General features: G+C 34.7%; 14 protein-coding genes across 19 annotated transcripts; 3 read left to right on the top strand and 11 right to left on the bottom strand.

Moving 5' to 3' along the window:
- Positions 1–1,876: 1,876 nt before the first annotated feature.
- Positions 1,877–8,906, bottom strand: LOC104887841 (nitrate reductase [NADH]). The gene is made up of 4 exons (XM_010672627.4): positions 7,722–8,906; positions 7,389–7,529; positions 6,068–6,300; positions 1,877–3,725 (listed from the first exon to the last, which is right to left on the bottom strand). The coding sequence occupies exons 1-4, from the start codon at positions 8,743–8,745 to the stop codon at positions 2,406–2,408; spliced, it is 2,718 nt and encodes a 905-aa protein (XP_010670929.2). The 5' UTR covers positions 8,746–8,906; the 3' UTR covers positions 1,877–2,405.
- A 6,384-nt stretch (positions 8,907–15,290) lies between these two features.
- On the bottom strand, positions 15,291–15,890 carry LOC104889900 (uncharacterized). The gene has a single exon (XM_010675240.1). It carries the CDS (start codon positions 15,888–15,890, stop codon positions 15,291–15,293), a length of 600 nt encoding a protein of 199 aa, XP_010673542.1.
- A 20,080-nt stretch (positions 15,891–35,970) lies between these two features.
- On the top strand, positions 35,971–37,481 carry LOC104887921 (hypothetical protein). The gene is made up of 3 exons (XM_010672743.4): positions 35,971–36,600; positions 36,907–37,083; positions 37,225–37,481. Exons 1-3 carry the CDS (start codon positions 36,355–36,357, stop codon positions 37,324–37,326), a joined length of 525 nt encoding a protein of 174 aa, XP_010671045.1. The 5' UTR covers positions 35,971–36,354; the 3' UTR covers positions 37,327–37,481.
- Positions 37,482–38,010: 529 nt separating this feature from the next.
- LOC104888013 (hypothetical protein) lies at positions 38,011–43,801 on the bottom strand. The gene is made up of 2 exons (XM_010672860.3): positions 43,591–43,801; positions 38,011–39,544 (listed from the first exon to the last, which is right to left on the bottom strand). Exon 2 carries the CDS (start codon positions 39,534–39,536, stop codon positions 38,592–38,594), a length of 945 nt encoding a protein of 314 aa, XP_010671162.1. The 5' UTR covers positions 39,537–39,544; positions 43,591–43,801; the 3' UTR covers positions 38,011–38,591.
- Positions 43,802–48,382: 4,581 nt separating this feature from the next.
- Positions 48,383–60,997, bottom strand: LOC104888091 (mitogen-activated protein kinase kinase kinase 1). 2 transcript variants are annotated; one of them, XM_057396013.1, is made up of 9 exons: positions 59,313–60,997; positions 58,311–58,395; positions 58,102–58,164; positions 57,727–57,884; positions 56,312–56,384; positions 56,109–56,168; positions 53,449–53,559; positions 49,500–49,753; positions 48,383–48,908 (listed from the first exon to the last, which is right to left on the bottom strand). In XM_057396013.1, the coding sequence occupies exons 1-8, from the start codon at positions 60,314–60,316 to the stop codon at positions 49,541–49,543; spliced, it is 1,767 nt and encodes a 588-aa protein (XP_057251996.1). In that variant the 5' UTR covers positions 60,317–60,997; the 3' UTR covers positions 48,383–48,908; positions 49,500–49,540. The 2 variants fall into 2 exon arrangements, with proteins under 2 accessions (XP_057251996.1, XP_010671349.1); XM_010673047.4 differs by having other exon boundaries at positions 49,517–49,753.
- A 4,758-nt stretch (positions 60,998–65,755) lies between these two features.
- Positions 65,756–71,918, top strand: LOC104888222 (hypothetical protein). Of its 3 annotated transcripts, none has more exons than XM_010673237.4 (6): positions 65,756–66,955; positions 67,064–67,848; positions 67,943–68,032; positions 69,589–70,356; positions 70,694–70,871; positions 71,421–71,918. In XM_010673237.4, the coding sequence occupies exons 1-5, from the start codon at positions 66,865–66,867 to the stop codon at positions 70,823–70,825; spliced, it is 1,866 nt and encodes a 621-aa protein (XP_010671539.1). In that variant the 5' UTR covers positions 65,756–66,864; the 3' UTR covers positions 70,826–70,871; positions 71,421–71,918. The 3 variants fall into 3 exon arrangements, with proteins under 3 accessions (XP_010671539.1, XP_010671612.1, XP_010671459.1); XM_010673310.4 differs by having other exon boundaries at positions 71,390–71,918; XM_010673157.4 differs by lacking the exon at positions 71,421–71,918 and having other exon boundaries at positions 70,694–71,228.
- A 400-nt stretch (positions 71,919–72,318) lies between these two features.
- Positions 72,319–79,327, bottom strand: LOC104889909 (glucan endo-1,3-beta-glucosidase). The gene is made up of 4 exons (XM_048647858.1): positions 79,246–79,327; positions 78,612–78,679; positions 77,972–78,062; positions 72,319–73,259 (listed from the first exon to the last, which is right to left on the bottom strand). The coding sequence occupies exons 1-4, from the start codon at positions 79,325–79,327 to the stop codon at positions 72,319–72,321; spliced, it is 1,182 nt and encodes a 393-aa protein (XP_048503815.1).
- Positions 79,328–80,448: 1,121 nt separating this feature from the next.
- Positions 80,449–84,578, bottom strand: LOC104888422 (uncharacterized). Of its 2 annotated transcripts, XR_007271534.2 has the most exons (5): positions 84,371–84,578; positions 84,191–84,278; positions 83,162–83,314; positions 82,300–82,360; positions 80,449–80,791 (listed from the first exon to the last, which is right to left on the bottom strand). XR_007271534.2 is itself a non-coding variant. In XM_010673430.4 (4 exons), the coding sequence occupies exons 1-4, from the start codon at positions 84,501–84,503 to the stop codon at positions 80,758–80,760; spliced, it is 408 nt and encodes a 135-aa protein (XP_010671732.1). In that variant the 5' UTR covers positions 84,504–84,577; the 3' UTR covers positions 80,449–80,757. The 2 variants fall into 2 exon arrangements, 1 of the variants encoding a protein (XP_010671732.1); XM_010673430.4 differs by lacking the exon at positions 82,300–82,360 and having other exon boundaries at positions 84,371–84,577.
- Positions 84,579–87,828: 3,250 nt separating this feature from the next.
- On the bottom strand, positions 87,829–99,270 carry LOC104888566 (uncharacterized). The gene is made up of 19 exons (XM_010673613.4): positions 97,452–99,270; positions 95,528–95,613; positions 95,036–95,419; positions 94,856–94,939; positions 94,363–94,731; positions 93,410–93,470; positions 93,080–93,224; positions 92,849–92,943; positions 92,539–92,763; positions 92,140–92,387; positions 91,809–92,024; positions 91,504–91,722; positions 91,359–91,412; positions 91,160–91,225; positions 90,913–91,056; positions 90,771–90,824; positions 89,986–90,045; positions 89,198–89,596; positions 87,829–88,479 (listed from the first exon to the last, which is right to left on the bottom strand). The coding sequence occupies exons 1-19, from the start codon at positions 98,800–98,802 to the stop codon at positions 88,306–88,308; spliced, it is 4,434 nt and encodes a 1,477-aa protein (XP_010671915.2). The 5' UTR covers positions 98,803–99,270; the 3' UTR covers positions 87,829–88,305.
- A 6,986-nt stretch (positions 99,271–106,256) lies between these two features.
- LOC104888635 (histone acetyltransferase of the MYST family 1) lies at positions 106,257–114,236 on the top strand. The gene is made up of 9 exons (XM_010673681.4): positions 106,257–106,682; positions 108,376–108,464; positions 108,604–108,663; positions 109,898–110,107; positions 112,015–112,083; positions 112,292–112,453; positions 112,959–113,052; positions 113,230–113,372; positions 113,796–114,236. Exons 1-9 carry the CDS (start codon positions 106,370–106,372, stop codon positions 113,997–113,999), a joined length of 1,344 nt encoding a protein of 447 aa, XP_010671983.1. The 5' UTR covers positions 106,257–106,369; the 3' UTR covers positions 114,000–114,236.
- A 636-nt stretch (positions 114,237–114,872) lies between these two features.
- On the bottom strand, positions 114,873–116,031 carry LOC104888711 (uncharacterized). Its single transcript, XM_010673789.4, has one exon. The coding sequence runs from the start codon at positions 115,762–115,764 to the stop codon at positions 114,958–114,960; it is 807 nt and encodes a 268-aa protein (XP_010672091.2). The 5' UTR covers positions 115,765–116,031; the 3' UTR covers positions 114,873–114,957.
- Positions 116,032–126,177: 10,146 nt separating this feature from the next.
- Positions 126,178–131,249, bottom strand: LOC104888792 (vacuolar protein sorting-associated protein 9A). The gene is made up of 5 exons (XM_010673910.4): positions 130,934–131,249; positions 129,657–129,804; positions 129,386–129,556; positions 127,963–128,142; positions 126,178–127,198 (listed from the first exon to the last, which is right to left on the bottom strand). The coding sequence occupies exons 1-5, from the start codon at positions 131,041–131,043 to the stop codon at positions 126,278–126,280; spliced, it is 1,530 nt and encodes a 509-aa protein (XP_010672212.2). The 5' UTR covers positions 131,044–131,249; the 3' UTR covers positions 126,178–126,277.
- A 1,067-nt stretch (positions 131,250–132,316) lies between these two features.
- LOC104888871 (beta-1,3-galactosyltransferase 7) lies at positions 132,317–137,573 on the bottom strand. 2 transcript variants are annotated; one of them, XM_010674014.4, is made up of 11 exons: positions 137,146–137,573; positions 136,895–136,991; positions 136,679–136,737; positions 136,375–136,589; positions 136,233–136,296; positions 134,760–134,832; positions 134,551–134,671; positions 134,328–134,415; positions 134,089–134,214; positions 133,659–133,768; positions 132,317–132,919 (listed from the first exon to the last, which is right to left on the bottom strand). In XM_010674014.4, the coding sequence occupies exons 1-11, from the start codon at positions 137,238–137,240 to the stop codon at positions 132,768–132,770; spliced, it is 1,200 nt and encodes a 399-aa protein (XP_010672316.1). In that variant the 5' UTR covers positions 137,241–137,573; the 3' UTR covers positions 132,317–132,767. The 2 variants fall into 2 exon arrangements, with proteins under 2 accessions (XP_010672316.1, XP_010672363.1); XM_010674061.4 differs by having other exon boundaries at positions 136,375–136,580.
- Positions 137,574–138,786: 1,213 nt separating this feature from the next.
- Positions 138,787–140,265, bottom strand: LOC104888996 (UDP-glucose flavonoid 3-O-glucosyltransferase 7). Its single transcript, XM_010674156.3, has one exon. The coding sequence runs from the start codon at positions 140,263–140,265 to the stop codon at positions 138,787–138,789; it is 1,479 nt and encodes a 492-aa protein (XP_010672458.2).
- Between the last annotated feature and the right edge of the window lie 2,548 nt (positions 140,266–142,813).

Below are 142,813 nucleotides of genomic sequence, written 5' to 3'. Positions count from 1 at the left end.
TCAGATCAGAAAAAATAAGTTCAGATCAGATCAGATCAGATCAGATAAGTTCAGATCAGAAAATTTCAGGTGAACTGAACATAGCCTAAGAGCCTCAAGCCTGAAAATGAGTGATACACATGAGTGATTTCTACAGAATACAAGGTAAGTTACATAATTCGTCTCTCTTTCAGCTGTTTGTTACTTTGGTAGAAAGGCTTTGGAAAGAAAAGAAAAGAAGTGGAAGGAAATTTGTTACTTTCCAATGTTTGGTTCATTAAAAAAAAATTAAGTGAAATTAAATGGAAAGAATTAAAAAGAAGACTCTTTAATAAAATTTCACTTTCATTTCCTCCCAAAAGTGGGGATATTTGGAAGGAAAGAGAAAATTTATACCAAACATGGGAAGTTAAGGTTTTTTTCCTTTCACTTCCACTCTTTTCTTTCTCTTTCCTTGCTTTCTTTCTCTTCTCTTCCTTTCGTTTACTAAAAAAATGAACCAAACACACTGTTAATAAAGTCTTAAGCGTTGAAACATCTAAAACTCTTAAAATGGGGAAGTCCAACTTTGCATTACAGATATCATTAATAATTTCTCATGACATATGACCATATAGAGATTAATTAACTTGTTAATACAACCTAATTTTTTGCCCTAATGAAACGAGTTGTTTGACTCCTCCTTGTGGCACTAAAGCTTTTGTTATGAGAATGGAAGTATGAAATCATATACGGTCCAGAATAAGCTTTTTTTTCTTTTGGAAAATTTGTCAATTTTTTTTTTTAAAAGTTCAATTTTGCGTAGAAAACCTTATAATTAAAACATTTTTTGCGAAAACAAACCAAAAAGTAAATTATTTTTGCAAGATGAAACCTAATCTCGTTTTCCGATGTTGACTACTATTTCCCTTCTTCCTCCATAATCACCACCACTACCAACACCAACCACCAACCCCCACCCACCCATGCAACCCCCACTTCCCCCCACTCCCAGTCCCCACCAGCTGCATCCCACCACACCCCCAAGAGCAACCCTCAATCCCTTCCTCCACCCATTTAGGTGGCAGTCCCGCACCCTCGTACGTGACTGCCTCAGTCATTTTTTAACCTTGGCTGGGTGGGAGGAGGGAGCTACCTGGGGCGAGGGTTGCGAAGGGGGGTTCTGGGTGACGCAACTGTGGAGGGGGAATGGACGAAGGGATAGGAGAGTGGGGGAGGGGTGATGGAGGGAAGAAAGGAGAGGGGGAGGGGTGATGGCCGGAGGGAAGAAGGGAGAGGAGAGAAGGTAGGGGAGAAGGGGGGTGGAGGGTAAGGTGTGGGGTTGGCGCGTACGGGGGTGGGGGTTGTCGCCTGAGGGGTGAAAGGAGGGGTTGGGGGCTGCTGGCGTGGGGGCGGGGTGGGCTGCAGGTGGTGGGGGCTGGGGGTGAAGTGGGGGTTGCAGGGGTGGTTGGGGGGCTGGCGGCAAGTGTTGCTAGTGGTGGCTAGGTGGTGATTACGGAGGAAGAAGGGAAATAGAAGTGGTCAACACTAGAAAATCCATGGTCAACACTAGAAAATGAGATTAGGTTTCATCTTGGGAAAAAAAAAATACTTTTTGGTTTGTTTTCGCATTATAAGGTTTTTTTTTTTCACAAAACTGAAATTTTAAAAGGTTTTTTTTTCTTGATATAAATTTCCTTCCTTTTTTTTTTTAATTGTTTATCATAATCATGCTCTCAACTATCAAGAGCATCCTCCCATCAATCAATTTAAAGTATCAAAATTCATTTAAACCGTTATTTCAATAGATAAGTCATGTATTAAAATTAATATTGTTTGCTGACGGAGTTTTATAAAAGCAAAGATAGTAAGGATTTTTTTTCTTTTTAAAAAAGATGGAACAATTATCACGAAACACTTATACAAGAATGAAATGCCAATTTATTGAAGGCAAAGACAAAGAAAAATTTGGAGATTACAGATTAGTAATCTCCCACTTACACAAAGAAACCTAGCTAAAAAAGGACACAAAAGAACCTAGCTACTTGGAATATTGCCTTATCTTAGCTTCTACATCCTCCTCCACAAATTAAACCAATATTGAAAAGAAATAACTTATGAACAAGCAATTTAGTGGAGCACTTATATTTACAACATATTATCAAAACTAAAAGAAGAAAAACCTCCACTTAACTTTATATTACATAAATAGAATATAATGTTGATATACTCCATGTAATATATATAGGAAATTCTACTATACACTCGTTCGAAGGTAGACACAAGTGCATTTCACCTACTTGCTGAACGTACGCATGCCATATTGACTCCCAAGGCGATTACACAGAGTATCAGTACATGTAATTTATGCACTGCCTAGATCATGTATAGTATAGGCACTTGAATGTACTTGCATTGCAAACGCTATATATGTTGGTTTGATTAATCTAAAAAATCAACAATTGATCCTTGATATCATATCCCATCTTATCCAAATTAGGCTGCACTGCAAATTGAATCATAGGAGGAGGTCCACAGGTGAGTGCTAGCACATCATCCCCAACTTCTGGTATGTGCTCTCTTAGTATCTTCTCACTTATAAATCCGGTGTCGTATCGCCACCCTTCAGGCCCCTTCTCCACCACATACCACACCTTCACTCGTTCTCTGAACTCATCAGCCCAATTATCAAGCTCTTCTCTTAGCAATATATCGTCCTCCGTTCGATTAGCATACACCACATTCATTTCAGTCTCATCCTCTGGATCTTTTAGTATAGCCTGCATCACTTGATATATTGGTGTTATTCCTGTCCCTCCTGCTATCATTGCCAACTTCTTTGCATATTTTGCCTTTCCATGTACTGTGAAGTTCCCTTTTCCAAGGTACTCAATGTGTCCCAATGGTCCTTTCACTTCCACAATTGATCCCAATTCAAGTGAGTCTAAATGTTGTGACATTATCCCACCATTTGGGAACTTTGGATGTTGTCCCTTGAAGTAAATCTTCACCACAAGATCAAAGTATCCCACTTCATCAACTGTACTAGATGGTGTGTAAGCTCTCATACAAAGCTTATCATCAACATTTGCACACAAGAAGATGTGCTTACCTACAGGTAATCCCAACACATGATCTTTAGATGGTAAGCCAAATCTAAACCTTCTCACATCATGTGAAAGTGAAACTTTCTCAATAAGTTTGCATGAAATTCTTTCCCTTGGATTAAGTGCCACATTACGAAGTGGTGCTGCTTCTTTGATTGGTGCCAAGAATGAATAGTTGGAACCACCATGTACTGAGTTACCAGGTGAAGATGAGTCAGAGGTGTAACCTGTTGAGATTATTTCACCAACTCTAAAGTCCTCTAGTAGCCTCTTAGCTTTGTCTGAGTGTATGGCGTCGAACTCCTCCGTGCAATCGGTTCCGGCATTGATCAAGATACTGTCCGAACCACCCGGGTGATCCTTTAGGAACCTGGTGGCATCATACACATGTCCATGAACAACAATCCAGGCTGACTCTGCTGAGTTGTGTTTCTTCACCTCAGACATTGAGTACATTTTTGATGTTGTGTTCATGAATGGTGTGGATGCAGTCCTCTTCAAGGTGGGTGCATCGGAGATTTCGAGATGTCGTTCACGTGCCATCCACCCACCCGACTTGTTGCCGGGTTGAGTCGGGTGCTCGAATACAATACCAATCTCTCCTTTGTGGGGCTTGCACACATTGGTCTTAACTCGGAACCAGCAGTTGTTCATCATACCCTACATTTACATATCAAAAAATTACTTTGAGATAAAAACATCTAGGAACACTTATTAACACAGGGTATAGCACGAGACTAAAAACTAGTGACTAATTACAAGTTGATATACTTTACTAGTCTACTTCTTATGTTTTATTTAGGAAAGTAACTCATACATACATCTCTTTTTAACTACTACCATTAATTTATAAGATATACTACTTTTCATGTGTGTTAATAAATCCATGTGAATATTTTATTCCAAAAGTAGAGTAAAAAGGAAGGAAAAGGTCAAAGATGCATCATTTACAAATCAAGTTACATGTAAGCCATTCAAGATTCTACAGCTAGAAATTTAAAAATACTAGACAAAACGACGAATTTTCGCTAATTAATATTATTCAATTAGTGATTAAAACCACTTTCAAGTTAATAGAATCAAAATCACTCTTAGCTAATGAATCTCTGGCTAATTGAATTTTATATATTCATTAAGGCATAGAGTATTTAATAAAGAATATTTGACCTTGAGCCAACTTGCAGAGGAAAAGGATGGAGGAGAAAGCAACGATTAAAAAGAAGGGGAAAGATACATCTCCTTGAATTAATTAAAAGAATCAAAGGGTGGGTGGGGAACTCACTCCTTTCATTTTATAATTTAAAGCAGTATCAAATCATGTTAGGCGGCTAAAAGTCCCTATTTTCCACCAAATGTGCGCAGAGATTGGAATCCAGTGTGGGAAGCTTCACCGATTACTATACGAACTGTAGAAATTTTTTTTTTTATCCATATGAACAACTAAGGCAGGACCTATCGTTCACAGCATCTCAATTTTAACTAGACATGGGCATAGGCCGGGCCAGCACACGGGTCAACCCGGCCCAGCCAGTTGTCCGCTACGTGAGCCGCGAGCCTGTCACGGTCAAGAAATTTTATTTCAGGCTCGCACCGGCACAAGCCCGCGAGTCAAAAGCCCCTTTCCTTTGTTTTTTAGCCTAAAACTGTCAAACAACAACATAAAACATGGACCAGGCCACGGAAAAAATTTGGAATTTTCAAGCCCATCACAGTCCGCCACTACGGGCTCGGGCCCGACCAGGCCCGCCATTTTCCCAAGCCCGCGGACCGAGCTCGTGAACAGGTGCGGCCCATGCCCAGATCTAATTTTAAAATTAAGCTAAGACATAGGCAAACGTTAGAAATATGACTTCTTTAATTCTCATACTTTTACCAGCCGTGTTTGGTAGGTGGTAATGAAAACGTTACTAATAATGAAAATTCGTGTAATTTTATAAAGGAAGTTTCATGTTATTTTTCTACAATATATTAATACTTTAACATATTCTACTGAGTTGTAATTAAAAATCATAAATAAAATATAGATTTGAAGATAAAGTTTTATCATAAAGTATAAATTATTATCATTACTATCATTAATAACCAACTGCTCAAAGGATGAGCATTGTCATCCAAGGCAAATTTTGTGTGGAAAATTCAGTTGGCACTTGAAAATGTGTTATTACACATTGAAGGACTGCAAATAGCATCGTCCTTTAAAATTTTGTCACCTTCTCATGCACCTAGTGGAGCAGAAAGGTCAGAAATATAAGGCAAGGAATCAAAACACTGGTACTAATTATTTGCTAAACAACGGAAAGTGTAGGCCCCCAAATTATATAAAGAAACAACAAACTCTCTTCAACCACAGAAAGGGCAAAAAGGACCACTATTGACTTGACAAACACAAGAAAAGCTACTAAAGAGTAAAGACCCCTTCAATTCTTTAAGGACTTCCATACATAAACTAAGCCCATCTATTACAAACAATGTGTGGCATCCATGTGAAAATCTTTAGGACCACTCAGATGCGTAACATGATTTAACACATAAAAAGTTTTTGATTGTAAGAAACAGTTATAATTATTCCCTTTTTAACTGACTTTTCTCCCAAATTACCAGTATGATTAAATGGAAGCAGAATGGAAAGGATTTGGATAAGGAGAAATGAAAATAATTATTATTACCTTTACTAGTTGTTTGGTATCCTAGCAGTGAAATGGAAACAAATGAGAGGTTTATGATTGAGGAAGGAAACGTGATTTGTTTCCACCAATTTGATAAAGGTAACAAATGGGTGGATTGTGAATCCCTCCGAAAACAGTATTTGTTATTTAACACTCATACCAAATAATTAGAAATGAAAACGTTTATTTGAATCCGTTTCCTACATCAAATTTTTCTATACCAAACACCCTCTAATTCCGATTTGTTATCGAATGTCGATATTGCAATTAATATAAGATTTTTCAAATAAAAAAAACGTTGCAATTAAAAACGAACGCGGGAAAAAGAGTTTTTACCATGACATTCCAGATGAGCTTTTCAGGTTGGGTGTTGAGACCTTCATCCCAAGCACGAACAGCAATCTCTTTAGCTCCAAGTAAGTCAAGTACCTCCACCTCTAAAGACCAAAAACACCAACACCAGTATTTTCCATATTTACTAGGCTTTTCTTGGATGTCCAATTCACATACATGCCATGTTTCACCTCCATCCAGTGTTAACTCTACTCGTGTTACTTTTCTTCCTCCTCCTGTACAATTTTAACATCAACGGTAAATTTATTAAAACATCCAAACGTAAATACTACGTATTATAGACTATATCCAAGTATTTGACCCTTCACTAGGACGAAATTGCATTTCTAGGAGAAGTTGGAAGCTAGTGGAGTTTTCAAGGGTCAAACAGATCCAAAAAGCATGTGATGTTACCATTTTCATTATTACTATAGGAGTTTCTGGTAACCAAAATTCCCGAGGATGCATAAACATATTCCACTTTAACCATAGTCGATATGTTTTTAATTCGAACTCCGAGGACGCATAAATATTTTTCGATTTCCTTAAATCTATGTTGCTCAGACTTGGGTATCCATGTCCGACAACGATACGTGTCTAAGTGTCCGACTCGACTATTTTTTTTAAGCTCAAAACAAAGTGTCCCACCCATGTCCGAGTGTCGAGGATTCGACACAGGTACTTAAGGTGAAATGAAGAGTCTGAGCAACATAGCCTTAAGTTGAATTAGTCGAAGTCTAGTAAGTTCATGATTATCGGGTAATTAAATATATGTACCAATTATTATCATTATTCTATTAGAGTGTTATACTAGGTTATATAAGGGGGTGACGAAATTATTTTTCCTGTATTCAATTTTCCTCCAAAGTCGTGGCAATTGACTTTTTAGAAAGGCTTTAAAGATTCTCCTCCTGGTTCTTTTTCTGGGAACAAGTCCTTGATCCAATAACGTGTAAAATTAATCGATCTGTCCTCTATAACACAAAACTATTACATTTCCAATTTAACCTTTTGATTTAAGAGTAGACAAAGTTAGATTTACCATAAACTATAATTATTCAGGCTGCCGACATCCTGCTGAGATTCAACTTTATAGTACTAATTTGACTATTTAATTAAAATGTAACATGCCAACATTAGTAAATTGGTACAGAAATTCCATTTTCTATCTTTAGATTAACCATTTCTACTAAAAAGAAGGGAGTCTGCTTATTCCGATAATATGATGTTGCAGGCTTATAACATATCTATCAACATTTCTTCTAAAACATGAGAAAGATAGTTAATTAGCTGACTAATATGAGAAAGATGTAGTAAAACATACCAGAATAAGCATAACCCCTAATTGTGTAAGGGCGTTGAGTAGTCCACGCGTTGATAGGCAAAATCTCCTCGTGGCAAGGCGTTGTTATCACTGAATTTATGTTTAGCTCATTTATGATGAACTCCGGCTTGTACCACCAAGCTGCAAATTTAATAAATTGCATGCTCCAAAATTAGTATACAAACATACATATGTGTATTCAGATAAAATAACGTATGCACATGCGTAAAATTCGATACTACCTCCGTTCACATTTTCTACTCATACTTTATGTCAAATCGTTACAAATAATATGAAACAGAGGTAGTATTAGAGATATATAGATATATATACCTTCAGTATTTGCAAGTTCAGCATCAACATGAGAAGGAAGGACTCTATTATCCTTAAAATGGTAGTAATTATCTGATTCAGAAGTGGTAACAATAATTCGCTTCAACCACTTAACCATACGGCCACCAATAAATCCAGGAATAATCATCCGAACCGGAAACCCGTGATCAGGGCTAAGTTTTTCTCCATTTTGCATGTAGGCTAACATAATATCACGAGCCGGATCGAGAGCGAGCTCTCTTCTTACACTAGTACCATATTTCGACCCTCCGCCCCCAGGAAGGTCTTCGGCGCCCTCAAAACATACGTTGAGGGCGCCTTTCTTTGACGTGAGGATCCCACACCGCTTCAGTACGTCGCGGAGTGGGACCCCACGCCATACAGAAGTTGATACTGCTGCTGATCCCCAGTTAAACCCTATAGATTGTTTAACCATATTTTGTTCCTTCCTTCGGTTCCCTGCACACACAAGTGTGACAGGGAACTCCCGGCTTTGGAACTCATTGACCAATTGGTCAATGGTAAACCGGGCTGGTCTTTTGACCAGCCCGGTTACCTCAACGGTCCAGTCCTCCCACTTAGCGTTGGGGACTGGACCGTGGTTCCGCACATAATGTAGCGGAACCGGAGTAATAAACCCGTGATGCATTAAACGGGTTAATGGTGGCTCCGAATTAAAGGGATGTTTCCCTGTAAGACGGATCATTGATGAATTTCTTTCTATCCAATTATCAGCTGTTCCCTCATCACGAGCATCCACACTGGATGGCTCTAATTCACTGTTACCTTTCTTGATCAACTCATTCCATTCGTTGATCTCTTCTTCGTCTTCCTCATCATCACTATCGCTGTAATAAATATTGCTAGACACCTTCGTCTCAGGAGGTTTAATACGCTCATTCGAGGGCGAGTTAAAATTATACCCCCGAATCGGTGAGTCGGAACGGTGGTGAGTTGTGAATGGTGTACGAACGACGCCGTTTATGGTTGATGGGTTATACTGGCGATCGACAGATGCTGCCATCGCTCAAAAACAACAGAAAAAAATGTAGGAATTTTAAGAAGAACAAAGAAAAAGAAAAGGAAAAGAGAAAAGACTACGCTTCTTCCTCAATATTTCTTGACCTGGTTTTTTAGTATTCTCTAAGTTTGGTTTTGTGTTTCACTGGAAAAAAGTGGGCGGGGTAGACGATGTGTATATATAGGGGTAAAGGAAGGACATCTTCATGATATTTGATGATATTTAATAAGAGACACACACTTTTAATATTATAATGTGAAAGTGAATCCACTAGATTACAAACATATGAACCTATGGCCTTGGTTCAACTATACTATTTATATGGTTTCAAATCTTGTTAGAGAAGATATATCAATATATACTATAGACCGATAGACGACGTACGTATCCATTGGATTGGCTAGGGAGGGATTCAAGTTACGATTATGAAAAATATCGTCGCACTCTCTCTGTCTCATAATACGATATATTTATTACAAGGTAAATTCGATTGCGTATGCTATTCGATATCCTTATTTATGTTATTTGCAGGAATAGATCTAAATGATTTATATATCATATGAAATGTCGGGTGGTGCAAGCCTGACTTGTGCCCCTACGCACTTCACACTTAATGTGGTGCGTGCGTAATATGCTACATCGTTGAATCTAACATCTTATATTGTCATCCTCTAGTTAGTCAGGGTAGATTGTTGGGTGTAATGGAGAGAGGCAAATGACATAAAAGATCGAGTATCTGGACATAAAAAAAAGGTATATCTTAACTTGACAAATGGACTCACATAGGATTCATATGAAAATGAGTCAACTGACAGAAAAACTTGGAAATTAATAGGAAAAGCCGTCCAAATTTTTAGATTTACGATGTTAATTTCTATTTTCGTAAAGATAAATCTTTCCTTTAATTGAAGAGACACTTTTTTTCATTGTTTCCAACACACTACTTTAATCACTTATACAATAGTCATTATAAAAAAAATAAAGTTATTTAGGCTCTGTTTGACAACATATTTAAGTCACCTTAAATGAGTAGTGTTATAAGTTTAAGTCACCTAAATAATTGTATTTGGGTTAAGAGGTTAAATAAAATTTAAGCTCAAAATGTTTGAAATTGAGTTGCTATCAAATATAACATCTCAATTGAGTTGCTATCAAATATAACATCTCAAAACAAGAAATATAATATATTTTCTCTCTAAAGTCCTAGCCTCCTCTACCTTTTCTTCAACAATTTAGGGGCTGTCATGGATGATTTCATCCATGGTAAGCCTCTTTTTCCCTTTTATTTTCAGTTTTTATTTCTTGTTTTGTTGAATAAATTAGTACTCCCTCTGTATTTTTTTATCTTTCCTACTTTGACTTTGCACGTTTGCCAATGCACTTATTTTATGTTAATTATCTTCCATTACATATTAGTAAAAATTATAATAATTGAATATTAATAAAGTACTCATTGAGACGAATCAAACAAGACCCCACATGACTATATTTTTTTCTTATATATCGAGAAAAATCTAAAAGATTCTCTCCACTTGTGAATAGTGTCAAGATTCTAAGTGAGAAAGATAAAAAAATACAGAGGGAGTATCTCTTTAATTTATGAGGTTTTTTCAGATCCTATTATGAGGTTTTTAGTCTCTGTTGTGGAGATCTCATTCTCCCTTATGGAAATTGTGAGTAGGGTTATTTAATTTTAAAATATGAGAAATTGTTCTCATTGGTTGAAGTTCGAGATTCAACATGAAGGTATTGTAATCTCGAATGCGGTTAATATGGCTCGATCAAGAATGCTCTTCCAAAACTATGTCAGAATGATAGACTTCCTCATCAATAGTTGCTTAATTCAACAAATACAAGGGGATTGCGCTGTATTGCTCGATCTAGTTCATTGTAGTTTCTTCGAAGACGAATTTGATTTAACCTTGTTTAATTGTATCTTTTTTTTCTTTAATATCTATTGTAGATACCGTTTGGCTTTCAATTATTAATGAAATTTCTCTTTCAAAAAAATAAAATAATTGCAATCAGTTCAATTCAATTCAATTGCAATCAGTTTTATTCAATTCAATTGTTTCATGTCTAAAACAACAAACCCTTAATTATGTTCAGCCTTAATATCAAAAGAGGATGAGGAATTCACATCATGATACAAATGAAAGTGTAGTGTATTACTATTGGTTTTCAGATGACAAATGGCGTCGTTTAGTATCGGCACAAATATTACATGTGGCGCAGGGTTTTAACCAGAGAAAAGTCACTGACTCACTGACAAGAAAGAAAAGTTAATAGAAGCGATATGAGACAACGTTTATAGTCACACTGATACATTAGTAATAAATAGAGATCGAAGCCATTAACCTACGGCTTTACTCCGAGATTACACTGCATGTAGCATGCATATGCATGCATGTACAAGGTTAGTATCAACTAATTACTAGTTACTACGTCTGTCCGATATACTGCATGCAAGTTGCAACGGCACAAATGCTAAACCGTTGTGCAGAAATCACTTATTAGTTCATGATTGTTAATTTACATATCTCAACTTTTAACTAATATATAGACTCACTTCGTAAAGTCATGGGGTGTTATATTCATAACTCAGCATATATAAGATCATGTTAATTTATTATTTGTTTATATCGTTGTCTTTTATGGCTCTTTATACAAAACAAATTAGGTACATCCATGATTTATTATCATTTACATTATTTTAAGAAATGAAATACATCCTAGAAAATATAAGGATCTTATTTCGACTATTGCCGGCGTCAATTTCTTCCACAAAGTTCTCAAATTTTGGCTTAAATAAATTAGATTACAAAATTAAACTGTATTTTGTGAATTGACATAAAAGAGAATATCATTTACTCGCTATGTCTAGAAAAAATAGTTGTATACGTCATCTTGGGATGTTGGCATGGAGAAATTGTCACTTCCTCTAAAATCAAAGTATATATGATTCGATTTTCGAATATCTTGCTTAAATGTAAAGTAACAAAGAATAAAATAAATTACTCTAATAATCCTAAAAGAGTATTAGAGGGATGACGTTACAATCTAATCTCAATAGAGAAAATATATATTGATTAATAAAATTAAAGGGACGATTTCTTTGTGAAAACTCAAATAATTTGTGAAAAATCACAATGAATTAGAGGCGTCTCATCGCAGTGAATAAAAAGCAAAAAAAAAATCTCTTTCTAAAGCATTGGAAAGGAGAAAAACACAAAAAGTTATGTTTGCACTTATAACTAAAAAGTCTTCTCTTACTCCCTCTTACAATAAAATATTGAAGGCACTCGTTCAACAAAAAGGTCATTTGCATTGAAATAGTTGTTTGGTTAAGTATGAGAAGTAGAAATTTCTATGAAAAGCTAAAAACTTCCAAGGCTTAAGGAGATTGTATTGTCATGACATAAACCCTGTTCTTTTAGGAACAACTACTTTAAGTTCACTTCAGCTCAATTTAGTTTAGTTGGTTTCCTTTTAAAGACGATCTTATTCAGCTCGGTTCAAACCAAAAAATACATATTTTATTATAAAGACACCATAGAGAATGCCCCATAACTTCTCATCAATTGTGGTGGCAAATAAAGTTGGTAATTTCCTTGTCTACTCAAAGCAAGACACGATCCTTGAAGTAATTGAATTTAATTATTCAAGGCAAGTTGTGTGGCATAAGGTGTTGTAAGTCCACAATTAACTTAATGTAGAGTAAAACTTCCCTCCCATCTTAAAAGTAATGATACTTATACAAGTTTATTTTAGACTTTTAAAGAATTTAGAAAATATGATACTTATACCAAAATTACCAAGCACATTGATTTTAAAAGTTGACAGCAAAGAATATATAAATGCATTTCGCATGTCATATTTATATTTTTGATTTTAATTAATTTTATATAGAAATACTGAGTAAAAACAAAAAACCATAACAAACAACTCTTAACTTATTTATGTACGATACTTCGTATGTTTAATGTTTTTGACTTTGCATGGACTCCTTCTCTCGTCTTTCCATAATACGTAATTACGTACACCAGCTTTGGTATCAAGGTATGTCATGTCTTTTGAATTCATCAACGCAACGTCTCCAAAAAAAGTACTGCACATAGATGTCAGATGAGTAGGACATCACCCAAAGAAATATGAGAAAAATGTGGTTTTCAACGTAACATAAAGTGATTCATAAATTTGAAACCTTTACCAACCTGAAACAAGAGAAAAACTTCCCTCGTTATACCTTTCCCAGTTGTTATCTGCCTTAGATTTACGTAAACAGTGAACGCAAAAAGGTGAACGCACCTTCATAAACAACAGGAAATTAGGCATCACAAAAGAAAAGCAAATGTTTACTTCCTTCATTTGGTTTAAGCTTAATTACTTTGGGCGGCGCCTGTTGTATGTGTCTTCTCTATTAATCTAGTGTATGTCATTATAGTTATTGTGTATTCAATTATTCATATATGATAGTACCTACTCTCAAATTCATATATTCTATCACTGTATCACATAATCTATGAATGGTGCAAATTTCCCTATTATGATGCATGTATTAAATGAAAACACCGGTAGCGTCAATATAGGTTTTTAAGCATAATGTAAGCAAGCATTTTTATTTTTTTTGACAATGGCCGGGAACACTTGCATAAATTAAAATCGGAAGTAGTAAGCAAGTATTTTTGCATACGTTTTGTTTTGACGCAGTCGGAAAATTCAGAGAAAAGCAAGCGCTAATCTCGATCAAGAACAAACAAATTTACAAGCGCTAAATTTGCAAAAATCCGAAATCCACCAGAAAAGAGTAGAAACTCTGAGAATTGAGATATTATTAAAGATCAAAAACTGTCTCCCAATATATATAATGACCTAATAATGTTTAAATACTTAACACAAAACCCTAATACGAAATTAAGGAAATAATAAAATCCGGAAATAATTAAAATGATGTTTTTGTTGGCCCGTTCCGCTTCCAGAAATGTATCACAATAAGCAATCGGACTCCGTCTGCCCGATTAGTAGAAATCATTTCAGACTATTTTGACGAACTTCACCATCGAACTTATCCGCTAACCTTCCTACGTCATATTTATATCTTTCCAGTTGCTTTTTTACAATTTTCAATAAACATATTTAACTTTTCTAATTACATATAAGTAAAAACAATAATTAATCTGCATATACACATTACTGATCTAAGATTATTAATGATTTGTTTTCCTCAACTTAATCTATTTTCTTCTGAATGTAACTTATTTTAATTTAACTCAACTTTTTTTTCTTAACTTAACTTATCTAATTATTTCAGCTTTAAGTAGAATTTAACTTAAAAGTATACCACTACAATTTAAAGCAAGAGGCGTTTTCTCAAACTAAATTTTTTCTAATGTATCACAGCCTTGTGGTCAATAATTCCGGTTTTCGTGCCTCATGCTTTGGAGAACATATATGTACTAATTACTCTATAAGACTATAATATACTTCTCTATATGTATATAGTATATAATTTCTGTTAACACTAAGCACTAGTAGGAAAGGATAAAGGGAAAAGGAAAGTGGAGTTGATATGGTAAACAAAATGCAAGTGGGTTAATGGGCTGCCCACATCAATAAATATCAGAAAGGTAGTGAAGTGTTGATGAGATTCAGTAAACAAAAATTTGATAGCACGATGCACGTCCATCAAATTATATCCATGTCAAAGTTTTTAATACTGCCATGTCAACCAACTTGAGCTGATATGGAAATGTTATATGTTTATATAGGATATCAAGTGCAAATTTCAAAATATAACTTCAAAACTATGAGTATTCTCCAATATGGAATTGGACCTGATGAATACTTAAGTACATATATTATTTTGAAATTTATGTGTAAGGTATTTTTGGAAGGTTGGTATGTAAACATTTCAAAATAGTTAACTTTTCAATATAAGTACATATATTAAAATAAGACAAATAATAAATTTTTTACTTTTCTTAAATCCTATGAAAAAAGAGAATATATTATGGGACCAAGAGAACAGTAAGTTGATTATAAAGGTATTCGAGAGTTGAAACGTTGGTTAAAAGATAACTAGTATTGGTAAGCTATTTACGAGTTGATTTCTAATAAACTAGTTGGAAAAGGTAAAATGACCTGAACATTCAAAACACGCTTAAACATGCTTATGAAAACATGGTTGAAAAATAACCTAACTAAAACTGGTAAGTATGAGAAATACTCAGATGCCTGGTATGAGGATTGAGTATGCGCATAGGTCGATCTACTAACAAGATTGCGGATAGACTTGCAAAAGATTGTAGGATGATGTTGTGGAATTCAATAAATTATGCTTATCTGAACACCCCCTAATTGTATATTTTCACTCTATGATGAGGAAAAATTTGGTAGTTCTAGAGATATAACATAACTTTATGTTGTGTTTTTTTTTTTTGATAGTTTTATTGCTCAACTACCCAAGAGGGTAAGTAGTACAGCTCAAATTCCACAAAAGAGAACAGAGTTCCATCAAAATTCAAGTCTAAGCTACTGTAACTACATATTCAGTGATTCCATACAACAAATTCTGAGTTGCGAAAAAGCTTCTGCTTAGCTATAAGATCAGCTACTGAGAAAGAGTGTTGATGTTTTGCAGAAATTGTGAGCTTGAGACCTCTAGATGGGGTAGATCTGATAAAGTTCAGAATTAGATTAAGGTTCACCGGTCCCCCTGAAGCACTGGAACACCAATTGGCTGCCATTTGAGAGTCTGCCCAGATTTCAATTGAGAAGCTTCTAAACCGATCAGAGCTGAGGGAGATTTGTACTGCTCTATGAATTGCTAATACCATGGCAGAGCTATAATCCATAGCAGGGATAGGACCCGAAAAAAGGCACAGCAGTTCATTATTTTCATTGAGGAGAGCACCTCCTATAACTGAAATATTGGGAGGCGCGTTGAGGGAGACTTCAACTAACCATACTGACTTTCCTTTAGGAACCAAGTCTCTTGCAAGAGATCTTGAGAGAGATCTGGTGGGAGGAGAGCGTAGATTCAAATTCATCCAAAAGAGGCAGCTTGGGTTTCTCAGGACTTCGTCAGCGGAATATGGGAACCCTTCCTTCCACCCTTTGATCCACCAGCAAAGGCGGAGGAGGACCATATTCTGAACTTCTATAGATGAGCTTGGTGAGTTGGAAAAAACTCGTGCATTTCTCTCCTTCCAAAGTGACCATATAATCACTTGGAAAGATGCAACCCAAACTTTCCTAAAGAATTTATTTTTGGTTGGGAAAAACCATTGACCAAAAGCTTGCTCAATGTTTGAAGGCCAAACCCATGAAAAGTGCCAGAGATCACACCACCAATTCCATATGGATTGAGCAAATGAGCAGTGAAGAAATAAATGGGAGACGTCTTCTGTATCCAAGTCGCACAATGAGCAAGATATATCGGAGAGGGGCAAGATATTATGTGATACAAGTTTCTTTTTTGTGTTAATTTTTCCCAATAACACCAACCAAGAAAAGATCTCAATTCTAAAAGGAACTAATCCTTTCCATATCTTCAAAGAAACTCCCTGGAGGAAGGGTTCAGATTTTGAAGAAAGCACCATATAAAACGATTTTACCGAAAAAGAATCTGAGTTGTTTGGAGACCAACTTTATGTTGTGTTTATATCTTACTATTCCTCCTTTGCATAAAAAAGTAGAGAAATATAAGTTATTTGAAGTCATTGTAAAATGAATTGATTAAAATTTTACGAGGTGGTATCCAATATTTGAGATTAATTCTCGTTTATATCAATGTGCTTAGTTGTTCTATAATAACAAAAGTAATGTCAAACCGAGTCGAAATTGATAATGAAACTCAAAAGCGGGCAGTTGAGCTTAAATGACAAGTTAAGGTAATTGGAATACTAGCCAACAAACTTTAAATGTTTAGGAGTACCATTACATTCAGTACACTTATATTTTACAAGCTAAGTTAACTATATTCCTTGATGCTAAGTTAGAGATATAAATCATATACACTGCACTCAACCAGACAACCACGATGATTAGTTGTTTTCTTGCTTTAACACTGTATATTTTTTGTTTAATTACTAATTCCTCCAGGCACATGAGTCTTAATTTACTAGCGGACTGAACGATGAAGCTTCACCGTCCACTGGCAGGTCAAGTCCTCCAACAAGCCTGTGCTATAAAATTATATCAGAAATGACAAGGGACCAACTCAACTAAAAGCTTAAGCTGATGGTTGAGGCCCCAGGAATAGATTTATACTCTATCACGCCCCCTCACGCAAGAGCCCTTTGGGCTTGAAGTGTGGATGCAGCACAGGTCTCCCTCTTACCTGGCGCTAAATATTCCACTTAGCAATGAGGTGGTGATGAGATTCGAACTCGTGACCTTTATGTCACACTGGCTCTTAATACCATGTCAAGGGACCAACTCAACTAAAAGCTTAAGCTGATGGTTGAGGCCCCAGGAATAGATTTATACTCTATCAAGAAATTTAATTTATCTAACATTCTTATTACAATCAAATGAAACCTAATCATATCACACTAAATTAAAGTTTTAGACCAGACTAAACAATGTGTTTCTTAAATAACTTGCGACCTCCAAAAAGACCAAACTAGATTAGATCATGCAATAAAGATTCAGATTAGAAACACTAAATCACATAGTATTATTAATTAAGTAATTTACTCCAAAAATAACTTATTTCGGGTGAAGATAATATCTAAGCTAATCACATAGTTTTTTTGATTCATATGAGCCACGAAGGCGGTACAAAGTACAAAGAAGGGGAAGTGAAATTTGAACCTGTGACCTATCGTTCACAACATCTCAATCTTAACCACTGGGCCAAGACATCCTTGGTTATCACATAGTAGTATTATTGTTTGCAAACAAAAAAGTTTGTCATTGTGGTCTTTCTTCTCCTTAGCCAAAACAAAGACAATATTAAAATAGGATAAAGTGTTAATGGATCCTAAACAGATCTTCACAAATTATTTGTTAGTGCATAATAAATTATTGTGAGATGGGATAACTTTTAGAGCCAATTAACTATTTAAAATAACTTATTTCGGGTGAAAATAATATCTAATAAGGACTTAAAATTTGGTCTTTTCTATCATCCTGGATATAATGTTTAAAGCTTTATCGTGAAGGACCTATATATTAGATGAAAGTTATAACACCACTTAAAAAATGGAACAAAAGTCATTTTTTCCCCCAAGAAGCAAGGCTAAAAAATTCATCTAGTTAAAATATAACGGAGGGGAAGAATATAATGGAGGGAATGAACCTACAAAACTTCGCCTTACCCCATCAAAATTCCCATGAATCCAATCTCTTGGGTTCTAATAAAAAATTAATCTTTTTATAAGTTTTCATCTTTTTGTTACTCTTTATTATTGATAGGGTTTATAATTCTAATTTATATAATGATCCATTTTAGCTTAAGTGACTCATTTTAATTTATAAAGTAGCCTATTTTTGATTTTAAAAGTGAATCATTTTGACTAAAAGTGACCTATTTTGGTTAAAAGTGAAAGGATTTAGCAGAAAATTTATTGTGCATCCAGTGTACACAAGCTAATTGTAAAAAATTAATTCTACTATCTTTTCTTTTTTTTTGTTGCAAATTTGGTACATATTGAGCTAAATATATCACTTGATAATTAATATTGATTACATTTGAATATACATACCGTTAAAGTTTGTCAAATTTGACCAAATAAAAATATGTTGCAATTAAAAATAAACAGAGAAATTATAATATAATTTAATAGAACGAAGTTCACAATACATTTCAGGTGTGTAGAAGTCAAATGATTTTGATTTATGTACATTTTCACAATTTTTCTTAACTTATTACATTTCATTTGAACTTCTTTTTTTTTTTTTTCTAAAGTAAGTCAAATTAAATTGAACTACGCTACCTTTTTGTTTACGTAAAATACCTTGTACACTATTTGCAAGAAATCGTAGTCATGAGAGCAAATTTTCTTTGATAAGCCTCTATTTTTCGGATATCCCTTGGCCCTAATATTTTCCGCAGCAAGCGTGATACACATTTTCCTCTAGGCTACAACTTCTGATAGGTTCTTTATAGTATAACTCTCGCAAGACATTGCATTCATCAATATATAAGAAAGCGAGGTATATCTGTTAGTATATTTCTCTGCTTTTTATCGTGCAAATTAATTAATGCGATCGTCAATCTAGACTTAATCACTAATTAATAATGATAGAGTGCATATAAATATTATCACATTAGTAATAATCAAAACATTCTACTAAAAGATCTAGGATATCTATCTATACAACTCCACTATTTCCGAATATTCTTCCTACTTTGACAAATATTCTCTCACATAAAACTTGCAAATAGGAACAACAAAAGAAAACGGAGAGAGTAATATATTAAAAGGCGTTCCTAAACAAAGAAAAGTGTAACTTGGCACTCTCCATTAGGATTTTTTAATCGATGTAATTCACATATAATAAAAAAAATTAGAAAATGCTTTGTATAAGATTTGATCCTACGACTTCAACCTCATATATTAAAGTTTTAACCACTAAACCAAGTCATATATAATGTTATAATTCTAAATTAAAATATTCATAAATGAACATGTTATTACATGGGGTCATAGCACGAGCCTAAAAACTAATTTGTAAATTTTATTACTGTCAACCACTTGGGTATATAAATATAAGTATATATAATGCTTAATTAGCTAGATTCTTCATAAAAAACATTATTAAGCTAAGAATCACTTTCCATGTTAAAAAATATCAAGGTTGTCAACTAAGAAGAAAAGTACAGTTTATTCATACCTGCTATGTGATATTCCCTTTGTATATACTTCCTTCGTTCCATAATAAGTGAAACTTAAGAATTGAGCACAAGATTTAATAAACATCACTTTCAAAAGCCAAAAATCCATATGTACCCTTTACATTATCAGAAGGAAGAGAGAGAGAAAAGCAAACCAAACAAGTTTGTGATAGATATTCTCTCATTTTGCACTTTCTTTTTTTCCATTTAAGGCATGTTTCACATATTTTGAAGTGTTTCACTCTCTTTTAAATGAAACTTTTGCTTTTTCACGCAACCCAATACACTTCTTTAATCATTAATATCTTTAGTTGTGCACACGTAAAAAAACATAAAAGAAGTTATAGTTTGATAGTATGCATCGAGATGAATCTAACAAGAACCCACTTGACTATGTTTTTCTTTATATAATGGCAATAAATTGGACTCAAAATTGATTAATGAATAGTGCCATACATTTCACTTAATGTTTCATTTAAAATGGAACGGAGGAAGTATATTTTTCCTACATTGATTTGCGCATTTGTCAATATACTTCTTTAATCTTAAATAAAGTATCTTTTATTACATATTAGTAAAAATACAAAGGGAGTACATCTTTAGCTGATAGTACACTGTGAACTAATGTAAATATGAATTAACAATGATTTACATATGAAGCTATTGATAAGAATGAGCAAAGGTGTAACATAGTTATAATTAACACATATAGGGTTTCTTTAAGACATTACAACCCGTTTGGCTAATGGCTATAAATAGTGATAATGGTAATAAAAGTTAGTTGTAAATTTGTACAGAAGTTCTCATGTGAATTACCATGGAATGAAACTTTATCACAAAACATGGATTTCCCTTTATAAATTTTCATTATCACCCAATACCACCTTCTCAAGTGGTAATGGATAGTAATGAGATTTTAGGAAGAAAACTGATATCTTAAGATGGAGTAGCATTACCATAGGTAATGATATTGAAATTCTAGTACAAATTTACACTATCATTCATTACCATTCCACATTTTATGACCTCTTATCAAACGGGCCGATAAGGTTTGTTTCTCCTAACAATTTTTTTCTTATTTTTTTGACACTTGTGAAAAGAGAAGTGTAACTAATTTTCAGGAATGTAGAGATATGTAATTAACAATGGTTAAGTAAAAATTAAGGATGTTTTGATCTAGTGGTTAAGGTTGAGGTGATGTGAACGATAAATCACGGATTCAAATTTTCTTCTCTTTCTTTGTAGTTTGTACTTTATACTGTTTTTGTGTCTCGTATGGATAAAAGAACCATGTCGAGGTAAAAAGATATGTAAGCAAGACGAGGGAGTCACCACTTACCATTTAAAAAAATAGGAGGGTCATATAATGGGAAGTGGCGCATGGGAAATTCAATAGCCAACTGGAAAAACGTGGGGCTTACCATTTACAGCTGCCTCGTGGTTCTTTTTTGGAAAACTTGCCAATTTGATGGCTTAGAGAGTTGATCGAATGCCCGAGACGCACACGCATCTAATTTACCATCCTCCGCGTAGTAATAAACTAATAAGTTCCTTATGAGATCATTATACCTAATTAAGTACATAATAATTATTTTGCTTGAAACAAAAATATACTAATAAATTGTTATTAGTAGCTACTAGTTAGTATTATTGTATTTAACTTATTAATGAAATATAAAAATGACAAATAATTATATATCACTAGTATTAAGAGGATTTAAGTGTAAGGGGTAAAAGCCAAATAAATTGTCTTAAAAGTGGAGGATATGTTGGTATGTGTAATTAAGAAAGTATGAAATAAAATTCATATGTGAAGAGGATACTTTCTCAATCTTCAAAAGGTCTATTAATTCATGGATTAGAACTCATGGTATTATTGATCAATCATTTTGTTTACAATTTTTTATTATTTAATGTAGTTATATATTTGGAATATGTGAATATGAACTTATACATATTGTAATTAATTTATAGACGTAACTAATTGTTTATAAGTTGCTATTATTATTGTCTTTATTTTGCAGTTGGAAAGAATTTTAGAAGTTTTTTGTATCTAAACATATTTCATGAATAAGCTAACAATTTTATAATTTGTTATCTTTTCATTTCATTGCGGCATTACCTCCTCTTTCTAAAATTCTTCTTGTGCTGAATAACTCAACTATTAAGCTAGATTCAAATGAGTATAGACTAAATTAATATAAAAATCACTTAGTGTGATTCCAATATTACCAATCTTCTCATAACAAGTTTGTATTACATCTAGCACATCATTGTTGAAACATTTGCACATCACATTGTAATGATAGATTATTAAGAGTAAAGATAAGTATTCAATCAAAATTGTTTTAAAGTCTGACTCGATTCGAATAAAATTGAAACTAAAGAAAGGAAAATCCGGTCCAAATCCTATAGTATATGGAGCTTAGGTAAGATTTGTCGAAATCGAATGCTATTCACACCTCATTAATTGGTGTACTTATTACAATAGGATAATTGCATTTGCATTATTAATAAATAATCAAGTAAATATAGTATAAGTAGTTAGTTTAAGAAGCTCTATTTTGCACTCTTAATTGACATTATAAAACCGAATCTTAATCAAGTTCGACTTAATTGGAAAGATGCTGATTCAAATCTGGTAAACAAGAATTTAATCTAATTCAATAAAGAATGACTCCATAGAGAGTTAGACAATATAAATTTTACAAAATTTGATATAATCCAACCTGTTGTCATTACATCGGGGTGTACAGTGAACATGGTACACCCAAGATTTTTTTTTTTTGCTTAATTTTCATTTGAAATAGTAATCCAAATGAGCAAAATGTACTGAATAAAAGAGTTTAAAATGAGCAAAAAATAGTATTGGAAGTGACATGTACGTACAAGATACAAGGATAGGAGTTAGCTCAAGTGGGTAGAGCGCTCCCCCTTGGCCCCTAAGGTCAGGGGTTCGATCCTTCGCATGCTATGCATGCCTTCCCAGCCAATGTGTTGGTGTTTCCTACAGGCTAGTAGCCGTGTAAGGATCAGCTCTTGTGCTAACTTAATTTCCTAATAATAATAATAAAAAATGTACGTACAAAATACGCACATTTGGATGTATAATGAATTAACTTCATTGTCATTGATAATTACGATGATTACTTTGAACTTAAACAAAAAATAAAAGTCAAAAAAATCCTTCAATTTTTTTTAAAAAAAGTAATGATTTTGGATCATGCAAACAATTTCCTCGATTTCATGAATTATTATTATTATATATGATATGGTATTAGAGGAGAAAAAAAAAGGAGGCCACTAAAAAAAATACTAAAGGCGACTCAGAAGCATCACCAAAGGCCAAGTGACTCCTTTTGAAAGGCTCTCGCCTCGTCTCGCCTCGCCTCTTCCATTTGGCCGTCCCCAGTTGCTGCCTTTGATTCGTTAGTATAACAACACTTCCCCATTCTCCCCTACTTCCCTTCCTTTGTTTTTCTTGTCAGACAAAAAAAACTTCTGTCAAACTTTAATTGAATAACATCCATAGACTTGGGGACGCCTTTTCGTGTCGTTTTCATCCCATCATATATGATTATATGGTTGTGCTCTATTTAAATTCACTCCTACAAATATTCTTCTAATCTAAAACTTGATATGTTAGTAGTCCTTTTCTTTAATAACGAGCCAAAAGAATTAGAAAATCTATATCTTACTCGAATTCGATGATTTAGTTTATCTTAATATTTTTCGCGATACAAAATACACGAGTAGAAAAACGTTGATTTTCGTAACACAACAGGTAAAATTACGCAGAAGTGTAGGAGTCTATCATTTGCGTCGTACATTCATGGACTAGGTAGATAATATATTATGATCTACTAAATTTGAATACAATATTTTGTTTATATACCATTACAATATTTATGTTTTCTTGGTAAAAATAAAGATCCATTTTGCTTCATATATATGATATTCAAAATTTATATCCCACCTAAGATAAAGCAAGATTTCAATTTTCTTAGGTCATTATAAAACTTACACCTTTTGTCACATTCACATGCAAGTATGCAACTCTATATATGGACTATGTCGCTTATTGGATAGAGAATAAATGCAACTATGTAAGGAATCTATTTGTCCAATTCACTATAAATCCCTTGAGCTTGCATACAAGTCATACTTATTTTAGTTAAAAGTACTCCATTTCATAAGATAGCTTTATAGAATCATTTTTAATCAAATATTTTTTTGGACCAAATAATTTATTCTTTAATTATTATAAATTAATAAAAAATGATATATATAGCCTTTAGGGCTACATATAAGAAGGTAAAAATGGAAATAAAAAGTTGAATCAAGCATTTATTACCTCAAATGATGTGTAATTTTGTCTTGAATTTTTAAATTGTTTCTATTTTAAGAAATACGTTTAATACTTATCCATAGCCCTAAAGGCTACATATAACATTACCCTAAATTAATGTATAATAAGAACTACTTTATCTTAAAAAAATTTAAATGAATTACTTAACTTCATTTTAGAGGTATATATATAAATAAGGAAAATGTTTATATATAACCATAAAGGCCTACATATAAAAAAGTTAAAAATGAAAATATTAAGCAATAAATAAGCAATAATTATATTGAATGATGTGTGATTGTATCATTAATTTTTCAAATAATACTATTTTGAAAAACGTAATTAATTCTTACATGTAACCCTAAAGGCTACATATAATTTTCTTATAAATAAACTTTATTACAAAACAAATTGGAAAAAAAGCCCACTTATATTATGAATCATATAAGCTGGTCCAACCTTCACCTAATACTCTTTAATTTTTATATCTTTTAAAAATTGTATCTTATCCTAATAAAGTAATAAAAAAAAAAGAAGGCACAACTTTTCCAAAGATATTGGGCACTTTCATAGGAAAGAAGAAGAAAAATAGTAGTTATATATCACTTCCTTTTCTTGCACATTGTGACACTACATTCCTAAAGTTAGAAAATAAGACTACAAAATCAAATTGGCTTTCAGATATTCGAATGGCTCTCAAGTCTCAAGCCATTCCTACCCCATTTCCTTATTTTGTGTTTTTGTAGGGTGTAGCCTTAGGACTCCTATGGCCGTAAAGAACAACTCCATTAGCATGAAAGTCATGTCATTCAAAAGATAAAATTGTAGTAAGTGGCACCAATCATATTCATGTTTCTAGTTTTTGTTGTTGGCACTTGGCCAGGTATATATGTGATGCTTCCTCATAGGGCCAAAGCTAGCTAGGTAACTACTAAAATGGAAATTTACAATAAAATTTTAGGAAATTTCTCCAAGTGGTGGTGGAAATTTAAGCTACGCCAACTTTTTATGTAATACGAAATTGCAAATGTTTCGTTTTTTTAGCTAAACTGAACTAATTAAATTATAATTAACGTAATTGAATTGAAATTAACTGAATTGAATGAAACCGAGATTAACTAAATTGAACTGTATTTTCAAAAAAAAAAAAAAAAAAAAACAGGGTCGAAGTTCCCTATCTTTGATTATTATTCATTTCTTAATATTTTTATTGAATGTTCAAGCAAAGAATACCTTGGTTATGTATGCCAAAATAGTTAGAGCCATACTGTTTTTTTATTCATATGGTTAAGGGATGCAGGAGGTGAACTAAGAGGCAGAACGCCCTCGCTCTTTCGGGCAGGGGAGGCGGGGGGGCCTTGGTTATATATGCCAAAATAGTTAGAGCCTCAGAAGAAATACAAGTAAATGGACAAGAATTATACATGGAGAGGATGGAATTATAGGAGTATGATTAAATTTTTCACATTAAGTCAAAAAAGCTTTGTTTGTATGTCTATATCATACCAGGTTGGAAATTTTGAAGAAAAAAAAAGGCACAATTGAATAAATACGTTTTTATTGTCTTAAACATTTTATGGCTTATTCAATTCACCTAACTTCATTGAATTGACATGTTTTCATTGATTAAAAGTTATATTTGTTGATCAAACTTGGTTAATACCGGTTTTTCTTCAGTTTTATTGGTCTATGTTGAATATGTAAAACTAACTTTTGCCAATTAAATATGATTGTTGTTGATTTAAATAAATTATTACTAATTTAAACTAATATCTACTAAATTTTACTTTTTGGAAGTGGTAATGAATAGGTTCCTAGTCAAGAAATATGTTATGCTGACTCAAATAATGTGTTCAACATAAAATAATGAATTGCAATATGCCATGGATTTGCTTGTAAATTTATAAAAATGAACTCATTTTCAACGTCCATTGATTATACTCCCTTTGTAAAAAGAAAATCTTGGTCACCTAATAATATGATGGGTTTTTTTCTCTTTTATTGACATTGCAGCTTATTATCATGCTTAAAGGTAATCTTGAGTGTTAAGAATTTCGAAAGAAACGGCTCTAGGATTTGGCATGAATATGAAGTTGCAAATTACACACAAACTCAGTATCAATCAACCTTACGTTATTCACGAGGAAAACTCTTGGCTAATAATTATAAACGGCTACTTATATGTCACAAAATTACTTGTCTATCAAGGATGTCTTGGTCTAGTAGTTAAGATTAAGGTGTTGTGAACGATAGATTACAAGTTCGTAACTCATATGGATATATAAAAAAAAAATTACTTGTGTAATCTTCTCTTTGTTTGACTACCACGGTACCACCAAAAAGGCTCTCTTATAATTTAGGGCAGGTGGGTCCAAGTAAAAATACAGTAAAAATGATTATTGTGATATAAGTGCATGTAGGCTGTAGCTCAGTTATGGAAGGCCTTTGTCAGTTGTCACCGAAGAAGAAGGGGATCACTATCTCTCAGACTCAAATGCTTCAGCTATCTCACTCAAAGACATTACCATTAAAAAAACCGAAACGAAAAACCATACCGAAATATCGATCAAAACGAATGGAAATCGTACCGATAAAAAATGTTTTAACGGTATGGTTACTGAATCGATAAATTTAACGGTCAAACGATACAACTACGATTATGATATTTGAGTGAACGATTAACCGAGATGCCAAAATATATTTTTTTCCTCATTTAATTATTACGAAATACTTTCAAACAATTATATTAATTCTAATATTTGTTACTAATTGTTACAATAATTAGAGTAAGTATGTGATTATTTGGAAACTATAGTACTAGTATAAACACAATAATTAGGAAATGCAGTGAATTATTAGTGTAAATTATGTTTTTCAATATATATTGTTACTTTATAATCATTTTATATTAGAGTATATATATTTTAAAATATATGCACAAAAAATAAAACATAATATGTACGCTAAAAAACATAATAGTATATCTTAAATAACGGTTAATGGTTAACTGAAAAACCGTATCGAAAAACGGTTAACTGCTTAGCAGTAACCGGTCTAAATGGTTACAGTTCGCAAAAAGAGCGAACCGAAACTTTTGGTTACCGAACCGAAATGTTGTTTCGGGATAGTTAATCACCCATGAACACCCCTAGCTGTTAGGCCCTGTTTTTTTAGACTTATTTTCAATTCAGTTCAGTTAATTTCAGTTTAGTTCAATTTCTCTCTACAATTCAGTCTCTCGCTCAATTTAGTTCTTTCAATTTTTCTCACACCAAAAGAACAAGACCTTAATTTCTTACCATTAAGGAATTTTTTTCTAGTATTTTACTTAGTTTTTTTTTTGTGAGTTGTGACTTGTGACCATTATATCTTAACTCACATTTGTTTATTGTTTCTTTTTAATATAGTACGTTCTCACTTCTCATCACTATCTCTATCACACTTAATTTTTTTCCTTTCGTTCTAAGTAAAAATAAAATAGTCACTGTATTCAATTATATATACTTTTTTCTCTTGTCTAAATGTAATATTTTAATTTAGATAAATAGTTGTATGATAGAATTAAATATACTTATATCTATACTAAATTACTAATCATATTTATGTTGAAATTGTCAATTGACAATTAGGTAGAAACAAAAGGACAAATATAGATGAATACTATAATTAGGTTCTGTGCTTACAAGTACATGTTTATAGATAGGAAAAATGTAACCAGTCAAAACAGCATATACACCTTTTTCAAAGATTCCAACTTAATCATAAAGATGCAGATCAGATTTAAAATTTTAGCACAAATGAAAAGGCACAAATGCTCCACATTAAGTTAATTTGCACTATGCAAGTGAAAAATGGCGCATTAAATAAAGTGTGCATTATTTTTCATCAAATGCATAGCCAGACTTAGGTTGTACAAATTGAAAATCGAATGCTAATGCTTTGAAGATTTAGAGCAACCTCGATAGTTGCCTTCTTTGTAGGTTATGAGAAGAGATAGTATAAAAGTAATATTAGGAGAAAGAAAAAAATTGGCCAAAAATTGATGCCCGGCTCTTCATAATGTACCAAGAAGAAAAGGAGCAAAGAAGGAAGGAGAGAGAATATATGATGAGCTAGGTGGAAGAGTGAGGAAGTGATAAAATAATTAATGACCATAAACTATAGGGCAACCATTGGTTGTGCTCTAATAAGATAGGTTCGGTGTAAGTTTTTTTAAGGCAACCATTGGTTGTGCTCTAATAAGATAGGTTCGGTGTAAGTTTTTTTAAGATAGGTTCGGTGTAAGTTTTTTAAGAAGGAAAAAACAGATATAATATCCTCTTTCTGAGAGGTCTTATGGAGGAGAATAAGAAAGAGGATCTTCCTTACTGTATAATTTGCTTTGATTTGCTTGAATTTGTCCACTTAAGAACACAATGCCAATGATAGTAACCAACTTACCTAGCTAGTTGGAATATTTAAATTCAGGATGTTTGGTTCTGGCATCAACTCATTATATAGTACTCTCCCATGATTGAGCTGAAAAATAAAAGTTGGTTGTGGTCCTAAATCCATCCTTATACTTATTTGATTATTCACTTAAAAACTATTTCTTCATCTTCATTTTATTTATATGAAACCAACTGTACTGTTCATCTTAATTAATTTCCTATATGAGGAGAATTCTAGCATGAAACGCGGTTTCACCTCATGATCAATAAAATTTGTTTTTTATGGTTAAATATTGTCCCGTAATCTCCAAAATAATTACTTCCTCCATTCCAAAAGAAATTGTTTACATTTGCACTCTTGACACTATTTATAAGTAAAAAAAATATTCTAAATTATTTCCATAATATAAGAAAAAACATATATAGTTATGTGAAATTTTGTTTGATTCGTTTCAATAAATCCATTACAAAAATCAAACTTTTATAATTTTTACTTATATGTAATAAACATACTCAATTTGAAAATTTATTATTTGTTTAGTCCTGTTATACTTATACTCATGCTTTAGGTAATTTTTTCTGGTAATTAAAAAGTAGTATTATATGGCAATTTATAGATAATGAATATTTAGATATTATAATAATTTTATGGGCTAATATCAATAATTAGCAAAACTTCCCCAACCTTTTTAAGACAACCCTGTCTATATTAATACAAATTTGGACATCTACACTATTTACACACCTTTCTTTGACCATCTATCATGATTCATATATAAGGATAAATACAATCATATGAGATCTTGTTAGATTTGTCTCGATAGATATATACTTTTAAAATAGCCTTTTCAATAATTTTTACTTATATATAATTGGAGATTAATGTATAAAGTTGTGCGTTAGAAAGCTGAAACATTACATGTTACAAATAATATAAAATAGAAGAAGTATATGCAACCGTAAGAGCTAATCAGCTCGTAATATTGTCATAGTAACCAACTAGTTTTTTATGCACACTATGCGTGGAACAATATTTTGGCCATAATTATTCCTGGTCAGTTTAAAACAAATTAAAAATGAAAGTTCTTAGTGCTTTATATATACTTTAAATATGTTATAGTTTAGTCGTAAAATATTAGGCTAGTACATAAAACTTACTATTTATCAATGCCCTATTATATACATCTTTTGTCGGCAATAAACAAAACTACAGCAACAAATTTCTATGCAATAGTAGTTATTTAATCCTAAAATTTGGATGTCACTGAGAAATGAACAAATGGGGAGTTCACATGCTTTTTCGAGGCAACACAAATGTGCCAAACACCCACACAATGTTACAAGTCACATCGACTTTCTAGGAATGTTTCAGGAGAAAATATGACCAGGCCCTGAAGAGTCCAAAAATATCCCAAAAACATCTAAAGTTGAAGGTTATAATAAACGCTTTTGTACTTTCTCGTGGTCCAAAATTCGGACGGCACGGGGTGCCTTCTATGGAATTGGGATGTCATTGGAAATGAGTTGAGTAGCTTGGAATGAATATATGGATGCATTTACGTTCATTTTGAGGAAATTTTGGGTCTCACTAGAAATGAACAAATGCGGTGTTCAAAGGCTTTTTCGAGGCAATGCAAATGGTGTGAAATACCCGTGCAACGTTACAAGTCACGTCGGCTTTCCGAGAAACATTTTAAAAAAATATGACCATGCCCGGAGATATCGTCCAAAAATATCCCAAAAACAGCCAAAATATTGAAGGTTATAATACACGCTTTTCGGACTTTCCCGCCGTGGCCAGAGCTTCGAACGCCACGGGATGCCTCCTAAGGACCTCGAAGGTCATTGGAAAGGAGCCATGTGGCTTGGAATGATTATGTGGATGCTTTTAGGTTCATTTTGAGACAATTTTGGGTTTCACGAGGAATGAACAAATGGGGTGTTCATAGGCTTTTCGAGACAAAACAAATGGTGTCAAGCATCCGTGCAGCATTACAAGTCACGCTAGCTTTCCTAGGAACGTTTTGAGAGAAAATATAGCGAGGCCAGAATAAGTCCAAACATGTCCCAAAAACAGCCAAAATTGAAGGTTATAATACACGCTTTCGGATTTTTCTCGGGCCCGAGCCATGGACGCTACGGAATGCCTCCTACGGACATGGGAGGTCATTGGGAATGAGTCATGTAGCTTATAACGAATATATGGATGCTTTTACGTTCATCTAAAGGCAATTTTGGGTTTCACGAGAAATGAACAAATGGGGTGTTCAAAGGCTTTTCAAGGTAATGTAAATTGTGCCAAGCAACTGTGCAACATTATAAGTCACATCGGCACTCCTAGAAATGTTACGGGAGAAAATATGACCAGGCCCGGAGAAGTCAAAAAATGTCCCGAAAACAGCCAAGATTGAAGGTTACAGGATGACTTCTAGGGGAATGAGTGATCATTGGAAAGAAGTCACGTGGCTTGGAATGAATATATGGATGCCTTTACGTTCATTTCGAAACAGTACAATTTTAGATTTCACGAGAAATGAACAAATGGGGTGTTTAAAGGCTTTTTGAGGCAACACTAATGGTGCCAAGCACCCGTGCAACGATACAAGTCACTTTGGTTTTTCTAGGAATGTTTCAGGAGAAAATATGGTGAGCCGGGAGAAGTCCAAAAATGTCCCCAAAACAGCCAAAATTGAAGGTTATCATACACGCTTTCAAACTTTCCCAGAATTCAAGCTCCGAATGTCACGAGATGCCTCCTAGGGACATAGGAGGTGATTGGAAAGTAGTCTTTTGGCTGGGAACGAATATTTGGATGCCTTTACGATCATTTCGAGACAATTTTGGGTTTCACAAGAAAGGAACAAATGGATGTTCAAAGGCTTTTTGAGGCAACACAAATTGTACCAAGCACCGGCAAGAATGATACAAGTCACGTCAGCCCTCCTAGAAATATTTTGGTAGAGAATATGACCAAGCCCGGAGAAGTAAAAATGTCCTAAAAACGGCTAAAATTAAAGGTTATACTACACGCTTTCAGATTTTCCTGGGTCTCGAGCTCCGAACGCCAGGGGATGCCTCCTACGGAAATGGGAGGTCATTGGAAAGGAGTCATGTGGCTTGGAACGAATATGTGAATGCCTTAACGTTCATTTCGAGGCAGTTTTAGATTTCACGAGAAGTGAACAAATGAGGTGTTTAGAGGCTTTTTGAAGCAATACAAAGGTACCAAGCACCCGCGCAACGTTACAAGTCACGTCGGCTTTCCTAGGAACATTTCGAGAGAAAATATGACCAGATCTGGAGAAGTCCAAAAATGTCCCAAAAAAAGCCAAAATTAAAGGCTATAATACACGCTTTCGGAGTTTCCCAGGGCCCGAGATACGGACGCCACTGGATGCCTCCTAGATACATGAGAGGTCATTGGAAAGGAGTCATGTGGCTTGGAACGAAATGTGGATGCATTTAAGTTCATTTTGAGACAAATTTGTGTTTCACGAGAAATGAACATATGAGGTATTCAGATGATTTTCGAGGCAATGCAAATGGTGCCAAAGCACCCGCACAACGTTACTAGTCACGTCGGCACTCCTAGGAATTTTCGGGAGAACATATGACCAGGCCCAGAGAAGCCCAAAAATATTTTAAAAACAGTCAAAATTGAAGGTTTTAATACACGCTTTCGGACTTTCCCGAACCCGAGCTATGGACGCCACGGGATGTCTCATAGGGACATGATAGGTCATTGAAAATGAGTCATGTGGCTTGGAACGAACATATGGAAGCTTTTACGTTCATTTCGAGACAATTTTGGATATTTTAAAAACAGCTAAAATTGAGGGTTTTAATACACGCTTTCGGACTTTCTCGAAGCCGAGCTATGGACGCCACGGGATGTCTCATAGGGACATGATAGGTCATTGAAAATGAGTCATGTGGCTTGGAACGAACATATGGATGCTTTTACGTTCATTTCGAGGCAATTTTGGGTTTCACGAGAAATGAACAGATGGGATGTTAGAGGCTTTTTGAGGCGATGTAAATTATGCCAACCACCCACGCAATGTTACTGGTCACGTTAGCACTTCGAGGATTGTTTCGGGAGAAAATATGACCAGTCCCGGACAAGTAAAAAAAAGGCCCAAAACAGCCAAAATTGAAGGTTTTAATACACGCTCTCGGACTTTCTCGGAGCCTGAGCTTCGAACGCCACAGGATGCCTCCTAGGGTCATGAGAGGTCATTGAAAATGAGTCATGTGGCTTGGAACGAATATATGGATGCCTTTACGTTCATTTCGAGGCAATTTTATGGTTCACGAGAAATGAACAAATGGGGTGTTTAGAGGCTTTTCGAGGCAACACAAATAATGTCAAGCACCCGCGCAACATTACAAGTCATGTTGGCCTTCCTAGGAACGTTTCGTGAGAAAATAAGACTAGGCTCGGAGAAGTCCAAAAATATCCAAAAAAACAACCAAAATTAAAGGTTATAATACACACTTTCGGACTTTCTCGGGGCCCGAGCTCTGAACACCACGGGATGCATCCTAGGGACATGGGAGGTCATTGGAAATAAGTCATGTGGCTTTGAATGAATAAATATGGATGCCTTGACGTTCATTGCAGGTAATTAATTTTGGATTTCACGAGAAATGAACAAATAGGGTGTTTAGAGGATTTTCGAGGCAACACAATGGTGCCAAGCTCCCGCGCAATGTCACAAGTACACGTCGACTTTCCTAGGATTGTTTCTGGAGAAAGTATGACCAGACTCGGAAAAGTCCAAAATTCTCCCAAAAACAGCCAAAAGTGAAGGTTATAATACATGCTTTTGGACTTTCTTGGGGCTCGAGCTCCGAATACCACGGGATGTCCCCTAGGGACATGGGAGGTCATTGGAAAGGAGTCATGTGGCTTGGAACGAATATATGGATGTCTTTACGTTTATTACGAGACAATTTTGGGTTTTACGAGAAATGAACAAATGGGGTGTTTAGTTTGAAGCTAATACACATTTTTTTGGATCCGTTTCTCTTTCTACTACACATTATTAATTTTTCTATTCTTGTCCAATCTACTTTCTACTCTTTTTTCACCCATGTAATTCACTTTTCAATATTTTGATCCATTTTTTTAGTTTCTTACTCACTTTTCGGCTTGTCTCTTGGTTCCTCCTAAAGTAAAGTGAGTAAACTAAAAAAAAGAAGGGAATATACATTATCAAAATCTATGAAGAAATTGATACTTAAAACTTATACATCAATGTAAATTTAAGAAAATTTAATAATAATATTAAACACAAATCGACACAATTTTAAACTTTAAATTTCAAATAAAAAGATTAATGATACTGAGGATGATATAAATTTATATGAGTGTATCTCAGGTGTGAATTAACATCAATTGCAAGTTTCTATTTGTATCTTAACTGAAGTTTTAAGAGATGGTAGACTCAAGAGCTATGTTTTTGGTATAGGGAGACTTGTATGGGAAATTAATGTAGACTAGATTTGACTTTAGGTATTCACTGTCTGTTCCTAAAACTTTTACAGCTAATTTAGTTGACATCCACATACATAACGGCCACAATTATTTTTGTATAAGAAAAGACGAGAAAAATAAAAGGTTAAAAAAAGGCAATGGGACGAAGCATATTGCAGCACGAGCAACAATATCTTAATACAATTGTCCCAATTATAACAACGTCATACTTTTGAATTCCTAAGATCTTTTCTAAAGATTGGTATTTCTAAAGGCAAAAAGTTCTATAAAGCAACTTCTCTGGAAAATATCTTCTTCCAATGAAATCACGAATAAGAAAATTATTGTTGATTAAACAAGTTAAAAAGGACTTATTCATTTATCTTGTAACTTTTTAAGTATTTGTAACATTGTAAGTAGGCTAAAATGTTTAAGTTTGTGTTTGGGCTCAGATAGACAAAGATTGGGCTTAATAACATAAGTCATCATACATGTTTTGTTTCAATTTGAGAAACTTTTGGTATTGGATTAGCCATATACTTTACATTTTTCTAGCGATTCACGTGACATCATCAAATGATACAAGATCGATTTCTTGACGTTAAAAGTAAAACCCATGTAAGTATATAGGATTTTTTACAATAGTATTGAAGTGTTATCTCCACGAATAAACTCATATTTTAAAAATACTAATCAGAAATTCCTTTACTCCATAAAGGATAATACCCTTCTTTGTCATTTAAAATTCATTTTATTAGTATAAAATAGTACAAATCCAAAAACGCCTAAATCGTCGAAATTATAACACTAAAATCTAAATGTATTAAGAGTATAACCTACATGTAAGTTGAGACTAGTTGTCCCATGGAGAAGAAATCGGGAAAAAAATGAATAATATATAAAATTGGTGGGCTACTAATTCTATTATCAATCAGTTTTAGGAGGAGACTTGCCAAACTTGTATTGTCAAGAACACAACTAAAGTATCAAAGCATATCATCCCCAAATGACATAACTTTAATGAAGAATATTCCTGGACAAAAGCACATCAACCTTGTATCATTTTGCCATTTATTAGATGAAAGGGCATATTAATATATACTTTCTCGTTACAATTTACAAAATAAACGTAACATATTTCTTAAAAACTCTCGCGATAAATAGAGAAGTGTCACATTTATTTTGATTACCAATCACTTTTATATATACAATTTTGAGTGTAATAACGTGGATTAATTTTTAGCTATACCCCCACCCAAAATTTAGTGATGGATACTTTTGAAAAAAAAGCACGTCAATATCCCTTATCTTAAGCTACAATTGTTTGATTTTTACCTTATTGTTGATATAATATTTTGACCACTAATAATATTAAGTATATATAATTAGAGATTACAGAAGTTGACATCTTGAAAATATATATGGAAATGAATTATATAAGATTCCATATAATTATATCAACCTTTTGTATTCCTCAAAGATGATCAGAGTAGAGTGTGATTAGCACAAGAGTCGAATAGCTGCAACTAAGAAAATAGTACATCGATTTGCATGGTTTAATATGGTACCACTAGAAAAAAAAAAAGTTAAAAGAAAAATTACCTACGTCCAAATTGATAGGTTATACATTTGACTTCAAGGTTAATACGGCTCACATTAACAAATAGTTTCTATTTATCATATCATAATCAAAACATAGAGTAATCATAGTTTGCAATTTTCATTTTTTTAAGGGAAATGCAAAACTTAATTTTAGATTAGTTTTAAATGAAAAAAAGTTATACACAACCGCAAAATTTAGACATAGCCAATACAATTTAAAAATCTACAATGTTGGAATGAAGGCACCATTTGACATATTAACTTCTTTCATCGTTTCTTTTTAAGTACAATACTTTGACTTTTAAACTATTCACACACGTCACTTTTACCATATTTTTTTTACTAATATATAAAAGTAAAAATGGTCATAGAAAATGTTCTTGAATTTGTTTCAATGAATATTTTCACAATATTATTTTTTTATAACTTTTACAAAGACATAATTAGAGATATCAATGGTCAAAGTTGTACGCTAACAAACGTAAAAGTCAAACTGTTGCACTTATTTCGAAAGAGAGGTTAGTACGTCGTTATTAGGATTTTCTTCCGGTCCTTTTTTCAGTTAGTGCAACATTCTATCAGGTTAGTTGATTGAGTTGGGAGGTGGCACCTTCGTGATGACCAACTCACTAAGACCTAAACAAAAAGAGAAAATAAGTTTCTCTCCAATGGAGCAGTTGTTTTCATATACTTTCTTTTCTTTTGTGGGTTTTCATAAACTTTAATCTACATTAACTTTGATCTAATGCTTAAAAGGGAAACATTTAACATTTGATTTGTTAGCAAAACAGTAGAAGATCCTATTTTTATGCTATCAAAAACAAAAGACTTTGGAAACAGAGCTTTAAGTGTTCATCTTCTTTTGGATTGAAATTTAACAGATCAAAATCAGAAAAAACAGCCACAAAAAATGGGGAGGTCTGAAAAAGAAGAGTGGAATTTCAATGGTGTTATAGTTACAGTGTATGAAGAATCATCTACAGCTGGTCCACGCCCTCAGAAGATCAGGGCCACACACTCAAAGTCAACAGCAAGATCATGTGGCTATAATCGTCGTGCTGAGCTCCTTGCCTATGCTCATCACCTTCGAAATGTGGGTCCCCAAATGGTTCATCAAGATCATACCCCTACAAATTTAGAACTACCCAAGCCCAAGGTAATCACCAGAATCATTTGATATGTATTGTTTTTGACAGCAAAAGAATCATACATTATTACACTCAGCTGAAATCATATAAAAATATGAAAATAATCGTATTTCCTCTGTTTTGAAATAAGTGAAATGCTAATGAAAGAAGTATGTCATTTTTTCGGTCCACTCGGCTGAAATCATAGAAAAGTATGAAAATAATCGTATTTCCTCTGTTTTGAAATAAGTGAAATGCTAACGAAAGAAGTATGTCATTTTTTCGACCTTAGTAGATAATAGGAGTAATGGTTTATTGTGTGAATTTGTATGCAGAGGAGGAGGAGACTGTTGGCTCGACTAAAAGCACTCAGATTCTCCTTTGGGAAGACATTCAGAAGAGGGAAAAAGGAATGGGTATATGAAAGCGTCGAGTCGAGAGGACGTGAAAGTAAACTCCGATCATGCCCTTATCGCCGCCGTGGGAAGGTTGGGTGGAGTAAATTCTCTAAGGTTGGAATGTCTATATCTATAGAAGTATCATAATATCATTACTAAAGTTTGTTTAGCAAATTTGAGTCATAGTACAGACCTATTACTGATACAGAGTTCTTACTAGTATTTTTTCTCCCTCCCATCTCTCCTTTTGTGCAGAGGTTACGACGTGTGCTGAAACAGTTTTCATGTGGTTGCAAATGCAACAAGGGATTTGATCAAAATGATGAGCAACTTCAAGATTTACATAACACAATCTAGTCTGTAAATATATGCAGGATACTATTTGATGCTGTATCATGTATGATAAATCTTTACGGTTTTTCAGATGATTATTTTTCTTCTTTGTTAAACCTATATATCTTTACATATCTATAGGAAACTTACATTTTCTAATTTAAGTTTTATTTTTCAAATGTTGCGGCTTCGAGTTATGCTAACCATTTTTCTCTGAGCAACCAAAACTACCATATATAGTTCTCAAGCCTATTGAACAGACCAGAAACTCTACACATACCGCGAAGGTGAAGTGCATCAAACAAGCTATATGATGAAACTTCTCTCACACATTTATGGTGCATCCTAGAATATGAGGAGGGACGTGCGATGGACCAGGAGCGCCACCCTGAAAACTTCCGTCTGCCTTCAAATGATTTGCCCAACAATTATACAAAATGAAAGGAAGCCAGTACATAAAGAGCCTTAACAACATAGTTGATTGTTGATGATAGATAAATTGCGGTATTGGTAATAAATTTATATTTAATTATGCAATGAAAATTCCATACCATCCTCACGGTAATTAAACTTCATCTTCGACTATATGTTTTTGTTCACCACTTAATACAACCTCTAGAGCAGTAATGCACGGTGATAAAAATTTACGAAAAAGAAAGATGCTTGAAAATAAACAAGCAACACAAAGAACATTAAGATGAGACTCTATTCACCAATTTACCTGAAATTTCATTTATCTTTACCACCATTTAGTAGTATCTTCTAAACAAGCAATAAAGACTATACAAAGGTACATACGAGTAAGCCTCGTGTTCAAATCTCAACAAAGGTAGGGCTGTTCGACATGGAAAACCTGCCAAGATTTCCACGACTCACAAGAGTTTAAGAGAACTGAAAATAAGGGTCAGGTCTAATTTTTCTTTGATTAATGTTAAAACAGAGAATCAAGTGTACCTGAACGATTTATCCTACAGGTCAATATTCGATGACTATGCACAAACAAGCATTTAAATGCGACCCACCAAGTACGGTAGGTACCAGCGTGAAGTTTTGAGGTCTATCCCTAAAGACCAAATCACAGGAGAGAAATTTGTAAACCTGTATCTAAAATCACCATATGTCCAAATTTACCATCATAAATAAACAAAGGAAATTCACTTCTACTTGCATTTGCACTGCCTTCGATGTGTGCCCCCCAAAATTTCTAAAGGTTGAATTAAGCACCAAAAACCACTCCCACTTGGTTTTTTTTAAAGGGGGCTATAAAAGCTGCTTATATTGTACAAAGGTCAATCGCGTCGCCTCCTCCTACGGGACCTACCCAGAAACAACATTCTCCTGTGATGGCGGCTTAACGGAACCATGTTGTCTCCTCGGCCAAAAGTTGTATGGCGATGAAGTCCGTCATCATCATCATCATCATCCTCGTCGTCATCATCGTCATCATATGAATCATAACCTCTCCCAGATGTTCTATGCAACTGGAATCCACCACTCCTGATTCTATTTGCAGTGAACGTCTCAAGATCATCTTCCAACAGGTCCTCCATGTCCATATTATAATCTCTAATGAAAGGGTTAAAGTTCGGATCTATAACATAGTCCCCCAAAACAATCGTACCTGGAGAAAAGGTGCTCATGACATCACTTATTTCTCTCTCCCTCTCCAGGCTTTTCCATTTCTCTTCAAGGGATGGGTCCACTTCTCTGGGTCGGGCCCATGGATGCTCGGTTTTGACGTGCTTCTTCAGCTGCTTGTAGTTACCAACAAAGGAGCAATTCTCCTGCATGCATGTTCGCTTCTTCTTGTTAAGATATTTTCGAGCTGGCTCAACCAGGGTCCAACCCTTCACCTCCCCACGGCAGAGGGGACACAGAAGCTCCGTCACTTCCACCCTTTCCTCAGGCCAGCCAGCATTGACTTCTGGAGTAGTTGCACCTGGAGTTGCCTTAGCATACGCTTTCTTATACTGGTCAAGACAATTAGAAAAGCGATAGCTAGTGGCACACATGTAGGGACGACAGCCTTTGTTGTAAGAAGAACAAAGCAGAAGAACAGCATTGTGAGGGGACTCCATGCAAACCGAGCAATTAGCATCCTCCCAATCTTTCTTTTCTGACAGCTTAGAAGGCTTCTTGATGTCTTTGAAGATTTTGTGCGAGCAGGACAACCGTTCTGCTTTGCCATTACGACATCTGTACTTAAGACGCCTTACCCTGCTAACTTTCGCCATAAATAAACCTGAAAACGTAAGAAAGAATTCTACATAAAGAATGATGATTATAATAATTGTAAAACAAACCATAACAATGATATAGACTCATAACATAGATCAGCAAAAATTACAACATAATAAAACAAAACCGAAAAAAGCAGTATATAAGTTGATCTAATACAGCTTGATCTGCATAGGCATACCACGAACCACAGTCATCATATAGAAGGAAAACGTGTAGATTACAGAAAGAAAGCTTGTCAATATAAAACAGAGATATTGAATGCCATGATCAAAATCACAAATTACTGTTCACATTTCCATTGTCCGATAGGAATTCTCAACACAGCATCCTCATAGCAATAATCACATTTGAAGCCAAATTTCAGTCTTGAGTACAACAAGATGACTACCAAGCACAACCCCCATAAGAGTAACCATGATTCAATTTGAACTTCAAAAGTCAATTAGTGTCCAAACTTGGTTTCAAGTATATAACAATTAGATCATGGATATTGGGCTGAGGGTTAGTAGAGCATTAGCAAGTCCAAAGTCCCAAACTCCTCAAAAGTTTCCAATTTTAGGCTTTCAACAAGCAAAGGATCTCTCCTAGGTATAGCTACCTCTATAATAAAAACCATTGTCTAGTTCTAATCATCTAAGGCAAACTTTCAGGGACATCGCAGATGTAGTAAGCAGGCACTGTCTTTAACTCCCAGCTACATAACTCGGGCTCGGCTAATCGTGTCAGCCACAGAGATGTGTCAAGTGTCAGACATGTGAACAAAGTGTCCAGGCTCCACACTCATGCGTAAGTGTCGAGGACTTGTCACATGTACTTAGGTGAAACTAGAAGAACGAGTAACATCAATTGTGTCATCCCAAATATATTAAATCTCTTGTGTCCAGAGGCTCTGGATACTGTTCTGAACCAAAAGAAAACCAAAAACATAGACTTTGTATATGAAAGGACAAGTTTAGCCACACGATCATTATCATAGTTATTGAATACATAAACAGCGCTCTCCAAGCTCATACCATAAATTTTCCAATAATCTAAGGAGACTAACATGACCACACATCAGATAAAGTATTCCAAAGAAATGACCATTATACTATCCAACTATCCATAATTATGATTCATTTGAATAGTATCCACCTTTTACATATTGGTAGCCATATGGAGACCATATAGAAAGAACAGTTGCAGGGAACGGAAGACACGGAACTGAGAAAGGCTGAAGAATAATGATCTTAAACAGAGGGAAGAAGGGAGAGAGATAGAGAGACAGATAACCAAAAAGAATATACCTATGTTGCTTAGACACGGATTGAGTGTCTACTCGGATACGGGTATCCACGTGTCCGACTCGGCTATTTTGTAGAAAAAAGACAAGTTTTTAATTTAAAATGAAGTATCCAAGTGAAGTGTCGTCTCGGACACGACAAGACACACGGTTTTTGAGGTAAATGAAGGTGTCAGAGTAACATAGGAATATACCATAATCTCCCCTTAAAGTCAAGTAGTGTAATACCTGCCACACTTATCAATTCATATCAAATACGCAGCAAGCCAACGAACAACATACCTGGTCTCCTTGAATAATTACAACATTTATCTAAAATCTACCCACATATTAATAACATATATTGACTAAAGTCAATTCTCTTTCTTGAAATCACAAACAAGTATCCTATTATCTTCAGAACAGCAGCTCACTCAAGACAACTTGTACGTGGTAAGCAACATCAAGTCCCACTCTATTCCCTCTCCCAGGTTACATACCCATGAGAAAACAAAGGTAAAGATTCATGGATTATAGTTCCCTAAATCTTTCTTTGTCTATTCTATTGGGGTGTTGTTCCTTGTGAGCCTTTGAAGCAGTAAGATATACTACCTCCACCAGGATCAGCAAACACGATAAAAAAGTGTCTAAAATCTGCTTTCTGTAAGCTGTTGCTGCAAAGAGCTTATCTAAATTTATCTTCTAATCACGCCCATTATCAAAAGTGTCACACCACAATCTGGACAGCTCAATCTCTAAGACCTTATTACATCATTAAACTATCACATCACATTTGATAACCGTGTATATTAATTCCCTCTTACATTCCAAATTACAGCCAAAGCTCATCCTCAATTGCTCACTTCATTGACGCATTAACACCAACATATTAAACATATAAACCTTTTATCTTACCTTTTCTACAGGTCCACAATTCTCCTTAGTACTAGCATTGCACATTTGTACTCATCCAGCCTAATATGATTAGCATACACTATGTAATATGCAAAACCCTCAATTCGTCGTTGCTCCAAAAAAGGATGAAATCCAGGCTAAACCTAGGTTCCAGATACCGAGCATAAGTCACATAGTTAATCTATCCCAAATAAGGTTTGCCAAATGCCAATTCACTACTTCCCACAAAATCAGAGCCGCAAACAGAAGTCAAAAGAGTTCCATGTATGCTAAGATGGGATTAGGTGAACAAAAGGCCTATTTCAGGATTATTCGACTTTTTTCATATAAAAAGAAAGGCATCTCATCATTGACCACTGTCCATTACAGTTCGGTCATCAAACCCCAAGAAAAGTTCATTTAACACATAAATGCAGGATCCTTGAATATCGTCAGCCTATTTTTGCAAGCACTTCATGAATTGTAAGTAATGGAGCTACAAGAGCAAAAACCTACAAGGCCAGAAATTGCAATACCACTTCATTTGATGCCTCGGATTTAAATGATATGCTTTACAAGAGGAAGGAAGACAACTATTTAGGATTAAATAAAATATAATAAACACAGGCACACACATAGTGAGAGCCACTCCTTCCCTTAGTAATAGTAATTAATACCAATATCTACATGAACACCAATTTCTAAAGAGCAAAACTAACGAACGGAGTAGCATAATTTACCACATAAGTTCTATACAACAATAAAAAAATCATATCTAGAGCGAGAAAAGGCACCAAATGAGTTGTGGACAAGATGATTCTCTAACATACAACACTGTAATACTTCTCCAGACTTTCATGTCCCTTTGGTTCTATCGATTTTCCTCAATGAGCTTTAACTCAAACCCAAAATCACACCCAATTTCTAACAGAAGAAACAACATCTCCTTTCAATAAGAAACTAAGCAAACTTGGATTCATCCCATCAGCAGCTACTACCATTTTAATTAAGACAGAACCAGAGAAGTAATGCATTCTAGTTTCTAAATTAAAACTCAGAAGACGTCCAATGCATAGTAGAATGACAACATTAAAGGATTTGATGAAGACAAATTAGTATAAAAAAACTCATTATAGAGGGCAGATTTCTAGATCTCAAATAAAATAGTGAATAAAGTGTAGAAATATATCCCTTACACCCATGCCTAGAGATCATGAATCCAGAAAACAAAAACAATTTTTTTTTTTCTTAAGGGCTACATGCCCACCAAATTTGTCATCAAATGTGCAATAATTCACACTATAAAAAAATTACCAACAAATGAATCATTTGTACCAGATGGTCCAAGAAAAGTTAAATATAACAGACAACCATCCAAATCAATGTATTTCAGCCTCAAAAACTGGATCTTTGTAGCAAATCTTGGAATTCACTAGAGAAGATCAAACCTAATCAGATACCAAATCTAAAAATAAAAAAAATCACCTCACAAATCTTACGTTATCTTATAATAGCATAAAAATGAAATTAAGTAACTTACACTACTATCCAATATCAATTTCAATATCACAATGGAAATTCACTCTAAACCCTCAATTACGGCACACTCAAACTTCGCATCAACAATCCAACACAAGGAAATACTCACAAATCTTACATCGAAAATGAATAAAAACAAACTTCATCCACACTTTCCCGAAAAATTAAATCTAAACTTTAAACGCAAAAGAGAGAAACCGTTCATTAGCCGCATCATCATTTCACAATTAACCACAACAACAAAAATGTAAATCGCAAGGAGAAAAAACGGAAGAAAACCCTAAATCGCCAAAAAAAAAACTGAAAAATTGAAATGAAACCCTAGAAATCACAGAATGAAATAGATAAATTACCTGATTGTAAGTCTGAGAAACGCAAATCGATGAAGATATAGAGAGAGAAAGAGATGAAGGAAATGTAGAGAGAAGAAAGAAGGTAATGAGGGAGAAGCAATGGTAGACAAAGAGGAGGGAAGAGCGGAGAGTTGATATGCAAACTCCGATCTTCGCTCACGTTCGAGAAAAAGGTGAGCACGACACTTTGCGTAAGGCTATAAATGGTTTTCTGAGAAATTAAAAAAATGTAAGCAATTTAGTCACAAATAGTATTTAGAAAAAAAATTGTACATGCTTTAATATTCTTAAGCAACATGACTAATAATAATTCCTTATTAACACATGACCAATAATAACTCCTTATTTAATATATGAAAGATAATAATTTAACTTAAACTTTATTAGTAATTAGTAGAGGTGACAAACGGGTCATACGGGTCGGGTCATAGTCGGAAAAAAAAAACTTTGTATTCGTGTTGCGCTCAAACCGTGTTCGAGTTGGGTACTGGTTCATGGGATTTCGGTCACATCGGGTTAGATCGGGCTTCCAAACTCGCAAATAAATAGAACACATATAAGACGATTAGACTATTGGGATTAAATTAAATAATTAATTGACAGTGGCTAAATCATATATAGTATTTCATGATAATATTTTCCTTAAATCTGTTTAAAAAGTAACTAATAAGACAACTTTTCGGGTCATTTTGAGATGTGAACATCATTAACAGGTCAAATTTCTGGTCGAGTCACTTCGTGTTCTTTTAGTTTCGTTCCGGGCTCCGGTTCTATGTCGTGTCGTTGTTTTCGGGTGGGCCCGGGTAATGTGGGTCGGGTGCGGGACTATTTTGTTGACTATAGTAATTAGGTAGTGTTTAGTTCATATGATTATGGTATGAGATATGAGTTTAGAATAAGCAAAATTCATACCTACTGTTTGTTTAATAATTTGATAGATTCAAACCCCATAACTCAAACTCATAAGGTATGGGGTTTAGAAACCCAAGGAGGAGGTGGGTTTGGCTCATACCAATACCTCTATATATTAAACAGATGAAAATTTTGTATTTCCAAATAAAACTAAACACATGGTATTAGGTATCAAGTTACAAACCTATACCACCTTGGTTTCATTCCTGATTCCAAACTCATACCACTATATGAACCAAACACCCTCTTAGGGGCGTTTGGTTCATATAGTGGTATGGGTTTAGAATCAGGAATGAAATCAAGGTGGTATAAGTTTGGAACTTGATACATAATACTATATGAACCAAATAAATTGTCTTTTGCTATTTTATTTGTCTAGTTGTATTTTGTTTTGGGGTGTTTCAGAATAATTGTTAAATTTCTTCATATAAAGATTATTCATATATCTCTAAATATACCCCCAGCATAAACGATTTTGGTAAATTTGTCTGTTAATTCTTAATATAGTAGTATAGATTGGTCTAAAAGTTACTCCCCGTCTCATAATATAGTGCTTACTTCTCATTTTTTAAGGAAATTAAAGAAAATGGAATAAATGGTAGAATTTCCAAAAAAAAAATATTTAATGAGGTGCTTATTTGATATTTTAGTATTGAAACTAGTTTTTTTTTCCTTTAAACAAAATCAAAAGGCAATAAATATTTCTTAGAATGGTATAAAGCAATAAATAGGGTCACATGTTTTGAGAGAAAAGTAGGAGTATTTTGAAAAGTTTGTGTAGAAATTATGAATAATTTAGTCCAAATTATAAATAAATTGACAAAAAAGAAAATAAGCACAATATTTTAAAACACCAAAAAAGAAATGTGAACACTCTGGGACGGTGGGAGTAATATTTAATTAGAGAAAAACAATTACGTTTTATACAGAATGTTGTAAAATTTGGGAATTTGAAAAGATTTAGAGCATGAAGGGTCATCAGTTAATCTATTTTAATAGAAAAAAAAAAGATGCTAAAGCCAAAAGCAGTTTAATGCCTAGAAGTCTTTACTACTGCCAATTACCACCTCGGTGTGTGACATTCTTACGCCATTTAGTAGGAAAGAGGAATAAGGAAGGGTGAGAGAGAAAGCAAACTCACACTTCCGCAATTAATGACAAACAAGAGTTAGGAATAGGAATAAGGAATCTACCCTTTTGATATGACTTGATTCCATTACCTGTTTCTACTTTCTAGTGATAGGAGTAATTTTCGAGAAAGGCCTGGTAACCAACAGTTTGAGTCCAAAAAAAACTCAAACACAAAAAAAAAAAAACACAATGGTACCATTATAACCGGACATTGGTATCAAATTGTTATCAAGACTGGTACCAAAGTATCAATATTTTCGGAGAATGGTACCATTATAACCTAGCATTGGTACCAAGCAAATGTCAGCCACACACGCGTGAAATCTTCCAACGCATAAAATGACCAAATTACCCCCGTTTGAGTCCCCTAGCTAGGAGACTCAAACGGTTGGACGCCAAGACAAGCTCGTAATTTTCTTATGGTTCTTCTTCTACACCAATCACAACCTGCGAATAAAAACTACTCCTATCAAAGTTAACATTTGCAAATATATATCACCAAGAATCCTTGGGTCAAATGGTACGATTTCTTATCTCATACATTGAACATCAAAGTTATAATTTTTGTGGAAGCAAAAATTTCAATATTGTTGGGGGAGATGGGGGTTTCGGGCTTATTGGTCCTTTGAGTGAGTAGTCCTATGTGAGACCGTCCAAAGGAAATTCATCTTACCATGGGTTCCCAAAAGAGGCTCAAAAAAAAAAATTCACAAATACGTATGAAAGATCCAAAAAATACGTATCAAATAAATTATTACTGATCAATTTTTTTTTATAAAAAGAAGGTATACATTTATATAGAAAAGACACATAAAATCAATATTTTATTTTGGGTAAGAGTTGTAGTTCAAATATTAATAGAAGATAATATTACTCAATATTAGCATCACATATATTATGTGGAATATTTGGTCAAAAACAAAATCATAATCCCTACTTTGATTGAGACATCGACCTATAAAAATAAAGATAAAAAACCAAAAAATAGTTATGAAAGATCATATATTACAAAGTCATAGTATCTTTTTTAGTGAAAGTCACATGACACAATTAATATCTTATTTTAATTATAAAGGATTATTTATTTTTAGGTGGAATTATAATAGTAACTTATTGGTCACATATGGTGCCCAAATTCTCGAAAAATACAAGTTCGAAGAGATCGCAATTTCAGATTCGGATTTTTCACCATATGCCGTCGACAATTTTTTTATTCATCATATATCCTCAAGGTTTTCAAAATTGACCATATACCCCTATATTTCTTGATAATTCATCATGTGCCCTTAATGATTAATGATGATCAACTTTTTTGATAATTAATCCTTGATTTCATTACTAAACCTTATTTAATCCTTATTTTACTCATTTATCCTAATATATTAGCATTGAAACGAGGCCAAAGAAAAAGAAAGAGACTTATGGAGGAAAAGTTCTAAAAGGGGCCATTTGTGGTGTTTTAATGGTATTTAATTAAGGATAACGACTCAAATAGGGATTAATTAGGATTTGGTAATAGAATTAGGGGTTAATGATGAAAAAAAGTTGATAATTGTTAATCATTAAGGACACATAGTAAATTGTCAAGAAATTAAAGGGTATATGATAAATTTTGAAAACATTAAAAATATATGATAAATAAAAAAATTTGTTGGAAGTATATGGTAAAAAATCCCTTTCAAATTTTGTCAACAAGATGGGATATACAATTACAAGTCTCCATCATGATTCATGGCAGTTTATCCAACTGAAGATCTCCAAAAGTAGATTTAAGAAGAAATGAGTTGTCACAAATATAGAAAAAGATTAAGTTGAAGTTGCCAACCTGCCAATAAGAACAACTTTGCTTACAAGAAAAGTATTCATTCAAGAGCCACTTATGAAGTCTGGTCTTAATCTACCATTAGTCTATTGAAAATTATAAACTTCAAAAGTCTAGTGACAAATTTAAAATAAGAGTAAACTCTTGTGAACAAAAAAGGGTATAAAACGATCCAAATCATCCTTTGCAACCTAATAAAAAAATGTCATAATTTCATATATATAAATAAATAAAATTGTCAAATTTCGAATAAACACTGCATATGGAAAAGAACGTCAACCCAATACATTTTATACAATAGGAATAGACATAATAAATTCTATTTTAAACAATATATGAAAATTTTCTTCTCCATTAGACAGAGAGTAAAAATTGATGTAGGATTAAAACGAATGGATATTAAATTTCCCCTATCTCACATATTCGATAGAAAACAATTCTTCAAATAATCAAACTTGATTAATGTGTAAAATTCACGTTAGCAATTACTCCCTCCGTCCCAAAATATAGTTCTCATTTCCCTTTTTTCACGGTAATTTATGCAAGTAGAATCTAAGAGATATAGAAAAGATTTTTTATTTATTTAAATAAATGTTGCATGGGAAAAGATGATTTTAGGAGAGATAATGGAGAATAATTGTGAAAGAGCATTAATTGTAACATTTTGGTTGAATAAACAAAGGAAAAAACAAAATTCAAGAAGCAAATAAATGATGGGACACGTTTTTTCTAGACAAATTATGGAAAAATGTGGAACTAAATATGAAAATAGGAACTATATTTTGGGACACTCAAAATAGAAATGGGAACTATATTTTGGAACGGAAGGAGTATATAATTATAATTTTTCGCTATTAATAGTCGATGTATTATCCAATGGATGTATGTAATCTTCACTACAAAAAGTGTGAGAAAGGGCACCAGAAGAGCACAAGCATATAATCATCACATGATAGATAGATCTCAATAATGAATGAGTACAACTTCTGACAAAAAAACTACATCTATGTACAAAAAGGCGAAACCATCTCCCTAATTTCTACTAGTACAACAGTTATGAACGTTCTCATCCATATAAGATTCCATCATCATATGCTAACTAATTTCAGATCATAAATACAAAACAAAACACCAATGACCAAACCCTAAACTATTATATTACAGTTTGCCATCTGCAGATTAGTACTCCCCCCAAAAAAGAGTTGGAATCACGCGAGGTAGGAATCAAAGCACGCTGGCAGGCCGAGATCAAGAATTATTAACAACTCATATAGAGTCTGATGCATAAAGAATCCTCCCTCTGACATTTTTGGTTTTTTTATTATATTTCTTTCAGATGGATAATCTTGCATAGGAATCAAATATTTCCTGCAAGTATTTGATACTTTGCTGAAGTTGCACCTCCAGTCCCCAGATGAACAATTTACAGTTTCGCGCTTTTGATCAAATCTATCTGCCATGCAAGAAGAAATATGCATTAACAAAAGAACAGCTCAACAAAAGTAATCAAGCACCAGTATTCGCCTAACGATTAGGTACTACGTAATGAAGTGTGAAAAGATATAAAAGCCTATCTTAGCCAGGGTTCAGTCCTTTTCAACTTTTGCTATTCACATACTAGCATTTAGGTAAGAAGAGTTATTCTATTGCCAACAGAAGCAGAAGAGAATGCAATTGAGTAACACAAGCAAGGCAAACTAATAGGATGGGGTAAAGTTCTTAAAGTTTCTCATGGTTCTGATGAAAACATTTCTAAAAAAAAAAATTGAAACCTGTACTATAAAGCCCCCCATACTCTCAGGTTCTCCAGCATATGCAGCTTTAGTTGGAGAAGATAATATTCAGATTGAGTTGTCCCATTGCTAATTTATGTTACATTATCACGGTAACAGTTAGTTACATTAGGAGTAAAAAACTATAGCCGCAGACAAATTCACAGATTGACATGAACCCAAAAAGCAAAGGAAAAACAACTTTTCACCAATCTAGCCATGCACTTCATGTTTTCTTTTCTAAACTCGAAGCAAATCTCAGACGCACTCACCTCCACAGAATACTCACATTGTCATACAAGTAACAAGAGTCCTAAATTGATCTGCCACGCATCATAGGCGACTCTGAGCCTAAAGCAGTATAAAGTGGTCTATGCAGAAATGGATGTTCCAAGAGCTCAGCAGCCGTAGGACGATCATCTGGATTCACACGTATACATTGCTTTATAAAGTCACGAGCATCTTTGGACAAATTTTCAGGAACTGCAGGTGGCTCACCCTTCCCAATCCTATAAATTGCTTGCGCCTGCAATCGACGAAGATTGAAGCTATTATACCAAAGAAAAAACACAAATGCTACAATAGTTTTTCCATCTTTTTGACGATAGTCTGAAACTCTGAATCTCAGCAAAATGTAACATACAGAACCAAGAATAATGAAACAGACCTCAGCATAGTTAGTTTATCATATTCATACCAGTTGAGAAGCAGAAAATCATATTCATACCAGTTAAGAAGCAGAAACGTATTCAAGCTACATATAAGTTAAGCCTGTAAAATGCATATAATCCTATAGAAATGCACAGGCTACACTCTGTTTGACATCATTATTCTCCTAAAATGATACATATTCATATTATATACTTGTTCCAATTTATAACTATTAAGAACACTTGCTTTGGGCACAAATGTCAAAGAAAAAGGAGAAAGAAGGTTTTGCCATCCCACCCCTCACCCCCAACCAACCTCACCCAGACATCGACAACACCATCGTTTTTTCAACCCTAGATAATCTATGGCACCGACATACCCTCAACCTCACCCCCAGCCACCAAAAGCCTTTTCACATCCTTACTCCATAACCGGATGGATCTTATTCTATAGTACTTTTAAATTATTCCAAATGATAAATATATCATAATTTAATTACCTTTAGTCATTTATTCTATAGTAGAACTCTATTATTCTCTAATCTTGAAGCCTCTATATCTGTTTCATTATTTTAAATATTCGACTGATTTTTTATTTAAATCATGGAGATATAAGATAGATAGATTAATATAAAAAAATAAGAGAAACATTATATAAGATTAAAAAAAAAAGTGTTCTTACATGGGTGATGACCCTAATCTGAACAAGTAAGCTTCTTAGTACAGCACTGAATTGCCAGTCTGTTAAAACGGAAAATCACATGCTCATAATCTCTGTAGCATGGATACTTCATCTAGGTCAAGTACCCGTACCCATACCCCAATAGTTCCCTGTATGGCTACGCGTACCCACTCTTAAAATTTTGGAATCTTGCTTTTTTCCGTCTCCATACCCGAATTTGAACTCGTACCCGTCTCTATGCAACTTAGCTCATAATGAGATCATTTTTCTTTCTGTTAGTATCCTCCAACAGTAGCCTCTTTGATCTTCACACTTCACAGAAGATCTAAAAGGAAATTAGGACTTAAGATAGAGTGGAAATGACGAAAGCCCACATCAATATAAAAACAGAACTATGGTCTCAAAGTTATCTAACAGGCCATCTCAGAAGTCAGATTGAATTTTGCTGCGACATATATGATTTACAATCCACAGCCGGGCGTATTCTTGATGTTAGTTTCCTCCTTCAGTAATTATCTTCTAAGCTCCATAAAACATCTAAAGACAAGGAGATAGGAAACAGCTGGATAGAAGGGAGCTCACACCAAAACTACAGCACTGTGTTCTAGAAAATGTGACTAGCCATCTAAGAAGTTAGACAATTTTAGTAAACGATAGTACTTCACAAACATATACCCTCACATTTTCCACTAAGCATGGCGTATATACAGGGGAGCCAGAAATGTTATATGCTCCTATATCTCTCTCTAAGTGGCCATCCTCATTCACTTCTAAAAAAAAAAAAAGAAATGCTTCTTAAGAATTTGTGCTATGTAAACAACCATTTTCACCTTACCCTTATAAGTTTCCATATTGAAACCCCATGACTTCATTTACCATCAAGCAGGTAAGAACAAATTTCCACATGCAAAGCAGAAGATTGTTTGCACAAGGGCAAAGGAAGCAATTGCATTGAATTGGCTTACTGAGTTGGACATGTTAAGTACTTGCTCCAAATCTCCTTATTCAACTGCAAAGTTTGCAGCTCAATTATGCAATGTAATTTGTTGCTTGAGCATTCATGTCGATACGAACAATACTAAGGTTTTGCTAGCTCTAATTTCAGATAATCATGGGTTCAATAATCTAAGACTAGCCAAAAGGAGGAAAAGAGCTCCAAGGGGATCTTTCTTAACTTGGGGTTTATATTTGTCTGTGGAACACCAGATAAACCTTGCCCTAATTGGGTCTCAGACCTGTAAGTTCACTATCATACTAGTATATAGTACAGTTTTCAGTCTTCTGTCAAGTGCTCAAAGGTCATTCTATAAGGTTAACAAGGGCTAAATAATTCAGCCACGTGTTCTTAGAACTTTATCTTTTGATATATATCACTAGGACTACACTCTAATTCCCAACCCAAGGTGCCTGATAGGACTACACTCCGACGCGGCGACACCTAAAGCAGATCAAAACAAAATCCCAAGCACCACAGAAAGTGCAACTCTTAAATCCACTAGCATGATCAATCCTTACCTCCCTGGGCAAGTAATATAGCTTAAGACGAGAGATGTATAAGGACACATTACAAATTTAAGGTGACTCAGTGCTAAAATAAAGCCAAAATCATAGCACTTCTATTTCAGAATGAGACGTACAAGGACCATTGACGGATCCAGCGTGGGTTCAGTGGGTTCAAGTTTCAACTGAACCCAGGTGGATCCGGGACGAAAGTAGGCAAACTGGCCAAAAACAAAAACATAATATATATATAAGACAGTGCGTTATATAACTCAAAGGTATCGTAGCTCAGTGGTAAAGCATGTGTAGTACTATTTGCTCTTCCGCTCTGTGGTCGCAGGTCCGAACTTGGTTAGTGTGTGTTGTCTTTTTCCTTTTTTTGTTCGCCCTTTAGGCTTACTTCATTATATTCTTGGTCTTTATTCACCCTTTTTTTATCCTCCCTTTATTTTTTAAGCTCTCTCTTTTATCTATAATTTTCTTTGTCCTACCAAGTACAGATATAGTAAAAGGTAAGATTTTGGTTAATTTCTATTATCTTTTTGTCCACATCATGTTTGTGCTAGCGAATTGTTAAAGTTTCATATTATGTTATACATATACGTGTATACATATAGTTTTAAATTTTAACACTTAATTCATGAGTTAATTCAATAAAAAAAAAGTCTTAATAGTTAATACTCGATACATAGTTTGTATAACACTGTAGCTTGTTAAAAAAATTGATAGTCTTTCATTACTACAAGAAAATAGTTACCACATTTTTTTTGTAATGAGTAATCAAGAATGAAAGCCACGCTAAGTACAATGGTTGAAAGTTTAATTTTTTTTTTTCCTTTTTAAAAATTGTAACTTCAAATAGAAAATTTTAATTTGAAAATTATATTAATCTTATTCCGAACCCACGTGGCCTAATTCCTGGATCCGCCAGACTGTAATAGATTAGTCCAGGGGAAGGGGTAATATGGGTAGTACAATATAATTAGGTTGGCTTGGGGAGTAAGTAAGTAAATAGCTCTATAAATATAGGGGATTAGTGTTAGGAAGGAGATCAAAAGAAAAATATTGGAGAGTTCATTTTAGTTGTTAGCTTTGGGAGTGTGTCGAGTCACTCGAAAACTTGATAATCTATCTTTATTTTCTGTTATTTCCATTATTATCAATCAAAATCATCTTCATCTTCTTTGAATTTACTGTTCCAAATATCCAGTTCATCACACAGACCGCCACTGACAAGGGACCCAGCTTGATATATGTATATGCCTAGCAGCCTAGGTGCTAGAGTAAAGCCAGCATGAAAAAAAGTCAATGCAGGGTGGAGGGGGGACTGGGGAGGGGGGATAGTAAACTCCATGAAAGAAGAACTTGAGCAAATAAGAGAATACATACAAACTCCATAGGGAAGTAGGGAACATGGCCAGTTAGCATCTCCAGGACGGTGCACCCCAGGCTCCATATATCTGCTGCCAGCCCATAACCTTTATTCTTGCGATTAACAACCTGACAATTTGGACATCACAGATATCTTAAGAAATTTAGATCCAATATACCACCATATGCACATATTACATCAAGAATGTTGTTGCATGTATGAGAACTCATCAGCAAGTGAAACAGTTCAAGAAAAAAAAAAAAAAAAAAAAAAAATCAAACCTAAAAAGAGAAGACAAGAGTATGAAAAAAAAGCACTTTTCATTTATTAATTTTCAAATATGGCTGAGAGAGTTAAACTAGAGATGCCTGTGAACCTGAACTTCATCACTTCAACTCTTTTTCTTTCTTAAGTACCGCTTTCCTTTCTTTTTTTTCTTTCCTTATTATATTTACATATTTATTTTCACTAAATCACCTATCTAAAAGCGACATGAATATGAATATATTTAGAAAAAAAAAATAGCAGAGTCAACTATGTCATTTCTTCATCTCAAGCACCATCCTCAGAAAATCGGAAACCTGACAATTCCTTTGAAACAACCTGCTCAGCAATCCTTCCATTCCTAACCTCTTGACTCGATTAATCAAATCTAACTCTTTCTTCGTGGTATTTCTATGAAAATGTGCTTCATTCTCAGACCTACATCAGGTCTTCTAAAAACACCGCATGAGGGAACAGCAGAGCCGGGACATAAGATACATACTCGAAGAAAACACCCACGACTGAAAACTGATTGATCCTTGAAAAGTTCAATAGCTCTAATGAACAAGCGAAAGGAAGAGACATCCTCTCAAATGAAAGGTTTTTGACCTAACAATACTTTTCAAATGTAAGCATAAAAGTTTAGCTTCCTACTGAGGAACTATTCACACAATTTATATTTTCTTAGAGTGCAACAATGTGGTCCTTGGGCTGCAAAAGGACACAAGGTTTCCAGGAGGCAGGCTGAAAGAACCCACTAATGATACACAAATCAAACCCAGCTGGAGAATATACACTAAATGATTGTCAGGATATATATCTATATGCCGAGCAATGGCACCCACCCTGATTCCTGACAACAGGTAACCACCAAACAGCACCTTCATGCATCAGCTAGTTACTTTCACCCAGAAACTTCCCCTAGGGAACACCTAAGGCTAATGAATAAGATTCAAAAAAATATATCAATATTGCACCAAATCAACATCAACATTACTCACGGGTCTGACAGAATCTAATAAACAAACAAGGTAGAAGGAAGGCTTAACGGTAGTTAGTCGGTGCCATAATAATTGCCTTTAACGACCTTATCTCTCTATGTTGATACTTCTAAAGAGGTTGCACCACATTGCGGGGTAAGGGAGGTTTATATGCAGACTCAGCCTTGTCAATTGTCATAGATAAAGAAAATGTTGCCCTCTAGTTACTTTTATCAATACTGGAACTCTTGCTGAACGTTATCTTCTGTCATGAGTTGTGAGGTAATTTCAATAGGAAACAAACCACCTTGACAGAAACCCCCAATTTAAGGTGCCGAAGAGCAACTGGTATGTCCCAAAATGCTAAGTCAATTTTTTTATGGAAAAAAAAAAAATCATCCTTATTGATGGAAAGGTGTGTAGGTAGACATAAATCCAAAGAAGATCTACAAACCTAGCAAGATTCAACAACAATGGTCTTTGTAACAAACCTAGCATATAAATTAAGATGCTTGCAAATAAGGACAGAGATTAAGGCCCTCGCAATATAAGCTAGCACCAATTTTCAAGATATCGTCAATCTTGTTAAACTGGAAAGATAAAGTAGGGTGAAGGAAGTCTGAACTCTGACACAATATAGAACGGTCAAAAGAAGAGATTGGAAGCAACTTAAGGCACACGAATAAGATGTCCACTTTTAACAGAACTTAGAACGAAGAATATAGAGATTATTAATTTGACAAAGCACAAACATATTACAAAATCAAACAGAAAACACCTTTGGGCATAGCTGTTTTTTCTTTTCTCATAATCTTATTCCAGCATACTTTCATGTAGCATAGCCAACCAATTTCACATACAAATAGAGCAAGATCACAAACAACTATTTAGCTCAAAAATCAAAATACAGCTTCTACAACAAACAAATCTTCATCTATAATTCTAAAAGGACGAACAAAAATAGCTAGCTATTGGTAAATAAAAATACTCAACTACGTCAAATTATCATATACTTCATCCGCCCCTAAATAGAGTTCCCATTTTTCCATTTATATCTGTCCCAGAATGATTTCCCATTTCCTTATTTGGTGCGGGTCCACCATTAAAAAATTATTTTTCATTTTAATAAACAAGATGAGTTTGTAAAGTGGCCCACATTCTCTCTCCTCAATAAACAATTCATGAATAGTGTACCAACTTCAAATTTAATTCTGATTTAATATAACAAAGGTCCCATTTATAATTTCTCCTTAATACTTGTGCACAAAAGAAATGGGAACTCTATTTAGGGATGGAGGGAGTAAAATTTAAAAAGAAATCTCATCAGATGACATTCAATAGCAAAAATCATATTAGTTCAGTAATACATGTGCACCATCAATGATCAATTTGAGATGTGAATAAGCGAAACAAAATAATAACAGAAGGCAAACCTCAGGTGCCATCCAGAATGCAGTCCCTTTGCAAGATTTCAAGTCATTCAATCTGGTTGCCTGGAAAGACATGTAGCATCCATTGAGCAGGGTGAATGAATAAAGATGATGATAAGAAAATCAGTTTGAAGAAAAAACAAAAAGTTGCAGAATGCTTGACAGTGTAAAAGTAATTGAAAAGCAAGAAGAAGCAGACTACAAACCTTTGCTAATCCAAAATCAGCTAGCTTCACTGTCCCATTTGAAGCCACCAATATGTTAGCACATTTGATATCCCTAAAAAAACAGCAAAAAGAATTGCAAAATTGCAGCTTAATCCTCTCAGAAGTCTTACAACTTTCAACATGTCAATGAAAATAACATTCTCAGAACGGTGTCTAAGTAAAATATCAAAATAGAAATAAATAAATAAATAAGTAATATAAAATTTTATCTAGACTGATCCATTGTCCATCAATCTAAAATTTCAAATTCTTGGCCTGTGGGCAGCATGTGATCATGATTATTTCGTCTCCGAAGGCAGTGAAATCTGTAGCTTGCAGAACTACTTGAAAGGTGAAGGGAAAATCCACTATTTATAGGATAAGAGCCCTCATAACCAAATTTGTGCAGATAAGGGATTGTTTGGTTCAAACAAGGTAAAGCAAAAGAAATTATGAAAGGGAAATAAGGAGAAACCAAACAAGAAAGGAATTCAATAATTTGTAAGCTAACTTAATTAGAGTGAAAAGGAGGAGGACGAGAAGAAGAAGAATTTGCAGAGAGTTGCCCTAGGTGTAAAAGCAGGTGATTACCTTTTTCCTCCTTCCTGTTCCTTGTTATTTGAAAAAAGAATGGGTAAAAACTAAAAAGTATGGGGAAGCGAGGAAAGTTCAATAGTCTTCTCCACGAAGTAGCCAGCAGTCCCCGTCAACCTGACGGCGTCCCCAACTTTTAGAGACGATTCAGAGATCTTCCCGTCTGCGGTATGGGGATATCACCTACTAGGCGTCCCCTCCATAGTTTTGTCTGCCTCTGGCCCCTCTGCTACTCTCTTTCTCGCCACCTCCTTCAAATTTGCTAGCAACAACCACCTTCTTCTCCAGTTTCCTCCCTCCCGAATAACCCGTGACGTCGTCATAGCCCAAATACTATCATTTGAATTTGGTAATGTGCTAACGTTAATAGCACGTTATTGTCAAACCTCGTTTTAATTGTCAAACATAACTAAAAGTGTTAAGTGATAGTGTTTTCAAAAGAAATTATTATAAAAGGTAGTTTTATGAAGAAAAAAATAATAAAATGTAGTTTTTTCTGGAAAAAAAATGTTATAAAAGATAGTTTTTTGAACATTTTCAAGTCATCAACCTATCCTAGCAATATGATGTGAAGATTCTCACCTCAATATGGCAAAACATTTAGTTTGCTGAGATGACTGGAAAAGTGTTACGCACATTGAAGCAAAATACGAGAGAACCAAAAGATAACCAAACATATAGATTATCAGAACGTGCAAAGATATATATGACAAATTAAAAACGATAACTGGAAAAGGAGGGAGGGGAAGCACACAAGCCAAAAATAAACCATGATTAGCAAGCAAACAGCTAACACCTACAAAAGCAGTTCCACTTCATACCTGTGCATCACATTTCTATCATGAAGGTACTTCAAACCCAGTAAAATCTGCCTTGTGTAAGCAGAGACATGAGAATCACGAAGAGTATAATCCTGATGAACTTTTGCTAAGGAACCCTGAGTCACAAGCTCTAAGAAAATATATAGTTTCGAGTCCACCTGCATTAAGCATCAAAGAGCATCAAGAAAAATATAATTATAAGCACAAGATACTTATGTTTCTTTTATTCAAGTCTATCGAACAATCCAATACCGATGGTCGTCATAATTACAATACAATGAATAACGTATCAAGCAATCATCACTTTATCCAAAAACATGAAGGTCCACAGATTTAAAAGAAAGAAAATAAATCGGAGAGCATGATATATGATACCTTTTCAGTGCCAAGATATCGAACTATATTCTCGTGCTCAAACTGGCTTAACAGCTCAATTTCCTGAAAGAGAGGAAGAAAAGAACCCAATTTAAGAAAAAGAACAAATATAAAACATCGCATTGGAATACTGTGACATTACCAGCAAGTGATAAACCTATAGCCATCTTAGAGGTACACACCCTAATAATAAGAAGATTCAGCCATACCTGCTCAAGTTGGTAGATACTCTGTCTTCCTTGACTTCCTTGCTCCAGCAGCGAAACTTCTTTTACGGCAAAAAAGAAACCCTCACTGAAAACAGAATAGTAAATTATAAGAACTTCCCCATATAACATACCCAGTAGACCAAAAACAGAAGGAATGAACACAGAAAGTTCTTGTTCAATTTCAGCATCAACAGACAGCATCCACATTTGACACATGTGGGGCAATGAGAACTGGAGTAATCCGATTTGAAGATTTTGTCAACATTTTAGCTGTCTTAGTATGGTGGAAAACATTATGAATCGAACTTCATTTTCTTCAAAAATTATATTTCAAAAAAATCAATCTTTCAAAAGCAACTTCTGTGAACTAGAGAGGAAGGGGAAGGAGGATATGGAGCAGATGGGTGAAAGAAAGTAAACAATGAAGATATAAGGCACGAAAACTTTTTCCATCCTTGAGGATTCTAATTTAACCTAAAAGCATCATATGATGTCTTTTACAAAACATAAGAATATCTATTACTATTTTCTAGGAAATCATTTCCCTTTCGACCAAACATAGCTGTAAAACATTATGGATTCATTTCTGATGTCCTTCTTCAAAACGTCTAAATGAACATAAGCGGTACGAGGTTTCAGCACAAGGAAAAGCATTTGGGGGTGATCATGCAGACACAAGGACTGAACGAACACAACTAATTTGACTATAGGTTGCTGACTGAACAACTTCCTTAAGTAGCCATGAGTCCAAGACTCTCCCAAAATGTTTCCCTCCGATAGTCATCCTATATATCTCATATCCTTTTTGTACTCCCTCAATATTCAAAAGACAGCCACTCTTCCCACTCCAATTCTCCAAGGCAATAATCTACCCCAAACCAGCACAGAACAAAAAGTGTAGTCTACATCCTGTTTACAGAAAGCAAGCACAGACAGACCTGCACATACAATTCAAGTTGGGAAAGAAATCAAAAAGATATTGGTAAGATCAACAGCACGTACCGAGAAATTCCTTCATATACAGTGCCAAAAGAACCCTTTCCTAGTAGGCGACCTTTTCCCCACTGGGTTATATCGACTTTGCACACTCCATTGGGGGAGATAATTGAAACGGGTTCCGTGGTCGAGCTGGATGAGTCATCATCATTTGTAGTTGTGAAAGAACAAGATCCTGACAGTGTAACAGTTTCCCCAATCCTTTCGCCATGATTTCCCTCTGTCCTAATGTTCTCCCCATTAACTCCTTCCTCGTCATCAGAAGATTGGGACATGCCATGATGTGCAAAGCGAGAAGCCCCATTACCATCAGGTGCCAATCCTTCAAATAGTTCCCAGGTAGAGCAGTCATTATCAAAAACAGGAAGGGACATTGCCGGCGGAGGGGTTAGCAGCGATGGAGGACGATCACCTTTGATTCCTCCACCATTGATAACAGGTTTTTCACCATTATAAACCAAAGCCGGGAGTATAGAAGCCCCACGTGGCTTTAGCTCATTGCCGCCACAATCAGCCTCAGCGACTTCTTTCTTCTTAAATATATTTCCATATCTATGTGGCGAAGGGGAAACCCAATGTTGAGCCTCCACTTGTTTTGGGGGTTCTTTAGGCTCGGAATCGTATAAACCTTTTCTTGGCCTTGGAGTAACATCAGAGGATGATCTATTCTTCATAGCCTCAAAAGCTGCCACCGGAATCTGAAAGTCTTCAGGTCCACTAAGCCCTAAACTCTGACAAATCAAATCTATTTCACCTGCATTTCCGTCAACACGGAAGCTAGTCTTATTACCAGCATAGCTCAAGTCAAGGGACCGTGTTCTTGGTCCTGAAGAACCACCAGCCGATGGCGATGTTGAAGTTGAAGGGGTATACTCAAAGTTTTTGGCAGCGTTTCTTCGGACAAGCTTCGGCCTGGGAGATGAACTCTGATCCTTTGGCTTAGGAGATGAATTCTGCTCCATTTTTTTACTCAGCTTCTTATTGCTTAAAAACCTAGGCAAATGATGCATTGAGCAGAACTACATTTACCAAACACCACCGCCTAATCCAATAGACCCCTAACCTCCAACAGAACCCTAAAATTGATCACAAAACCCTAAAATTGATCATAAAACCCTAGAAATATAATAGATCAAGAATTCAATTGTTATGAACCTCCTTTATTTACTCAAATCTGCTCATTTCCTTTATTAAATAATCAACTGTTCATATAAAACATAAACAATAACTATAAATCGCACACGAGCTCTTCCTCAAGTGCTCAAACTCCCGTTGATTCAGTAAACTCAAAACCAAAATTCTCTTGACGAAATTTTCAGCAACAACAGTATTTCATCAACAATCTACTTCCAACAAAAAAAAAACCACTAAAAATGAATAATTAACAATACTTACACCTTCAATTTTCGAATTTCTCTCTCTTCTCAGCATGAACAAGTGCAAAATCACTTCGATGAATCGATGAATTATGAGCTTCAGTGAAGATCGAGAGTTGAGAAGAGCAGAAATGTAGGGGTCGTAGGAGAGAGAAAATGAGAACGACGCCGTAAAGTTGGAGAGGAGAGAGAAAAAAAAAAGCAGGAGAAAAAGTGACCGGGAAAGGGGATAGAAGGTTGGAGAAGGTGGAGTTGAAGAGAGAGAAAGAGAAAACGCGGCGATGACGACTGTAAAACAACACTAAATTTTGATTGGGTGGCTGAATGCAAGGAAAATAATAAAGCAGAGGATTGTGATTGGCGGCGTTGGAATTTTGTTCTGTTTGATAGACCACGACGGTCAACGCTCTTAGTATTTTTTTTCTTAATTAATAAGTAGAGAAGACCGAGGGTTTGTTCTCTTTATCATAAAACAACACAACTGAATTGAATTAAACTGAATTGAACTGATTGAATTGAATTGAACTAAAATGAATAGTGATATGTGAGATTAAAAGTGTTGTCTAGAGCTGAAATGAACTAAACTGAATTGAACTGAACTGAATTGAATTGAACTGAACTGAATTGAATTGAACTAAACTGAAAATAAGTTGGGGAGAACATGTCCTAATTAATAATCACTCTGTCTCATCATCAATATAAATATATATGGTGTTTGTTTCTTTTTCACACGATCTCGAAGACACATCTTTGATTTTATATCTTCGATACAAAATTGATTTTTTTTTTGTGACAAAAGAAAATTGATATTATGAAGTTTATATTGAGGCGAATATAATAAGATCTCATATGATATTTTTTATATATATACAAGTTAGAATATTTGGTCAAAGATTTTGATTTTGACCTCAAGAGAGATAAACAAACACTATATTATGAGACGAGGGGGGTAATCGTTCATTCATCCTAGATTCCTTGTTGATTGACGAAAAAGATTAAGGTTCCGTTTGGTAGGATGTAAAACATTTTCGGTGTAAAATGATTTTCATGGAAAAAAAAGTTTACAATGAAAAACACAATATCAAAATTAGTTTTTCGTTATTTGGTTTCATGTAAGGAAAATGAATGGGAAAGCAATAAGGTAGTGAAAGGAATGTACAAGAGAGATAAGGAAAACAGTTTTCCCTTAATTTGAAGGGAAAATGGTTTTCCATCATTGTGAGAGTAATTTTACCCAAAGGAAAAATTGTTTTACACTCTTTTGCCAACCAAACAATGTAAAACTGAAAATATAGGAAAACAGTTTTCCAGGAAAACGTTTTACGTCATGCCAAACGGATCCTAAAAAACATTTTAACAAAACTATTTAAGATAAAACGATGAAAACAAGTAGTTAATATAACCTAAAAGTGGTCTCTTTAAAATGAATACTAATTAGATAATATTATCTTCCTAATATGAAGTTTAATGCATGCTTGATATTGAATCTCGTAATAATTTTTTCAAACAATAATTTGAGGGGAATCCTCATAATAATACTAAACTAATGTTTTAAGATCTTATTCTCAAAGTAGAGTTTATGTACTACTCACTGTGAGCGTGTTTTATATGTATTTAAAAAAATTCGACAAAGTCAAAACTTTGATATGAAACTCATGTTGGAGCTGGCTTGTGTATTAGATGAATTACTTTTAACAGCTACTTTTGGTAAGACTATTGTCATAACTAACATCATGACATCTTGTACAGCAAATAGAGGTTATTACATCAACTACTTTTAATATGCACATGTTTATAGCTGTATTATTGCCCCAAATTAATAAAATTGAGTAATTTTCTTATATTTGGACAAAGGAAAATCTGCAAAAGGTACAAAAATAAAAGGAAAATACAAATAAGGAAAAAGGTTAGTTGAGATGAAGAGAGTAAATATAAGAGAAATGTGGTGAACTAAACAACCATAAAAAGAAAAAAGACTAGATGTTTTATATTTTATAATAAATTCCCCTAACAAGCACGACAAGTCAAAGTTTTAGGTGACAATGTAAATCAAGGTTCAAAGAGATGTGATAATATAGATGATACGAATATTGTTATTTTGCTTGTTTTTTATTTCCTTTTTGAAACACAACTACATTTTATGTAATTGGCACGCTTTTGAATGTATAACTAGGGTTTGAAAACTATAAACTAATTTCAACCTTCAAGAGAAATCAAAATTAACTTTGCCAAACTATGATACACTATATTTACACCTCAACGTTGAACTTAAGATAAATCTATACAAATATATTAAAAGGCGTGCGTAACAACGTCGATGCGCCATGTGGCACCTTCCTCATGCCATCGAAATTTTGCCACGTGTTTGTTAACCAACAAATGCAAGTGGACGTGGCACCTTCCTCATGCCATCGAAATTTTGCCACGTGTTTGTTAACCAACAAATGCAAGTGGTCATTATTTAAAAAATAAATATGTTGAAGCCAAGGCTCGAACCCCTGACCTTACGTAAGGGTTTTCAAAGAATCACCATCTCATCTAACATCTCTTAGTGATCCATGTTTCCACAAAATTACAAATATGTGTTGTAATTAGTTAATGTTATTAAACATATCCCTTGCATCCTTAAAAATAAATCATTTTGCATGTTCATTAAAATTAATTATGTATGCATGATACCATTTGAAGAGCAGTGTTGACCACTACAGTACTACCCTTAGGGAGTTTTAGTTCATGTAATCTATATACAATTAAAAAAATTATAAATTACGTAGTATACGGTTTGATCTCGAGACTTCGAGTACATATACTAAAGTCTTAACCACTAGGCTAAGTTGTATTTATTGTTATTATCATAAAGTATTATATTAATAAATAAAAAATTTTCTTACTCAGGGCATAGCCCGGGCCTAATAACTAGTTCCTCATAATTTAGAGTAGTAGCCCACATATTTGCATCTTCCCGTAGCACTTTAGGTATGTTGATGAGCCACTTGACATTAAAAATTAGTCCTTTGCACCAATAACTATATATTTTATTTAAAGCGTTGTGAGAGATTCAAAGGTACGTATTTCATTATATTCAATTTAAATAGTGTGGATTCACATTTAAAATAAGATAAATTTGGAATACTAGGGGTGGTATCTCAAGTTTGGTATTGACTCTTGTAGTACACCATTTCTCTCTATGACGTTTATCCGTGATGGATCAACAAAATATGAAAAGATAAACTCAAGTTGCTTCATATAAATGGTTATACTTTGTATTTTAACACAAATCTTCCTCACCACTTTTAATCATAATTTGTGCTTCATACATAGGGAAAAAAAAGTTATATAAGATTTCATTTACGTCGTAAAGAGAAGTAGTTAAGGCCAAAGCCTCTTCTTGAAGAAAGGGATCCGATCCACTCTCATAATCTCAGAGCTCCACTCAACAACGGAGGCCTGCTCGACATATGTAGCAACGTCTTCAATAGCCCTAACCCCTTATAATTTTACATGTACATAATTAAAGATATTAAATTCAAAGTTTTACGTCAATAAGCGCTTAAAATACACGTGAGTAATTTTTTGGGTGAAGGGTTGAAATCTCGTAGTACCACGTAGAGACATGAATAAGAAATAGCAACATATTGCACATTTTCTCATTTTAATATTTGTGGACAATTGCTATACATTGATGGTTTCACTTGCTTTGTAGTAAAGGGCCTTTAGCACCAAATGACTTAGCCAACACAAATTGGGCCATGCTTATTGGCAATGAGCCAATGATAGCTTCTGATAGTTATGCCTATTTTTTATTCTTCAAGTCATTTTTGTGTAAACATCCTACAATTTTAAAATAAAGATATCATTGACATCTACTTTTTGTTTGACAAGTTTTTTAATTAATATTTTGTAAATGTTAATTTAAAAGGCAATGTAACCAAGTAGGCAAGTAGTACTTGGTCTAGTGGAAAGATTTGTATTTTACAACCTCAAGTTTGTGCAATCAAACTTCACTAAAGACACTTTCAAGGTGGAATTCCCTTACATTTCCCCCTACTCACAAAGGCTATCAGACTGCCAGCTTCATATGGCACTTCTCATTACCCATTTTAAAAAAATAAAAGGCAATGTACACAATAAATTAAATTCTAAAATCATGATTTAAGATTCCTAATTGCAAAACAACTATTACTTAAATTTAAGTAATGCACCTATATGTATCATGTTACATATAAGAAAAAGCACCTATGTGTATCATGTTATTAAAATCATGATTTAGGGCCTGTTCTCTTCTGCATAAAACAGCTGAACTGAACTGAATTGAACTAAACTGAACTGATCTGAACTGAATTGAACTGAACTGAAATGAACTGAACTGAACTGAATTGAACTGAACTTAATTGAATAGTGATATGTGAGAGTAAAAGTATTATCAAGAGCTGAAGTGAACTGAACTGGTCTGAACTGAACTTATCTGAACTGAACTGAACTGAACTGAATTGAATTGAACTGAACTGAAAATAAGCTGGGGAGAACAGGCCCTTAATAATAACATGATACATATAAGAAAAGGCACCTATATCTATATGTATCATGTTATTATTCCTTATTAAAACCCATATGAAATATACTACTATTTAACTGGAAATCGTTATTCTAACATAATCCTATACATTTTCTTCATAGTATAACTCATATTTGGCGTACAACAATATAATCATACTCCCTCCGTTTTCTAAAGATTTTCCTTGTTACTATTCATACAAATACTAAGGAGGATCAATTCATACATTTTATACTAGTCTCAACATATATTCTTAATCACGAAAAATGAAATTCAAACTCTATTACCTCCAACACAATAATATATCAATTTGAGTAATTTCAAAACTCTTAAAATATTATCTTTGATTCAAATTTTATTTTGTAATCCATCAAATTCTACCTACCTATTATAGATATAGATTAGTTTTATATAAATCTCATGATATTTATATTTTCTATGTTCCCTCATTACCCTTCTTACAAAGTCATATAATTTTGGTCCTATACCGTCTAGTCGTCTACACCGTTTATAAACAACAAATTTAAGCAAAGCAAAGAAAGAAAGAAAAAGAAACAATTTAAAAGATCCGTCAAGAATTAAATAGAAAGAAAACAATACAAGAAGTCTGTAACCCTAACCCTCGATTACAATTCACAACTTTCTCTCTCTAGATTTCACCCATTCTTCAGGATTTCGCATTCAAAAACTCGACGAATTATCACACGCAAATTTCAGATTTTCTGCGTCAATTTACGTTCTTCGAATTTGACAAGCAGATAAGAAGACTGAAACACAACGATTTTCGGCCAAATTAAACCTTTTTTCGACGAATTCGGAAACTTCGATCTTTCAGAAATTTGAAGGTTTGTATTGGAGTAATTTCAATTTGAGTTTTACGATTGAAAATTTGCATATTACACAAATTTCAGCACGAATTCAGAATTTATCGTAAAATTTCAAATTTTGGGGGTTCAGTTGAGAACCCACTGAACCCCCCTTGGATACGCACTGTTCGTAAGTGTGGTTTAATTTGTTCTGAAAATCCATCTTTTTTGTCGAAGATGGAGGAGTAGAATTAGGTATTGTACCAATTTTGTTTATGCTGGCGTTTTTGGTTGTTCCTCCATTGATACTATTGCTGTGGTTTGGTACTTGTGTTCGTATTTGGTTCCTTTATTAATCGTAGAATTGGGACAAACTTTTTGGAACCCTAGTTTTTAACTGTACAGGGAAGTAGCTATTCAAATTCATTTTTGATATAGTTTGAAGGGGAGTCTACTTTGGACATCAAACAGACATTACGTTCGAGTAATCGACCGTTTTACGACTGTGGTAGAAGCGTTGTTATCTGGAAAATCAGAACTAAGATTTTCAAGACTTTGACTGTGAGAGACCTCCGGATATCTGGTGCCAAATTGTCGCCCGTTTCCTTATTTCTTCGATAATAGAGTTGGCTAGTAGTTTTGCGCTAGAGCATAATAAGAAGGTTGACATTGAGTAGGATATTGGTTAGAGATTGTGCCTATTAGAGGTTAAGAAGAGTTTGGTGGTGCCAGGTTTCTTGAGAAAGGAGATTGAAGAAGAAGAAGGGGGAAGTTAATCAGTGATTTTGTTGGTACATATATTAACATGTTCAGATTCTGTTATGGAAAGAAGTGAACCCAGTTTAGTTCCAGAATGGTTGAGAAGCACTGGAGGTGGCAATTTAAGCCACCATGTTTCGTCTTCAAAAACAGGTACTTGGTAGGAAGTTTTGTATCTAGATAGTTCTTTTGGTTTTGTCTATGATTTTGCACTGCTTGATTGTTTTCTGATAATCTGTTGGCTTGTGTGGATTCTTTTAGATGGTCCATTATTGGCACTTCCTAGAAGAAATAGGATCTTGAATAGCAGCAGTTACTCGGATGCTCCTCACTCTTCTGTTCTAGAGCGGAGTTCTTCAACTAATTCTCGAAGAAGTTCAAGCAGCAATGGCTCTAGTAAGCATGACAAGAACCCTTACTCGCGTTCCTATAGTGGTTCTGCGAGAAATCAACGTGCCAAAGATAGAGAAAAGTTGGGCATTCCTGACATTTGGGATTCTGAATATTCTGATCCCTTGGCAAGCATTATTGGTGGGAGGACTGAAAAAGACACTTTAAGACGTTCAAATTCCATGATTTCTAGAAGGCCGGATGAGTTCATGCAGCGTAAATCCTTCACAGATTTGAGAAATAAAGGCCACAATATCAACGGCAATGGAAATGGACCCAGTTCTGTTGGTAATGCTTCTACTAGCACTCAGAAGGTGTCATTTGAAAGAGATTTCCCATTGCTTGGATCCGATGAGAGACCTACTACGCCTGATATAGCCAGAGTACCATCACCTGGGCTGAGCAGGGGTGTTCAAGGCCTGTCCATTGGGACCTCACCATTGATTGGCTGTGAAGGTTGGACATCAGCTCTTGTTGAGGTGCCTGTAGTGGGGAGTAATAGCATTGCATCTTCCCCTACCTTGCTGCCAGCTCCTTCTGCTGTTGCTGCTCCACCGTCTTCTGTTTCAACGTCAAGTGAGCCAGCTACTCCGAATGGTCTTAATATGGCAGAAGCGTTGGTGCAGGGTCCTTTGCGACCTCAAAATGTACCACAGGTATGCAATTTGCTGACCACTTTAGTGAAAGTGGTATAGCTGATGTTTTGTAATGATAACAGTCTGCTGAATATCACTTTAACTTTTTGTGCAGCAACTTGTATCAACTCAGAGGTTTGAGGAGCTACCTTCAGTTGGAACCAAGAAGCTGATTCCTATGACCTCCTCAATGCCTAAAACCTCGGTGAGGGGTTCTTTTTCTATGTTCTTCTAGTTATGATTGTATAGCTGATGTTGTCTTTGATTGGTTGGTTTGCATTTATCAAATGTAGCTGGTTACCTAAGGCAGTTTGGTGTTTTTAATATATTATGATAGCATTTTATAGCAATTACCTGTATATAATAAATGTTTGGCTTGGTAGCTGTTGATGTAGCTAATAATTGCAAGCTGAAGTGACGAGAAGTGGTAATAGCTACCAAAATTAGAAGGTCTAAATTGGGTATAGGCTTTTTTAGGGTAAAAATCATGGAGCAGTATTCTCCGTGCGCCAGAGTTAGTGTTCTTAAGTTTTCATATATTAAGCTTACTTGAAACACTGACCACTCTATGCTACTTGGACTCAAGTACTTGTGTGGACATGAGTTTGTGTCCAAGTGTCCAACTTGGCTATTTTTGAACAATTTTCCATTATTTTGGTCCTAATAAATGTCCACACTCATGTTGCCTGACGGAGTATCATGAATCGATATGGCTTCTGGGTACTTCAGTAACTGATTCCCCCCCCCCCCCCAATAACTATGCACCCCTCTATTCAAGAATAAGTGGTCATTACCCTTAGGATGTCTGACATAACGTAACTATACATTTTGCTGCTGTACAAATTCTTTGTCGTAAACATTCATTTTGCAATTTGCAGAACATAACTTGAAACTTTGGACTCAAGAAATCTGTGGATCTTGGTTCCTGGATCTCTTGCACAACAGTAGTTTGAACATCTTTGTATCACTTAGTCCATCTTTAAATTTCCATATCGATCCCTGCCCCATCACCCATGGCAGGTAAGAAACCTATATCCATCCCTGCCCAACGGGTACACAATAAAAACCATCCCTGTCCCACCATCCACTTGGGTATCAATACCCATCTCATAACCGCCTTAACTACCCCATCATCCACCTCAAAACATAAATTCACGTACTTGGTATATTAAAATAAAATTCAACTTCTTCACATATGAACATTGAAATACATCTTAATTCAAAGGTTCAATTTGTATAGTGCTCTGTTAGTTTCTAGTTTGCAGGAGATTTTCTGTTTCTGCTGGCTGGTGAGTAGAATAGGTGCTGAATTTTCTGTTCATGTATTTTGGAAGTCATAAATGAGATGTATTTGGTATCCTGAAGATTTGTGCTGTTTTGAGATACATTTTTTTTTTCTGCTTGACCGTTTTCTTTTTGAAGTTGCCTTGAGATGGCGAGTTATTGGTGTTTGCTTACCCTGTGTGGGTCATGCACGACTGGGAGGGCTAAGATATTTTGACTACTAGAGACAAAAGCCTTTCTTTATGCTCGCTGTGTGGTGTCTCATTCTCTAATATCTCTGCTCTGCTTTATGTACCACCTCTAACTACAAATAGATCTCTTTACTTTGTGCTAAAAAACATGACAACTGAATCTGATGCAGGGATTATTTTATGATGGATTAGTGTCTGTGTCTGTTTGACATCCCTGTTTTAATCTGGTGCGTGCTCATATCAGATAGAGGAGTATACTTTAACTTGATTTACACTTCTCCTGTAGGTGCTGAACCCATCTGATAAGTTGAAACCAAAGACAGCGGCAAGATCTATTGATAGCGTGGCTGGTCCCAAGAATGGGCTGCAGCAAATGCCATCCTTGCAGCTTGGTAGTCAAGCCGTTCGTGGTGGAAGTGGCCGAGTGGATGGCCTGAATTCATCTTCTTCAAAGCTTCAGTTGCTTAAAACTGGTCGAGAAAAAGTTGCTTCTCCTGCATTGAAGGATGTTCCTGCTCAAGCAATTAAAGTTACAAATGTGGTTGCAAATGGTCCATCTACAGGTTCTTCTTCAGTTGCATCCTTTCCATCTAAAAGTTCAAATAACATGAAGCTCTCTAAAAGTGAGCGCAAGACATCGGGTTATAGTTTGAATGGTGGACAAGTGATGGATAAGCGGTCATCACATGCTTATCTTCAGAGTCGGAATGATTTCTTTAACTTGGTGAGAAAGAATTCTATGGGTGGCGTATCTACTGTTGCTGACTCTGACTCTGGTGCAGTGATCTCATCTGCTGTGCTAAATTCAGGCGAAGAGAAGGAACTGGCCTCTGATCAGGCGAGTCTCACTGAAAATGGCAGTGCGGTGAATTGTAATGGTGATACTTGTAAATTGTCTGAGAGCTTTTCACACCAAAGAGGCCGTGACTTGAGTCATCATGAACTCATCCATCCAGAGGAAGAGTTGCATTTTTTACGTGCTCTTGGTTGGGAGGATGATGATGGAGATGATGAAGGCCTTACAGAGGAAGAGATAAGTGCTTTTGTTCAGAAGGTAATATACTTTGCAACTACAAAAAATGGTCCTTATAATCTTCTGCTTTTGGGAAATTTTCTAGGGTAACCTGTACGGAGACAATTTCCAAAATAACCTTATGTCACAAGGATACCTTTCCTAGGGTTGCCTTAGATGGTTTTATTTAGTGCTTTTCAAAGTTCATGGTTAATTTTACGGAGTGTCCAATAAATGAGGGTTATTTTTGAAAAAAGTCTGAAGTAAAAGGTTACCCTATATGATTTTCCTTTTGTTTTAGCTATACTGTCGGGGGGACTTGGAGTTCTCTATTATCTGCATTACTGATTGTTAAATTTCTTAATGTATATATTGACAGTATATGAAATGGAGACCGGAATCAAAGCTGCTTCAGGGCTTACAGTCAAAGATAATGGCAGAATCAAGTTCTCCAGCTTCGTGTTCTACTGGTGCTTCCTCTGAACCGAGAACAGCTGATTCTTCACTGTGAAGATTCAATTTTTGATTCCTATACTGCTTCAGAAAAATAGTGAAAGGTAGATTTTTTGCGTTTCTGCTTTGCTTTGTTTTTGAATGGGAAAGTTGATCAGGTGAGATGGAGTATTATAAAAAGTGGGCGTCTGTAGTTCTGAACTGAGCGACGTTGGTTTTGCCATGCAATAATTTCTGGCGCCTGATTCTGGAGTTGGTATCTTTTCTTGGCTTTGATGATGGAGGGGGACGATAGAGTTTTTATTTTGTTCAGTGACAGAGATCTTAGAATATGTTCGGAAAGTGAAGAAAAAGCTTATAGTTTTTGATCAGTTTATGACAAAATGAACGATACTGAGCTTTTGGTTTTGAAATTCTGTACATGGTCATATTCCCATTCTTAGGATGCTTTCTTTCTCTTATTGCTTGCACGTGAAAGTTGAGATTTAAGTTTAATTGCTTTCTTGATTCATGCTTGCACGATTGCACCTTACTTTTGGTTAGAGTGATCGAGTAATTGTTGGGGTAGACCAAAATTAGCTGTGTTTCGTTCAAAATTAATTTTGTATCCTTAATTTTCTAGTAACTCCAGTTGGGAACTACCTTTTTACCAGCCAACTCTTGCTTGTACGGGGGAAATGAAAGTCCTTCGGATGCTTGAAGGTATACCAAAGAACAAGTGAGGATGCTTGAAGGTATACCAAAGAACACTCTTCTTTATCCTACTATGGTCTATCTCTTCTTCGTCGGCGATCCAGCGAACCCTTACTATGTCGAAACCAACTCACTAACTAGAGTACCAAAGGGCACCGTAAAGCGCGCTTATGGAAGGGACACAGCACTTTTACTTTTCAACATTAGATTTGTGTCCAACATATTTTATAGATGAGCTGAACAAAATAAAAGGATTAGCTAATATATTTAGATGTAACTAACTAAGTAATTGCACTAATTTACAAAATTTTGAATGCAATTTTTTTTATGGAGCCAGCCACATCATTGGTTGAATGTCTGACTAGTTCAAACTCCAACATAAGGTTAGCTGAAGTATATCATGAGGTAACTAATTAATATACTAGGGTTCCTTTATAATTATTAGGGTTACTTATCAACATAGTATTAGTTATTTATAGTTGTTGAGGTCACTTATGTATCTTGTTGAGGTTGTTTGTCTTAGAAATTATTAGTAACTATTTATTAAGAATACGCGACTTATAATTATTGGCTTACTTATAAATACAATGGATTCTTAGTAATTATTGGGGTTACTTGTAATTATTTGGGTTATATGTCAGATATTATTAGGAGTTACTCATATGAATTGAAGCAGGTTAATTATATATTTAGTTTGTTTTTCACGTCCACTGCTACATGGTTTGTTAATCATGCGACTTGCCCATTGCCACACAAGAAACACGTTGGATTTTAAAACTATTGAACACAATTTTTTTCATTATTTTAGTTATGGGAAGTTTACAAGAATAATCCTCAACTAATTATCATACTTGATAGTTAAAATGTCAAGGGATACACAGCGTCCATATTCGGGTAATGAAAACCCCAATTTTGTTCGACTCCAACCGCCTTTTTATCTTCATTAAACATAGAAAATATGAAGATATCCAAAATATTATTTGGCCTTCTTGGTGTGCCTGTTTGCTTCATTTTATCAATGAGTTCCTGGTTATAAGTTTGTGCATTTTGCTTACTTGTATAAGGATCATTCCCAGCGTTAGGCCACCCAGTCTCAGAAACAACTACGTTCAGATTATTAGCACCAATTTTCTCTAGGGCAGCATAAAATGCGTCAACCATAGCTTCAAACAAGCTATAGTATGTGTATTCCCCATCAATCACTGGCTGTTGTGCATTAAAAAGTGCATAATCTAATGGTATTTGGGTCGGGTTTGAAGCGAATGCGATATATGGGTAGACGTTGATTAATAAGGGGTTGTTTGTACCATTTAACCATGTAACGATGCCTTGCATAGTTGCACTAGCTTCATCACTGAAGGTCCCTGCAGAAGGAGGGGAAGAAACTCCCAAGACATTGGCGTTAACCACTGTCGAGATTTTAATGTTGGTTATTCGTGCTGAGTTAAGTGCACTAAGTAGATTATTCATGGCTTGAGGGATGAGATTGGCGTTAGGACCCGGCACCATCTCGTTGCCCACCGTGATCCATCCGATATCCACTTCTCGAATAAAAGGAACAATGTTGGTGTTAACCCATTGCATGGCAGTATTTGTGTTCATTGCAATGTCTGGTACATCTTCATTTTTCACTCCTAGGGAAACTTTAATTATTGACCCTCTTAGGGCATCCAAAACATCTGAATGTGGCTCAAACAATCTCAACAGAGGAATGTTTTCATGCATATAGAGGGTGATCACATTGATTGGCGATGGAAGATTGTCTGCTTGCATCCCATAATTAGCTCCAATAATGGCACCTAATTAATTGCATGGACAAGTTAAATTAGGACAAAAATATGTAATATTTGAGCTTATACTTGGGATTCATGATGTAATGCGTTAAGCTTATTATTTCATGAAGCTTGATTTATAATTTCATGTATAGTATTATAGACTATGCATGTTTAGTTGGCCAGAAAATCGAAGGAATAATAAAGTTTTTCAGACGTTTTTCAAAGGGACAACATGTCAACATAATTGTTAATTAGTTTTCATTTCTTTGGTTATTCACGAGGAAATTTACAAAGACAATATAAAGTCAAGACGGACTAGAGATATTAGATAAGAAAAGACCCAGATAAAGAAAAAGATAAGAAGTAAGGATTAATATTTAGGACGAACTTTTTTCATCATACATAAATTGTTTTATCTCATTTACAAATCAAACAATAAAAATGAGAAATATTATTTCTAGAAAAATATTTCTCTCAACAAAAAAATGTTCTAGCAACTTACTTGTCAATTGCAGCTGGAGATTGATGGTCAAGTTAAGTGCAACAACCACTGTGAAAAAAAACAAATTTGTTGAGCATAGCTTCATGTCACCTCAAAAAATGATTCGACTAAATTTTAGTTTTTTGTAAGTGGGATTATTTTACCATGATGTAGTTTCACCAAGAGTATGGCTTTTATATAATTAACCTCTTTCTCTATACACTAAAGCTAGATTAGCTTGAGTTGACAACTCATTACTTATCAACGAAATCGGATTGGATGATTTGTTTCCATAAATTGAGATTCATTTCCTTCTATAAATTTATTTTGATAAGGATTCATTTCTTTCTATATGGTCATATGGATAGAGTTAAACAAGCAAGAGTTTGTATTATAAGATACCGTCTATTTTTAAATTTAAATTAGACAATAGTAAGTTCAATAATTAAAACTAAATTAGTTCAATAGTAACTGTTTTAATCCATTTAATGACTAGGTCTACTTTTATATTAAAATTAAATTGTCTCTTTTAGAAATTTTTGAACAAGTGATGTGTCTAGCACGAAAAATTACAGACGTTGGCATATAGATTGGAGACGAGATATTGATATGAAAAAAATGCTATCCTAAAAGTTAAGGGCATGGACATTATTGTTTTGATAATATGTTAATTTTCCATTGCATCAATAAAGATTACACAAACAGTTTTGGTGATGTACCTCCAAAGAAGAGGAGCATCATGACGCAAGCCTTGCTTGGCGAGGGTGTCCGCCACCACATTAGTCTCTCTCTTCTTGTGAGTGATGGTCACTTGGAGTTCCGATTTCATGGTATTTCGGATAAAATTCAGGATGAAGTTGAGATTTCATGGACCCCATGATCTTCATGACACCATCTAAACGCATTACTTGAATTGGATTCCGCTATCAACATGGATGAGTTGAGTCTGTTGCAACTGAGGGTGAGTTTTAGTGCTCGATGGATGACAAGTATTTCAGCCGAGTTAATTTCTATAAGAGGTATGGGGGAAGAGAAAACACACAAATTTTCCATAATGATTACGCAAAACACCTCCAACTGCGGCTTTTTGGCTATAAGGCTGAATTGAGGCGTCCGTTATGAAAAAAATGTTACTTTATGTCCAATTATTCGAACACATATTATTAGACTACTTCTATTTCTAATTATTCTTTCTATTTATAATCTTTTTGAGATAAAAAAAAAGTCAAAGCAGAGAGATTAAGTAAGGCCCCAAAGGTAACCTTGTAAATCTATTAAAAATGGAGGTAATAATCATCATTAAGATACAAAGTTGAAGAGATTAAATATACTTGACAGCATAACAAAGGGAATACATGATGTTTCCTTTAGCTTAATTCAATATTACAAACAAACAATTTGACTTGAGTTAAAAGAAGTGGAATCATTTGACAATATACATGGAGGTTTATTTATTGTAAAGATGTTTAAATTCAAAATGAGAACAATGTCGTGGGCCTTGTAGCAATATTTGTGCCATAATTCAACCGTTTTTTAAGTACGTAAGATGAAGGATTATATAAAAATGATTTTTCGTAGACAATATAACTAATCTGGTTTGCAAATCAAATTTCTTAAACGAGAGGGGATGATATATTTGATGTTTTGAAATTAGATGTATATTATATACTAGTTTCAAATTCAATGTTTTAACTGTGAGTTTTTTACTAAGGGTCTGTTCTTCCCAACTTATTTTCAGTTCAGTTCAATTCAGCTCCCATCAGTTTAGTTCAGTTCAGTTCAGCTCCAATCAATTCAGTTCAGCTCAGTTCCATTCTTTTGTAACCATTTTGTTAATTTTTATTATTATGTTGGTATAATTTATTTTACTAATTACTCTTATTATTATTATTATTATTATTATTATTATTATTATTATTATTATTATTATTATCATTATTATTATTATTATTATTTAAATATATATCATTACTATTAAGTGAGTATTATTATTACTATTGTTGTTGTTTCTATATATTATTTTGTTTATTATAGCTTTACTCATTGTTATTATTATTATTATTATTAGGAGGAACATGGTTTAGGTCAAAGCACAAATAAACCCACTTTTTTTAGTCCATAAACCAATCAAATCGCGTCAAGATGGTTTATGATGTAATTTTCGCGGTCCAACCCAATCATTATTTTTATTACGAAATATCTTTATATTATTAAATCTAATTATTAAACTAGTAATATTAATTTACTTCTTAGATATTATTGTTATTATATATCATCATCAAGTATTAATATATTAATACAAATAATATAAAATAATAATTATTAATTATCATTAATTATTATTATTATTAATTTATGATTATTAATATTATTTATTTATAACTATCATTTAAAAATATCCAAAATACTATTATTATTATTATTCATTAGTATTACTTATCATTATAATTATTATTTAATATTCATATTATTATTTTTTAAAATATTATTTATATATTTATTACATTCAATTTAATTTAATTTAATTTAATTCAATTCAGTTCAGTTCAGCTCCAATAAGTTTAGTTCAGTTCAGCTATTTTATGCCGAAGAGAACAGGCCCTAATGAAACAAACACATATTCACATCAACACCTCCCTAGAAGAAAATGTTGTTCATGACAATTGACACAAGTTTGCCTTTCTTTTTCAAACAGAAATGAAACGCGTTTGGTTTTCAGTTTTCTTGCTGTTTGTTAGGATATTAATGTTAAACGTTTTTGTAATAATCTTTTTCGTGTGTCTAGATCGGAGAGTGATTGGAGCTAGGGATGGACATGGGTCCAGGACTCTACCCGGACCCTGTTGGACCCGACCCTAATTTAAGGGTTTGAGTCCAACTTTTTTAGACCCTAAGGATCCGGGTCTGGGTCCAAGTGAATTTTTTAGGGTCCGGGTCTTAAAATTTTGGACCCAGACCCGACCCGACCCGTAGACCCTAAACTTATTTAATATATACATTTTAACTTTAAAAAAAACAAATTGATTTTCTAAATGACTAAAACATAAACTAAAACACCCATTCTGAACTCTTAGGTAAGTTGTGTTTGTTTCTTTTTTTTTTCAGTTTTTATATTTGTGTTTGTTTCGCTTTTTTTCAGTTTATATGTTTGGAATTGTGTTTATTTCGTTTTTTTTTTTCGTTTATAAGTTTGTGTTTGTTTCATTTTTTTCAATTTATATGTTTGTGTTTGTTTCATGCGAATTCTTGTGTTTGATTCATGCGATTTTTTTGTGTTTGTTTCATGCGAATTTCAAATGATTATTGATATTAATAATGCTAAAAATTTGGCAAACTAAAGAATTTAAGCCTGGACCCTCCAAACCCTTAGGGTCTGGGTCCAATTTTTTCAGACCCTTAGGGTCCGGTTCCAGGTCTGTAAAAAAATTTAGGGTCCGGGTCTAGGGTCCAGTTGGACCCGACCCAGACCCATCCCTAATTGGAGAAGTGATGCATATATTAATTGTCGCACAATTTCCTTCCTCGCTGTTTGACTTAAAGTTAGATTTTTTAAGCATTATTCCCATGTGTATAAAAAATATTAGACAATGATATGATGTATACATAATCGCCACACATTTGCCTTACTGTTTGATAGGACGTAATGAAAACTTTTTGTAGTACATTTTTTCTCCTATCAAAGTTCAATCTTAAATATTGGACGTATCTTAGTTTTAAAAGGGGAGAGTACAAACTATTAACCTGATCTGAAAATCAATTTACCAAGTATACAATGCACAATCCATTGTCGAGTCAAACGCTCAAAGATGGGAATCTTGTAATCATCTTAATCGCGTGACAATGATGTATACATGATTCAATACTTTATAACTTAAGCTAATTAGAAAGCTACAAGAATAGTAAATTCAATGATTAGATGAAATTCGGTCGCAATTTAGGAGTAAGTACTACATAATGTATTATTGACACATGAAAGTAGACTTAAAACTTAAACAACATTTTCAACTTGCATTTTTTATTAAGAAGCAAAATGTATTATCATATTACTTAAAATGGCAGGGAATAAACAGGGTTCATGTTTGGATAATGAATTCCCAAACTCTGTTCAACCCCAATGGCTTCTTATCTTCATTAAATTAAGATATCAAGAAAATCCAATGGCCTTCTTGGTGTTCCAACATGCTTCATTTTGTCAATAACAATAAGTCTGATTATAAATTTTTGCATAAAACTTCACTTGCATAAGGATCATTACCTGCAATAGGCCACCCACTGACTGACACAACTATTTTCACATTATTTCCACTAATTTTCTCTAAGGCAGCATAAAATGCGTCAACAATATGCTATAGTACTTGTACTGTCCATCAATTTACAGGCTGTGGTGCTATGAAAAGGGCATAATCTAGTGATATATCCCCAGAGGTCGAAGCTAGGACAGGCAATGAGTTGAGACAGCTCGCGAGCTACTCGAACTCGACTCGATCAATGCCCGACTCGAGTGAGCTCGACTCGACAGGTTAACGACTCGAGTCGAGCAACTCAATACTGGACTCGATACTTGTATTTCATGTTCATACAAAATCTTCAAAGAATGCATATAGGTAGCTGGAGTTGGAACTGAATTCGTGCTGGAACAAAGTTCGAGTTCAATCTTTAACCGAGTTCGAGCTTGAAACGAGTTCAAGTTCAAGTTCGAGCTCGAGCTTGAGTTTGAGCTTGAAAATTTGAAACTCGTGAGTTTTCGAGTTGTGTCAAGTTTGGGTATGAGTTTCCGAGTTCGAGTCGAGTTTAGTCAAACTCGAACTCGATTCGCATCATTGCCACCCCTAGTTGAAGCTAAAGCAAAATATGGATAAACGTTTATCAAAAGTGGGTTATTTGTACCTGCTAACCATGATTCCCTTCACAAGATCATTAGCTTCACTGCTAAAATTTCCTGCAGCAGGAGGGTAAGAAACTCCTAGAACATCGGCATTAACCACAGTCGAAAGTCGAAACCTTAATGTTAGTTAGTCCTACTGCATTAAGATTTAAGGCCACTCTCTATATTGGTCATGGCTTGAGGGATAAATTCAGGACTGAGTTCTCCTGGCACCATCTTGTTGCCTAACGTGATCCATCCGAAAATTCACATTTTCCCGCAAGGACACATTGGTGTTAACCCATTTCATGGCAGTATGAATTCATAGAAATATTTGTTACATCTTCATTATTCACTCCTAGCGAAACTTTACCTTTTAGGGCTTCGAGTGCATCTAGGTTTGGATCAAATAGTCATAGAAGAGGGACATTTTTTTTCTTATAGAGGTTTATTACATCCCTTGGTGAAGGGAGATTGTGCTCCCAGTCCTAGCATTCCACAGCTTACTCCTTTAGCAGCTCCTATTTACATGAAATGGTCTAATCTAAAGATAAGCATAGATAAGTTCGGAAAAATAAGAGAATGCAGCATGCAGGTAAGAAAGCGAAACATATATTTGTAATAACAAACTTGAATATGTGATGAGTATAGTTTAAGGGACTTACTTGCCATACGCAGCTGCAGGTTGAGGATCACTACAATGGCCCTCTTCCTACAATGGATCATATTCCACAAGAAAAGCTCCATTTTCTCTTAACGAATGAATTAGGAGCGATTATTTGATGGTAATATTAATTCACCACCTTCATGGCTTTTATATATATATATATATATATATATATATATATACATACACATACATACATTATAAATGCAGCACCTTAATGGCTTTATTTCTATTTGGCTCACATATCATGACATAAATTTGATCATGATTTCCATAATGCCAAAATATTTTTCCCAACAGAGATTCACATAACTCGTATATTAAAGTCTGAAACGAAATAGGGTTAATTGATCATATCATCTGATGGTGTATAAAATCAATCGTGGGGCTCTAACCATAAATTTAACCTTTTAGGTGAGTTGGTTTTAACATGGTATCAGAGCCAGTTAAACAATCAGGTTGAATTCAAACCTAAAAAAGCCACAGTTATTTACTCATTTCCACCTTGAATCTCCTGGGATTTGGTTCCAATTTAGGAGATCTCTTATCTTGTATACAAAGAAGACAAACACTGCATGTAATGCTTCCCTTGTTGGGAAGAAAAATATAAACATCCTCAATTTAAAGAGTATAGGATGTGATGAATAGAATGTCCCCAATCTCCTCCTTTTATCTGCCCACATTTACATATGTATAGAATGTGAAATCACAAATGGAACTGGATGAATTTTGAAGTACTTAATGCACTAACACTTCATACTCAAATTTCAAATATCAAAAGGATATCATCTTATTTCATAAGGCTTGTATACTACACACTTCTCAAAGTTCGGAAGGAGTGACAATACTATTCAGTATTCACGTGTCTTATCTAGTTTTTTCTAAAGCATTTAATGGTTCATCTCATATCTAAATACTCTTATGTAGGATAGGGCAAGGTAAATTGTAAGTTTTTTTTTATACATATGAGCCACGAAGGCAGTACAAAATACAAAGAATGGGAGTGGAGATTCGCACATGTAATTTATCATTCACAACACCTCAATCTTAACCACTAGGCCAAGACATCCTTAGTTAGGTAAATTGTAAAGTGTTCCAGATGTAAAATTGATTACATTTCCAAAAGAAAAGAGAGAAAACCATTTGGGTCACAGTTGTGCCAAAAGCTATTACCAAAAATTGATACACAAGCAAACAAATGGGTAGTGCCTCAAAGGACAATATTAGAAAGTTACAATCGAAGTCTGTAATTATCTGTCCATGGTGGGAACTTCATTACAAATTAACAATGATATAACATTTACTTGATGAGACAGCCTCACAGAATTATAAGAATGAGCAAATTCCAGAAAATAAAGCCAACAGAAAGAGTTGAACTTTTTTTTTTTTTCATTTGTAGCTCAAAGCCATTAGCATATAGCAAACATTTACACAAGATGATCTACTTTCCTGCACATTCAACTTAAAGTAAATAATACATTGAAGTCTCAAAAACCTTCAAGGTGTTCAGCTACTCGGAATGTGAAGTCCAATAGATCAGCCCACTGTCAAAAAAGTAAAAAGGACTATCAAATAGTGAACAAACTAATAATGTAATAGGCAGACGTCATATCAAAATATGACCCGTTATCGACCATGGACTCACCGGTGACAAGAGGAAGCAACAATAGCCTTCACTCAAGCCCTTTGGTAGCATGAATTTGATAATTCAAACGACTAATCATGACCTCCTATTCTAAAAGGATGGTTGAAATACTTCCCCTTGACTGTAGATTTTATGTGGGCATTGAAAAAGGTTCTTTCACAACCAGATTTCTGTCAAGTACCACCACATTTAGCTCTTATATCATTAACAGGGTAATCGAGGCCTAAAGGATGATAGAAATCTCTGGTGATTATTTTTCCATCTTAGGAAGATCGACGGTCATCAAATATATAATTTTAAAAAGTTTGGATAAATCATCATCTACATCCACAAGGGCTATGTGGATTTTGGAAAAGTAACGGGACTCGTGAATTAATAGAAGATTTCTGCATAAATTATAAAAAGGATCCCTCCATTCTATATTAAGGGGATTTTGGATGCAATGTCATCAATATCCATAATGGTTGTACAAACTAATGGGATCTCTCCGTAGGAGAGAGTCTTTTCAGGTCATTGAAAAGTTTTAAATAGGTATCAAATATTCCATTGGTATATACTTTCAAGTAATAGTGCACAAGTATCATACCATTTTTGTAAATATAACAATTAAGCGTACATCCGTAGTTAGAAAAGAAGTAATATGGAACGAGAAAAGTTAGTTAACCGCCTTGGTAATATGAAATAGACGAAGTAATCGTTAATAGAGATTATCATTAGTTTTATGTAATTTAAAGATTCAGCAGCCATTTACTCAGGATACTTCACTCAGATCAAATTTGTGCTTTCTGTAGCTCTGAAAGTGTTTCATGCCCATCAATTTGAGATAATTTCTTTGGGGTAATTTTTGGTTTAATTATATCCAAGTTCTTCCCCCTAGCCAATAAAAACATAGCGTGATCATGGAGAGCCATTTCTGAAAAAGGAAATTCCTTTAATTTTCTGGTGCCTAGCTCTGACCAGTCCCTGGGTAAAACTATATCAATTGCTTCCCTAAAATACCTGAAATTTATATCAACCCTAAATGACTCCAAATACACAAGCTATATCTACATAAACAAAAGCATGTTAAGATTTTAGGCAAGAATTTGGGTAAGCATAAGGAGTCATTATAGTTTACAGGGAAGATGTTGACCAAGGATGGCCTCTTAAAGCTTCGAAGAGACTTCTATCTAATTTTTGTTGAGATTCACCATTCATTGTGGTCTTTTAAGAAGTTATTAAATGGGCTTGACAAAGAAAAGAGGGTTATGTATCCATGATTACATCGGCCACTAGAAACTTCCCTCCCATTTCGGTTGAGATTTTCCACACCCCAAAGAGGTCTCATGGTGTGAATACTGTCAAGAAATTCCATTAGTGCCGAAATTGCTTTGGTCATAGCTAATGGACTTGGTCTATGGCAATCACCTCTTGATAACATTGGGTAGTTCAAGCATGCTTTCTTCCTCCAATTATGATTAAACATTACCTACAAGTGAAAACTTAAAAGGTCACATAAGATCACGAGTGATTTCTATCTTGATACAGAGGCCACATAAGGTCATTTAAGGTTTCACAGTGCGTGATGACTCATGTAAAGCAATAAGGCTGCCAAGAACTTGAGCAACTTCCACACAACTTTGACTAAGATCTCCAACTCATTTCATTGATAGCTCGACAAAGAGTCTTTGCAACTGAAGGATAAATGTGTCAATAATATAAAGGCCACAGACGAATATGTAGGAATTACTAGAAAAGGGAGGCTGGCAGTGTATGTCAGCTTGACCATACAAGTTCACACTCCTGACTCCTGAGTGAAGTCAAAAGGCCTATTTAGGAAACAATGATAAAGAGCATCCAGGATTTGGGTTTCTGAAATCCAGCTTATAAGAGTCAAGAAAAATTCAAAAGTTTTCAATTTTCACAACCACCATTATTTTACCTTACCAATGAAGACAAGGCACCTAATCTCCTAAGCTAAACTTATACCTAAACTGTGACAGTTGCACTGTTTGTCTGTTTGGCTCTTATGGTGAGAAAATATTTGCCAAAATACTTCTATCCTGCAAAATATATACCAATAATCCAGAACTCTTCTACCCTTAGGAGAGTTGAGACAAAAAACAAAGGCTCCCAAGTTTCTATGTAATAATGAAATTGGCTTGCAAGGGATGAAGTATAATTATGGGGAAAGAAGCGTAACTACACTTCCAATTATGGAACACCAATATGTGTATGTCAATACAAAATGACGAAACAAAAGTAAAAATATTATTAGAACAATACCAACCTGATTAGCACAAATACGCACTGCAAGACACCAGCCGTCCCTGTCCAAGCTGATGGGCCAGTAGGCACCAGGGCATCTTGTATAAGCAGCCCAACTGATGCCGCAAGAGATACAAACGATATGACATAAGCAAGAAAAAGCCAAAGCTTCAATCTGCGATTTCAGTTGAAGGAACTGTCAATATAAAAGCTAATCACCCCCAGCTGAATAGATCCAGATTTACATGCAATTGGAACAACGGATCAGTAATTCCAGTGCATTGTGTTCAATAGTAGCTGGTAAACAAACTAATTAGTAGTCCTCAACCAGATGCAAGAACACTCTAAAGGTCAACCGAGACAAACAAGTCGGCATTTCCATCAGTTTGCCTCATTTTCTCATGTTTGGTTTATTTCGTTCTGAACATGCTCATCATCTAACAAACTACACTACAGCTCACTGAAACCCAGCCCATTGAGTATTTATTCACAGACAACGAAAAGTGAAACTAATCGAAGTGCCCTAATCAAATACGACGGAAGTAAATCTGATAGACCCAACCATTGAGTATTTATTCACAGACGCCGAAAAGTGAAACTAATCAAAGTGCCCTAATCAAACACCACGACGAAACTCTACATTATCAGATGACTACGAAGCAGAATTTCCAATTTGATGATAAGATCAAAAACAAAATCATACTACTATCAAATTCCAGTATATGATCTTCGATATTCCAGTAAACAAGTACTACTACCAATTCAGTCAACCAATATGATCAAATCAAACACTTTAACCAAATAACTAAGAAGCATAATTTCCAATTTGATGATAAGATCAAAAAGTAAATCGAAGTATCAAATTCTAGTACTTTATGATCTTCGAAATTCCAGTAAACAAGTACTATGACCAATTCAGCCAGTCAATATGATCAAATCAAACACTTTAACCAAATTGACCTAATCACATCAAATCAATCAAAAAATTCAAAATTGCAACAGAAAACAAAAAAGATCAACAAAAGTAAATTGCAAGTTAACAACATCAGACCTCCACTCGCCTTCATCGTACGGAGAGTAATCAATGTCCTCTTTCCTCACACAATTGAACATCAACGCCGACAAAGACGCAAATATACCTGATCATAAAATTCGAAAAACCCTAAAAATCAGTAATTTTAGAGGAGAGAGAAAATTGCAAGAGAGAGAAAATGAAGAATGAGTGAATAACCAGGAAGATAGTGAACGAAAGAGACGGCGACAGCACTACAGACTACGGCGTCGACCCAAAACCACCAACCAGCTCCGAATACGGCGCCGGCAAAACCCGGCCCGAATATCGCCAATAGTTCCGGTATATCCATCCTCTTTCTTTTTCTTTATTTTCTTCTTTTTTTTCTTCCCTCGTGTTTTGTTTACTTTTGTGTTGTTTTTGTAAGCTGTTTAGATTGATGGGTTCTTGAATTCACTTTGGGGACAGAAAGGGTTTTGCTAGACGGCTTCCTATTTTTTTTTTCTTACTAATGTTCTGTATTTTTGTAAAGAAATACTACTATTTCCGTTTCTTTTTAATTGTTACACTTACACTTTTTACGCATGTCGATGCATTACTTTGAGCCTTTATATCTCTAATTTTGTATTTGTAAAAAATATAAAAACTACATATTAATAAAATACATACTAATACGAATCTAACAAGATCCTACATGACTATGTTTTTATTCACGTATAAATCACAAACGAGGGTCAAAGTGCAATTTGTGAATAGTGTAAAATGTCAAAGTGTAACAATTAAAAAGAAACGGAGGTAGTATGAGGTATTTCCTTCTCTTTTCCCTCATTTTCCCATTACCTCGTTCAATTCTTTTCCATCCCCCTTCATTCCTCCTCACCTCTTTCATTTCCTCTTGTCTTTCACTCTCTCTTTCTCATCCATTCCATTTCCTTCATTAAAGGACTACACGATTTCCAAAAAATTCGACAAGTTCACATTTTCCAACGATTTCAAGTTTTTTTTACCATCTCGTTATATAACGAGAAAACGCTAATGTAACTAAAAAAAATTGAATAAAACTGATAGAATATCTTAAACCTGACGCTTCGAAAAACCTAGCACGGGGGGGTCTCGTTGACCGATCAGGGTCCAGGGGTGAAGCGCACTGGTTTAGTGTAATCATTTTTTGTTTCAATCCCTATTTTGGCCCATTTTATTTAGCTTTGTTAGAACATTTCATATTAGAGTAGAATTTACCAAAAATCGACCTGAAAATTTCAAAAAAGCACCTAAAATAGGCCCCCGAACATTTGGTCAGGCATCTAAAATAGGCATCCCACCACAGATAGAGGCGCCTATTTTAGGCGCCCAACCACAGGTAGAGGCGCATATTTTAGGCGCCCAACCACAGGTAGAGGCGCCTATTTTAGGCGTTTAACATGTGGTTAGACGCCTATATTAGACGCCTGACCACATGTTCGGGCGCCTATTTTAGGTGCATAAGCACTTTTTCGATATTTTTAAGTCATTATAGTCCTTTTTTTTTATTAAATGAATTATAAAATTTCATGAATATTAATAATGAAGCCGGAAAAGTTGCACATAATGTAAACGAAAAGGTTGCCGGAGGAGTGGCGGCATGATGATGCTATTCAACTTCTTTTAATGTGTGATGAGAGAGTGGGCGAAAAAATTGTCGGAGATGTCCTTGGATGATCAGAGAGTGTGAGGAAGTATGAGAGTGGGGCAGTGAAAGAGAGTCAGGATGTATGAGAACAGGAGAGTGAGAGAGAGTAAGGGAACGTCTATGAATATAAATACATAAGAAGTATGTACACAGGACGTTCATGAGAAAAAACAAAACCACGTTTAACAACTCAAGAGGAATTGATACTTTTCTAAAGCTAATGAGAATAATGCATTTAAAGAATATAGTTTAGAGAAAGTCGACCCATCTATTGAACGTTAGACGCCGTTTTGACCAACTTCTATAAATGGGTTACAAAAACAATACTCACTTTGTTTTTGTATTATGTAGTCATAACAGGTCAACTTATACCTGGTCTAAATGTGATTTTATTCTTACAAGTGGCTTATGTATTATGTGAAAAAGGAATGTGTGTTTCTCTTCGTTAATTGCTTTATTTTGTACAATTCTGAGATTTGGATGATCAATATTGAAAATGATACTTGGGTTGGACTTGTCAAGAAACGAGATATGGTTCCCTTTTAAAAAGACTTATATACCCTTAATCTCACAAAAAAAAATTTAATTCTTTCCTTATCTACTATATGGATAATAAGGAAAGTTCTACACTACCAAAAAGAAATATATAAAATAAACAATTATAAAAGCAATGAGTTACAGAATTATCATTTTGATTTTAGTATCAAATAACTCTATTCTGATACCACTTTGACGTAGCTTTCGTATCAAAATTTTATGAGATATCATTTTAACATCTAACTATGAGTTACCAACACTTTCTCTTAAATGTACATATCTTTCCTCGATCAAAATACAGAAAGATCTTGCAATTTCTCACTTCAATACAGAAATTTTGTTTGATTCGTATCAATCTCAATAGCCTACATTGATATTATCTTCTATAATTCTAGATACGCAATAAAGAATATTAATGATAATGAATGTGCATTTGAGATAGAAAATAAAAATTACCCATTTTTTCTATAAAAAAAAACGAATAAAAATGCTCTTCATTAATCATACTTGCAGACATATCTTAATCATGGGATGAAGCAATCGACCAACAGTTGCCATAAGCCCAAAATCCTCACTGACAAATTCCTCTATTATTAGGTGTACACCAATCCAGAAAAAGAATCAAGCATCTTATAAGATCAAGCATGGCAAACTTCAGGGCTGGGAGCAATCTTTTAGGGACGAAGCGAGACCAGAGTTACGGAAAATTACAAAGGGTTGGGAGCAAGAATACTTCAGTAAAAAAGAATGACCATTGCAAACTTCAAGTACATGTTATCAGGACAAAGCAATCGAAATACGTTGGAAGTTTAGCTCATACACAAGACATTTTCATCGCCTTGCGACGTAAGATCATTGTGTAGAACTTTAAGATTTAAAATCATGGTGTTTAAGCATCTTCGGACTATTAGATGGAAGATGTGAGATACTGTAGTAGTTCTGTACACCACTCCTGTTATAAAGTATGTTTAATCCTCCAAAAAAAAAAGTAGTGCTTTAACAGCAATGAGGACACCACATTTCTAGAGGAACAAAAAAAAATATTAGACATCTCATACCAGGAGATACCCTCAGCAAACTGTATTAGTAAACGTATATCATAAAAGCTTCAGTAGGGAAATTTTACAATGATACTATGATAGCAACAAACAAGCGGCAATGACATCTACCTGTCTAAAACACGCCACCATTCTTTCAGAGAAATCCAAAATATACGCGAGTCAACACTGCATCTCCTCAGGTCTCGAATTCTGCAGCATACAACATAAAAGATAGATTAAAACAGAAAACATAATTAGCAAAAAAAAAATCACAAAGAAACTAAAGCCGAAGTTATGAACTTACCTTGGCGAGTCAAATGTAAATCTGGACCCTTAAACATATAACTCAGACAGAGAAAAAATGTTTGCGCACATGTGCAAACAAAGAAAGCGTCTAAATAACAGATTACAGACAGAAGAAAGCAAGGATATACAAGAACAAATCAGATCTATATCAACAACTTCGAGAAAAATAATTTAATTCCTGTATTAATCTGATGTCCGAGCCATTACTCCGGAACAACACTATAAGAATATGTACACTAACTTTACAAAGCATCAGCAGCAGGTGATTCCTTTTAGCTTGCTTACAGTTACAAGGGTAAGGCAGAAGGCATCTTGCCATCAGGGATGAGATAAGGGAGGAAGCACTTCAAGCCAATTAAAACAGATCAAAGATCAAACCCTCACCCACTGTACAATTGCTCTCAGAACGAATATACAACAAATGATGCCAAAATTTCTCCACCCAGAAGAGAATTCCATATCACGAGGTGAAGCCCAAACCTCCATCCAGGCATCAATTTGATGCTCATGCCAGAACCGTTGCAGCCCCATGAGCATCATGAACAATGCCAACCGCGATATTTATCCAGCAGCACAAGTCATGGATTTAAAAACTCATCAGCCTACTCATCTACCTCTTCTCTTTCAACAGAATTCCGACTCACCGGCTTCCCATTGGAAAGATAATCAATAGGAACATAGATATATCCCTTTGGTAGCCGCCGGTTTTTCACAGATGCTTGGTCAGAAGTCATTACCAGCTCCTTCTCGAATGTTTCAATCTGCTGTACATGTGCCTGCATAATAGTTACCAAAAGAAAAACTATGATAACACATTTCTAGAATAGGATGTTAAAGCTTTTACAAACTGCTGAGAAGCTTAAGGTTAATATGTCACTTCAATATGAAAGTACGGAGTTGATTTTTCAGATCATCTTCAGATAAAACATAAAATCAAGTTTTCAATGTCTGTGGATCTTTAGAGAAGATAAAAGAATGGGTCGTGTTCTATTCACTTTAAATTCACTTAAGTGAGTTTACCTGACCTCATCCGGGCTTATGTAGTCATATGAACTTAATGTAGGTCTGGACAGGACTTGGTCAGCCGTTATTGCCAACTTATTAGAATTTACAGAGCTTCAAGGTAAAAACTAAAAAGAACGTACGCTATACATCTAACACTAAATAAAATTCCATCAAATAATCTTACTAAACCCAACTAGGGACAGGCAGTAGAGTAAATTCAAAAGTGTAGAACTTGCAACTTAAAAAGCTCAGGTATTTAGGAACAGCACCCCTAGTAGTTTTGATTGATTGAACAGTATAGTAACAGCTAACAGCAATACTGTTGTATGATTTTTTTACATGCAAGGTGGTTATTTGAAAATAAATCCTGTTCTTAAGCAAAGTAAAGGCATCTAATATGCAGGATTCTGGTACTAGGCATAAAACAGTTTACTACTTGAGCCGAGTTGGAGAAATTGCCAGAGAAATTAAACTGTAGTAGAAATATACCTTTCTCGAATTTATTCTATTCTCCACACTCGGTGAAAAATTACGACTAGCCAACGCTGCTCTAACAGGAATTTGCTTCCCAGCAAACGACACCCTATCTGTAGGCTTTGGAGTAGGAAGATGGTGCGATGTTGAACTATCTTCTGTCTTTTGATCATTATCTGTAGACTGTGAAAGCCTGATGCACCGCTTTGCTGATAATGCACTGTCAACAGTGACATCATCAGATCTTTGTAGTGCATCGCTGCATGACCTAGAACCATCCACATGTCCCTTAAGGGATGTGGTAGCAGAATCTGAACTTTCATGTGATGAGAAAGGACGGTGGACAAGCATGGAGACAACCAAAGAGTCTCGTTTTGAAGCATAAATGTCATGGTTGCATAAAACCATTTCTCGCTGCAATCAACACTCAGTCGGTCAGGAAGAAAATCGAAGTACAGTGTTTCTCTGCATTACTCTCTTATAAACAATAGTAAAGAAGAAAATCTCAGATTAATCACACATGAAACACCAAAATTTATATGCGAAAATATTATCTGCAAAAGCAAAACCACAACCGAACCCATCAAAATAGTCCAGCAATGAAAATTCTTATCGGTTTAAAGAACCAAACCCTAATACCACTACCCAGTGAGGGATAAAAAACCAAACAACCACTATCAATTCATCAAACCAGATTACTGCTGCCTTAGGATACCAAAGAAAAAAGAGGCAAAAACAATAAAGAGAAAACGCAGACCAGCATCGAGTTCCTGAATTAGAAACAAGGAGTATTTTTCAATTACCTTCAACTTTTCCCGTTTGACAATCCTCTCGCACAGGAGACGCAACTTTTCCAGCTCAACCTGACCATATTACACATTGCAGTTTCATTTAGACATAATCATTTGTTATAAATCAAAGTGATCACATCTTCATGCATTAAGATATGAATATATATGTAAGTATAACTGTATAAGTTGATGATACTATGTAATACGGGAATACCCAATACTAATAACTGAGATGAAGTAAGTTTTAAGCTAATACTCTAATAAATATGAATTTTAAAATCTACGGCAATAAAATATGCTATTAGATAATCTTTGTTAATATCAATTTATAACATAACTAAAACGAATCATATAAAACCATCATTATTGTATTTATAATGTACATATAATTTGATAGTTAATAGTATAATTATGTTTTTCATCTTATTATATATTTTGTAATAATTTATTTAATTATATTTATGGAAAAAATTTATTCATTCAAATCTGCGCAACAGTGTCAATAAATTCCGATAAGTCCAACAAGTCAAAATAAAATGAACAGGATACACCATAAGATAGATCAAAGAGAACATCAGAAAAATAAGAACCACGAAACATACTCAAAAACACAAAGAAGAAAACGTATGTTGGTAATATTTAATAAGTCCAAAGCATAATGCATAAATGAGTTAACCAAAAAGCTAAACAGGAAGCTACCAGGAAACCATTAAGATAGCAGCAAAAGAAACCTAATCACATCAAGAAAAAATAAAGAGAATATGATAAACATAAAGCATTTAACTAGTCACACTCACCCGATGTTGTTTAACAATTTTTAAGTCTTCAGCACCATGCTTCTGAGTTTCAGCCTGGATATCAAATAATGAGGGACTGGTCACAACAGAATAAAATAGCAAACCAACTAAGAAAAGTCTTAGACAACAACATAGACTTTACTTTTGTTCTTTGCTCCAAACTGTGTTTACTACAATAAGCTTTATGCTGCATCTTGCCTCCACCAATGTACTTAGTATACATATAGTATCCATCAGATCTAGCACAAGATGGGTGGAACGTAGACTGACAATTGCCATAATTGCACTGCAGATAGCAAGTTCAAACGATAAAGTTAGAATTTAAGACCCTCCACAAAAGTAAAAGGCTCCAGGAACAATCTTGCTACTTAAGATTCATAGACAATCACCTTTATGCAAACGCCGGATCTCTTGTGACACACAGAACAAATATCACTCCCTTTCACCACAGTTTCCTGGCACCAAAGAAACAGCAGAAACTCAACATGGAGTGCCGGTAGATGAAAAACACATACAAAAAATCAATTGAAAAACAAATCATACAAAAGATGTACAATGCAGCTGAGTTCACAAAGCCTAGAGACACACCATTCCTACAACAGGAGACACTTGTCCTCTTCTGAAGGTTGAATCAAACACCCACTACAGAGATGAGTAACGACAGCAAAAGTTCATTAGAGCCTTGATAGAAGAAAAACTTTAAAAGATCACAAACCATATTCCGCTAATTTACCTCAGCACAAAATGCATGCACCCATTGACCATTACTTGATTTTCTAAAAGCACCATTCGAAGCGCCGCATAATCCACATACTTCATCGGAATTGAGCTTCTCCCATGAATTAGCACTAGCTCTAGAAACCTTTGACAATGATGATTCTTCACACAATTCGCAATACCAGGGACCTGTAGATTCCTTAACACTACGATAGCAATTTAGATGAACTGCAACCTGATAGCACAGAGACAAAGCAAGGTGTCACAACTTAAAACGACGGAACTCAAAAAAGTAAAGTTGCAGTTAAACATTGTGCTTACCTTACAACTTGAACAGACTAATATAGGATTCAGCAAACTCTCAGAACGCCTGCATATGTCACATGACTTTGGGAGCTCATGAGGCATCCCGGTTTCAAAGCGACACACATCAGAGTAACCATCTGATACAGCCTTGGGACCATCCAAATTAGCATGTGCAACTGAAAGAGATGACAGGCTTCCACGAAGCCTGGCGTTAATCACCTTCAACTGATTCTGAAGAGGGCAAATAAAAACACATCAATAACGCAAATCAAAGGCGAGGATACTGTAAAACAGCTACAACACTATGGGCAATAAACATTTAGTAGCAGTGGCACGTAATTATGACCTCTTGTGGTGAAGATTCATCAACCACATCTTTCCTCAATGAAGAAACTCTAGATGAAGCTGCAGCAGCAGCGGTAGCAGCAGCTAGCACAGCTTGCGCTTCCTTATGCCTTTGTTCTTTCCTACCCTGTTTCCTTGCCTCTTTAAGATCATATATGTACTGGTTCGTAAAAACAGAATCCCATCTTCGTTTCCGCACTGAATCCATTTCATGTGGCAAATCTCTGACAATCTTGCTAACTAGCTGGTCTGCAGCAAATGATGACAATTATCATATGACATAGCAGGAAAAAAAGGGGATAAAACCTCTGGGAAGCAGGAAACAATGCAGACACAATTGCACAAAGAGAAGCAAAGATCATAATTTGAAAAAGAAAATCTGCAGGAACAAAGAACTGACCGCTCTGACGCTTCAAAGTAACAGCATTGCGTAACAATTGCTGCTGAAAAAATATCATCTCTCCTACCACTTCATTCTCTGGCAATAAGTCAACAGCATCCATGTTATCAGCCTTACACAAGTTGTTTGAATTCACTCCATTGCTTCCAACAACCTCGTCAAAACAAACTGGATGCTCAGCACTTAAGGTCTGAGACACATCCCAGAGATCCCGTTCCATACTACCTACAATTTTAACAATATTAGATTCAACCTAATTTCAGATTTTGAGCTCAGGTAGTAGAAAGAAACCATGACATTATGACATTACCATCACGGTTTCTTCGAATAAGCAAATTTTGCACTTCATCCAATTTCTTCTGTATGTAAGGATGCACAGACGATTCTATACCAGGTTCAATATTTCTGCAATGTAGAGTGGAGTTCAGAAATAAGATTTCAGAAAAATCACCCATATATCTCTGTACCCAATAAAGAGGAAAGAAATTCTAAGCTTATAGTATGCACCAAAATCTTCCGAAATTGTCCAAATGAATCCTACCGATCACAATAGCCGACTGCATCTACAGAAGAACAGGAAGGAGTCTCCTGGTCCAAATCCAACAACGAACTCTTTCCAGAAGACGTACCCTCTTCTGCTCCATTATGTTCAACATCACTGAGGCTGTTTGGTTTCAGCAGAATATCTGTCAAATAAGTGCAATCAGTCATGATAGAATAACACTATAGCAGGCAGCAAATACAGGAAAATCGTTGAAAATATAATAGAACTGAAGACGAAATAGCCAAGTTACCAGAAACCAGTTACCAAGTAATCTAATAGCTTAGCCATTTGGACAAAAAGTAAAAGACATGCATGATAATAACATACTTCCAGTGGTAGGCGAAGGTTCCGCCAAAGGATGTTCTAAACCGCTGGTCTCTACCATAATCTGCAAGAAGAAGAAAGAGCCAATTCAACCACCAGATTTTCTCCCCTTAAGTTAATCAGGAAATAAATTTAAAATGGCAAGCTGACAATTATCTTTGCATAGGTGACACAAGGTTTACTCCGGCACAACAACACTTCGAAACCATACATTAATCCTTTAAGAACGAACAGGGTTCACAACCATTTTGAAAATGAAACATGGTACCTGAAGTGCTTAGAAATTTCAAATTTCCATCACAACTATAAGGACTAAAGTCAGTTCTAAACAAACGTCTACCATAAGTTTCCCTTTTGCTTACAAACAAAAAGATTAAGTGGTCAGCCGCTGGAACATACGAAGTAATTTTTCCTAGGAAGCTAATTTTTCCCTTTGTGGTTTCATTTCTTAAGAACTGAGAAAAAAAAAAGATTTGGTTGATCAGGGAAATTCTACTTACCTAGGGGACCTAGGTAAACCACGCCCATCATTTCGTGGGAAGTAGAATTTCCACCGAAGAACATCCTATTTTTCTGTGAGCCAAACAACTTCATATGAACCAACAAACACTAGAAAGAGAGTGAAGAACCATTTGCTCGACTTTCAATGACATATACAACAAAATTGCCTTAGCATCTCTAAAGACAGTCCTCCCAAGTGAAGAACCAAATATTCAAAGACATAGTACAAAAAATTCAGAATTCATCTTCCATCCTCCCCTTCCTTATCTTAAACTCCGTTTGCATCATATTTTCCTTTAAAGCACTCTCTTCATTTGAGACTTAAACATCAGAATAACTATTGTTTCAACAATGCGATATCTCACAATATTAATGCTCTTGAATGAGAAACCAATGATAAAAGCTAGACTTAACACAAAAAACGGAAACCTCAGCAAAAAGATACAAGATATCACCTCTTCCATGCCATCTAAAATTGAATCCTCGCTCAAATTGCCATGATCTGCATTTGTATCTTCTTGCTCTATTACTACACCATTCCCTTGCATTTTGTTGTTCCACAAGGATATAACGTTGTCCTCCTTCATAATCCTAATATTTCCGACTGTCCTCCTTCTTGGAGGAACTGACTTAACAGAAACATCTGAGATATCCAAGTCTCTTGCAGCAACAGCATCAGCATTATCATCACTTTTTAACTCAGCTTTTGAAGGCACCAAGCAGCTAAGTTTAGTTCTCCAATCCTTCTCTCGAGTATCCAGGTAAGAATGCTCTTTAAGCCACTTCAATATCTTTGAATACAATTCAGGGCTCAAGTGAATGTCCTGCAGCAATAGTTTGACAGTCACACACACAATGAGCACATATTACAAAAAAAATTAAAAGTCATTTATGATTTGATCTTATCTATTCAAAAATTGTCATACAAAAAAAAAAACTACATATTACAGGGAGTCCTGATGCCAAAGAAGCCTCTGAGACGCCCATTTCAGCAGCAATTTGCTCCAAACTAACTTTTCCACGATCCACTAGCTGAAAGATACAAATTTGCATATTACAACATATCTACATACATATAAATAAAAACTCCAACCAAGTGGCTATATTAAATGAACTAATAAAAAGCACCTTCTTCAGAACGAGGGCAAGATCAGGAAGACAAGTTCTCTTGACATCCTCACCTGCACCCCCTAAGCCCTTATCACTTAACTGCTGCCCATCGCCTGATCCTAATTTGACCTTTGTCTTCAAGTTTGCTTCTTTCAGCAACGAGTCATTCCCCTCTCTTGCTCCCAAAACATTTGAATTACCATCAGCTGCTCCCATATGAAAAGTGACTTTATTTCCATTTTTACAGCCTATTTTGAGCTTCTTTATTTTATTCACTGGTCCAATTGAGGCACCAAGTGAATCAATGGTAGCACCAAGATTTTCTTCATTACTCTCCAAGGTAACACTGTCAGGATTATTCATATGTCCAGAATGTTTTGCACAAAAGGCCCGCAGTTCAATCTGCACATACAGCACATATAAGCAATTTCAGCAAATGCATTAGTGATTCCTCCAGCAGAGCAAAAAAGAACTAAATTTTAGAGTTCCGAATCTTTAACAACTCCTTACATCATCACAACCAAACTTTCCCCAGATCTCAAGTTTGTTGTTTGCCTCCCTCCCACATACAGGGTGAAATGAAGTTCTGCATGATCCTGCGCATAATACACAGCATCGAAATTTCAGTTCTGGAATTCACAGGAGACTAAATCTCAACAGAGAAATGTCTGACATGGCAGGACTGCAGATTAACTATCATCTGACGGAGTAAAACAATGATAGAGCTTGACATACAAATTAGAGAGAATGAAGAAAATATAATAGAGAAACGAGTCTTTAGGTGAGATAGAATCTTCTGAGATATCCTTGATTCAATATATTATGTTTCTCATCCATTCAATTATAACAAAAGAAACCGCTCTGATTACAGCCAATCTTCCTAACTGCGCGTGGGCAGGGCAGGGCTGAAGTTTAGAGCGCGTGCATCCCCATTCGATGGAAAACTGAAGAGGCTTCGATCACAAGATGAACAAGTAAAAAAAATGGCCTTTTCGACCAATCTGTTACCTCCACCAACCTCCCCCTCCCCACACAACAAAAGAAACAAAGAGACCCAAGCAAAGATAGAATCACATAGGTTAAATAAGCTTAGTTTGCATTTCAACTACCTAAAGGCTAACAAACAGATAAGTGAATCTGCAGAACACCAAGAGCACGACGGATGCCAAAGCAACCTGACATGATATAAAATCAGAGATATACCTGATACATTGTAACCAACAAAAGACTCATCAACTTGTTACATTTTTAATGTGCATATAAGAAATCGAAAGAAGAAAGTACTCCCTCTGTCCCCCACATTATTTGCCACGATTTCCTTTCAGGGTTGTCTCGATTTAATAGACACAAACCCCTTTGCAAATCCTTTTCTCGTGACTTTGTTTTATATAATTCAGGATGGAGCATACATAAAAATAAAAAAACCAATAATAATAAGATAGTGTTCCCATCAATCCAAGCACTGGAAAAGCTAGATTCCTTGTATTGACCTCTCACGCAACAATAACTCTTTGACGACCACAGCAGCACTCCAATTAAACGAGAACCGTCTAACTTTATATCACCTCACACCCAACTGCGAGCACATGTGACACATCCATGAAAAAGAAAACAAATATGTTCAGGTGATATAGAGCCTTTATAGACGCTCATGTGAGTGATACGCTCATCAAAAATTATTTATATTTTGTAGATCAAATCCGGAGATCGCTGGGTAATAATTCCTCCCTCACATATTACTAAATGTCATGTGCAGCATAATGTATCAACTAATTTGAATTTCATTCCAAATGAATCTACGTTTTCATATTAACCATTGCTTAGAATAGAAACACCATGTTGATTGACAAATGGAAACACATTTGCCAACCAAGTTTTTCAGATATTGACTAATTCTTCTTTCTTCTGCAACTTTTTTTTCTACCCAGACCCCTGTTTGGCTGTTTCCAAACACTGCTAACCAGAACTTGTGCAGCAAATCAATATAGAGCATTAAGGATGAATAAATACGCAACTCCAAACATTCAACACCCCCAAAGCAGGACAGGTCAGTCAATAGTAACGTGAGAGAAGAGAGGTAAGTTGATGGGTCCAAGTGAAACTAAGTTTTTAAGAATGAAATTGTCACTTCTCCATTTGGTTCACTACACAGACGGGCTAGAATGTATCAAAGAACTGGGCACATGAATACACATGTTATACACTCTTAATAGTCTCTGTTAGTCTATTTGCACCTGCTGTAAAAAAAAAAAAAAAATCTTACAGTTGAACAAAGATTGACATGATACGAGAGACATCTCAATTAGGGTACATATTACTGTCAGTAGAAAGAGATGGATTTTGCATCAACATGGTTACCCAGATCACTAATACAGCACTGATAAAATTATATACACCACTCAACAAAAGCATCACACAAGCTAATAGAACATACCATCGCTGCATCGGACACAAGAACCCAGCTTCACTTTGCATAAATTACAAACTACCTTCCCTCGAACATCCTTCATTCCATGACATAAAACCGGCTCCATCTGCCTGGTATCATCTATGAAAATCTCAGGCATCCACATGCTACAAAACAAGTGCGCAAACTCAACTGAGCGGTCTCTTCCACTCCCCGCATTCTGAAATGGCTTCAAAGCCCCTCCACTTTTCGGACAAAGAACGCAAGGTCTATCACTTTCTGAGGCTGGTCCATCTAGAGCATCAATATTGTGTTTACACCAGGAACACGACCAGGAGCCATCTATCTCCCCCTGCACGCCATAACACTTCTGGTGAACGACAACATTACAAGACTTGCAAACAACCAACTGGTTCAACTGATCCCCTGTGTCTCCCATACTACAAACATTGCATAAACTTGAACTTTCTCCACAAGGCTGAGCAACTATAAGTCTTTCCAACCCTGCGGTCTCACCCAAGAGCTTCCTTTTCTTCGAAGGACGTGTTGTTGTCAAAAACACCCTGTTCCTAGAACCTAAAACCCATTCTGTACTGCTACACGACGGTAAAGTATACTCAGGCAAAGGACCCTCCTCGACTACACCCAAACTATCCTTAGTTCCATTTTCTATTTTTGCATCCCTTAGCTTATCATTTTCTTTGCCAACCTCCTCCTCAATATCTCGCACAGCTGCAACATCCGGCATCGAAACATCGGCATCCAAAACCTCCTCTTCCTTAATTTCAGTAGCTGGAACATAATCATCATTCCCATTTTCCACCTTACTGACATTACCAATAGTACTACTACTACTTCTGATAGCATTTCCTAACACTGGAATTTTAAAGCATTTATCACTACTATTCAAAAACGAAGAAGAGAATTGATACAACCTCTCAATATCTTGCAAAGTCAGCTCCCTAAAGTAATCCTCTAACGCATTCCATATACTAGGACTCTTAGACTTCTTCTCCACCGAGCCTTTTCGAGACGATTTCGTTTCCGAATGCGCCCGCTTATGCTTCTTCTTACTATCAGATTGCTTCAACAACAAACTCGCCAGTCCACTTGGGAGTGTAGCAACTTTATTCGCCACAACCTCATTAGAATCAAACGGTGAACGCTCCGACAATGCCTTAACCGCCTGTGAATACAAGTCCACCCCTAAAATTTCACTCTCCACATTTTCCGGCGACTTTGTCGGCGCCGGCGCCGGAGTTTTCGCCGCCGGCGTAATTTTAGTTACCGGACACGGCTTCTCCTCCGTTCCACAGCCACCATCGGCTCCCCTACCCATCATCTTCTGGTATACCTGACATCGGCTATTTTCGTTCATTAAATTCCACCGCTAGAAAAATCCATTTACAAATTCCTAACCCTAACCCTAATTTTTATTTTTTTTCCTTTAGAAACGAAAAGTTCCTTCGACGGCAGAAATTGAAAGGAGAGGAAGAAAGATTGAATAAAAAATCAGAGATTTTACGCGCAGAGGAAGACGAAATAGAGGATAAGTTTTTCGCGATTTAGGGTTAGGGTTACGAATTTCGGTTTTTTGTTTTTTGTTCGTTGTTTATCTTGAAAAGTTCGATTTCGCTGTCGAGATGTAGAGAGAGAAAGTGTTGTTTTTTTAGAGAGAGAAATTTGAATTGGGGATTGAGGAGAGAGAATTTGCGGGGGGCGTGTTGTTTCTCCGAGAGACGTTTTCTTTCTTTTAATTTTTTTTAAATTTTTTCTTTTTGGGGGTAGGATATAATACGGTGTGTCCATGTTAACAGAAAAATGGGAGATGCGTATTTATAGACGTGGCGGTTGTAGATTGGATTAGAGGTCGTCATCGAATAAGAGCATCAGCCACCTTGCATTTTTTATTTATTTATAGTAACTGACTATTCAGTGGAGGTTAAAAAAAGAAATTATTTAATTCCAAAATCGTGCACTCCTTTACCTTTTTTTTAAAAAAAAAAAACTTTATTTATCTCTTATTCCTCTCCTTTCATTTAGGTTACGTTTAATTGAACTTGCGTAATACTTCCTCCGTGTTTTTATTCTTGCTACATAGAGAAAGTGGGGGATTTTTAAGAAAGATAGAGAGAGAAAGTAAGGGACCACCACTTTTTGAATAAAAAAACATTTGTTAAGGAAAAAGTATGAGTATTTTAAAAGAAAAGGTGGGGAACCACCAACTTTTTAATAGTATTTTAAGATTTTTATGATGAAAAGGAATCCATTTATGGTATGTAGCATCTATTATGACATTTCCATTTAAGGGAAATGTAGCATCTATAAAAAAACGGAGGAATTATAGGATTTGATCCCGAGATCACAATAACATATACTAAATTTTAACCACTAGACCAAATTACATTTAGGCTCCGTTTGGTAGGGCGTAAAACATTTTCAGTGTAAAATGATTTTCATGAAAAACAGTTTACAATGAAAAACACAATTCCAAAATTAGTTTTCCGTTGTTTGGTTTCATGTAAAGAAAATGATAAAATGAAAGAGAAAGTAAGAAGGTAATGATAAAAGTGTACAAGAAAGATAAGGAAAACCGTTTTCCCTTCATTTTGAAAGGAAAATACTTTTCCATCATCGGGAGAATAATTTTACCCCGAGGAAAAATGGTTTTACACTCTTTTGCCAACCAAACAATGTAAAACTGAAAATAGAGGAAAGAGTTTTCCGGGAAAACGTTTTACGCCCTACCAAACGGAGTCGTAGTGTTATCAGCTTAAATTAAAATATTAATAAATGAAAATTTTTCTTACCCGAAGCGTAGTCCGGTAGGGCTGACAATCAGGTTGGATTGGGTTAGTTTCAGGTTGACCTAATTTGTATTTCAGGTCACTCACCCCTGACCCAAACCCGACCTGATTTATATTTCAGGTTGGTTTAACCCAAACCCGACCTTCTATTTTCCGGGTTGACCCGAAACCAACCCAAAACGACCTGAAATAAAAATCTAAATATCCAATGATCAAAAAAATGCCAACTTAATACAAAAAGATAATGTACATGTAACATGTTTAAGTTTCAACATTCAAAGTCGGAATTTTCAGGTTGAAGTGAGTTGGGCTTTGCCCAATATTATAACCTAATCGGTTAAGTGCTAACCTAACATAATATAAGTTATTTTTAAATCAGGTTATTTCGAGTTATTTTCAGGTTCAAAAGGTCGACTTGAACCTAACCCATTATATTTTCAGGTCGGGTTGGATCGAGCCAATTTCTTTTCAGGTCGAATATCTCAACCGAAACCCATAATTTTCAGGTTGGATCAGTTTTTACCAGCCCTATGGCCCGAGCATAATAACTCGCGTTGGGTGGCAAAGGAGTGTAAAGTCATTTTCTCTTGGAGTAAAATAACTCCTCCGGTGATGGAAATCATTTTTCTTTTCAAAATGAAGGGAAATTGTTTTCCTTAACTCTCTTGTACATTTCTCTCACTACCTCCTTACTTTCCCTTTCATTTTTCTTCAATTTCATCATTTTTCTTACATCGAACCAAACAACGAAAAATTAATTTTAGAATTGTTTGTTCTCATTGTAAATTGTTTTCCACGAAAATCATTTTAAACTGGAAAAATTTTACGCCGTACTAAACAAAACCTAAAGGGTGCATTTTGTCCACTTTATATGAACTGGACTGAATTTATATGAATTACTTGGACATGATTCAACTTATTAGACCTGATTGAATCTGTTTTGATTATTATGCCTGATTGTAAATTATTAAGTGACCATTTGGACTTAATTGAAACTTATTGGTAATTGACGATTTAGACTTGATTGAAACTAATTGGACCTGATTGAAACTTATTGAAACTTATTGGACCTTATTTTACTAATTGGACATGGTCACGCATGATTGAAACCTATTGATCATTTACCATTTGAACTTACCAGAACTTAATGTGTATTGCACATTATTATAACTTATTGGACCTAATTTAAACTTATTGGACTTGATTTGAACTTATTAGTCTTGATCATTCATTATATGAGCTGGACACTCGGAATTGATTAGACCTTAAACTTGTGTTTTCTAAAGTGAATAAAAGACACCCTTAATTATAGCACTTCGAGTTTGTTGTCATCATACTCTAGTAGGTGTTAGCTTGGTTGTAAATTTTGAACAATAATGAAATTGCAAATTGTGAATTGAGAACTTATCTTACAATTTACTCCAAAGTAAAATTACGTAAATTCCATGCCAAACCTCTTGTGATTGGCGCACATCGGTTTTTTCTAAAGCAAGAGTTGTCTTTTAATGTAGGAGAATTTGGGGAGCTTCCCCCACTTTACCCACTTGACACTGTCGCATGTGTTAGAGTTATTCGTTGGCTTCATATATACTGGAGTTCCCCAATTTTTCCGAATTAATAGGAATCATTTCATACTGGTGAGAATGTTCCTTTTCCCATTTGTTTCTCAAACAGGGGACCTAAATTACCACCAATGGACATACTCTTATGGGAAACATAGAAAAAACAAACAATTCCTCTCAGTGATTGAAACACCAACTATAATTCTATGGAAGACGGTTTGAAAGACACGATGTAGATCAGTGTACACAAAAACGTCACAAAATTATGGAATAGCCCAGGTGTAAAGTATTTTCGCAAACCACTTATTATTATTTGAAGAGGTATTTGTTACAGTTCATAATGCTTGCAATACCTTTTACATTTGATGTCGAACTAGTATTTGGTCATTCCTAATGTGTGATAGTAGTTCGATGATCTTCCAAACTTAGTGGTCATTCTTAGTTAGTAGTTTTAAAAAGACTATAAAACGATTAGTATAGTAAATGAAACGAAATAGGTTATCTTTATAAATATATTGCAAGAAATTAGGTTGGTTTACTAAAAGTATACACGAAAACTATAGTTATGCTAGTCAAATATATAGAGTTTGTTTCAATTTCAATACTTTTTTTAACCTATCTGGGTGAAGAACACTTATCACATGAAAATAATTTTGTATAGTACATTTGAGAAGGAATACTGCGATAATGATTTGTTTTTGGAGATTGTCAATAGATTTCTTTTGACAACCATGTATTGTGGATGAAAACTTAATTAAGGCATGAGAGTAAGTGAGCACCTTTTTCCTATTAATCTCTCTATACATTAACAATAGGGGTATTTGTTGCAAAGCATCAAATCGGCCCCTAAGGAAGCTCAATTTTGACAACAAAAAGCTAAAGATAAAAGTTGTTAAAGTAAGAAATAAATAAATAAATAAATAAATAAAATACGCCTTTTATTTATGTGAGGTTTCCTTTCTCCTCATCTACTTGAATGACATTTCTTACCTTTGTTTTATTATCATAAACTTGTAAGTATAAGTTTGTCTTGTAAGAGACCGGCTATTTTAAATTAAAATTAGGCAATACTAAGCCCAATATTAAAGCCCAATAGTGACTAGGTTAATTTATTTCGGTCACTAGTTTAATCCATTTAGTTACTAGGTCTACTTTTATATTAAAATTAGACCGCCTCTTTTAATAATTTTTGTGTAAGGCTATGTTCAGTTCACCTTATTTTTGCTTATTTCAGATCTAATCAGATCAGATCAGATCAGATCAGAAAAAATAAGTTCAGATCAGATCAGATCAGAAAAAATAAGTTCAGATCAGATCAGATCAGATCAGACCAGATCAGATCAGATCAGATCAGATCAGATCAGTTCAGATCATATCATGCTTATATTTAAAACTTAATTATTAAATATCTTTCACTACATATTAATAAAAATTATAATAATTGAATATTAATAAAGTACTCATTGAGACGAATCAAACAAGACCCAACATGACTATATTTTTTCTTATATATTGAGAAAAATCTAAAAGATTATCTCTTATTGTGAATAGTGTCAAGATTCTAAGTGACAAAGATAAAAAAAATACAAAGGGGTATTATTATTACTAGTACATTTGTTCAAAAGAATTATTATTATTGTTGTTGTTGTACTTATTAATTATTAATATTGGTAATTATTATTAATCTTATTGTTACCATTATAAATGTCATTGTTATTATTATATTAAGTTATTTTGTTGTTATTAAATAATAGAAAATTAAAAGCCACGTGTTAAGAACATAAGATTGACGCAAAAATAAGAAATATATAAAATATGATATCTCAAATTCATGATAACGAAACTACTATGTTCGGATTACATTTCAAAATAAGCTAAGTGTGAGATACAAATTATAAATTTAGATTCGGTATACCTCTTCCTACCGAATTTCAAATCTCTCTAGCTATTTGAAGTTGCACGATATTTATTTATTTTTTGCTCAAGTCATAGTTGTTTGTATATCTTGTTCTATTTTATATGAAAAAAAAAGAGTTCAGTTTGCCGACTTCTCAAGTGTGAAACTTTTTTTTAAGGGAAAGTGTGAAACGTTGTATAAATGCTCTTATAAAATAATGACTTGAGTTATATAATTATTTTTAGTAATAATAATAATTATGATTATAATTATTATTGTTGTTCTTATAATAATGATAATAATAATAATTATTAATAATAAAAGTTGTATAAAAGTTATAATAGAAATAAAATGATAATAATAGTAACACTATAAAGAATATCTTATAATGTATTGCATAATAATGATTTACAAAGTAATAATATAATAGTAATAATATATTTTATAAAAGATAAGATCTTGTTGAAAAAATAAGTTCAGATCAGATCAGATTAGATCAGATCAGAAAAAATAAGTTCAGATCAGAAAAAATAAGTTCAGATCAGATCAGATCAGAAAAAATAAGTTTAGATCAGATCAGATCAGATCAGATCAGTTCAGATCAGATCAGATCAGTTCAGATCAGAAAATTTCAGGTGAACTGAACATAGCCTAAGTATATATTTAAGAAGCGTGGGAAATGCATAAAGTTCGCCACATGTCCCCCTTATCAAGCATTCAATGTGGTACAACTAAAAGAAGAACTAATATTGACTAATACTCTATATGCCATTATTGAGTATACCAACTTGCTAAGTATTACTCATTCTCGTGTACAACGGCAACGTAATCACTAGCTACAAGCCTACAACATCTCTATCATATTAAAAAATAGTAAATATGTTCATTACAAGTATTAATTCCACAACCTCAAAAATCAATATTATTATTGACTTATCAACTAATCTCACAAACCCCAATCAAAAAAAAAATCTAATCATGATGCTAACATAACCTAAAAAACTAAAAATTAAATACGATTGTATACATAATTTGTATCCAATTTTGTTGTGATTTCATTTGTGAGGTCATCAAACGTTTCCTTGCTTTATGTAGCAATTCAAAACACCATAGTAGCTTAGAAATCAAAACAATTATTATCCACACAAATTAAGACAAAAAATTAAACTCAAGATTTCGTAAGAACATATATCGTTTTTTGAAATAGGACATTCTTTGTGCTAAAGAACCTAGTGCAAATTATGTTTTCTTTACTTTTTTTTTTATAGGATTTTAACCAAAAACAACTGTTGTCTATTTTGATAATTCCCATTGCCACCCTTAACAAAAAATGAAACAAATCAACCATATTGTATCTTAATAAAAGCCACCCTATAGCAAATTGGTTCAAATACCATTGATTTTAAGTTTAACTTAGCACAATCCACTATAAAAACCTATACTATACCTAGAGGTGACAAACGAGTTTTACACGTCGGGTTATTCCATGTCGGGCCATAATCAATTCATCTTTGTGTTTGGTCGGATTAAGCGCGACTTTGGTGTGTCGGGTTAACAACTAGTTCCAGTCACATCAGATTGATTCGTGTCGGGACAATTCGGGTAAGGACAACTTTCTTTGCTGTCAAATAAACAAACACACATAATGTTTGTAAAAAAAAATATTTCCTTGTTGTTTTCGGGTCAGTCGGGTTCAAATCATTGTTTTTTTTGGTGACCCGTTTCGGATGAAAGATGGGTCTCAGGTCAGGTCGACGAGATCGAGTCCATTTTACGGGCTTTAAATATACCTCATATTCTTTCACTCGTCTTATAAAAGTATGACGACATCTATAATTGTAGGTGTGGCCACGCGTGCACATATCAACGTATCAACTCACTTTCAAAAGCTCATCTCTCATCGGAATCGAGATTTTGACCAAGTGTCGGAAAGCTATCAAGCCAAAGTTTTGTAGATATACATTATATTAATCTTTAATTGAATCAAGTGATAAGAGAAAGGTAAACATATTTTTATAGGTAAAAAAACAAAAGTGCTCACAAGTGATAATTCATTTGTACCATATTAATTAGACGTAAAAAAAATGGCTTATGTTGGAGGAATTTCCTTTCCTTCGCATGGGATCCGCCGAGTTTCGGGAGCTGGCGGACACACTTCGGGAACCCACATTAATAGAGAATTCGGTATGGCACGAGGAGCTGGAAAGCCGAGGGGTTGATTGGGCAATTAGGGTTGGCGACGGTGTGGAGGTTTCGAAGTTTGTTGATAGTTTCAAATGTTTGTTATAATCCAACGCATCTACCAATACTATTGAGCGATGGATGTACCAAATAATACTTGGTTTAGTGGTAAGGTTGTGGGATACAAACCCTACTAGAGGCACTTTGGGAGTGGAGATTTTGCCTTACCCTTTTCCTCCCCCTCCTTCCTATTTTCAAGCGGCCTTGTCTGCAAACCGGACGGGTAAGGTAGACAATTTGTTGCATGTATGTGTCTATAGTCTATACGAGTGATCTATTAAGGTCGGTTCTATCATTATTAGTCTAGAAAAAAAGTTTCCAAACTTTTTTTTGTTAGATGAGGACTTTATCTGAAAGTCTAAACCGATAAAAAGTACTAAAACTGGTTGCTCGACTCGATTAGAAGCTTCGATCATTTAACTGCTGGAAGCAAGAAATATGGGGTCCTTAGATCCACCCTCAAATGCACAGGGCGGCAAAACCCTAATCCACGACGATGTCGACGATAATCCGCAATCCACCGGCGATGTTCGATCGGAACTTTCACCGGCGGTGAACGACGACGCTCAAAATCTGCCGGAAAATGAAGTTCCGAAGAGAAGAAAGGGAGGAGTACTTCCTTTGGAGGTCGGTACTCGCGTCATGTGTCGTTGGAGAGACTGCAAATATCATCCAGTTAAGGTCATTGAGCGCCGTAAAATGCCGTACGGTGGACCTAATGACTACGAGTACTATGTTCACTACACTGAATGTATGGTCTCTTGCTCTTTTTTTTTTTTTTTTTTTTTTGAATTTAGGGTTTGCTCTTATCTGAATTATTTAAGAATTGTTTGTAATTCTTAATATATGCAACAAATTCGAGTTTCAGCAGCTAGGATTTACTGTGGGGTGTTTGAATTGCACATCATTTTAGTTGAAATAGATGGATGCAATTGATGTTAGTTGTTCGAGACTAGAATTATGATGGTTTATTTGTGGAGGAATTGAATGTTTGAATGTTCGAGGCTATATGTTGTCAACTTGTGATGGTTTAAGGAGAATGTTGAGGGTGATGCTTTATAATTCCTTTTGATGGATGCTAGCTGTATATTTGCAGAAGGGGTAGAAGAAGTAACACCTTTTGTACTGCGTTTGTTTATGTTTACAAGGGCGTTTGGTATAATTAATGTAAATGGAATGGAAAAGATTGGAATAAGCACGGGAAATGGAAATAATAATTGCTACCCCTTCAATAGTTGTTTGGTATCCTAGTGGAGTGGAAACAATTGAGAGGTTTATGATTAAGGAAGGAAAGGTAATTTGTTTATACTAGTTTGATAAGGGTAACAAATTAGGGGATTATGTTTTCCTCCGGAAACGGTATTTGTTACTTAACACTCATACCAAACATTTAGAAATGGAAACGCTTATTTGAATCTGCTTTCAACATCAAATTTTTCTATACTAAACACTCTCTAAATGTAAATGTTTGTTTCATTTGGTTACCTTACGGTGTTGGCTCTTGCATTCATTCCAGAGGGCATGGTTTAGGTTCACCAATTAAAATATGATGATGCTATTATGAATATAATTGCTTCTAGATATGAATGAATACAAGTGAAACAACTAATTATCATGTACTCCTTCTGTCTATGTATGTTGTCATCGTGTTCAAGTTTTTTTGAGAATTTAGAATATGTCATATTTTTACTATTTGTAATTTCGCCATCTATTGATCTTATTTTGTCTAGATTTATGGACTTGCTTGGTCTCTATATCTTGGGTTATGGTCTTCGTTGAGTGTTTGTGGCTTTTAGTAATGAAGGAGTTGGGATGTTAGGAGATGTCAGAGATGTTGTTCATTGGCTTGTGTTTTGAGTGTAATCAAGACTCTGGTGGTTTTTGATGTAAGAAGGGTCAAGGCCCCAGCTTCAAGTCAATGGATAGGCCAAGTATGGTGGCTCTGGTTGTAGGGGGATGTGCATGAGTAGTGGCTGATGGCGTTTGGCTGTATGGTGGCTTTTGGAGTTCTGTTCGAGGTTGATTGTGGCTGTTTTTCTATGGTAGTTATTAGTGTCAGGGTAGGTTATTGCTGTTAGCAGGGGGGGGGGGAAGTTGGTGCTGCTGCAAGGTTTGGGAGTGACGAATTTGGCAGTGGTTGAGAAGCAGGTGGTGCTGCTGCTAAGTGCTGTAATAGGGGTTGAGATGTGAAAGACCCCAAGTGGAAGTTGAAATACTGAAAGAGGGGAAAGGTGGGATTGGGATTAGGGATTTTCTTTTCCCTTGATAATATCCCCAAGCCAAACAAACCCTAAGTTAGACCCCCTTCTTTTGTGTATTTTAAGGAAAAAAGTTATAATACACTTGAAAATTATTGCTTTCTGTGATTGGTGCATCTTATATACCACAATAGCTGCATTTTTATGAAGGTTGCTTATATTGTTGTCTCTTGTCATTTTTATTAGTTAACAGGAGACTTGATGAGTGGGTTAAGCTTGATCAACTTGATCTTAGTTCGGTGGAGACTGTTGTTGATGAAAAAGTAGAGGATAAGGTATGTGTATACGTATGCGTCATTATGGACTTTGCGCCTAGACAGGCTTTGTACCTTATTTCCCTCTCCTCCCCTCTTGTTCTTTCCTTTCCTTGTTCTTTTCTCTCTCAGGGTGTTTTTGACGATGTGTTTCTCCTAGGTGACAAGCTTGAAGATGACTCGCCATCAGAAGCGTAAGATTGATGAAATCCATGTGGAGGTATGTTGGACTTTTATTGTTACATGGCGGTTATTCTCTATTTAATCTGGGTAGTGTACTAGTGTTAGTGACTAGGTCATATTTAAATTATGACGGAGAAATGGAATGAGTAGGGAGATGAACATGACTGCAGTGCCCCTGCTGTGAAATAGTCAATGACATTGGTATAACAAGTTTCAGGTCCACTATGATTCTGAGATAATATGGGTCTGATAGTTCTATTAGATTCATGTTGCCTCTAATATGGAAAACATAATCCAAAGGATGGTATGTCATATTAATGAAAAATTTGAGATAGTGTGCAAGGACAAGTAGATAATATGAGTATTACGCAAAATTTGTCATTGTGCCCCAAATTCCAATGAGGGGGTTTTGTTGGTGTCAAATTCGAGTTTCGAAATCATTTATTAAGTCTGCTTGGTGCTAAATATTATTACAAAGTTCTATGGGTCTAAAGTCATTAAAAGAGGTAGGGTAGTCAATTTTAGGTATTAAGGCAATGTTGGACAAACTGATATCTTTAGGGATGACACCTTGACAGAAATTCTTGATCATGACAAACGCTTTTATGTAAGGGTGTGCACAAATATCCGTTCCAGTTGACCCGATCCGTGATCTGGTCGGTGCGGTCCAATTTTTGCAGTTTTTGGAAATTTCATATCTGGTACAAATTGTAAATTTTCAATTTCGTGTATCTGAAAAGATCTGGAACACGGGGGATTTTTTCCTGATCTCGGATCCGAAAATATCTGTTTTTCAAGACCGGTTATTTGAACAATTGGAGCCGGCCGAATGTATCTGATGATCCCATCATGAACTCATTTTCAAAGTACATTCAGGAACTCATTTTCAAAGTACATGTGGGGAGAAAATTTATCCACATAAAATGACATGCATAATAATGTTAGTTGTGTAAAGATATGATGAAAAAAGTTAAACAAATTACATGTGAGGAGAAAACCTATCCAAGAGATGAAATTGTACAATTGATTTAAAACCCCCCAAAAAGGAATATGGTTTATTATTAGAATGGAGGTAGTATTAATTATTAGAGGACATGTCTTGGATAAAATTTATGGGAATTCTCAGGATAAGCAGTATTTAGCTCAAACAATCTGTCAGAATGAGGATACTTTATTTTCTACTTGAATCTCTGTCTTAATTCTTATGCATGGACTTTATCGTTTCTTCTCAAGATATGCTGAGATTATGCGATATATGATCTGATATGCAGGGTCACGAGGAGCTGGATGCGGCAAGTCTACGTGAGCATGAGGAATTTACTAAAGTGAAAAATATAGCAACTATTGAACTTGGAAGATATGAGATTGAGACGTGGTACTTCTCTCCCTTTCCACCGGAGTACAATGATTGTGTGAAGCTGTACTTTTGTGAATTTTGCCTCAATTTTATGAAGCATAAAGAACAACTACAGAGGCATATGGTAAGCCTTATCTCTTCCCTTGTTTATGCTTGTAGAGCAGTAGTTGCAAGCTTGAAACTGGTTTTTTCTATGTTACTCAAATTGTTGGACTTGAAAATGGTTGTTAAATATGGGTTTGTTAGTTTTTCTAGCTTTTCTGTTTATTAATGGATCACAAGCATTTTTGAGTTTTGACATGTCATGGACGAGTTTAGGTTAAGGATTCAGATAACAATAGGCTTTTTTTGCTTTGTTCAAATTAAGGAATGTGTGCTTGTGTGCGTGCATGCGTGCATGCGTGCGCGCGTGGGTGGGTGGGTGTGCGCTTTTTGTTTTGATGTTGGCATATTGAATTGCTCTTCTTCTTTTGTCCCCCTCACCCTAGAAAAGAGTAAAAGAAGAAAAATTTGTAGAGTGTTGGCGTAACTACAAATGTTGATTGAGTTGATGCTTTTTGCATCTATATATGACATTCTAAGGGATTTCATATAGATACCATGGGTTGGTCACTTAGCTTGAAGCTGGTGAGATTTTTCGCTTATACATCTAGTTTAGATGCGCATCTAAGCTAGCTGTTGACCTCTTATGCTTTATGATGCATAGTGCTAGCATCTGCATGGTCCAGCATGTGTTGTGTCTTGTTTGGTTTTGAAATTGTGCCTCAGTCGTGTCTAGGCGCAAAGTGCATGATGAAGCGCAACCTAAATGGCAGAGATAGGATTGCCTCCGCCCTTCAGCCACCTTTGGCGAGGCTCAAAGCCAAAGTGCAGTGTCCGGGTTACTATTTGAAGAGACGCGCCAGAGAGTTGCTAACTAAAAAGGAGGCTAAAGTTTTTTTAATTAGATATTGTTAGCATTTTAGATTCAATGCGAGCAATAGCCCTAGGGTTTTCGAGAAAGACCCTAATTTGTAAGTTGGGTAGCAATTGAACATTCGGTCCGAGGTCACGAGTACTATCCTCACATGACTTTATTAACATTTAAAATTATTGTGAGTTAGGTTCTTAGATAGGTGTGCCTAGTGCCTACTCCCCCCTTGAGCATGAGGACGTGAGTCCTCATCTTTGATTTGCTTTCATTTCAAGGCAGTATGTATTTGTCTTAAATTTCAGCAGCTAAATATTAGGGGAGTTTCATGTGGTGCCCCTCTACTTTGACAACTCTATTTGTTAGACCACAAATTTCCAAATTTATACCCTTAATATCGACTAACTTCACACCATGAGTCATGACCATAACTTTTTTTACACTATCTTCCCACCTAACACACCATGGAAACTTTCCACCATGGCATACATTTCTTCCTCTCTCTTCTTCATATATTGTCAGCTTGTGTGTGTGTGCGTGCGTGCTGGGGGGGGGGAGTCTGAACAGGTTTTAGGGGTGAACATCGTTGCTATTGTAGGTTTTAAAAGAGGGTAAGGTTTGGAGGACAAAAATGACAAGGGTACGGGTGGCTTCCATGATGTATCAGCGTGATTACCATGAAAGGTTTGGTGGGAACAGAAAGGGAAGGGTGTTGTTGATTGAAAAATCATCAAAAAGTTTGCGTAAGTCTTGTCCAAAGTATGGGGGCTGGGTGTTTGAATAGGTTAATTTGTTGGGTGGGCAACATTGCTATGAATGCTATGATAGGGTTTAAAAGATGCTAAGGATGGGAGGACAAACAAATGATATGGTTACAGGTGGCTTCCACGATGTATCAGGGTGATTACCATGATAGATTAGGCGGAAAAAGAGGAGGGAAGGGGAAGACCGGAAGTAACATACCATTGACTCATTGAGGGTGCATTATGTAAATATAATCTTTGATGTAACCCCCATCTCTAATGTCCTTTTCTAGTGCTTTTTGATTTGGCTTTCTTTGCTGGCAATGTCCAGCTTCAGCTTGTGACAGAAGTGTTGCATATGTCTATTTCTTTATGCAGAGAAAATGTGATCTCAAGCATCCCCCTGGCGATGAGATTTATAGGAGCGGAACGCTATCGATGTTTGAGGTGAGGTGCTCTCTCTCTGTTCTCTCCCCCCCCCCCCCTTTTTATTTCCTTCCATGTTGTATATTCCAACACTTTCTCTTCGATAAGAGAGTAGAATCGAAAAAGATAATGAACTTTGATTGAATGATGTTCTACTATGATTAATTGTATAGTTCTTCTCACACTACTTGTGTTTTAGTCTCTATCTCATTTATGATGCTGTATACAGATTGATGGCAAGAAAAACAAGGTTTATGGGCAAAATCTTTGTTATTTGGCAAAGCTATTTCTTGACCACAAGACGCTTTATTATGACGTCGACCTCTTCTTATTCTATGTTCTATGCGAATGTGATGATCGAGGGTGTCACATGGTTGGTTATTTTTCAAAGGTAATGCCTTGCTATTGCATATATAATTCCTGTAAGCTGCTTCTCAGTCTTTAAGAAGTCCTAATTTCTGGAGAAGTTTACTTTTTGTTCCTTTGCCTGGTTAGGTTATGAAGCTTTTTGGTCTATAGATTGTCATATGATCAGTTTTTCATGCTTCATCAATCATCATAATGGTAAATGAGACGTTGATTCTTCCAAGGAAAAGTTTACCAAAAGTTGCATAACTTTGCTGAAATACTCTTCTTTTTCACGAGTTCATCTTATGATTTACTTAATAACTCAATATGAACAATACATAATTTATAACCGTATGTTTGTATTTATAGCTGTGTTAAGCTGCTGAAATATTCTTAGTCCCCTCTCTGATTTCATCCTTCTCACCTGTCGTTATTAGTCGTGTCTTGGACCCATACTTCATATCAACTTTTTTGTGTGTGCCACTTCGGTGAATATGATGGTGATTTTTTCCCGGAACTTATCATTGCCTGGCTGTAAAATAATGCAGGAAAAACACTCAGAGGAATCTTATAACTTGGCTTGTATTCTTACTCTCCCTCCATACCAGAGGAAAGGCTATGGGAAATTCTTAATTGCATTTTGTAAGCTTCCATCTTCTCATCATTTACTCAGGTTTTTGGTAGTATTGTTGAATGCTTTCGGAGACTTATGAAGTGATGTATTGGTCTAAGCAATAGGAGCTTTATACTTGACATTGTACTGTAGATGTGTAGCCGTTGCTCTCTTATTTTGCTGACATCATTTAATGGTTGCAACAGCTTATGAGCTTTCTAAGAAAGAAGGTAAAGTAGGCACACCTGAAAGGCCACTGTCAGATCTTGGGCTGTTAAGCTATAGGGGATACTGGACACGTGTTCTTTTGGATATCTTGAAGAAGCATAAGGGAAACATTTCTATCAAGGTGTGCATGACTTGTTGCTTTGTAATTGGAAACATTTTCTTGGCTCATGATTTTTAGAACTGGCAATCTCTGACATGATACGAACACAAAAACAACATTACTGAGAGAAACACGAATTGAAATGACACGAACAACGAAATCAACCTGAACCCAACCATGTTTGGTTACTTTGTCATATTGTGCTAGAAACTTGCGTTTTATATAGTGTTTGGTGTATTTTGAGAAGGATCTAAAATCCACCCAAGTTTAACATGAATATGATTCGCTTCCCTGAATTGCTAGCTCTAATTGTTGTGGACTTGAAACTTCTTTGGAACCTTATATCCTTGTTTGAGTTATTGGATAAATTCACCTTTTATATCAGACCTTTATAAGACTTCTTTTCCCTGTTCTGCTGTGAATACGTGGCTTCTTTTTCTGCAGGAACTCAGTGACATGACAGCTATTAAAGCAGAAGATATTCTATCTACTCTCCAGAGTCTAGATCTGATACAGTATCGCAAAGGACAGCACGTCATATGTGCAGATCCGAAGGTTTTAGACCGTCATCTTAAAGCTGCTGGGCGCGGTGGTTTGGATGTCGATGTTGCCAAATTGATTTGGACTCCTTATAAGGAGCAAGGCTGATATGGCATCCCTTCATTGTCCCCTTCTTTAGCTATGTATATGTATTAGTTAAGGTTAATGCAAGTAGGAACTGCAGTACTGAGTCACTGACCCATGTATAAATCCCCAGAAATATGTATGTAAAATCTGGCAAAGGCCAAATGTTTTAGCCTGGAGGAGATTTGTGATTTAGTTTAGATAAGATACAAAAATTAAGCTGCTTTATAGTTTTATTTGTTTATTGTTATTATTTGTTAATGATGAGGTTCTTTCCAAATATTTGTATCAACCCAACGATTTCCTCCACATATGGTCCGACAGATTGACGTGTGGTAAAGTGAAATAGTGCTCCACGATAAAGATTTGTAATCTCTTAAATGGAACAAATTAGCCACTTTAACGAATTTGCATTATTTTCATAGTTTCATCTATATTTGCACCAATTTAAACAAAGTTTCTTAATGGATTCCTTGACTCATTAATCACTTAACTGTAAAATAACTAGCTTCTCTATCTAAAAACCTTGTTCATTTATATTGACACCATAAATATTACCTAAGGCTTCTCTTTATCAACAATATAGCATTGTTTCGTCGTGAAAATCATTTAAATAGGTGCGTTTTGCTTATCAGAATTTTGTCGAACTTATGTAGATCGTAGTTATTTTGAACTTATTGGCATTTGTTGGAACTTATGTTCATGATATATTGGAATTTAACAAAAATTGTGAAAAATTTATTTTTCTTGTGTTTCGATCCTTGCTTATGAGAAAAGGTAGAGCGAAGGAAAAATAAAATTGGAGGGTAGACAAGGAATCATGTTCTTGTAAAATTTTATTGATGCTCAACTTTTATTCATAAGCAGCCTGTATAAGATCAAATTCTATTTAAAAAAATCATAAGAAACAATTAAATAAACTAATACATTTACAATTTCTTACTCTTAATATTACTTTCCTCCTTAGAATCATACTCAATACTCATACAGTACTTGCTTGAACTAATAAACTACAACTCTGCTGTGTAACTTGCACCTGTAAACTCTTCAATGGAGCTCCTTTAGATCTTCTTTTCCACAAATTTGTATTTTCTCCATTATTATTCCCTTGAAGCTGCTTCACAACTGGCAATGGAGGATCCATATCTACTAAATTTACCAAACAACCCTTATCATTTTCATCATTTTTACTACTAATTATATTACCACAATTCTCATTAATCTTTGATCTAGGTATAATTATACCATGATCATCTCTTACAGCACTTGCTCTTTTACCCTTAATATTATTATGATCACCATTATTTCTTCTTCCTCCATTCTTCTTCCCCTTGTGGGTCCCACACCTAGTTGCAGCAGTGGTGATAATGGTGGTTGGACTTCCAGTGAGGTTTTTTGTAGAGAAAAATCTCTTAAGTTTATGGTGTTTCACAATACTATTACTACTACTACTACTAAAAGTGCAAATTTGATCAGTTTTTATGGTGTTATTATTAGTAGTAGTGGAAGTAAAAGCACCAACAAAACTCTTACTTGGAAAACCAACAACTTTGTTGTTTCTCTTAACTTGGCCCATACACCCAACTTTTGGTGATAAAGGGTCCTCGGAGACGGTGGAGGAGGTGGTGGAACAGGTGGAGGAGCTACGCCGATGCGAAAGCGAAAGCTTGATCACTTCTTTGGTTGATGAGGAGCATAGCATTGGTAAGAACTTGCTCCTTTGTTGTGGTTGTTGTTGTTGTTGTTGTTGTTGTTGTTGAAGATGTTGATGGGTGAATTTGTTTCTCATTTTGATTATTGAACAAATATAAGTTGAATATGTATCATACAAGATGAATCTAAAAATGGATTTTTGTTAAATTTGTGTATGATGATCAATATGAATAGTAGTAGTAGAGAGAGAGAAAAAGAGTGATGTCAAAATGTTGGTTGTGGCGTGTGTGAAGGAGGTGGAGAAAGATGGGTGTAAAGGTGAGTGTGTTAGATGTGAAATAGTGAAAGAGTTGGAGTTGCTGATTAAAAGAGACAAAGTAATCCAATTTAATAAGTAAAATAATGTAACGAAATAGTCAATCTCGCTAATCTATAACGGGCACTGTTACATTGCAATTAATTCGGCTGACCGCGTTCAATTTTCAAATCTCAACTCTCAAGCAACTTTTTGGGAGGTCCCTCTTTGGTAATTGGTACTATGAGACATCAATTCATACAATGGTATCGATGTAGATAAGTCTTTATTAATGGTGGATAGTCGATATGTTGGGTAGATTATGAGCAACTTTTTTTATCGAGGTTATTTATTTAGGAAAATGATAGGGCTATATATAAACATTACCCATTTATTTATTATCTGATATCTATGGTAAAAGTAGAGTTGATCATTTTGGTCCGACCCGCTTTTTGGGCCCGCTGTCGGGTTGGCCCGTTTTTTTGCTTTAGGCGGGCCAAAAATGACTTTTTAGTCTATTTTTTGATCCGGCCCGATATGACTCGAAGTAGCGGGTTTTGGGCACAAAATTTTGGCCCGGTCCGACCGACGAGTAATTTTTTAGGCGCGATCCGAACCGAATCCGGCCCATGGTCAACTCTAGGTAAAAGTAATTTTATTATAACTTTATCAATTCATATTAGTGACTCATATGTGTCTTATCGAATTATCGACCTTATTTATTCTATTTGATTTGTTCTTGTAAGCAGTGGCAGATGGAAGAAGAGGAAGTGGGGTCACATGACCCCACTTGGACAATAATTTTTTTTAATTATAAGTTTTTGTGTTAAAAAACAGGTGAAAATTTGTTTTGTTTAGTAAAAAGGACCCCGGTTAATTAAATAAAGTGATCCCATAACTCTTTTACTCTATCGATTCTCGTCTAAAACAGTAGCAAATATTTTTTTTATCAACTTAATTTTAATTATCGTAATTATGATAAGTTCAAATAAAACGCAATGAATATGAGATAAAGTTTCAAATAAATTGTCATGGGTAAAGAGGGGCACAAGCGGTGTCCAAACATCTCAAGTGCCAAGCCCATGAACCTCGTGCCTAATACAGATTAAGATAAAATCTTAATGGCTCCAAACTAACTTAATGATACAAACCAAAGTTCAAATACATATTTAACAAAGTGCGTTGTATATTATTTCTGGATCCGCCACTGCTTATAAGTTTTCGTAATTCCTAAAGGTGGTAACAATTGAAAGATCTAGCTACAACTATCCTTAAAAGGCTCGTTGGCATACAAATATTAGTAAATAAAGGCCTAGATAATCACTAATCAAGTAAAGGTTCCAAGTCCATTGATACATATAAAACTGACACAAAAAACATTTGATTAAGCCATATATAAAGACAAATAGACTAGTAAAAAACGAGACAAAATTAATCTTGTAATTATGAGGAAACTTATGGTGACGTTAAAAACTCAAACATTTGGAGCTTACTACTATTAGGGATCTTGTAATTGTTTCAGAGTTTCTTAGGGTAGCGAGATCAATTGAGAGGGCAACAAGCTAAGCTAGAGCTTACTAGCAGAATCTCGTTATATTCAGATAATATTGAGAATAACGATCAAATTTCATATAGGAAAATTATAGGAGTAATACGCAACAACAATGTCTAAGTTTTAATTCTAATAAAATGGATTCAATGGCATTTAATATAGATTTTGTCTTTGGCAATTAGCTACTTATACAACGAGTATTAAGGCCCCGTTCTTTTGGATTTAGAAAAACTGAACTGAAATTAACTAAACTGAACTGCAGAGAGATACTGTTTCGGTATCGAAAACTGAACTGAACTGAAAATAAGTCCAAAATAACCAGGCCTGATAGATAAGAGAAAGGAAGAAACAGTATAGTCCATGATGTAGGAGCAGACAGTGAAGAGCATCCAAAGACAAACAAAAGCTTAATAGAGTAAATTTTCATGGGTAAAAAATTTAAGGGACCACCACGTTGGAGATGGTACTCATTGCTTCTTGGCAAATGACAGTGATGGCATCTCCCTAAAAATTCTTTCTGGAGATTTACACATCAGAAATTAACTAAATAGTTCTGACTTAAACTGTCAGAACTCATAAATGGCTACAAATAAACAAAAACAGAAGCAAAGGTAAGATCTGTTTTACTTAGAAAAGCTTTATTTTTGCTGTACCTGTTCTTTTGGACTTTTTTCATTTCAGTTTAATTACTTTCAATTAAGTTCAGTTTAGTTAAGTTAAATTCAATTCAGTTTAGCGCATTTCAATTCAGTTTAGTTCAATCCATTTGAGTTCAAAAGAACAGGATTTAAAACAAGTAATCCAGGAACGTACGCATGGCCTGCAGCATGATGCCGTAGCAAATAATTTAATATACTTTGGCCTACTACTGCGTACAAGTGTAGTAAGATCAAATTGACAAAAATATGTGGAAAAAAATTCAAAACTTTCTTTTGGGGAATTGAAGTGGAATGAATGCCTATCATTATAAAATTGTGGGTTTGATTTGATTATATGGGCATGCGTCATCATGTAAGACCAAACTCCAATAATGTTTAATGATTTTAATAAAACATACACAATTTTATTTTATTTTATATATAAAAATTTGTGCTGGATAATACTCCATCCGTCCCATAATATAATGCCTACTTCATTTTTGGTAGGTCAAACTTTAAAATCTTTGACCGAATATTCTCATTTGAATATATAAAAAAACATATTCATGTGAGATCTTGTTAGATTCGTCTCAATGTGTAGTTTCATAATATCAACTTTTTATATTTTTTGTTAATACGGAATTGAAGATATTAAAGGTCAAAGTTACGTCTTGGAGACCGTATAAAAGAGAAACAAGCACTATATTATGGGACGGAGGGAGTATTTAACTATTTATTAACAAGAAATATTACTTCATGTTGTTCCTATATATAAAAAAAATAATTGTTTGGAGAGGTAAATTTAGGATATTGAAAATGTTACAAATGATAGGTACGTATATGAAAATATAGTTTTTGTACATGATTTCTAATGTAATCTTGATTCTTGATGTATATTTGTGTTTTTCTTTAATTTTTTTTTTGTAATAGTCTTTATAAAATTAACTTATAATTTCTAGCTTTCATATAAGAAGTAATGCAGAGAAGAAAAGATTATTACATGATAAAGTGCTTGCTTAAATCATAAAGTAGGTGAATTACCTGCCCCCCTCCAACTTATATTCCACGGCCGCTATATATGCCTTGATTGTTGACTTCGGAGCATATACACACTTGATATTTCTTGTTTTGGTTGGTTCACTTGAATATGACGGCCGGTTTGATAGTCGTTAATAAATTATGGTAATGGAAATAAATTTTAAGTGTAGGTTACAAGGGAAGTAACTTTAAAATCTTTACGGGGAATAAATTTCAACCCTCAAGTTTGTGTTTTTTATTTATGTGAAAGCAATTTCATCCCTAATTTTCATTACCACTCATTACCATCTAACAAGGTGCTATTGGATGAGAATAAAAATAGATATATTAGGGTAGAATTTAGAGGCCGTGATTATGGACCGGACCGCGCCTTAAAAAATTTGTCCACTGGTCGGGTCGGGCCAAAATTTTGTGCCCAAAAGCTCGCTATTTCGGGCCAAAATAAGCAGGCTTTTTGGGCGAAAATTGAGGCGGGCCAAAAAATAGACTAAAAAGTCATTTTTGGCTTGCCAAAACCTGCCCAAAGCAAAAAAAACGGGATCGGGCTCGACCGTGGGACAAAAAAAATGCTCAAAACCAGCACAAAAATCGGGCCGGACCAAAATGATTAGCTCTAGGATAGATTAACATTTCCATGAAAATGAGCAATGATTTTCTTCACAAATTTACATACAAATTCATTCCTATTACCACCATTTACAATCAATTATCAAATAAGTCGTGATAGTTAGCGATCGAGATGTTTAAGAGTAAGAAAGGGGTTTTTATCTTAGGCCCTTGAGCAAGCAAAATTGGATGAAGTATAGCCGAGTATTTGACGCCACAAAGACGAAATCAAATAACTAGCACCATCAATTGACTTGCACAATGGTGCAGTGTTACTACTTTGCTTATATTGACATATTCTGTACGTAGCATATCAAGTCTTATCTTATCCCCTGTTAAGTAGTCATGTATTATGATAGTAACTCCTAATTATTTTCGGACCATTTAGTTTTTCAAAGAATTTTCAATTTTAATTATAATATAGTAGGTCAATTAGCCATATTATAAGTCAACCAATCCTATATTTAGTACCAATAGCTTAAGCTAGAAAATTTTGAAAACCAGCTATTTGGTATACCACTTTTTGAAACAAGTACATATTTAAATCTAGCTATTTATAGATTATATCTATACAAATATATTAAAAGGCGTGCATAAACAAGAAACTGTGCCATGTGGCGCTCTCCCTAGGGAGTTTTAGTTCATGTAATCCATGTACAATAAAAAAATTTAGAAATTGCGTAGTATAAGGTTTGATCCCGAGACCTCAAGTACATATACTAAAGTCTTAACCACTAGGTTAAGTTGTATTTAGTGATTATCATAAAGTATTATATTAATAAATAAGATTTTTTTTTACCCGGGGCATAGCGCGGGCCTAATAACTAGTTAATATATTAAAAGGTGTTTCTAAACAAGGAACGGTGTCACATAGCGCTCTCCCTAAGGATGTTTTACTACATGTAATCCACATACAATACAAGAAATTAGAAAGTGCATATAATATAGGGTTTGATCCCGTAATTTTAAGTTTATATACTACTAAAATCTTAACCACTAGAGCAAGTGATATTTAGTGTTATTATTTTAAAGTATAATATTAATAAATGAAAATTTTCCTTATCAGTGGGATAACTGCTCATACCTAACAATAACTAGCTAGTTTCATTTTCTAAAAACAATAAGTTACCTATACCAATACTACCTAATAGATTAAAAAAGTATTATGACCACTAATTTCAAATGATTGGAGTAATTAATTATATACTTTTATCGTTCATTATAGTCATTAATTTACATCTTTAATATGGTGATATTATTTTTATTTCTTCTTGAATATCAATTTAGGATGACCTAAAAAGGATATAATATTGCATATTTTTGTACTTTATGTAAGAAGTAATTTAACTTTTAATTACATATTAAATATACATACAATATTCATATCAACTTAACATGCTCTAAGATACATGATGTGTATCCTCCCAACTAGCACTCAATCATCTTCAGTGAAGTACTATTGATGGCTTGACAAGTCTAGATCTTGCAAACAAAGCCGGCCTCTCAACAACCAAGGGTCCAACAGAGAAGTGTGTACTACCTTTTCAATTTCTTGTAATTTGATTTTAGTTTCTCCTCTAAATATGTATTGTAAGGGCCACTAATGATATATATGAGTCAAGTGATGTGTGTATAACTCTCTTTATTTATGCAAATTTAGCCAATGTAAAAAAAGAAGAAGATACATATACATATATTTGCTACTTATTATATATCCTATATTTATGATACGTACACTTGCGACCCGTTTGGTTAGTGGTTATAAATAGTGGTAATGGTAATGAAATTTAGTGTAAATTTGTAAAGATTTTCACATGTCCATAACCATGAGAATGAAACTTTATACAAAACATGGGTTTTCCTTTATAAATTTTCATTACCACCTATACACCTTCCCAAGTGGTAATGGATAGTAATGAGATTTTAGGAAGAAAGTGGATATCTTTGATTAAGTAGCATTACCATTGGTAATGACATTGGATTTCTAGTACAAATTTACACTATAATGCATTACCATTCCCACCATTTATAACCTCTTACCAAACGGGCCGTTGGGGTCATATACTAATAATGGTGCTTCCACGCCAAAGCATCCACAACTAACCATTTAATTACTACCACATACCGTTGTGTTTACACACCTATATATAGAGATCATTAGAACTAACGGTGCTTCCATGCTAACGCATGCACAACCGTTTAATCACTACCTCAACCAGTCATGTTTCATTTACACACCCATATATATATTTTGTGTACGGACAGTAGCAACATTTTTACATATGTACCACCCGATTGGCACATCATCTAAGTAGTATGCATGGCTTATTACCTACGTAGTTCATGTTCATACAAGTACAGTTATATATACACCATACGTTTATGTAAACTAGACGACATATAGTTCAAGAATAATACAGAAAACAAAGAGGCATAATGGAAATATGTAGTAAATATTTGAGTGGTTGCAAAGTGCATAAGGTAGGAATTAGGAGGGTTGGTGGAAGGGCAAAAAAACATATAAACACATGCAAAAGTACGTCGGTAGGAAATTCAAAAGAAATGACGATATGTACACATCTTTCCCGACCTTCGTTCATGTCACCACATGGCTCACTCGTGCTCTGTTCATCTTCCTTAATTAATTAATTACCTGCCTCAATTTTTTCTTTAGCTTTATATGCTAACCAACTATTAAAAGTTGTTTACTTACTCATCTATATCTGTCAGTTCAGATATAAATACAATACATATTATATGTACAATATATTGACTTAAATTGAATTCACATTTATTGTTATGGTAGGAATAAATTTACAAATTACATTGATATTTTACTTTCTCCGTTCCGTTTTAAATGCAACAAATGAATATTTTATATCTCACAAATAATACATTTTGTTGTATTTAAAACAAAATGGAGGAAGTATTATTTTAAATCTTTTATTAGCTAACGTAATATTGCATACAAGGTGCCACACATAGCAATTAGATTCTTTATCTCAAATTTGATTAGAAGAATAAGTGAACATGGCGCCTATATGCATACTAATTAATTTAAATTTAGCAAACACCTATATATTAATTAATAATATTGAAATGGCCATCTGTTTAAGCTCTCGTTATGGCTTCAAATATGTCATTATTGAATCTGATTGTCAAACGATGATAAATCGTCTCTCCAAGCAAGTTATCTTCCTCTCGGATCTTGATATTGTACTCCATAATATTTTCTCCTTCAATTGAAATTTCTCTTCCATTATCTGGTCTCATGTAAAGCGTGATGGGAATTATGTTGTCCACCATTTAGCTAAGCTAATTCCTTTTGAGGTTAAACAAATTTGGGAGAATCACTCTCTTCGAAGATGACTCCCTATATTTTGATGGACAATTTATCCTTAAAGTAGTCTTAGCTTACTTTTCACCCCAAAAAGATGTAATCCGAAATAATAAATCAACGTCTTAATTTATAATATATATATGCTACAATACTTATTAACATATACATATACATATACATATTCTAATCACACCTTTTAATTTCACCTGAGAAACACAAGGTGATGTACCACAATAATGTTTACATGTAAAGATACTATCTGATACCAAGGATGTCTTGGCCTAGTGGTTAAGATTGAGGTACTGTGGACGATAGGTCACAGGTTCGAAGGATCCCCTTCTTTGTATCGCCTTCGTGGCTCGTATAGATAAAAAAAAAAAATATTAGCTGACTACACAATGCATGTTTAATTTGATCAATCTTAAAACAATTATGCCGCCCAACACTAATGCTGTGTTTGTCGGCCTCTTTGTGATCCTATTACTTCCCCTAGACCCCTACTAAACTAGGTTAGTTTTTCTAATCACCAAACACCCCTACTAAACTAGGTTAATTTTTCTAATCACCAAATGCGACCTACATCTGGTGCGCACATATGTAGAGAATAAAGTAAAAGATTTTTAATCAAAAGATAGGAAAAGTCTTACAAGTCAAAATATTATATGGCCATACTTATGTGTCTCGAGGGATAGTATGACATGCTTTTTACGTAAATATATAGTATGTTATTAGGACTTTTTAATCATCTTTTATATAGCTAATTATATGTAAGTTGATAATTAAGTAATAAACTCTAGAGAGTCTTACTTTTCAGGAATATATATTATAATGTCTAAGCTTTAGTGAGCTACTATAGGTATATTGTAAAATTGTACTTCTAATAAGTAGTTTTTGTTTTTGTGTTTTGCCCCAAATTTCCCAGACAAAGATATGATCTAGAGCTAATCAAGTACTTAGGCGGTAGCTAATCAACTAATAAAAACAAATTTAGATCATGATGAGACTCCCATCTTGCTAAAAGAGATTCCTTTTCTTCTTGAAGAGTCCAAAGATGTGATCACAAATTTTTAGGGTTGTAGGTCATCCCGTGTATAACAATTCAAAGAGTGGAATTGTCCGTAGTCACATTTTTAGTTGATTTTGCAAGTACAATCGTGTAGTTATCGAGAATACTCTAAATTACTAAGTGAAACTACAATACATGACATTTACAAACTTTTTGTTAGGCCATGTGTAGGTATTGGTTGATCGGAGAATAATTTGAACTACGTTGTTCATGGTTATTTTGGTCGATTGATCTTCCAATATGCTAGTTTTAGCAATTCTCATTCTTTATCCTTCTTCTTAGCTACTTAGCCTGTAGTAGGTATTTGGTTTACCGGTAAAGTATTAGTACTATAGCTTTCAACCTAAATGGTTTCAATTTCAACCAATATGTAGTTGATAGTCAAGGTGTATGTCGTGGAAAGTATTTGTAAAATAAGTCTTTAATTTCGACTCTAAATTTCTTCTTTTGGCTCTTACTAAAAAGAACTATAGTGATTTTAATTTTCAGTTAAAAGAAAAATTCATTTAAAAATACTATCTCTAATTAATCCATTGAAAATTATTTCCATTCTTTTATAAACCAACAAAAAAAGAAAAATTGACTGGAAAACTAAATTTCTCGATAACTTTTACTATATATAGGTGGACTATGACAGTACTTTACATACGTATCTAAGCACAATGAAACAAAAAAGATCTGTATACTGTAAGACTATGATCAACCAACAAAAATATATGGCTAAAAGATAAAATAATATCATATAAAAAAGACTATGATCAACCAACAAAAATATGGCTAAAAAATAAAAGAATATTATATAAAAAAGACTGAGACAAATGAATGAAGACAGAGAAAGAAAGAAGACATTGTAAGAAGACGATGAAGGAAGGGTCGTGTAGATTGCATTTGCATATAGACAGCTTGTACGAGCATGACTGGTGCTCTTTTGCTTTGTCTCTTGAACATTATTGTTATCAAAAACAAACTTGTATTATTACTATATATTACTATGCTTAAATAATTGAATCCCCTTTTTAAATAATTTAGTTAAATTTCGTACCTGGACCCTTATTGTCTTTTCTCCCTTAAACTCATCCATGATTTTTTTTTTTTTTTAAGAATCATGTGGGAGTCTAATGGTTGTATCGGAGCTCCTACCTCCCAACCTCATGGTCGGGAGTTCGACTCTCATGAACTCCATATTTGGGATGTTTGTGTGGATATTTGCTTATGGGTATAAATCTCCACTTTTTCAGTCTTTGGACGTTTCTTTATGGATTGGGATTCCCTTCTTACTTAACCCCTAACTCATGAGGGTTGAGCCTGATTGAGCCAGTAAATTACGGGAAAAAAAAAATCCATGACTTTCTTTTTAGAGTAAGGAAAAACTTGCAAATTAAAGGCTTTTCTTTGATAGAGGGAAGAGAATTGTTTTTGCCTCTCTTGTCCCCTTCTTCTTTGTAGTAAGTTCTAACATTTTGGAGGGGAAAAAAAAATGTAGTAGTGATCATTTAGGAAAAAAATGTAGTATTGGAGTATTAGAAGAATTTCACTATTTCTCAAGGTACATAGGAAAAACACCCAATTATTAACTTTATGAAGGCTAAATTCACCACATTAGATATTGAAAAAAAATCTAAAACTAGTTACAATTTACCTCACAGAAAGTAATTAACCTCCTATGTAGTTAAATTCACCAAACTGTCAATATTGTAAACCGAGGACAATGTCCTTAATCAGTAATGTATCCATGGATTTTCAACTTCCAAATTTATATCGTTTCCATGAATAATATACTTCTATGAGAAGTTGGGTTCACTGATCCAAACTAGGCCTAATTACACTTGCCTTAATTAACAGTTGTCTGACTCAATCTTGATAAATTTTATGTTCCTTAGGTACTGTCTAAGTGCGAGTAATATTGGATATAACACTTACCATTTGCCTATTTGGCTACTATAGGCAGTTGTCCAGGACTTGAAGAGCTTAGCTTCCCCTGGTATCTAAAATTTGGCAGGAAAAGTGAAAAAAATACGAGCAGAAACGTTAAACTCATGCCAAGAAACTACAGCAAAAAAATAAATCAAATTGTATTGTCAGATATTTCGTCTGTGGTATACTATATGACAGGACTATCGTTGTACATCACGTTGTGGCTCTTCGGTTGGTGATGCTGCTGCGGCTTCAGTGCCAAGATCACTGCTTAATGACCCAGTAAACCCTTCTTGTGGGACCTTGCCTTCAGAATGTTCTTCAGGTGAAACCAAAACTTCACCTCTTTCTACTCCCTGTAAAGAAGCACCAACACCCTTTTCTGCTGGTGGCTTAGATTCAGAAGAGACCATGTCAGAGGGTGAACTTTCATGGTCTGCACTATCGTTTACTGCTTCACTGGGTTCGAACCCTTCCACATTTTCAAGCACTCTCCGATCTTGCTCTTGTGAAGATGAAGAGATTGGATTTGATGATGGTGTAACGCCTAAGCCTTTGGCAAGACAAACATACTTGAACACAAGCTGTTTATAGTTGATCAGTAAGTTTTCAACATCATGCAGCGTTAGATCTCCAACACTAGAAAATACATATGGGAACTCCTGGAAAACATTGTCAATATTATCCTCTTTCAAAATCGTACTTGCACCCTTCTCCTCAAAATCAGAGATGGACATATTTTTTGTCATTGATGATTGATCCTCCTGGTTACTAGATTTTGCAGCAGAAGACTCTGAGGATATTTGTGGTTGTCTTGTGGAGTCGTTTTCATTAGAAGCCAAAGTTTGCTGAGTTTCCATGGGTTTTAAGGTGGATGTATTGTCAGCACTTGCAGTTGTCTGAAAATCAGTTGTCAGACCAGATAGAAGTGCTCGAGCAGAGTCCATACTTTTATCAAATTCATTTTCATCCATTGAAAGGGCTTGAGCATCAATGTTTGAGATGAAGGATACAGCAGAGAGAATGTTTGTGAAGTAGTAGGCTGCTTCTGAGACTAATCGAGACTGATGCCTGTAACGTTGTATATATAGCAAATTCAAGTGCAGCTGAGGCGGATTCGCCTACAAAAATTTTCCACAAAAATCTGATAAGTTCGTATATATTTTCAAAAAAAATTAACAAATTGGCAAGGTAACTTTAATTAATGTGCTCTCTAAGGGCCACAATACAGACTACCCCAAAAAACCCCTAATGATGTTTGATCTCATGATATTGGAGTAACAAGTAACAGTTGAGCTACCCCCTCAAAACTCCTATTAGGTTTGTATATGAGTGGCAAAATTCATACAGGTGTAGCGATCTACATGCTTGCTTCAAGCATAAAGGTAAGACTGATTCTGAACAACTAACACAGAGATGAAGAGTGTTCCCTTCCCATTATTATAAAATTCAATATATTAAATGATGAAGTTTGTTTGGGTGCGCATTAAATATAGATTTCATATAAGTAGGTCAAAAATTGAATAGACCATACATCTTTGGAGAAATTGTATGAGTGGCAAAACTTATAAAGATGGTACATGCTATCTTAAAGCATAGAGGTATAACAGATTACAGATAATAAACATAAAGATTGACTTTCCATTGTTGAAATAATGAAACTGTTGAAGGTGAAGTTGTTTGGATTCCCACAAGACTTTTTGGCAGTAGCACATCATTCTAAGGGTTTCCGCTTTCAATGCAAGTGAGCAAGAGACAGTTAGGAGTTCCTTAGTCTAGAGTGTCAGTACTCCTTTCTTTTGAATTATAAAGGAAGCAAAAAAAAAAAGAGCAACACATGCAGGAACGAAGAAGCAGAAACTATATGCAACAATGTCAGACTGACCTTTATAGTGACATAAATAAGAACTGGAAGAAATTCGTCAGCTCCAGGGGGGTTCTCATTTGCAGTGACAGCAGCATTGTGTAGCAGATTAGTTATGACTTTGCAACAGTTAAGAATACATGCGAGCTTTTCTCTAGGTGCCTTGTACATGTTGATCTTTTGCAACTCCTTTTGTGCAAGCTGCAAAATTTAAGACAACGTACAAAAGATAAATACGCGCCATGTCCGATGATATGTTATATGCTACGTTCACCATTTTAAGCAAAATAGGATATTTTCTTTAATATTCCAAATTATTCATACCATATATTTCAACATTTTTTTGCAGCTTCATATCATTTCCATAAATTTCTAGTTCAAATTCGAACTCTCAATCTCAAGCCTTTCTTAGATAAGTTGATGCTATGACCACAAATGACGAGGATCCACACGAGAAATTATGAGAACTGAAACTGGCCTATTTTTGGAGGATGGAAAAAAAAAAGACTTATTATTTTGATAAGTAATAGATGTAGGAAGTTCTCTACTAGTCATTAGATTAAAAAATGGAAGCAACCTTTTCCACTGCATGAACTTATTGCAGACTAAATTTCAAAATTTGAGAGCTGCACTTAAGATGAAATCCAACTAGATCATTTGTAAAGTGATTCCTAATCGAAGTCAGCTACAGTAAGCTGTTTCTTCAACAAGTAAATCAGTGATTTGGATTTGGGATACTCATCACTCATCAGAGCTAAGGTAACTACGAGTGCCTGAACTTTGCAAAAACTTACGGTTAAGGACCTCAACTTTTTCTTAAGGACCTAGAGGAAGTTGATGAAAATTACAACGGTGTTAGATTCTAGGTCCTTAACCTAAACAAAAAATAGTTGAGGCTCTTAACCCTAAATTTCTGCAAAGTTCAAATCCTCATAGTTAAACATATCACCAAGAAAATATTCAGTGACATGTTTTAACGCACTTCATAATCGTGCCCCCCTCCCTAAAGATGCCAACAAATGCTCAGATTGATGCTTGTCAGTCAAAAAACACCTCGTCGATTACCCATCTCAGTGAAAGAGTAAAAGACAGCTACGTCAAATAAGTGCCATTGTTTAACTGAAGTCCATATGTGCAGGAAGCTCAAAAATATTAGATGGAATAAATTTTACTTCCTAGCAAAAGCTTTTGTCAATCTTGATTTTGTGTTTGTACGTTGTTGAAAAGCGTGGTTTCAGTTATGTCATGAATACAAATAAAGAAGAATTACTAATAAAATATCTTGGTTATAACCATTAACCAATGACACTTTACATACCTCACAAACCTTGACAAAGAACATCATTATTTAAACTAAATAAAGGTTACAAGTCCATGAATTTAAACCACCAGTAGAAAGAAAAATGTCATAGATATTACAAAGACATTAACTTTTCAGACTCACCAGCCACGATGACTCATTTTGAAAGGTTGGCTTGATATCCAAATTTTCTGGCCGGATAAATTGCTGAACTAAAGCAATCTTTTCAGAAATCTGCTCATCATCCTTTACATCATCAGGATATGAAGCGAAAACACGAGTAAATAATTTTGTCATGACATACTTCTCCAATCCCTGTAAGTGAATATTGAGCAGGTAAGATGTAAGGTATTGCAACAGGAGAGCAAGTTGGAGAGCAAATAGTGTATATCGCAAAGAATAAAGTTGAACTCACTTCACCAGCGCTTTCGAGCTCCTCTTCTGAACACCCGCTCCAAAGTGAATGGGCCCTGAAAGCAGCTTCCATGTTGGCAAAGAATTGCTGCACTGCAGCACTATCCTTTTCCGGATCAGGCATATTGTTCGAGAAGGATACAATGAAACTGCCATAAGAAGATAAACCACTTTAAGCCTAACATTTAAAGATTGTTTGTATTCTTTTAGTCACAGAAGGGAGGGAAGAGAGGGAAAAAGAAAAAAAGTGACTTTTGCAAAGTTCAGTTTAACAGAAGGAAGGGAGAGGAAAGTCTTCTTATTTCCCTTTCCTTTCTAACTCCTCCAATTTTGAGCGGAAAGGAAATTGTAAAATTCATAAGATTCTTTACCCATCACTTCCTCTCCTTTCCTATATAATCAAACTTTTATTCTAAAACCAAACGTGGTAATGTCTTTTCATTCCTTTCTACTGCATCCAACTGTCCAATATGAGTACCCTAGTCTGAATTATACACTAACAAGGAATCCCTTGTTAACAATGAAAAATCAACCAACAATATCAATATTACATAAAATGATGGTGGATAATGTGTTAACAGTTAAAAAGAGTGCCCCAACAAGGTAAAAGAAATCCATAAAACCAAATCCGGAAATACAATCCTTTCCGATTATGATTATTATTACTCCGTTTATGTTAAGATCAATGATATTTAATTCCTCTAGGCACCCCTAGCAGTTCTCATGAGATTCGACCCCATAATACAGAAGATCAACAAGGTGGCATTAAAATTCCTCACTCATCATCAACTTTCACAAAAAGCTTTCCAAGCAAATCATTCAAAAGCACATACACCTAAACAATTTTATTCTCAAGACATTAGCATCTATACAAACTATGGCAGTAGAACTGTAAAAGCAACATTTGCAGCATAGATGGTACAAGAAGCTCAATATGTTTCACCATCACACCATTAAAACACCATTACTTTAACATTTCAGAATATATCAACATTTTGTAATTGCAGAATAACATACAAAAGAGAAAGAGTTTTAAAGTAAGTTAAACATGTATAATGGCACAAAGGCATAGTAACTAGATTTCATTAAGGTATAAAACCTGAAAATTACACAGCTATACACCTATTTCTTCAGTGTAGGAGCAACAATTTGCAAAATTAACCAATAAAACGAAGATTAAACAGCTAAAATTTCACATGTAATTTAGGTAATTCTTCAACAAAATTACTATGAATTCTAGCGATTAAAACCAAATTGAAGAAATTTAATGGCATTAACCTTTTAATGGCTTTGACAAATTCAGCGGCGGAAGGTTGACGCATCCGCTCGAGGAAGTCGTTCCATGTGAGACGCACCGTTGACGAGCTAAACATCTCATTATTCTCCATTGTTAGACCAATCAAACCTCTCTCTCTCTCTTTCGATTGATTGTATCTTGTTTGATCGATCAATGCTCAATAATTTCGAAGCAATTGAAGCAATAGAAAGAGAAAGAGGAGAAATCAATTGAAAAAAAGGGGTGTTTTTCAGTGTTTTGTTCAGAGTCAGAATTTCAAAAGAAAGAACAAGGAAGAGTGTTCTCTAAAAAGTGTTCTTTATAGTGAGTCTTATACTCTTATAGAACTTGAAATGTAGACCTTTGGTTAAATTGGAATGATTGTTTTATCGGTTGATCAAAACACTTGTTGGTTGATAGATTGATCATGTTCGTGCTCGATTTTCGGTTATTATATTTAAAAATTATGATCCATATAGCTTTCGCGATAAAGAGTAAGATTATGTATAAGCATTTTTACTTTTTAAATAATAATCTCTTTATGTTATATTGAAGTTAATATTAATGTTTTACATTTCATGATTTATACAAATGAGTGGTTTAAGATATTAATTGACAAATACTGATATAAATATGTATGATTTTTTTAGAAAAAGTATACATTTATAGGTTTGGTGGTTTTTAGCATTTCTTATGGAATTGAACTCTCTAGAAATTACAACTTTTTGGAAAGTGATGCTTCCCAAGGTTTAGAACAAAGAATAGGCTACACGGATTATAAGTTGGTGCTTCAAAGTACAGGAAAGTGTTGGTTCAAAGCCGTCAATATCAGGGAAAAAAAACGCGCTCGCAGTCGCGTTCGCGGGAACGGTCGCGTTGTCGCGGGAACGGCTTGTAACGGCGAAATAGAACGTTTCGCGGTCGACGCGGCGTGAATTTTTTCAAAAAATTCACATTAATATGTTTTAACCTTATTTGCATTTTTTTAGTTTATGAAGCATTATTATAACATAATATAATCAAATCTAATAGAATATCATGTTTCCTCAACTATATAATTAAATCATTAAAAAAAATTGGCCAATGTTTGAAAAGAACGGATGTAACGGGGATAAAATCGTTCTAATGCGGCGAGTTCGCGTTACGGAACGGACAACGCGGTGAGAAGTACGTGAATTTAATTATGGCGTTCCGTAACGGGATTTCGCGGAATGGCAAATCCAAAATCCGTTACAGAACGGCCTTTCTGTAACGGAACGGGAGAGTTTTAATTCCATGGTCAATATCATGCATACAACTCTGGTTGCTGGTTGGGCCGGTTCGATGGCTCTATATGAATTAGCCTTATTTCAATAGTAAAGGAAGACATAATAATAAACAGACCATAGAAAATTACTTTTAGATTAGAAAATTTTCATATCAATTAATTCAATTACAACAAAGATAAGCTTACAAGATTAAAAAAATAAACAGACGTGTATTTTGCCTATATGGGGCGCTTCAGAAGGATAACAACATACCAAAAAGAAACAAAGAGCAAACCTAAAGCACGCCCCCATCTATACAGAAATCCAAAATTGTGTCACACTTGAGGAAACTACTACATGTCAGCAATTGTGTGCTGGTACAAATACATGCACATTCTGCACCTAATATAAGCAGATACAACGTAAGATCTTCTAGCAAATTGTTACTCATCTCACTCGTATATGATGAACAAATAAATCAGTGTTCAAGTATCATTCTCAAGTATTAATCCGTCTCTGGTAAGTGGTAACATAAGCTATTCCATCCGAGCCTCAAGATTCCAGAGTAGTTCCGGGCATTTGCTTGAATTTAATTAGTTTTTACACCCCATATCCCATCATCGCCTTCACCACATTTTTCATGGACAAATTTCAGCTTCTCTACTGATTGGCAAATTCCACTGCAACTCCAATCGAATGATGCTACACAGACATTACCTGCCTGCGCCTTCCATTCACAGTCTGCAAAGCCACAGAAACATAGGGAGTATATGAGCAGGTTGGCGTTTGAGCATAACCATTATTGGCAGCAATGGATTTCAGCTCTTTCTGAGCTACATTAGCACAGAAACACTGGGGCTTCGGAAATGAAAATATTTTGAAGGAGGAGATTTCCCTGTTCATAGGTCGGCAGTTCCAGCTTTGCAGCTACAAAGTGCTAATGGCCTGTTTGCTAGGCGATAATAAATTACAGTATTGGTTTTAAATTTTAGTGTACTTTTGTGAGAAAGAGCTTACGTTAAAGTCCAGGATAAGGAGGATCCATCCCCAAACATGTGTTTTTCTTCATTAATGCGTTATCATCCATTATCACTTTAGATGTGCTTTGAGTGAGAATGCAGATGTATAAAGAAGATCACATGTTTGAGAATAAAATTCTATTACCATAGTAATGAGCAAGGGGATTCTCCTTGCAAATTACATATGATTTTATCGTCATTACCCTCATTTAGTATTGGCTACGAAATGGGCCATAAAGACATCTTATATGGATGCCTTGATTTAGGATTTCAAGGTAGGAACCTAGGACCATATTATTGCTGAAACGAAATCTCATACAAGAACTTCCATTGTATTATCAAATCATCATACTGCCATTTTTACTTTATCAACTTATTGCATCAGAGGTCCATTGATGCTCAAAAAAGTATGCAACACATCACTATGATCACGATGTAAACAAAAAGGCCAACTGAAATACCTGGAGGAGTTCCACAACACATGTTACGGTCATCAATATGCTCCACATCAAGACCAATAAACCATGAACCAAGGGATACATCTTCATTCGCAAACTTGTGGAGTATAGGCCTGCATTTGCAACATAAAAGTACCATTTAGTGATTATTACCAAACAAAACATCACTCAGCGAATGATACAGCTTGCATCGCAATGTGTCACTGCCACATAATGTTAAATCATATAATATTCTACATTGTAGCTGCAAATGTCAAATATCTGCAGCACCAGAGTTCTGAATTCTAATTAGCACAAGAAATCATGCAAATCTAAAAGAATTCAAACTTCCCAAAATAAATAAACATTTGATGACCCAAACGAAATGCAGCCCTGAAGAGAAAAATGAAATTATAACAGCAACACTCAATAGAAATTCAAAAAGAAGTCTCACTGATTAATTGATATATATGTTGCCAAATCCTTGGAGATGGCATAGATCTGTCCGGTTGCATGGCGGAAATACTTATTTCCATCTTCCCCAAACTTCCAAAATTCTGGTTCATGGTACTTAACATTCCTATGAAACAACAAATGCATATATAAGAAATTGAAAAAATCATGCCATTCCAAAATAAAAAAACATTAAATTACAAAACAAATGATTAATACAACAAAGTCATGGGAGCCTACTTTTGGGCCAAAACAGGTCCAGATTTCATACATCCAATATATATTCTTGGTTTTGATCGATAATGAGCAAGAGTTGACGCCAAAACACCTGCATATGATGATAAAGATAGTGAACTTTAATTCTAAAGAAACAACGTTAATCACGGCGGTGAAGGACATGAGCCAGACTTCAGAAAAGGCATGAAATGAGAAAGAGCAGAGAAGGATAATATTAAGAATGTACCTAAATTGACATGGACGTCGTCATCCACTTTAACATAAAAGTCAGCATCCCACTTTGCAACCGCAGTAGAAAAATATATCTTGGTTTTTGCAGACAATTCATGATATCCTTCAATATGCTCCTGAAAATGTTTTGGGATAAGATTCTCATGATGACAGAAAAAGTTATTATGTACATAGATGTACAAAACTTGGGGAGTGCAATATTACCAGCCTGAGAAAATCATGATGCTGAGCCTCCTCAGCATCAATAGCTCGATCTAGAATGCTGTTCGATGTAGCACTGTTTCAAGAATGAATATTTCAGTCAGCATATTTCTATATCATAAAACTATCTTCTCCCAGTCATATACAACAAAATCTGGAAGGCTAGAACTTCTTTTATCTTTTATGATCACCACACTGAATGTCCTTTGAAGTCCTGAATCAATAAATGCCCTATTAGAAGTTCTAAGTAATCGAACTACTGATCTTTGATGTGACTTGCACCTTGCAAGTTGTAACAACAAATCTCAAACCAACGCTTTGATATAACTGTGTCTTACAAGTTAAGACTTTTCTCTCTTTAAATACTTATTTAGAAGTACAAAACTTCCAGAAATGCCAAGGCTAAAAAATTCACAAAAATCTTTGACAGGACAGGTGATCTTCATTCCAGCTTTCAATCAAGGCCCAAAAAAGTGAAAACCCCATCTTACATAGGGTTGATGTGTGGTTTGCACCCTTGTTCTAGTGTAGCAAATTATTTTCTACTTCGAATGGTAATATAACTACACTAAATAAATAAAATTCAATTATTTTAAAATGTTAAACACAATGAATCCAAGCATTCCTTTTCTTGTTAGAAATTAGTAGTCTAAATTAGCCTCTTTGCGATAATAGGAGTAAGACTAGAAGAGCGTCTTTGCAATTATGTGTAAGATAACATACAATTGAAAGACTCAAGTAGTAAAAAAAAAAATTAATTTTGTGAAAAAATAAATTAAATTCCTATCTCAGACGAGAGCATTACCATAAGCACTAGATAATGGTATTGTATAGAATGGTACTCAATGTTAATCAAGTAGTAAATTAGGGCCTGTGGTGTTGCCATTTAGGAATTTCATAAAACTATCTTTATCAGTTGACCAAAGTTGAGTCCCTGATCTTTGAAATTCGGTAAGCTTAGACGACAATATAAAAGTATCAGTCAATGGCCAGGAAGAAAAGTTTTGCAGGTACATAACCCATCTTGTAAGAGGAAAACTATGTTGAATTTGATAGTCTTTCTCATGAGTCCCTGTCTCCCTGATCTTTATCAGTCATGAGATGATGGTCTGCTTAAATACATACGACCCTCTCTTAATCTATCTTCTTTTGTTACGTGTATACAAATATCCAATTTACTTATATACTGCACTCAAGAAACTCACAGACCAATTCAGTCAATAGCATTTGACATATTGCACATAACATGAAGTGCATACCCACTTAAGTAAGACATGAATCCCTCGTTCCATCTTCTTCAGATGCAGAAATTACAATGAAGCTAGCAACAATATCCTCATTTTTAACAGCAAGTGTCTGTTGTACACTTTGTTATAGATGTCACCTTATGTTTTAGTGAGCACTATCCTATACACGAAATGTATCGAGCATAATAAGAAGGAAGAGAGAAGCACCATGAAGCAACAATCAACAAACCTGTGACCAATTGTAAACCTTATGACAACTCCTTTTTCTTTTTCCAATTTTTGCAATTTTTCTCCTGAAAGGAACAACAATCCGGGTGAGTAAATCGCAGGCAAGTCCAACGACAAAGATAACAGACAGACAAACCTAATACCTTGAGGCATCCAAGATCCCCTCACTGAATCACGCCGTCTCCTACTACTAAAAGCAGTGTTAATTCCAATTACTACAAACACCTTTTTCTTTGGTTTTCCAGTTTGAGTAGAGGTTTTGCTGGACTCTCTAGGATGAACAAGCTCTTTGGAGCTTCTTGAAGCAGCCAATTCCATCTGAAGCATTGAAACTGACTTATCCAATGACCTAATCATTCTCCCAATATTTAACACAATACAAATTTTGTTAAAATTCAATTCACAACTACCCAAAAACAGTTGAATTTATGACCAATGATTACTCACTTAATTGCATCATGGGTTTTCTGTACTTCTTCCATTACATTTGTATCATCTTTATTTTTCTGCACCAAATTACAAAACTCTCAACAAAGTGCATAATCCCACAGATTTCCATTTCTAAAGTTCAACTTTTATTATAAAAAAAAAATAAAAAAAGTTGATAAAAAGTGAGAACAAAATCTGAACAAACCCATAAATTCTTCTAACAAAATCAATTACCTTTTTAGTCCCACAATCTTCACAAATCACTTTGAGCTCTTCATTCTGCTGATGACTTGAAATCAACTTGCTTCCAGATTCTGGTGGTTCCCACAACCTTTATTCCCAAAAAATACAATCTTTATAAATCAAACCCAAATCTTATAAACAAAAATACTAACAATTATTCACAAGATCATATTGAAAAATCATAAATTTAAACATACCCAGATAATAAAAACACAAAAAAAGAGTAAATCATAAAATCAAACCTGTTAGTAAAGAGCATGCCAATGAAGAAGAAAGAGATACAAAAAATTGGGACCCATTTTGTGGAAATCTTTCCACTCCCTCGATTCTTCATCATTTGTAAATCAAAGAAGATTCAATTAGTTTAAGCTGCAAATGAGCTAACTTAATAAGTAGTTAAAAAAAGGGGGTGAGTTTCAAAAGAAGTTAGGCAGTAGAAGTTGACAAAACCGTCAATGGAGTTTTGTTTGTAGGTACTTAATTTTCTTTTGCAAGGAATTTCTGGGTAGATGTGTGCAGCAGATCAATTTAGACAAGCTGCAAATTCTCTAGACTACTAATAAGTTTTGTATTGGTCAATTTTCCAGCAAATATGACTTTGTGTTCTCAAGTCACCTCAATTTCTCTCTCCTCTACATCATCTGTGAAGTATGGATCGGGGAATGATGGGCCTAAGAAGAAGAGCCTCCCTTTGAGGTGGGAGGGAAAATTGATAGTCTTGGGCTTTGGTAATAAGACCCTATTCTTTCAGATTTATTTTCAGTTCAAATTTCTCGCAATTTAGTTCAGTTCAATTTAGTTTGAACACTCTATCATATTTAGCTTTCTCGTATTTTAGTTCAGCTCACTTCCATTTCTCTCAATCCAAAATAAGGGGCCTAACTATGTTATTGGTAAAATTGGTGTGTCTTTTAAGCAAATGTTACCTTTTTTCTTCCTCCCTTGAAGGCTCAGTTCAATTCAGTTTTTCTTAGAGGTGATTACAGGCCCAATCGAGCCGGACTTTGGCCAAAAAAGTAGTCTGTTTCGGGCCAAAGCCGCGGGCCGTATCAAAGTTCAAGCCAAAAAACGTGCCAAAGCTCGTTATTTCAGGTTGGGCCTAGCGCGTTTTCTAGCCATTTTGGAATCGGGACAAAATTTAGCCTATTTTTTTCAAATCTAGGTTGCTCATAGCAAATCGGACCGCTCCCGACCGCGGGCCAAAAAAGCATGCCCAAAATCCACCCATTTTCGGATCAAGCCGAACTCACCTTGATCACCTCTAATTTCTCCAAATCCAAAAGATCAAAATCTAACTATATTATTGGTGAATTTGATGTGTCTTGTAAGCAAATATTACCCTTTTTTCCCTCCTTGAAGCCTTCTAAGGATGTATTCATCGATAGAAAGACATACCGCATTTTTAATAGATATTAAGATAGAACAAAAAAGATGAATTCAACCTAATTGATCACTGAGTATTTCCAAGAAAACTATGAGCTTAGGAAGCAAAACCTATATGTTCTCTATCCTCTGTGAAGTTGTTGTTTTATAATGAGTCAATGAGTTAGCTTTATGAACTTATTGTATGGAGTAATAGATTGGTAAAGGAAATTGTTCAATCAACTCTAAAGTTTTAGGTGTTGTTCAATGACATGTTTGATCACAACAAATAGTAGTTATACAAGAATGTCAAAAGCCTAGCAAAAAATATATAAAAGTTTAAAAATGTAGTTTGACTTATATATTACATCATTACATACAACTAACTCAAAAAACAAAACAAGCAAAAATCAACAAGGAAATATGGATAGAGTACATTGAGCAAAAAAAATCATGACTAAAACTGAGATTAGCCTATAAACTCTCTATTTCAGTGACTACTATATATCTAGTTTAATACACTACTCTTTTGATAATCTTTCCTGTTTCTGCAATCTAATAACTTCAAAGAGTGCTTTAACATCGTTATATGATGATCCTCCTTCTTTAACAGCTTTATGTGCTAACTCGCTAAACTCTTTAACTTTTTTTCGAATTTCTTCTCCTTCTTTTCCTTCTCCCATAACCCTTTTAATGGCTATCTTTATCTTCTCTTTCTCAACTATTTCAGTTTCATCAATTGCCCATGCTTTCCACACCATGTTCCCAACTTCTACTCCAATCTTAAGTACTTGTGTAACAAGTTTCTCATTGTAGAATTGATCAGCAAAAACTGGCCATGTAATCAATGGCACACCGGCGCACACCCCTTCTAGTATCGAGTTCCATCCACAATGAGTTAAGAATCCCCCTATTGCTCGATGCTCGAGAATCATTGCTTGTGGGGCCCACCCTCTTATTACAAGTCCATCATTAGTCTCTTTCATGTTATCTTCAAACCAATTAGGTAACCACCATTCTTCCTCCTTATTTTGATCCTTACTTTCATTAGATTTCAAAACTTTCCCTAAAACCCATATAAAAGAACATCCTGAATCTTTAAGAGCACTTGCCATTTCAATGAGTTGTGATTTCGTAAAACGGGTTAAACTTCCAAAACAAATGTAAAGTACAGAGTTAGACACTTTTGAATTAAGCCAATCTAAGCAACTTTGGCCTTCAATTGTAGTTTTCTCATCTAATATAGGCTTATTAAACAAAAACAATGGACCAATATGCCATGAATTAATACCCATCTCATTTTTGAAATAATTTGCATAATGAGATTCCAACCCATAAAAACTATTCATTAATACTCCAAAACTATTCATCTCAGCTTGTCTAATTCTTTCAAACAACTGATTAAATTTAGTGTCACCTTTGACAATATCTTGAAGTTGTGATCTTGTTAAAACAATTTCATCTGGTAAATTTGGAACAACAAACTCTTGATTCTCAGATAAAACATGATCATGTGGACGATATTTTTCAAGATTAAAACAAACACAATTGTTGAAGAAACAACCACCACTAAATGCCAATCTTGGGATACCAAGTTTATGTGCAACATCAACTGTCCAAGGATAAAGATAATCAGACACAATACAATCAGGGTTATTCTCAAGCAACATGATTTCAAGCTTAGGATGAAGCATTTCAATGGCTTTAAATAGCTTAAATGTGGTTTCTCTTGTAGGAGTTGACACCAAATTTTCACAACCTTCAGGTAGGCCAACTTCCTTTAATGGTAGAGAGACGTTAAGAATCGCGACGTCGCGACTGGTTGTGCTGTGGAAGCGAGCGGCGTTTGCTGGGGTGGTGATAATGGTGGCTTTGGTGTTGGGTTGGTTAGCAAAAACTCTAGCTATATCAACCATAGGCATCAAATGGCCTGGTGCCATATAAGGTAAGAAAATAATGTGGAGTTGGTTAGTATCATCTTTGATGTTACAAGAAGACATGATAATAATGATGATTATGTTTTAATCTTGCTTTTAAGAGGGAAAAAAATGGGGGGAAGAAAATGTTTAGAATGCATGTTTTTTCCTTCAATAAGGTAAATTATTAGAATGATTATTGTTGCCATGAGATTAATTAGGGGAAGTGATGATAGGTAGTAATTACTACTTTTTATTCATTAATCAATGCACTTTTTTTAGTTTTGTTAGTTACAAATTTCCTATTTTATTGGAAGAAGGACAATGGCCTACCAATTTTAGGTCTAATTGTTATCAAAGTGTATATTTGTCATGATTTTGGTTCTTTTTTTTTTTTTTTTTTTGCCAACAATAACGGATGTCTTTGTTGCAACCTACAAGAATTCAATAGTATATTCTCCAACAACCCACAATAAAATTTGATAAAAAAAATTTTACATTGAGAAAACATTATATGACTATATAGATTTTAAAAATCTAAATGATAAAATTACAAGAGAAAAATCAAATTAGCAACACAATTTATTATCTATACTCATATATTAGAAGGTGTTTCAAACAAGATTTTGCACTGGTGCGATCCAGAGAGTGTTCATTTCATGTATTCCACATTCAATAAAATATTAGAAAATACATGATATAAAATTTGAATTTCATGATTTCAAGCTTAGAGTTTGTCTTGTAAGAGACCGCCTACTGTAAAATTAAAATTAGGCAATGATAAGCCCAATAGTGACTAGGTTAATTTCTTTCGGTGATTAGTTTAATCCATTTAGTGACTAGGTCTACTTTTATATTAAAATTAGACAGTTTCTTTTAATAATTTTTGTCAAGGTTATATACTAAAGTCTTAAGTTCTTAACCACTAAACCAAGTAATGTTTGTATTATAATTCTAAAGTAAAATATTCATAAATTAAAGGATATTTTGATTTTTACCACCTTTTAAAATTGCAATTTTCAAGATAACCACCTCATAAGTCCATTTGTTAAAATAACCACCTTATATGACCTAAATCTCTTTCAATACATACCAATTGACAAATTTTGTCCAAGAAATCAGTCTTAAGAAAGGGTTTAAACCTTATATACATTCCAGTGAATAAAGGTGGAGGTGATGGAATCGTTTTTAAACCCTTTTTGAGGATGATTTCCTTGATGGAATCTATGAATTGCTTGGTATTTAAAAGAATTTAGGTCATATAAGGTGGTTATTTTAAAAAAAAAATGAACATATAAAATGATTATTTTAAAAAACTTAATTAAAATTATAATTACCCAAGACATAACCTAGCCTAAAACTAGTTATTATAATTATAAAGCATGCGAAAGAAATGCAACATAGGTAGCCGTGTTTTGTCCTCAAACAGTGTTAGAAACACTTTATTATAATAAAGTATCAAAATAAAAGGAAACTCACGCTCATCAATTTCATAACTTCATTGCTCAATTTCTTAAATTTGACTAGTATTTTGACTCGAGCGATACCTCGACTTAGTGACAATTATCAAACATATTACTATTTATAAATTCCATATATTAACTTTTTGTAATTTTTAGTATAGTGCGAAATTGTAAAATGTGCATTATGGCATGATAAGTTGTTCAACAAGAAAAAACTCTAAGGAATACGGAATAAAAAATAACAATTTTAATAAAATTGGGGTAAGATAATGTTATTACCTTAATAAAAATGTTACATATCAAAAGCTTGTTTTTGTGTCTTTACAGTTACATATAATTGTAAACGTTTATTATCTTTTACTTTGACGGTTTTTTCACCATATACCCCTAACAATTCTTTTTGCACCATATACCCTTGCAAGTTTCAAAATTAACCATATGCTATCACTTTTCACAAAATCCACATAATATGCTTAATGACTAAAGGATGTTAGCTCCGGTAGTCATTAAGCCTAATTCTGTTACTAACCCTTTCCCTCTTCGAACCCATTTTTTCTCTCCTATCTAGTCTTCTACTTGCACCAACCACTACCCCAATCCAACATTCGCCCCTCAAACCCCAACCCCAACATCCACCACCGAGCCACCAATGCCATCTACTGATCAACCACCACCCACCCACCAACCGAACTCTCCTTATTAGCACAACCACTATGTCTTTCCTCACTACTAGTTTCACCCACTGAACCACCACCCATTGAAACCAACTAACCACCACCACAACTTACATCAACTAACCACTGTCACCACTCACATCAACTAAGCACTAACTAACTACTGAATCTACTAACCACCACCACCACTCATATCAACTAACCACCACCACCATGCACTATCACCAATCAACGAAATCAATCACCACCGCAACCGCACCAACAAACTCCCTAGTTTCCACCACAACCCTGCGATTTTCTTTTTTCCCCAATTTCAAGCACAAACTCCCCACCAATACCACCAAAACAACAATCAAAAAACGCGGTGGGTAATAATGGGCGTGTTTCGTGGCCCAGAATCAACCCCAGCAGTGCGTGTGTGCACATGCGTGTGTGTGTAAAGGTTTAAGTTCATATAAGAACCACCCTTATGGCGAGAACCGTGAGAACCGCTCA

Source organism: Beta vulgaris, chromosome 1 (assembly GCF_026745355.1).
Source record: "Beta vulgaris subsp. vulgaris cultivar EL10 chromosome 1, EL10.2, whole genome shotgun sequence".
Taxonomy (NCBI): Eukaryota; Viridiplantae; Streptophyta; class Magnoliopsida; order Caryophyllales; family Amaranthaceae; genus Beta; species Beta vulgaris.
The sequence above is the reverse complement of the archived record's forward strand: the minus strand, read 5'-3'. Positions and strand labels throughout refer to the sequence as shown.

What these genes read in the sequence shown, in the direction of transcription:
- LOC104888792 (XM_010673910.4), bottom strand. Translation starts at nt 131,043, where the DNA reads ATGGAGAATAATGAGATGTTTAGCTCGTCAACGGTGCGTCTCACATGG. An exon ending in AGCTCGAAAGCGCTGGTGAA is followed by an intron (nt 129,557 to 129,656) that starts GTGAGTTCAACT and finishes ATTCACTTACAG; the next exon opens with GGATTGGAGAAGTATGTCAT. An exon ending in TTATTTATGTCACTATAAAG is followed by an intron (nt 127,199 to 127,962) that starts GTCAGTCTGACA and finishes AAATTTTTGTAG; the next exon opens with GCGAATCCGCCTCAGCTGCA.
- LOC104888871 (XM_010674014.4), bottom strand. Translation starts at nt 137,240, where the DNA reads ATGATGAAGAATCGAGGGAGTGGAAAGATTTCCACAAAATGGGTCCCA. An exon ending in AAGATTGTGGGACTAAAAAG is followed by an intron (nt 136,738 to 136,894) that starts GTAATTGATTTT and finishes AATTTGGTGCAG; the next exon opens with AAAAATAAAGATGATACAAA. An exon ending in AAAACCCATGATGCAATTAA is followed by an intron (nt 136,590 to 136,678) that starts GTGAGTAATCAT and finishes AAATATTGGGAG; the next exon opens with AATGATTAGGTCATTGGATA.
- LOC104889909 (XM_048647858.1), bottom strand. Translation starts at nt 79,327, where the DNA reads ATGGAGCTTTTCTTGTGGAATATGATCCATTGTAGGAAGAGGGCCATT. An exon ending in CCTGCAGCTGCGTATGGCAA is followed by an intron (nt 78,680 to 79,245) that starts GTAAGTCCCTTA and finishes CCGATGTTCTAG; the next exon opens with GAGTTTCTTACCCTCCTGCT. An exon ending in ATCTTGTGAAGGGAATCATG is followed by an intron (nt 78,063 to 78,611) that starts GTTAGCAGGTAC and finishes CAAGTACTATAG; the next exon opens with CATATTGTTGACGCATTTTA.
- LOC104888711 (XM_010673789.4), bottom strand. Translation starts at nt 115,764, where the DNA reads ATGAGAAACAAATTCACCCATCAACATCTTCAACAACAACAACAACAA.
- LOC104887841 (XM_010672627.4), bottom strand. Translation starts at nt 8,745, where the DNA reads ATGGCAGCATCTGTCGATCGCCAGTATAACCCATCAACCATAAACGGC. An exon ending in TGAACTTGCAAATACTGAAG is followed by an intron (nt 7,530 to 7,721) that starts GTATATATATCT and finishes TTAAATTTGCAG; the next exon opens with CTTGGTGGTACAAGCCGGAG. An exon ending in TAGGGGTTATGCTTATTCTG is followed by an intron (nt 6,301 to 7,388) that starts GTATGTTTTACT and finishes AAAATTGTACAG; the next exon opens with GAGGAGGAAGAAAAGTAACA.
- LOC104888422 (XM_010673430.4), bottom strand. Translation starts at nt 84,503, where the DNA reads ATGGATATACCGGAACTATTGGCGATATTCGGGCCGGGTTTTGCCGGC. An exon ending in TACGATGAAGGCGAGTGGAG is followed by an intron (nt 83,315 to 84,190) that starts GTCTGATGTTGT and finishes CTGAAATCGCAG; the next exon opens with ATTGAAGCTTTGGCTTTTTC. An exon ending in TGCGTATTTGTGCTAATCAG is followed by an intron (nt 80,792 to 83,161) that starts GTTGGTATTGTT and finishes CTTTTTTGACAG; the next exon opens with TGGGCTGATCTATTGGACTT.
- LOC104888091 (XM_057396013.1), bottom strand. Translation starts at nt 60,316, where the DNA reads ATGCATCATTTGCCTAGGTTTTTAAGCAATAAGAAGCTGAGTAAAAAA. An exon ending in GTATATGAAGGAATTTCTCG is followed by an intron (nt 58,396 to 59,312) that starts GTACGTGCTGTT and finishes TTCTGTTTTCAG; the next exon opens with TGAGGGTTTCTTTTTTGCCG. An exon ending in CATTCTGGATGGCACCTGAG is followed by an intron (nt 53,560 to 56,108) that starts GTTTGCCTTCTG and finishes CCAAATTGTCAG; the next exon opens with GTTGTTAATCGCAAGAATAA.
- LOC104888635 (XM_010673681.4), top strand. Translation starts at nt 106,370, where the DNA reads ATGGGGTCCTTAGATCCACCCTCAAATGCACAGGGCGGCAAAACCCTA. An exon ending in CTATGTTCACTACACTGAAT is followed by an intron (nt 106,683 to 108,375) that starts GTATGGTCTCTT and finishes CATTTTTATTAG; the next exon opens with TTAACAGGAGACTTGATGAG. An exon ending in GAACGCTATCGATGTTTGAG is followed by an intron (nt 112,084 to 112,291) that starts GTGAGGTGCTCT and finishes TGCTGTATACAG; the next exon opens with ATTGATGGCAAGAAAAACAA.
- LOC104888222 (XM_010673237.4), top strand. Translation starts at nt 66,865, where the DNA reads ATGGAAAGAAGTGAACCCAGTTTAGTTCCAGAATGGTTGAGAAGCACT. An exon ending in GACCTCAAAATGTACCACAG is followed by an intron (nt 67,849 to 67,942) that starts GTATGCAATTTG and finishes CTTTTTGTGCAG; the next exon opens with CAACTTGTATCAACTCAGAG. An exon ending in TAAGTGCTTTTGTTCAGAAG is followed by an intron (nt 70,357 to 70,693) that starts GTAATATACTTT and finishes ATATATTGACAG; the next exon opens with TATATGAAATGGAGACCGGA.
- LOC104887921 (XM_010672743.4), top strand. Translation starts at nt 36,355, where the DNA reads ATGGGGAGGTCTGAAAAAGAAGAGTGGAATTTCAATGGTGTTATAGTT. An exon ending in TAGAACTACCCAAGCCCAAG is followed by an intron (nt 36,601 to 36,906) that starts GTAATCACCAGA and finishes ATTTGTATGCAG; the next exon opens with AGGAGGAGGAGACTGTTGGC. An exon ending in GGTGGAGTAAATTCTCTAAG is followed by an intron (nt 37,084 to 37,224) that starts GTTGGAATGTCT and finishes CCTTTTGTGCAG; the next exon opens with AGGTTACGACGTGTGCTGAA.
- LOC104889900 (XM_010675240.1), bottom strand. Translation starts at nt 15,890, where the DNA reads ATGGTCCTCCTCCGCCTTTGCTGGTGGATCAAAGGGTGGAAGGAAGGG.
- LOC104888013 (XM_010672860.3), bottom strand. Translation starts at nt 39,536, where the DNA reads ATGGCGAAAGTTAGCAGGGTAAGGCGTCTTAAGTACAGATGTCGTAAT.
- LOC104888996 (XM_010674156.3), bottom strand. Translation starts at nt 140,265, where the DNA reads ATGTCTTCTTGTAACATCAAAGATGATACTAACCAACTCCACATTATT.
- LOC104888566 (XM_010673613.4), bottom strand. Translation starts at nt 98,802, where the DNA reads ATGAACGAAAATAGCCGATGTCAGGTATACCAGAAGATGATGGGTAGG. An exon ending in TTGCCCTCGTTCTGAAGAAG is followed by an intron (nt 94,940 to 95,035) that starts GTGCTTTTTATT and finishes TGTATCTTTCAG; the next exon opens with CTAGTGGATCGTGGAAAAGT. An exon ending in TAGTCTGTTCAAGTTGTAAG is followed by an intron (nt 91,723 to 91,808) that starts GTAAGCACAATG and finishes CTGTGCTATCAG; the next exon opens with GTTGCAGTTCATCTAAATTG.